General features: G+C 45.6%; 1 protein-coding gene across 5 annotated transcripts; it reads right to left on the bottom strand.

The window, feature by feature from the left end:
• Window positions 1-58,238: 58,238 nt before the first annotated feature.
• On the bottom strand, window positions 58,239-129,379 carry TBC1D24 (TBC1 domain family member 24). 5 transcript variants are annotated; one of them, XR_006274570.1, is made up of 9 exons: window positions 129,167-129,360; window positions 106,246-107,280; window positions 101,531-101,548; window positions 84,174-84,332; window positions 73,173-73,236; window positions 70,428-70,523; window positions 66,648-66,882; window positions 63,136-65,043; window positions 58,239-63,051 (listed from the first exon to the last, which is right to left on the bottom strand). XR_006274570.1 is itself a non-coding variant. In XM_038419710.2 (8 exons), the coding sequence occupies exons 2-8, from the start codon at window positions 107,202-107,204 to the stop codon at window positions 64,889-64,891; spliced, it is 1,686 nt and encodes a 561-aa protein (XP_038275638.1). In that variant the 5' UTR covers window positions 107,205-107,280; window positions 129,167-129,360; the 3' UTR covers window positions 58,239-64,888. The 5 variants fall into 5 exon arrangements, 3 of the variants coding, with proteins under 3 accessions (XP_038275638.1, XP_043349255.1, XP_038275639.1); XR_006274571.1 differs by lacking the exon at window positions 101,531-101,548 and having other exon boundaries at window positions 129,167-129,379; XM_038419710.2 differs by having other exon boundaries at window positions 58,239-65,043.
• Window positions 129,380-143,932: the final 14,553 nt, after the last annotated feature.

Genomic DNA, 143,932 nt, shown 5'->3' with positions numbered 1-143,932 from the left:
CAAGCAGGTTACAGTTCCTCAGTGCACAGACTGGACTTCCTTTGCAGCCTGGGGCCAATCTCCACAGATCCAAATCTTTGTACAGACGATCTTCCAGGTGTTGAGATGGCGGGGGATGGGGAGGGAGGAGAGAGGCCAAGTGATAATGTCATTTCCCCACTTTTATACTTTCTTCCAGCTTGCTGGAAAGATCCTCCTTGCTATGACATGGAGATCAGGCAGCCTCCATTGGACAGAGAGTTGGGAGTGTGGATTCCCTTTTAATGGGTCATCAGCACATGTCTGGTTGGCCCTTTGTTGCCACTAAAAGGCTGCTGTGGGCGTCTCCCAACCTCACAGCATATTTCAGTAACACCCACATAGCAATATCTCATAACTCCACACAGGGGGACAGACAGCAAATGTGAAAAATCGGGACGGGGGTGGGGGGTAATAGGAGCCTATATAAGAAAAAGACCCAAAAATCGGGACTATTCCTATAAAGTGGGGACATCTGGTCACATATGATGACAGCACATAAAATCCAACAGGATATTACTGTTCAACAGATCAAGACTTTTAAAATAATATCTCACAAGGCATGCATTGTACAACACATATAATAATAAATAATAATAATAATATAGTGGGAAATACAGGGTTTCCAGGGTGCTACTTTGAGGTACAGAGTGTCACAGTGCCACATTGCAGTCCTGGAGACTGAAGGCCTCTTTCTAGCTACAGAACAGGTACAGTATGGGCAGCAGCAGTGCAAGCTTCTCCCCTAGAGGGATCATGTTAAGGGGGTGAAAAGATAGCCCTGTCTCCACTCCATACTCTCCTTGGTCCTCGAATGAGCATGCTTGTAATAAGATTTTCTTTTCTGTGATGTGGACATGTATCCAATGGGAATAGGAGTGATGTAATTAAGTTCATTTCACAGAGGCCACTGAAAAGCACAAGATGGCAGTGACCAAAGGCTCTTGTCTCAGAAGAGGAGGCAAGGTGAAGAGGTGACTGTATGTGAATGTGATTAACGGGAATGGGCAGAGAAACCTTTGCACAATAACTTTCGCAATCCCCCAAAAGATTAATCTCTGATTCCTGTTTGCTTGTGTCTCAAGAGTATGGAGATGATTGCAGCAACTCACTGCAGCCAGCTGTTCCAACTGTCAGGGTGAAGCAGCACACGCAGTGCTTAATTTGTGCAGGGGATGAGCCCCGACTCCTCTAGGTTTAGTAGCTCAGAACCCCAGCACCTCTTGGCTTGCTGCATCAGTTATCAATGTAAAAAAAAAATTGCTTGAGCCCCAGCACCTAATTGCTTGATCCCTGACCTCTTTCGTTGCACTGAGCACATGAGACCATTAATATTCATGCTAATAAGGGATTTTCTAAAGTCTGGAGAAATAAGGAAACAGCTAAGGAATGTTTTCATTGTCCTCAACAAAAAGAGGTTAATTGTGAATAAGCTAACATATTAATCACTGAAAGCAAAACAAAGCCTAGCACTTCACTTTGCAAAGCTCATACTATCTCCAGGGAAGTCAGGAATATTATTTATAGCTGGATCCAGTTGTATAAATTGCTTGGAGCTAGACAGAAAAAATACAATCTTTAGCTGGAATCATAGTATAGGAGGGCTCTTAAGGTATCATGTCCCCCCTTTCAGTGATTAAAGAGAACCCAGGTTCACAGGGCCAAATTCTGTCCTATTTATACCCTGGCCATAGGTCTAACTCTAATCTCATTTAGAAAGATGTAAATCAGGAGTGACTCCACTGAAGTCAATAGAAATACACTGAGGTCAGAATCAGATCCATCAACTTTAGTTATAGGGCCAGTTTTTCAGTGGGTGTAAATCAGTTTAGCTCCACTGACTTACAAAGAACTGTGCTGATTTCTACCAGCTGAGGATGTGACCTTCCCAGGCTGGAATATACACTAGTTTCCTTTGTCTTCCCTCTCTCCAGGAAGATACAAACATTTCCCAACTTTGTTTGTCCCTTGGGCCAAATTCTGGGTCCAGCCATGGCCTGAGGAAATGGACTGCGTCCTACAGGACTCGGCAGGGCTCTGTGGATGGAATCTTCTCCACAGGCTACTAAGAGCCCTCTAGCTCCTGGGCTTTCACCTCAATGGAGGAGAATGGCTGGTGAAGTCCACTGCTGAGGAGCAGGGAGAGCCATGGAGCACATCACGCAGGGGCTATAGACCACTGGCCTCACTCCCTGTCCCTGGCAAAACAGAGCCACATTGATCCATGCTGGTCAGGGCCCTGCACTGCCAGAGCTAGAGGGCATGGTTAGGATTAGCCCCATTCCACTTCCAATATGGTTTACTTTAGTGCCTTTACCTGTGCCGAAACCCAAATGCTGAGCAACCAGAGGCCACACTGGCAGCTTGCCAGGAAGGACAGGCATGCATGCCATTTGCACGTAATTGAAATAGAGAAATTGAAAAAGAGCAGATTGAAACCATCTTCCTGTCTTAGCCTGAGCCCTTGGAGATAAAAGGTCCCATGAGCATGCAGCATTCCTGGCCTGGACACGCTGATCCAGACAGAGCATTGTATGCTGTGACCCTGTAGGGTTGGGTTTTCAAAAGCGTTCAGTGTTGGCTTAACTCTGCTCGCATTGGAGTCAGTGGTAAAACTCCCATTGACGTCAATGGAGCAGGGTTAGGTCAACACTACAGGAGCTAGGTTAGGCTGAGTGCCTTGGAAAATCCCACTCTAAGAGTATGTCTACACTGCAATAAAAGACTCATGGCACAGATGCAGTTGGCTTGGGTCAGCTGACTTGGGTTTGGGCTGCAGGGTTATAAAATTGCAGTGTAGAGGTTCAGGCTCAGGCTGGAGCCTGGGCTCTTACTCTGAGACCCTCCCACCACACAGGGTGTCAGAGCCTGGGCTCCAGCCCCAGCCTGAACATCTATACTGCACATTTTAGCACCCCAGCCTGAGCCCCGTGAGCACAAGTCAGCTGTCCCAGGCTCTGAGGCTTGGTGCCACAGATCTTTTATTGCAATGTAGATGTACCCTTGATCTCCATTGGCTGCAGCTCTACTTTAAGAAGGAATGTGGTGGTATTACGGAGCTCCATGAGCTGCATTTCAGCCACCCCAAAGTAAGCAAGGTTTCCGTGCCTATTCCTGCATCCACTGAAAGCAACGGGAACTTGGCCATTTACGTCAGCGAGTACACAATGAGGCCCTTTGTTTCAAAGTTGATATGTAGCAGCAGGCCAAGTCCTACAAGTCCTTATGTGTTGCTTCTTTGAAGAATCCACCACCCATGGCTGTCAGGGTTTGTAGGATAAAGGCCAGAAATTGGTTAATTCTGGGGCTTGCATTGTTCCCTGTATAAAGGAACTTTAGTGACCTGAGTACTAGCACAGCCCTCTGTTATGTGTGCACACTGGAAATGTGTGTGTATGATATAACTAGGGTGGAATGTAAGTCTCTGGGTTAGAACTGATAGAAAAAAAGAACAGGAGTACTTGTGGCACTTTAGAGACTAACAAATTTATTTGAGCATAAGCTTTCATAGGCTACATCCCACTTCATCAGATGCATAGAATAGAACATATAGTAAGAAGATATATATACATACAGAGAACATGAAAAGGTGGAAGTTGCCATACCAACTCTAAGAGGCTAATTCATTAAGATGAGCTATTATCAGCAGGAGACAAAAAAACTTTTGTAGTGATAATCAAGATGGCCCATTTCAGACAGTTGACAAGAAGGGGTGAGGATACTTAACCTGGGGAAATAGATTCAATTTGTGTAATGACCTAAAAAGAAAAGGAGTACTTGTGGCACCTTAGAGACTAACAAATTTATTTGAGCATAAGCTTTCGTGAGCTACAGCTCACTTCATCGGATGCATCAAATAAATTTGTTAGTCTCTAAGGTGCCACAAGTACTCCTTTTCTTTTTGCGAATACAAACTAACACAGCTGCTACTCTGAAACCTGTAATGACCCAGCCACTCCCAGTCTCTATTCAAACACAAGTTAATGATATCTAGTTTGCAAATTAATTATAGTTCAGCAGTTACACAATTACACTTGTTAGCAAGGGGGAAGGGACCCCGTGTAAAACTATTTTCTTCCTCTTAACAAAAAAAGACAATGGAATTCAAGATGATGGTGCAACATCAAGGGTGAGCATTTAAACAGCTGGAAGACAGAGAATTCAAAATTATAGTTCCCACAGCAACTGTAACTCAGCTAAATTGCAGATTGAGGCATATATTTAACAGCATCTGTGTTGAATATGCACAAGGTAAGGGGGGGGATGAACTACGATATCAGGAGGGCCAAATCGCACCTGGAGCTGCAGCTAGCAAGAGATGTCAAGAGTAACAAGAAGGGTTTCTTCAGGTATGTTGGCAACAAGAAGAAAGCCAAGGAAAGTGTGGGCCCCTTACTGAATGAGGGAGGCAAGCTAGTGACAGAGGATGTGGAAAAAGCTAATGTACTCAATGCTTTTTTTGCCTCTGTTTTCACTAACAAGGTCAGCTCCCAGACTGATGTGCTGGGCATCACAAAATGGGGAAGAGATGGCCAGCCCTCTGTAGAGATAGAGGTGGTTAGGGACTATTTAGAAAAGCTGGACGTGCACAAGTCCATGGGGCCGGACGAATTGCATCCGAGAGTGCTGAGGGAATTGGCGGCTGTGATTGCAGAGCCCTTGGCCATTATCTTTGAAAACTCGTGGCGAACGGGGGAAGTCCCGGATGACTGGAAAAAGGCTAATGTAGTGCCCATCTTTAAAAAAGGGAAGAAGGAGGATCCTGGGAACTACAGGCCGGTCAGCCTCACCTCAGTCCCTGGAAAAATCATGGAGCAGGTCCTCAAAGAATCAATCCTGAAGCACTTAGAGGAGAGGAAAGTGATCAGGAACAGTCAGCATGGATTCACCAAGGGAAGGTCATGCCTGACTAATCTAATCGCCTTTTATGATGAGATTACTGGTTCTGTGGATGAAGGGAAAGCAGTGGATGTATTGTTTCTTGACTTTAGCAAAGCTTTTGACACGGTCTCCCACAGCATTCTTGTCAGCAAGTTAAGGAAGTATGGGCTGGATGAATGCACTATAAGGTGGGTAGAAAGCTGGCTAGATTGTCGGGCTCAACGGGTAGTGATCAATGGCTCCATGTCTAGTTGGCAGCCGGTGTCAAGTGGAGTGCCCCAGGGGTCGGTCCTGGGGCCCGTTTTGTTCAATATCTTCATAAATGATCTGGAGGATGGTGTGGATTGCACTCTCAGCAAATTTGCGGATGATACTAAACTGGGAGGAGTGGTAGATACGCTGGAGGGGAGGGATAGGATACAGAAGGACCTAGACAAATTGGAAGATTGGGCCAAAAGAAATCTAATGAGGTTCAATAAGGATAAGTGCAGGGTCCTGCACTTACGATGGAAGAATCCAATGCACCGCTACAGACTAGGGACCGAATGGCTCGGCAGCAGTTCTGCGGAAAAGGACCTAGGGGTGACAGTGGACGAGAAGCTGGATATGAGTCAGCAGTGTGCCCTTGTTGCCAAGAAGGCCAATGGCATTTTGGGATGTATAAGTAGGGGCATAGCGAGCAGATCGAGGGACGTGATCGTTCCCCTCTATTCGACACTGGTGAGGCCTCATCTGGATTACTGTGTCCAGTTTTGGGCCCCACACTATAAGAAGGATGTGGATAAATTGGAAAGAGTACAGCGAAGGGCAACAAAAATGATTAGGGGTCTAGAGCACATGACTTATGAGGAGAGGCTGAGGGAGCTGGGATTGTTTAGTCTCCAGAAGAGAAGAATGAGGGGGGATTTGATAGCTGCTTTCAACTACCTGAAAGGGGGTTTCAAAGAGGATGGCTCTAGACTGTTCTCAATGGTAGCAGATGACAGAACGAGGAGTAATGGTCTCAAGTTGCAATGGGGGAGGTTTAGATTGGATATTAGGAAAAACTTTTTCACTAAGAGGGTGGTGAAACACTGGAATGCGTTACCTAGGGAGGTGGTAGAATCTCCTTCCTTAGAGGTTTTTAAGGTCAGGCTTGACAAAGCCCTGGCTAGGATGATTTAACTGGGACTTGGTCCTGCTTTGAGCAGGGGGTTGGACTAGATGACCTTCTGGGGTCCCTTCCAACCCTGATATTCTATGATTCTATGATTCTATGATACGTTTGCTCTGGGGACTATAACTTTCATTTTCTGGCTTTGTGCATTTAATTGCATTAACACAGATGTGTGTGTGTGTGTATTGCCATATTAAATATGGACTGGAGAGCAAATGCAGCCACAAACACACCCATCTCACTAGGAACAGCACAGTGATCCTCAGACGACAGCAGTTTAACAGCTCTGTCACTGAATATGAAAAGCCATCCATCTGATAGTGATGAGTTTACAGTGGTTGCTGGGGCAAAAACAGAAGCAGATATCTGTGCTCTCCATCAGCCAGACATGCAGAAGTAGGAAGAAAAGGGTCCATGAAGGAGGCTGGATGAAATGTGATGCTGCTGCACCTGGCAGAGTAAAATAAAATTCACATATTCCCGATTTTATGAATGGTGTGGCCAGTGAGCAAGCCAACCCCATTTAGGGACCAGCTCGCAATATCACAACGAGAAGAAAAGTGTAGAGCCCTGCCCAGTGACCACCAGCAATTAGTGCATGTGTTCAAAATAAATGATTGGGAAGAAGACAGGCACTTACTGCTAAGATCAGGAAGAAAAATATCCTTACTTGGCCCAACAGGGCTCTTGTTTTGATTCACAGAGGCAACTGTGTGTGTGATAGTCCAGGATTTTGTACACGATCCCTGGCACAGGCTGCTCCCCTGCAAGAGTGATCATTAAAGGGCATTTAAAGGTTTATCAGTTCCTTCACAAATGCAAGGAATCAACAGCAGAGAGAGGAGAGGGCAATGGGACAGGCTGGGTGGAGATGGGATTTCTGGCAGACACACGCTCCAGGTGCACCCAGGCCCTTTGTGGAGTTTTATTTTTAAATGACCCTGCAGCAGCCAAAGAAATGTGCATATTTCACATAATTGAGAGCTCATGTCTATTGGCTCTTTCCACGAAATGGGCAGGCGTGGCAAATAATATAACACTTACTTTTTTCTTCTAATAAATAGGATCATATAGTGAGGCAGACTGTGGGCTAGTGCATTCAGCCAGGGGCTGAGAGTTAGGAGTCTTAGGGTGTATTTCTGCCACTGTCTTGCTGTATGTCCTTAGGCAAGTCACTTTATCATAGTGGTTTATAAAACCAGTTTTATGAAGTAAGGGTGGCACTACCATACCATGCCATCCTTACTTCTGCACTGCTACTGGTGGTGGCTCTGCCTTCAGAGCTGGGCTCCCGGCCAGCAGTCACCATGCTCCAGACACCCAGCTCTGAAGGCAGCACCACTACCAGCAGCAGTGCAGAAATAAGGGTAGCAGTACCACAACTCCCACCTACAATAACCTTGTGTCCTCCACACCTCCCCACCCCCACAATTCCTTTTTGGGTCAGGACCCCCTACAATTACAACAGCATGAATTATCAGATTTAAATAGCTGAAATCATGACATTTATTATTTTAAAAATCCTATGACCGTGAAATTGACCAAAATGGACTGTGAATTTGGTAGGGCCCTACCTATGATCAAAGCCAAAAGAGCTATGATTTTTCTTAGATGGTGGGGTGTATTACCTGCCTGTCTGAGTATCTATATTTGTAGCAAACCCTTATTACACTGAAGAATTTTTGAAAGATTTTCCCCCTCCTCCATATCCCTCTGGTCTTATTGGATAGAATGATCTTAGGTCCCAGAGAGCTTTGAAGGACTGTGGAATGGTGGCTGGGGAAGAAGAGACAGTCTATGGTGGCGTTTCTGTAGTCAGTGCCAGAAGACCTGCCCAGGCACGTGGGGGTGTGTGATAAAAATAACGGGAAAGGTAACCACCTATGTGGTTACCACCTATGTCTATGTGATCGGGGACTCTTTATTGAGAAGAATAGACAGGCCTGTAACTAGAGCTGATCCTGAGAATAGAAGGGTGTGCTGTCTTCCGGGTGCTAAGATACGGGATGTAGACCTGAGGTTGAAAAGGATCCTCAAGGGAGCGGGAAAGAATCCCCTAATTATCCTTCATGTGGGAACAAATGATACAGCCAGATTCTCGCTGGAAAGTATCAAGGGAGACTATGCTAGGCTGGGGAAGACGCTTAAGGAAATTGAGGCTCAGGTGATCTTTAGCGGGATCCTTCCTGTTCCTAGAGAAGGGCAACAAAGGTGTGACAAGATTATGACTGTCAACAGATGGCTTAGGCAGTGGTGCTATAAGGAGGGCTTTGGGATGTATGGCCACTGGGAGGCATTCACGGACAGAGGTCAGTTCTCTCGGGATGGACTTCATCTGAGTAGGGAAGGAAATAGACTTCTAGGATCGAGGCTGGCACAACTGATAAAGAGAGCTTTAAACTAGGAACTGGGGGGAGATGGATGGGAGATGTCCAGAAAATCTCCACGCCAGATTTTAGCATTGAGAGGGAAGAAGACAAAGTAAGAAAGGATACAGCCATGGGTAGGAGAATGTATATAAGGAGCGAGGGCGGTGTGGATACTAGTCTAATAAGTTATACTGGCTGTAGAATGACTGTGCCTAATAGGGTACAAAATGTGAGCGAGGCCAAACAGCAAAAATTAAGATGTTTGTACACCAATGCGAGGAGTCTAGGTAACAAAATGGAGGAACTAGAGCTACTGGTGCAGGAAGTGAAACCAGATATTATAGGGATAACAGAAACATGGTGGAATAGTAGTCATGACTGGACTACAGGTATTGAAGGGTATGTGCTGTTTAGGAAAGACAGAAACAAAGGTAAAGGGGGTGGAGTAGCATTGTATATCAACGATGAGTTAGAATGTAAAGAAATAAGAAGCGATGCAATGGATAAGACAGAGTCTGTCTGGGCAAAAATTACATTGGGGAAGAAAACTAGTAAAGCCTCTCCTACGATAGTGCTTGGGGTGTGCTATAGACCTCCGGGATCTAATTTGGATATGGATAGACCCCTTTTTAATGTCTTTAATAAAGTAAATACTAATGGAAACTGCGTGATCATGGGAGACTTTAACTTCCCAGATATAGACTGGAGGACCAGTGCTAGTAATAATAATAGGGCTCAGATTTTCCTAGATGCGATAGCTGATGGATTCCTTCATCAAGTAGTTGCTGAACCGACTAGAGGGGATGCCATTTTAGATTTAATTTTGGTGAGTAGCGAGGACCTCATAGAAGAAATGGTTGTAGGGGACAATCTTGGCTCAAGTGATCATGAGCTAATTCAGTTCAAACTAAATGGAAGGATTAACAAAAATAAATCTGCAACTAGGGTTTTTGATTTCAAAAGGGCTGACTTTCAAAAATTAAGGCAATTAGTTAGGGAAGTGGATTGGACTGAAGAATTTATGGATCTAAAGTTAGTTGAGGCCTGGGATTACTTTAAATCAAAACTGCAGAAGCTATCGGAAGCCTGTATCCCAAGAAAGGGGAAAAAATTCATAGGAAGGAGTTGTAGACCAAGCTGGATGAGCAAGCATCTTAGAGAGGTGATTATGAAGAAGCAGAAAGCATACAGGGAGTGGAAGATGGGAGGGATCAGCAAGGAAAGCTACCTAATTGAGGTCAGAAGATGTAGGCATAAAGTCAGAGAGGCTAAAAGTCGAGTAGAGTTGGACCTTGCAAAGGGAATTAAAACCAATAGTAAAAGGTTCTATAGCCATATAAATAAGAAGAAAACTAAAAAGGAAGAAGTGGGGCCGCTTAACACTGAGGATGGAGTGGAGGTTAAAGATAATCTAGGCATGGCCCAATATCTAAACAAATACTTTGCCTCAGTCTTTAATAAGGCTAAAGAGGATCTTGGGGATAATGGTAGCATGACAAATGGGAAGGAGGATATAGAGGTAGATATTACCATATCAGAGGTAGAAGCGAAACTGAAACAGCTTAATGGGACTAAATCGGGGGTCCCAGATAATCTTCATCCAAGAATATTAAAGGAATTGGCACCTGAAATTGCAAGCCCATTAGCAAGAATTTTTAATGAATCTGTAAACTCAGGAATAGTACCGAATGATTGGAGAATTGCTAATATAGTTCCTATTTTTAAGAAAGGAAAAAAAAGTGATCCAGGTAACTACAGGCCAGTTAGTTTGACATCTGTAGTATGCAAGGTCCTGGAAAAAATTTTGAAGGAGAAATTAGTTAAGGACATTGAAGTCAATGGTAAATGGGACAAAATACAACATGGTTTTACAAAAGGTAGATCGTGCCAAACCAACCTAATCTCCTTTTTTGAAAAAGTAACAGATTTTTTAGATAAAGGAAATGCAGTGGATCTAATTTACCTAGATTTCAGTAAGGCATTTGATACCGTGCCACATGGGGAATTATTAGTTAAATTGGAGAAGATGGGGATCAATATGAACATCAGAAGGTGGATAAGGAATTGGTTAAAGGGGAGACTGCAACGGGTCCTACTGAAAGGCGAACTGTCAGGTTGGAGGGAGGTTACCAGTGGAGTTCCTCAGGGATTGGTTTTGGGACCAATCTTATTTAATCTTTTTGTTACTGACCTTGGCACAAAAAGTGGGAGTGTGCTAATAAAGTTTGCAGATGATACAAAGCTGGGAGGTATTGCCAATTCGGAGAAGGATCGGGATATTATACAGGAGGATCTGGATGACCTTGTAAACTGGAGTAATAGTAATAGGATGAAATTTAATAGTGAGAAGTGTAAGGTTATGCATTTAGGGATTAATAACAAGAACTTTAGTTATAAGTTGGGGACGCATCAATTAGAAGTAACGGAAGAGGAGAAGGACCTTGGAGTATTGGTTGATCATAGGATGACTATGAGCTGCCAATGTGATATGGCTGTGAAAAAAGCTAATGCGGTTTTGGGATGCATCAGGAGAGGCATTTCCAGTAGGGATAAGGAGGTTTTAGTACCGTTATACAAGGCACTGGTGAGACCTCACTTAGAATACTGTGTGCAGTTCTGGTCTCCCATGTTTAAAAAGGATGAATTCAAACTGGAGCAGGTACAGAGAAGGGCTACTAGGATGATCCGAGGAATGGAAAACTTGTCTTATGAAAGGAGTCTTAAGGAGCTTGGCTTGTTTAGCCTAACTAAAAGAAGGTTGAGGGGAGATATGATTGCTCTCTATAAATATATCAGAGGGATAAATATAGGAGAGGGAGAGGAATTATTTAAGCTCAGCACCAATGTGGACACAAGAACAAATGGGTATAAACTGGCCACCAGGAAGTTTAGACTTGAAATCAGACGAAGGTTTTTAACCATCAGAGGAGTGAAGTTTTGGAATAACCTTCCAAGGGAAGCAGTGGGGGCAAAAGATCTATCTGGTTTTAAGATTCTACTCGATAAGTTTATGGAGGAGATGGTGTGATGGGATAATGGGATTTTGGTAAGTAATTGATCTTTGAATATTCAGGGTAAATAGGCCAAATCCCCTGAGATGGGATATTAGATGGATGGGATCTGATTTACTATAGAAAACTCTTTCCTGGGTATCTGGCTGGTGAATCTTGCCCATGTGCTCAGGGTTTGGCTGATTGCCATGTTTGGGGTCGGGAGAGCGTTTTCCTCCAGGGCAGATTGGAGAGGCCCTGGAGGTTTTTCGCCTTCCTCTGTAGCATGGGGCATGGTTGACTGGAGGGAGGCTTCTCTGCTCCTTGAAGTTTTGAACCATGATTTGAGGACTTCAATAGCTCAGACATGGGTGAGGTTTTTCATAGGAGTGGTGGGTGACATTCTGTGGCCTGCGCTGTGCAGGAGGTCGGACTAGATGATCAGAGTGGTCCCTTCTGACCTTAGTATCTATGAATCTATGAATCACCTTTCTGTATACAGTGCTATAAAATCCTTCCTGGCCAGAGGCAAAACCCTTTCACCTGTAAAGGGTTAAGAAGCTAAAATAACCTCGCAGGCACCTGACAAAATGACCAATGAGGAGACAAGATACTTTAAAATTGGGAGGGGGGGAAACAAAGGGTTTGTCTGTCTTTGTGATGCTTTTGCTGGGAACAGATCAGGAATGCAGTCTCAGAACTTCTGTTAGTTAGTAAGTAATCTAGTTAAAAATGCGTTAGATTTCCTTTTGTTTAATGGCTGATAAAATAAGTTGTGCTGGATGGAATGTATATTCCTGGTTGTGTGTCTTTTTGTAACTTAAGGTTTTGCCTAGAGGGATTCTCTATGTTTTGAATCTGATTACCCTGTAAGGTATTTACCATCCTGATTTTACAGAGGTGATTCTTTTACCTTTTCTTTAATTAAAATTCTTCTTTTAAGAACCTAATTGCTTTTTCATTGTTCTTAAGATCCAAGGGGTTGGGTCTGTGTTCACCTGTACAAATTGGTGAGGATTTTTATCAAGCCTTCCCCAGGAAAGGGGGTGTAGAGCTTGGGGGATATTTTGGGGGATGACTTCTCTAAGCAGGCTCTTTCCCTGTTCTTTATTTAACACGCTTGGTGGGGCAGCATACGGTTCAAGGACAAGGCAAAGTTTGTACCTTGGGGAAGTTTTTAATTTAAGCTGATAAAAATAAGCATTTTTTTTTCATGCGAGTCCCCACATCTGTACCCTAGAGTTCAGAGTGGGGCAGGAACCTTGACAGGATGGCAGAGAGAGAAGCCCACAGCTACCCCATGGGTTTGCCCAATTATTCATCCTGTTCAATTTCCTCATTTAGAGGACAAATGATACTTATGCTGATTCTTGTCCTTGGCAAGGAAGAGGCTCTGGCTTAGAAAAGCCCATTGCTGAAATTAGATGAGGTAGACTGGGAGGGAATTCTTTGATACCATTACACAGTATATGTTATATAACAGCCAAGTTTGTGTCAGAGTTAGAAGAAGAGCCTGTCCCCTGGGACTCAGAGAAGGGTGCATGAGTTAACTAAAAATAGGGTTACCATATGTCCAGGTTTCCCCAGACACAGCCTCTTTTTTGATCCTCTGCCCTTGGTCCAGATGGGTTTTTTCAAATACCAGGCAACGTCCGGAATTTTTGCAGAGCAGTTGTTGCAGCTCAGAAAGAGCTTCAATTGGTCCATTTTCACATCCGCAGCTGATTGGTCCAGTCCCCTACAGCCACAGCTGTTTGGTGCTGCCCACCCAGGCCCCGGCTCCCAGCCCTGAGGTGGGGGGTCTCGCACGGAGGCACTGACTGACGGCTGTTATTGTGTACTGGGTTTGCACCAGTCACCCTGCCACTGTGACAGGGAATTACACTGCCCACCTCACCTTCAGTGAGTACCCCCGCTTCAGGTATCCCCTCCAGCATCCCTCATATAGTACTCCCTGTATGCATACTCTTCCAGCAGCCCCCAGGTACTCCCTGCAGCATCCCCAACTGTACCCCACTTCAGCTCCCCCCTCCAGCAGTGTCCTCTTTTTGGGAACCTAAAATATGGTAACCCTAACTAAAAACAACAGAGTCAGAGGAATACATAAACTGCAGAAGCTCCATTGACATCAATGGAGTGAAGCCAGTTTACACCAGTGGAGGATCTGGCCCATATTCTGACTGTGGTGAGAGGAAGGCACAGTTGGCAATCTTGGATTCAACTCCCCACCCTTCTCAGCAAGCACATCCTGTAAATACTGTACATCCAGCAAGACCATTTCCTCCTTCCTGTGCCCCATGCACAGCCCCTTGGAAAGCACATGATTCTAGAGTCATGGGTTGAGGTTAGGAAGGGAATTTTTCCTCTAGGGGAGCCACATATTCCTCTGAGGATGGAGACTTCAGAATCTCAGATCACTGGTGATTGTCACTCAGGGAACCACGCCTTAATTAGCCTAGGGCTTATATATCTCCTCTCAACCACTCTCCCACCTAGTTTTGGCCCTTTGACTCCCATGCCTCGGGGGAGTCTGTTCCTTTCCCTGCTGTCCCCCCTTTTCTTCCCCTGCCCTCCCATCATTGCCCTTGCCCCCCAGCTAGCTAGCCCCCTTCTTCAGGGAGCTGGGAGCTTGTATGAGGGAGGTGCTGTAAGCGGGGAGCGTGGGCCCAGCACCCCCTCGTTAGTGAGGGGGAAGGGACCCCGTGTAAAACTATGAAGGGGGTTGCTGGTGCTGGGCTTTCCATTGACTCCCCTGCTGATGTTCATAGTTTGGAGTTGACTGAGGTCACTGCAGCCACGGTGGCAGGTAGTACTGCCTCTCTCAGGGACTCCCTCCCTGAGGGGGTCTTGGGGAGTGTCCCTGCTGCCCCTTTGCCATCTGTGCCCCCTGTAGGAGCCAAAGTGGCTACGGCCCTGGCTGCTGTCGAGGGGGACCCTGTAGGGGTGGGTGGGGACTTTGCCTCTATTTTTGACCCTTACCACTGAGGAGGATGGATGCCCCCGTTAGAGGTCCTCTATCAGAGCAATCGCAATCTGTCAGCCCCACCTCCCACTTCTCCCCTGCCTCAGGTGGTTGCCCCTGTTTTGGCCTTTGTAATGCCCTGGGAACTGACCATCTGCCCAGCTGCGATTGGTAATCAGGCTGATACCACTGTGCCCAGTGTGGTGACCTGCGCGGCTGGGCTCTGAGCCCAAAGGTGCCCTTCCATAAAAGATGGCATGGCAGCCTGTGCCCCTCTCTCCTCCCACCAGTGCTGTAATCCTACGTGGTTCATTTAGAGAGGCACCTGAGCCTAGTGCTGTGGGGGCGCCCCAATTCCTTGCTGCCCTTTCAACCACCGTGCCATGTCGAGAGGCGTTGTGCCCAATTTTGTCCCTGTCCCCTGCCCTAACCCTGTTCCTGTCCTAGGTCTGTGAACTTCCCCTGTCCCTGACCCTATTCCAGCCCCTGCTACTGTCCTTAACCTTTTCTCCTTCCCTTTTCCTGTTGCTGCCGCCCCCGGGGTTGCCTCATTTTCCTTTAACGAGGGCCCCCAGGAGGCAGTTTTTGTTTTTTCCTCTCCTGGCCCATTGGGAGCTGCAGTTCTCCCTCCACCACTGTCCCTAGTGCCGAGTTGGGTGGCGCGGCACCAGTGGGATGGCGCTGCAGCGGGGATCTGATCCATGCTTGCCTGTCTTGATAGGCCACGGGGATGGTAGGGGGGCCCAGTTGGGAGACACTCTGGGGTCCGTGACCCCAGTCCCCGCCGTGCAGAGGAACAAGCTGTGCTGTTTCTTGGAGGACACTCATGGCTCCACGAACAGAGTACATCTCGCTCTTCAGCTCTGGGGCGATCTCCATCTTGTTCTCCAGACTGTGAGGGCCATTTTGGAGGAGGGCAAAGGGACCAGGAAGCGGAACGCTGAGGCTTACCAATGGACCTGCTGCTTCTATGATGCCTTGATGGCTTTTGGGGTTAGCACCCCTGCCCACGAGGATCATCCCCAGCCCTCCTTATGCTGCCATCCATCTTTGCCACTTTGAACACCCAGGGCTGTAGGGTGGGTCTTCAAGCACCTACAGCCCAAGGTGCTGGGGATCATCGAGGTCGTGCCGGGTCACCTGCTGCACCTCTGGGCTTGGGTGGAAGGGCCCAGAGTGTCTATGTCTATGCCCCAATATCTTGCCCGAAGCGAGTGCGTTTCTTCCAGCAGGCATCAGCCTTCCTTGGTTCTTTGGATCCTCGCGAGTGCCTGGTCTTGGGAGGAGATTTCAGCTGCACCCTGGAGGAGTGGGACCGCATGGGGATTAAGCTGAGCCTGGCCACCGCAGATGTCTTCAGGGAGATTGTAGCTCATTACTCTCTGGTGGACGTCTGGCGCGACCACCACCTGGATGATGTCTCTACGTTTACTTTTGTCTGGGTGGAGAAACAACGATCTAGCCACTCCCAGTTGGATCACATTTATTTTTCTCGCTGTCATCTTTCACAGGCCCCTCCTCCAGTGTTCGACCGGCCCCCTTCTCAGACCACCATTTGGTCTGCTGTGGGAGGAAAAGGGGCAAAAAAGTACGTCCTCTGCCTCTTGGTGGAGGACGGCGCCCCCCTCACAGATCTGGTGGAGATGCGTGAGAGGGCCCGGGCCTTCCACACTGGCCTTTTCTCCCCAGATCCAACTGACACAGATGCCTGCAGAGTGCTTTGGGACGAACTCCTGATGGTCAGCACAGGCGACCAGGACCAGCTGGAGCTGCCTCTTGCTCTGACGGAGTTCTTGGAAGCTCGCAGTCTCATGCCCACCAATAAATCTCCGAGCATGGATGGGCTGACTGTGGAGTTCTACCACGTGTTTTGGGACGTCCTCAGCCCGGACCTTGTCACCATCTGGGCCAAGTTTCTGGAGAGTGGGGTACTCCCTCTGTCATGCAGGCAAGCCTCTGCGATCTCTGGAATTGGCATCCCTTCTCACTCCTCAGCATGGACTATAAGGCCATGGCACAGGCCATCTTGCTGCAGCTGCAGTTTGTGCTGGTGGATGTGGTCCATCCTGACCAGACCTACACTGTCCCGGGCCTTACCATCTTTGATAATCTTTATCTGGTCTGGAATCTCTTGGAGTTTGGGTGCAGGGATGGTCTGTCGTTCGCCCTCCTGTCATTGGATCAGGAGAAGGCATTCAACCGGATGGACCACAGGTATCTCCTGGGCACTCTGCAGGCATTCGGCTTCGGGCCGCTTTTGGGGTTTCTCACAGGTGACGAGAGAAACCTTGTGGTGTTTCTCCGGGTACTGTACGCCTCTGTGGAGTGTTTGGTCAGGCTCAACTGGACCCTGACCGCACCTGTCAGCTTTGGGTGAGGAGTGCGTCAAGGATGTCAGATCAGCTGTATACTCTGGCCATTGAGCCCTTTCTCTGCCTCCTTTGTAAGAGGTTGACGGGGTTGGTGCTGTGTGAGCTCGAGCTGCGGCCGGTCCTGGCAGCATATGCTGACGATGTGCTCCTCATGGTCCAGGACCTGGATGACGAGGTGCGGGTGGAGGCTTGCCAAGCTGTTTATTCAGCGGCCTCCTCCGCCTGGGGTCAGCTGAGTCAAGAGCTCTGGCCTGGTGGTCGGGGACAGATGGTGTGCGAGCTCCCTCCCACCCGCGCTTCAGGCCATCTGGTGGAGCGCGGGTCCGCAGCTCTATCTTGGCATTTACCTTTCTGCCACGCATCCGTCTCAGCTGGAGAACTGGCATGGTTTAGAGGGCAGGGTGACTTGACGGTTACAGGGCTGCACAGGACTGCTCTGGTGCCTCTCCCTCCGGGGGAGAGCGCTGGTCCTGTCCATGCTCTGGCACCGGTTCAACACCCGGTGCCCGCCCCTGGTGTCCCTGGCCAATCTCCAGGTTGGTTCTGTAGGTTTTTTGGCCAGGACTGCACTGGGTCTCTGAGGGGGTTCTCCATCTTCCACTGGAGGAGGGAGGACAAGGCCTGACGTGCATGCGCACATAGGTCCATGTCTTCTGCCTCCAGGCCCTGCAGAGACTCCTTTATGGTGCAGGTGGCTCAGTATGGAGTGTATTGACGCATGCCTTCCATTGACCCCCTGACCTGTGGGACTTCCCGGCCCCGGCCTCCCCCTCCTTGTACCCCAAGCTTCTGCGTACTATGCAGCTGGTTCATTTCTGAATCGCGCCAAGAGACCATCTATACACGCTCATTTGCACACGCTTCATTATCCCATCCTCGTGTCCTGCCCAGATACCAAGTGACGGGACCTTTTACTAGCAGTGGAGGGTTGGGAACCCTGGTGGGCCAATTTATATTCCATCTTGGTCCCATGGCCCACTGGGGATATCAGCTGGCGGCTCCTTCATGGAGCCATGAACATGGGTGTGTACTTGGTGCAGTTCACTTCTGTCCCTGAAACTTGTCCCTTTTGTGGCATGAGGGAGACCCTGGCAATGCGTACCTTCAGTGCGCCAGGCTGCAACCCCTCTTCCAGCTCCTCCAGAACCTCTTATTGAGGTTCTAGCTGCACTTTTCCCCACACTTATTTATTTATGCACACCCAATCCAAGGCACCACGAAGTCGCGGGTCCACCTCGTCAACCTCCTCCTAGCCATGGCCAGGGAGAGGAGATTGGCAGAGAGGGGTCCCTGCAACTGTGGGGCTGTCTTTCATTCTTTTATCCATCTCTCTTTGTGAGTTTTCTCCAGGTGCTGTATGCTTCCGTGGAGTATTTGGTCAGGCTTAACTGAACCCTGACCGAACCTATCAGTTTCGGGTGAGGAGTGCGTCAAGGCTGCCCGCTGTCAGGCCAGCTGTATACTCTGGCCCTTGAGCCCTTCCTCCATCTCCTCCAAAAGAGGCCCCTCATCCCAGGCCCTCCGGATCTCTTCATTGGGCCCCTGCCCTGTGAGCTATCAAGACTCCCGCCCCTTTGTACCCTGTGTCAGCTGCGCTATTTGCAGCCAGTTCATTTCTGAATCATTCCCTGGGACCATCTCTACATGCTCATGCTCCACACTCTTCATTTCCCCACCCTTGTGTCCCACCTTGATACCAAGTGGCGGGACCTTTTACCAGCTGCAGAGGGTGAGGTACCCCAGTGGGCCAGCCTGTATTCCACCTTGGTTCCACTGCCCACCAGGTAATACGCCAGAAGGTAGGGATAGGATACAGAGGGACTTAGACAAATTAGAGGATTAGGCCAAAAGAAATCTGATGAGGTTCAACAAGGAAAAGTACAGAGTCTTGCACTTAGGACAGAAGAATCCCATGCACTACTACAGAATAGGGACTGAGCAGCTAGGCAGCAGTTCTGCAGAAAAGGACCTAGGGTTACAGTGGATGAGAAGCTGGATATGATTCAACAGTGTGCCCTTGTTGTCAAGAAGGCCAATGACATTTTGGGATGTATAAGTAGGGGCATTGCCAGCTGATCGAGAGGTGTGATCATTCCCCTCTATTTGGCACTGATGAGGCCGCACCTAGAGTACTGTGTCCAGTTTTGGGCCCCACACTACAAGAAGGATGTGGAAAAATTCGAAAGCATCCAGCAGAGGGCAACAAAAGTGATTAGGGGGCTGGAGCACATGATTTATGAGGAGCGGCTGAGGAAACTGGGATTATTTAGTCTGCAGAAGAGAAGAATGAGGGGGGATTTGATAGCTGCTTTCAACTACCTGACAGGGGGTTCCAAAGAGGATGGATCTAGACTGTTATCAGTGATAGCAGATGACAGAACAAGGAGTAATGGTCTCAAGTTGCAGTGGGGGACGTTTAGGTTGGATATTAGGAAAATATTTTTCACTGGGGGGGTGAAGCACTGGAATGCATTACCTAGGGAGATGGTAGAATCTCCTTCCTTAGAGATTTTTAAGGTCAGGCTTGACAAAGTCTTGGCTGGGATGATTTAGTTGGGGATTGGTCCTGTTTTGAGCAGGGGGTTGGACTAGATGACCTTCCAACCCTTATATTCTATGATTAGTTGACGGCTCCTCCATGGAGCCGTGAGCATGGGCGTGTACCTGGCTCGGTTCAACCCTCTTCCCGTTACCTGCCCTTTTTGCAGTGTGAGGGAGATCCTAGCGCAAGTCTGTTTGCAGTGTCCCAGGTTGCAGCCGCTCTTCCGGCTCCTCCAGAACCTCCTGTTGAGGTTCTGGCTGCACTTTTCCCCTCATCTTTTTATATATCATAGAATCATAGAATCATAGAATATCAGGGTTGGAAGGGACCCCAGAAGGTCATCTAGTCCAACCCCCTGCTCAAAGCAGGACCAAGTCCCAGTTAAATCATCCCAGCCAGGGCTTTGTCAAGCCTGACCTTAAAAACCTCTAAGGAAGGAGATTCTACCACCTCCCTAGGTAACGCATTCCAGTGTTTCACCACCCTCTTAGTGAAAAAGTTTTTCCTAATATCCAATCTAAACCTCCCCCATTGCAACTTGAGACCATTACTCCTCGTTCTGTCATCTGCTACCATTGAGAACAGTCTAGAGCCATCCTCTTTGAAACCCCCTTTCAGGTAGTTGAAAGCAGCTATCAAATCCCCCCTCATTCTTCTCTTCTGCAGACTAAACAATCCCAGCTCCCTCAGCCTCTCCTCATAAGTCATGTGCTCTAGACCCCTAATCATTTTTGTTGCCCTTCGCTGTACTCTTTCCAATTTATCCACATCCTTCCTGTAGTGTGGGGCCCAAAACTGGACACAGTACTCCAGATGAGGCCTCACCAGTGTCGAATAGAGGGGAACGATCACGTCCCTCGATCTGCTCGCTATGCCCCTACTTATACATCCCAAAATGCCATTGGCCTTCTTGGCAACAAGGGCACACTGCTGACTCATATCCAGCTTCTCGTCCACTGTCACCCCTAGGTCCTTTTCCGCAGAACTGCTGCCGAGCCATTCGGTCCCTAGTCTGTAGCGGTGCATTGGATTCTTCCATCCTAAGTGCAGGACCCTGCATTTATCCTTATTGAACCTCATTAGATTTCTTTTGGCCCAATCCTCCAATTTGTCTAGGTCCTTCTGTATCCTATCCCTCCCCTCCAGCGTATCTACCACTCCTCCCAGTTTAGTATCATCCGCAAATTTGCTGAGAGTGCAATCCACACCATCCTCCAGATCATTTATGAAGATATTGAACAAAACGGGCCCCAGGACCGACCCCTGGGGCACTCCACTTGACACCAGCTGCCAACTAGACATGGAGCCATTGATCACTACCCGTTGAGCCCGACAATCTAGCCAGCTTTCTACCCACCTTATAGTGCATTCATCCAGCCCATACTTCCTTAACTTGCTGACAAGAATGCTGTGGGAGACCGTGTCAAAAGCTTTGCTAAAGTCAAGGAACAATACATCCACTGCTTTCCCTTCATCCACAGAACCAGTAATCTCATCATAAAAGGCGATTAGATTAGTCAGACATGACCTTCCCTTGGTGAATCCATGCTGACTGTTCCTGATCACTTTCCTCTCCTCTAAGTGCTTCAGGATTGATTCTTTGAGGACCTGCTCCATGATTTTTCCAGGGACTGAGGTGAGGCTGACCGGCCTGTAGTTCCCAGGATCCTCCTTCTTCCCTTTTTTAAAGATGGGCACTACATTAGCCTTTTTCCAGTCATCCGGGACTTCCCCCGTTCGCCACGAGTTTTCAAAGATAATGGCCAAGGGCTCTGCAATCACAGCCGCCAATTCCTTCAGCACTCTCGGATGCAATTCGTCCGGCCCCATGGACTTGTGCACGTCCAGCTTTTCTAAATAGTCCCTAACCACCTCTATCTCTACAGAGGGCTGGCCATCTCTTCCCCGTTTTGTGTTGCCCAGCACAGCAGTCTGGGAGCTGACCTTGTTAGTGAAAACAGAGGCAAAAAAAGCATTGAGTACATTAGCTTTTTCCACATCCTCTGTCACTAGCTTGCCTCCCTCATTCAGTAAGGGGCCCACACTTTCCTTGGCTTTCTTCTTGTTGCCAACATACCTGAAGAAACCCTTCTTGTTACTCTTGACATCTCTTGCTAGCTGCAGCTCCAGGTGCGATTTGGCCCTCCTGATATCTTTCCTACATGCCCGAGCAATATTTTTATACTCTTCCCTGGTCATATGTCCAAGCTTCCACTTCTTGTAAGCTTCTTTTTTATGTTTAAGATCCGCTAGGATTTCACCATTAAGCCAAGCTGGTCGCCTGCCATATTTACTATTCTTTCGACTCATCGGGATGGTTTGTCCCTGTAACCTCAACAGGGATTCCTTGAAATACAGCCAGCTCTCCTGGACTCCCTTCCCTTTCATGTTAGTCCCCCAGGGGATCCTGGCCATCTGTTCCCTGAGGGAGTCAAAGTCTGCTTTCCTGAAGTCCAGGGTCCGTATCCTGCTGCTTACCTTTCTTCCCTGCGTCAGGATCCTGAACTCAACCAACTCATGGTCACTGCCTCCCAGATTCCCATCCACTTTTGCTTCCCCCACTAATTCTACCCGGTTTGTGAGCAGCAGGTCAAGAAAAGCGCTCCCCCTAGTTGGCTCCCCTAGCACTTGCACCAGGAAATTGCACACCCCATTCATGGCCCCACGAAGTTGTGGGACCAGCTTGTCAGCCTCCTCCTAGCCATGGCCAAAATGGCCATTTATAACACCAGGGAGAGGAGGTTGGCTGAGCAAGGGGCCTGTGACTGTGGGGCCTGTTTTCATTCTTTCGTCTATTCATGCATCCAGGCAGAATTCCTCTGGGCAGCATCCGCTGGCTCCTTGTATGCTTTTGTGGAGCAGTGGGCACTGTACGGGGTTCTCTGCTCGGTGTCCCCTTCCAGTTCCCTAGTTTTGGCCCTTTGACCCCCACATCTGTCCTGTTTTTTTTTCTTCATTGTCCCACGATTCTAGTTGAGTTCTGGGCTCAGTAGCTCCTCCCCAGGCTGGGGGAGGGGCCTTCAGCTGTGGGCGGGCTTATGTCCACCCACTTCCCAGCACCCAATAGGACCACTCTCCCAGACCCTGCTGTATTACAGTCCACACTGGTGCTTAACTTAAATAATCCTCTCACTCCCTTGTACTTATCCCTCTGATGTATTTATAGAGTGCAATCATATCTCTGATCAACTTTCTTTTGATTAGGCTAAACAAGCCAAGCTCTTTGAGTATCCTTTCATAAGATAGATTTTCCATTCCTCATATAATCCTCATAGCCCTTCTCTGCACCTGTTCTAGTTTGAATTCATCTTTCTTAAAGATGGGATACAAGAAATTGCATGCAGTATTCCAGATGAGGTTGCACCAGTGCATGGTATAATATTATTAACCCTTCCCTGTCTCTACTGGAAATACCTCTCCTGATACATCCTAGGAGTGCATTCGCCTTTTTCACAGCCGCATCACATTGATGGTGTCACAGGGTGCAGACTCACCAGTGGCACCTCCTGCTGGTTGTCCTGGGGAATTAGTGTTCCAGCCTCCGGAGCGCCCTCTTCAGGCCAGAGTCTCGCCTTGCTGCTGGCTCCCATGTCCCTCCCAGGACCCCAGTGCCCCTTTCACTGGGTGCTGCCTCCTGTCAGTACCCCACAGTTCTGGGTCTCCCCCTCTCAGGGGAACCCCCTACCCACTATCCCTACCTCGCCTCAGTCATAGGCTCCTGCCAGTCACCAGCTAGCCCCCACGCCCTGGGGCAGACTGCAGTATGAGCCACTCATCACCGGCAAGGTTGGGTTTGGACCTGCTGCCTCTGCCTACCCATGGCTGCCCCTACAACCCCCCGGTATCTAATAGACCTTACCAGGCCCGCAGCCTGGGGCTCTCCTAGGCCAGAGCTCCCCGGCTCCCTTGGCTTTTCCCCAGCCCTGCTCCAAACTCGATCCTGCTCAGCACCTTGCAGCCAGGCCCTTCTCCCTCTAGAGGCAGAGGGAGACTTTTCCTGGGCTTCTGGCTCATAGCCTTTATAGAGCCAGCTGGACCCTGATTCGGGCATGGCCCCCAGCTGAGGCTACTTCCCCAATCAGCCCCGCTGCCTTCCTTCTACAACAGCCCTCTCTCAAGGCTGTTTTAAATCCCTCTGGGCCCGAGTGGGTGTCCAGCCCGCTACAGATGGCTTATAGTCATCCTGTGATCAACCAATACTCTCAGGTCTTTCTCCTTCTCTGTCACTTCCAACTGATAAGTCCTAGCTTTTGCACTATTACATTTCATCCCATTTCTATTACTCCAGTTTACAAGGTCATCCAGATCTTCTCGCATGATATTCTGGTCCTCCTCCATATTGGCAATACCTCCCAACTTTGTGTCACCTGCAAATTTTATTAGCACACACTCACTTTTTGTGCCAACGTCAGTAATAAAAATGTTAAATAAGACTGGTCCCAAAACCTATCCCTGAGAAACTCCACTAGTAACCTCCCTCCAGCCTGACAGTTCAACTTTCAGTATGGCCCATTGTAGTTGTCCCTTTAACCAATTCTTTATCCACCTTTCAATTCCTATATTAATCCCCATCTTCGCCAATTTAACTAACAATTTCCCATGTAGAACTGTATCAAATGCCTTACTGAAGTCCAGGTAGATTAGAACTACTGCATTTCTTTTGTCTAAGAAATCAGTTATCTTCTTAAAGGAGATCAGATTGGTCTCGCACAATCTACCTTTTGTAAAACCCTGTTGTAGTTTATTCCAATTACCATTCATCTCTATATCCTTAACTACTTTCTTTTTCAAAATTTGTTCCAAGACCTGGCATACAACTGAGGTCAAACTAACAGGCTTGTAGTTTCCTGGATCACCTTTTCCCCCTTTCTTAAAAATAAGAACTATCTTAGCAATTCTCCAGTCATAAGGTGTACAACCCACCAGTTTACAGATACATTAAAAATCCTTGCTATTGGGCTTGCAATTTCATGTGCTAGTTCCTTTAATATTCTAGGATGGAGATTATCCAGGCCCCCTGATTTAGTCCCATTAAACTGTTTGAGTTTGACTTCAACTTCATATGTGGTAATTTCTACTCCCATATCCTTGTTGCCATTAGCTACTGTGCCACTACCCCTAAGATCTTCATTAGCTTCATTAAAAACTGAGGCAAAGTATTGGTTTAGGTGCTGGGCCATGCCTAATTATCTTTAATGTCCACCCCATCCTCAGTGCTTAGTGGTCCCACTTCTTCTTTCCTTGTTTTCTTCTTATTTATATGGCTGTAGAACCTTTTACTATTGGTTTGAATTCCCTTTGCAGGTCCAACTCTGCTTGGCTTTTGGCAGTTTTCACTTTATTCCTACACTTCCTGACCCCCCAAAGTTAGCTTTTCTTGCTGATCCTTCCCAACTTCCATTCCTTGTAGGCTTTCTGCTTTCTCTTAATCACCTCTTTGAGATGCTTGTTCATCCAGTTTGGTCTGCAACCCTTCCCTACGAATTTCCTCCCCTTGCTTGAGATGCAGGCTTCAGAGAACTTCTACAACTTTGACTTAAAGTTGATTCCACATTCAGATCCCAGAATGGCCTATTTCTCTATAGTCTACGCACTGAGGACCCTCCCTGATATGTTTAGAGTAGCAGCCGTGTTAGTCTGTATCCACAAAAAGAACAGGAGTACTTGTGGCAGCTTAGAGACTAACAAATTTATTAGAGCATAAGCTTTCGTGGGCTACAGCTCACTTCATCGGATGCATAGAATGGAACATATAGTAAGAAGATATATATATACGTACAGAGAAGGTGGAAGTTGCCATACAAACTGTAAGAGGCTAATTAATATGTTCATAAGGGAAAGGAATTATAAAAGCAGAGGTGGCCTCAAACGTATGTGAAAGCAGAAATGAGACCAGTGTGCAAGTGATGACTTAGCTTTGGTGTTAAGTCCCCGGGCCTCAGTGTCCTCAGACCATCACATTCCATTAGAGACCGGTTTGATCGTGGAATGTGCTGGTTGTGCTGACCTGTGGGAAGCAGCGTAAGGCTGCCTTAATTCAGGGATCTGGCCCCTGATGTTAAATTGGCAGTGTCCCCTTAATCAACATGTGGCCTCTCCAGTGGGACCTTCCTGACTCTGTTCAGCACAAAAGAGATAATTAGTTGTGGGGAAACTCCCACAGCTGGATTGGAGAGGGACCCAGTAACCTTCCCAGGACAGAAGTGAGTGGTGCGCTGGATTTTTGCTCCAGTGAAGAATAGCTATGCTGTCACGACCCAGAGAGAGACACTTTTGAAGAGGCTAATCTTAGAAACAAGGGAATCCAAAGTCTCACCTATCCTGTGTTGGAAGTAGGCGGATGTGGCTTCTTAATGAATTCTAACTAACATTTAGATCTGTAAAGCACAAGATATAATCAGGGCTACGTATTGTTAGTATTTTAATGTTTTTTTAATGTTTTTTTTTATAGATCTTGACCTCCACTCTCCTGGCTGGCAGAGGAGAGCTCATTGCAAATCCAGAGAGTGGGGATGCCATGCTGTTTTTAAGCTCTAACTATTAGACCACACTCCCTTAACAGAACACTGGGAAGTAGTTTTAGCTCAAAATGTAGGCTTTGTATGAGGTGGATTTTACAGCCATTGACAGGAACCGAAATATTTTCATGCTAAAAAATCAGGGAAAGCAGATGGTATTTTTTAATCATCCCCCGCAGCTTTTGCAATCCAACAATTGCAGCCGTGTGCTACTGCATCAAATCGGGAGAACTAAAATCTTGGTTTCCTCGTAGGACATGTCCTGTTTCTGAAGAGCTGTGTGCAGTCCTTGCTGTCCATTGCTCATGCCAAAGAAAACTGCTGACGTTCTGCTTCAATTCTGTAACACCTTTCTCCTGCCTGCTCTGTCTCAGCTCTCTAGATCAAATTGCCAGGATATCAATTTCTAAATTAAATCCAACAGAGCCAGCTCTTCCCCTCCCACCAACAGTCATGAGATGTAGATATTTATTTTCTGCCATTATGATTTTCAATCTCTCCAGCTTTTGGACCATTACTGGAGAATTTTGTTACTCTCCTACGGATTAGCAATTTGTTCTCTCAGTCTCTTCATGGGTGTTGAAGCTCAGCTCAGATTCTTCTACTTTGTTGCTCCAGGCTACGTGAACACTGATGATAACAGTATGAATTCCTAACTCTTATGAATCATAGGACTGGAAGGGACCTTGAGAGATCACCTAGTCCAGTCCCCTGCACTCATGGCAGGACTAAGTATTACCTAGACCATCCCTGACAGGTGTTTGTTTAACCAGCTCTTAAAAATTTCCAATGATGGGGACTCTACAACCTCCCTGAGCAATTAATTCCAGTGCTTAACCACTCTAACAGTTAGGAAGTTTCTGCGCAGTAAAGCAGTTTTCTGCGCTGTAACTCCCAAGGTGTACACACTGCCAAGCCACTTAGTGCGCAGAAACGGCACAGTTGCAGCGCTTTAAAAACCCACTCTGTGGAGAGGTGTAGAGCTTTCTGTTCCGGGGCTACAGCGCTGCGGTGCCAGTGTAGACACCGTGGTGATTACAGCTCTGTGCTTGGCCTCTGGGAGGTATCCCACAATGCCTGTTCTCACCTCTCTGGCCATCGGTTTGAACTCTACTGCCCTGTCCTCAGGTGACCAACCATCAGTCCCACCCCATACATTCCTTTGCAAATTTGAAAGTCCCCTTCCTGTTTGCTCGGTGATGCATGCAGTGGTCTCAGCGCATTTTTCCAGGTGGCCATGCCCGCTCCATGCACCAGGTGATCCCCCTTTTGGAGCAATGCTGAGCTGCTGGACCTCATCGGCATTTGGGGAGAGAGGAGGCTTTGCACTCCAGCTGTCAGAATTATGATACCTACAGACAGATTTCTAGATGCATGATAGAAAGGGGCCATGACCAGGACACATGGCAGTGCAGGGTCAAAGTGAAGGAGCTGTGGAACGCCTACCACAAGGCGTGGGAGGCAAACCACCGCTCTGGTGCTGTGCCCACAAGCTGCCAGTTCTACAAAGAGCTGGAGGTTATAGTCAGGTTATAGGTTATACCCTTAGCGGCAGAAGAGAAAGAGGTGCTCTGTGGGATAGCTTCCCACAGTGCACTGCTCCAAATACCGCTGCAAGTGCCACACATGTGAACATGCTATTGTGCAGGCAGCTGACAGTGTGAACACACAACAGCAGTTTTCCTTCAGCACTCTCTAAGCGGTGCTGTAACTGCCGGCACTGTAACTTTGCCAGCGTAGATGTGCCCTTCGGAAGTTTTTCCTAATGTCCAACCTAAACCTCCCTTGCTGCAGTTTAAGCCCATTGCTTCTTGTCCAATCCTCAGAGGTTAACGAGAACACTTTTTCTCCTTCCTCCTTGTAACAAACTTTTATGTACTTTAAAACTGTTCTCATGTTTCATGCCCATTCAGTCTTCTCTTCTCCAGACTAAACAAACCCAATTTTTTCAGTCTTCCCTCATAGGTCTTGATGAAGTATTTTTCACGCATAGATCTCACAGCACGTCAGTATCACTATTTCTGTTTTATAGATGGGGGGAAATGAGGAAATGAATGACCTCCCCAAGGTCAAACAGCCAATCTGTGGTAGAGCCAAGGCTCGCAATATCCTGCACCCCAGTCCACCACCTTAGCCACTAGGCCACACTGACTAGCTCTCCAAAACAAACAAACAAAAAACTTAATTCTGTGGCATTCTTTGTAGTACATGGAGCTTATGGACCATCTGCCCTTCCTATCCTGACTGCTCTGCACACATGTCTCACACTGCTAGGTTCTCAACAACACTTCATTCAGGACAGCAGGGAGGGTTCCGGGGGTCTGTGATGGTTGGTTCATGGACCATTGCTAGAGAACCTTGGATCAACATTGTCCATTTTCTCCTTCAACAAGGTCTACATTATCACAGCCTTTATGATCCCCCATGGTGTCTGTTGGCAAGAACCAGAGGTCCGGTGATGACATACAGGATGGCAATGAGTGGGATTTTGAGGATGGAAAAAACAATCACATTTTCCATGTAAATAACCAGGTTTGCCTGCACTTCAAGTGATTCCCCAAGCACAATGCCAGACAATAAGCGTCATACCAACATTTTAGGGCCCTATTCGTTAATCAAAGAGAATGGGCTCTTAGGAGAAACTCACATCTGCTTATCTAGGCTGTCTTTTGCTAAACAGCTTCCTCAGCCACATGCCAGCTTTTGCCTGGGTTATTCCCTCCTGCCCATGCAGATCTCTCAATGATGTCACTGGGAGTTCTGCACATGCAGGGAGAGCAGGAAATCAGTATTCATAGCTGCTGTGCGGATCTGAGAGGAGGATTTTTGCATACAGTGTTTCTCATTGAAAGGAATTTTCAGCTTGACATTGGCATGGGACCAGTCATCACATTATATGAATGACTGTGAATTAGAATGCTGGGGCTCTAAGGTTCATGGGAGCATTCCAAACACACTCATCATGTTAAACATAAAATCTCAAAGAAAACTCAGCAAGTGGCTGCTCCCCAGCCAGGGCTGGGACTTTCTGTTCCCCTTTCGCAGCAGAAAAAGAAATGATCATGAAAAGAAATATTGTGAAAAGTTTACTTCCTGGGATGGTGTTTCATGTTCTGACCTTTCACTGTCTCTCATTTATTCTTTCACATGCCCCGGGCTCATTAGATCGCATCTCTCTGCTTCCAAAGAGAAGCATTGATGCTTTCAGCCATGACTGGGCCCAGCCTCTGAAGATCCTATCATTAAACCTGCCTAGAAAAAAATAGAACACTGCTTTGTACGTCAGATCCACCCCCTGCTGCTTCTAGGTTCCTCCACACACCAGAGAAGGGCTCTGTACCTGAAGGTGTGATTCCCACACAGGGCCCTCACTGCAGTGGGATCTGTGTCCGTCCCTCCCCGAGAGCACCAATGGAGAAGAGCAACTGGGATCTCTGCTGTCAGAAGCTGCCTCTCCCTTCATTTGCAGAGAGAGGAACTGGTGTTCTGCGGAAAAGGACCTAGGGGTGACAGTGGACGAGAAGCTGGATATGAGTCAGCAGTGTGCCCTTGTTGCCAAGAAGGCCAATGGCATTTTGGGATGTATAAGTAGGGGCATAGCGAGCAGATCGAGGGACGTGATCGTTCCCCTCTATTCGACACTGGTGAGGCCTCATCTGGAGTACTGTGTCCAGTTTTGGGCCCCACACTACAAGAAGGATGTGGATAAATTGGAAAGAGTACAGCGAAGGGCAACAAAAATGATTAGGGGTCTAGAGCACATGACTTATGAGGAGAGGCTGAGGGAGCTGGGATTGTTTAGTCTGCAGAAGAGAAGAATGAGGGGGGATTTGATAGCTGCTTTCAACTACCTGAAAGGGGGTTTCAAAGAGGATGGCTCTAGACTGTTCTCAATGGTAGCAGATGACAGAACGAGGAGTAATGGTCTCAAGTTGCAATGGGGGAGGTTTAGATTGGATATTAGGAAAAACTTTTTCACTAAGAGGGTGGTGAAACACTGGAATGCGTTACCTAGGGAGGTGGTAGAATCTCCTTCCTTAGAGGTTTTTAAGGTCAGGCTTGACAAAGCCCTGGCTAGGATGATTTAACTGGGACTTGGTCCTGCTTTGAGCAGGGGGTTGGACTAGATGACCTTCTGGGGTCCCTTCCAACCCTGATATTCTATGATTCTATGATTCTATGGTGAAGAATGCCTTGTCTATTGCTAGGTCGCGGGTGAGGGGAAATAGAGATGAGTCAGATCCGGATTTGGTTTGCGGTCTTCTAAACTCTCGCAAACCGGCCTCGCAGCTAATAGAGCGAGACTGCTGCCATTGTGAGTGGTGGAGATCTTATGGGATTAGCTGGTTTTACAAAATCCTTGGGCCATATCTGATCTGGGTCTGGAAAGAGGCCCTGTCTGTCTTAAGATACAACAAGGACTCAGTCACAGGGGTGGAGTCAGCTCTTGGTGTTGGTATTGGACACTCCCTATCTCTGCAATCCAATTCGGGGCAGAAGGGTGGAAACATTTGCAAGATTGTTTTTTTTCTTCTTCACATGATCAAGGAAAAAATATAGACAAGAACTGCCTGTGCAAGAGTTTCCTCTTCCCCACCCCCATCCTTACCCCTGCTGAGCACAACTAATCGTATAACCAGTTTGGCTTTGTTGAAAGTGGCCATTAAGGCCATTCAAAGATTTTCCTTCTCAGATCTCACCATACTAGGGAATCTTACCTATTCACACAACAGAGATGAAAAGGATGTTTCTGTGAACATGCTGAGATGGCTGAAGCCAAGCTAAGCATGAAACACATGTCTGCAGGTCAGGGAGGTGAATGGCTGTTTGCTTGGTAATATTTTTGTTTCCATTTTCTTAAAAGTTTTTCTTCATTATTTGCATTCCAGCAGCCCCTCCTGGCCTTAGCCAAGGTAAAGGCCCCATTGTGCTAGGTGCTGTACGAACTAATAGGAGGAGACAGTGCCTGCCCTGAAGAGCTTACTATCTAAATAGCCAAGTGAGACAGCATAGGAGAAAGGAAAGATTATTATCGCCATTTTACAGATGGGGTCCCAAGGCATAGGGAGATCCCACCACCTTGTCTACAGTCACAGAAGGAATGTGTGCCAGAGCCAGGATTTGAACTCCCAACTCCCATTCCTGTGCCCTAACAAAAAGCCTGATGAATTTCATACTGGTGAAAGATGCAGCAATGGCAGACGATGCAGCAGTACACAAACCATTGAAAGAACCGTTGAAAGAGGCAGCAATGGCAGACTATATTTTAGACTCAGCAGGTGCAGGCTTTGGTAGGCTAGAAATGACTCCAGTGTTGCCCACAATCACATGTATCCACTATCTGCTGCTAATATAGGCTGGGTGTCTTTGGAAGGGAGCCCGTCTCTGATTTAGGGAGCAAGTTACAAGAGCAATACTGTCACAGCCTCCATCTGTTTTCCTCCCTGTTATCTGCATTCTGTTCCTTCTCTTTCCTGAACCTCTGTCTTCAGTTATAGGAGTTGGATCCACTTATTGCAAGCAGGGTCTTGTGCAAATGCAGTGCACCCAAAGTTTCCTACATTATTATCATAAATAAAGAGTACAGTTTCACTAAGGGTTTAGCACAGGTGCTGTATAGATGATAATATGCCAGGTCTTGCAGCCCATGATCCAGGCTTCAGCAAACTGCTGGATCTGGAGTCCTTTTGAACAGTAGTTCACAATAAAGAGGAAGGATGGTCCAGAGTTTAAGGCACTAACCCAGGACCTGGGTTCAAGTTCCTGTTCGGTCACAGACTTCTTGTGCATCCTCAGGCAAGTCACTTAGCCTCTCTGTGCCTCAGTTTTCCACTTGCACAGTAGGTATAACAGCCCTCCTCTGCCAGGTGTGAGGATAAATATACTAAAGATTGTGAGGCGTTTGGATACCATGGAGATTGGGTCAGATAAGACAACCTCATTGCGGGTTGCAACCCATCAAACATCCTCCTGGGACTATGCGCATCCCACAAACCTTGGCAGGATGGAAGAGGGACTTTTTTCTCTTGCCTCTGATTCCCCCTGCCAGCTGAGTCTGGCAGTGCCTCCCTGCTGCTGCACCCCTCAACAGCTGCTGGGCAGTGCGGGGGAGGGCTGCTGCACGTTGCACCCTGAGAAGGGAATCCTGTTCCCTCTCCTTCCTTTTCTGCATCCCCTCAACATTGGGTATCAGCCCAGACACGACTCCCGAAGGGTCCCTGATGACCCCAGGGGGTATGATCCAAAGTTTGGGAAGCCCTGCCCTACAAGGACAGGTACCCATCGCTGGTTTTGGCTGGCAGGCTCCTTCCTGATCTAAGGCCCCTTTAGATGCAGGAGAACTCCAGCCATCCCTGATATTGGCTGGCCAGGAATGTCTTGAGTTTATGGCTCCTTTACTCAGGAAAGAGATTGATCACCTTAAGAGAGAACCAGCAGAGAATGTCAAGGCTCAGAAAATAGGGCTGAAGACAGCCACAGGTTTGCTTATGATAAAGAATTATACAGGCTAGTATTTTTCAGCCTAGGAAGAAGAGTAGGAGGGGACTTGAAGGAGGTATATACATTTATAGAGTGTAAGTGGAAATTTATCTGTTCCTCTTTTAAACATGCACCATAATACAAGAACAAGGAAGACATTGGGGCAGTAACTGTGCTGCAGACAAAAGGAAATGTGCTTTCTGCAATGACAGAGTCAGCCTGTGAAATTCACTGGCTTGATTTCAAAAAGACCTGGATGAAGGCCATTTGTAACAGTCGCAGCTGTGGCAGCTCAGACAATGACATGGGGAAATGAAATGCTTTCAAGGTATAATACTGCTGTGCACGGCAGCCTCCATCTCAAGGTATCCAAGTGCTTCACACACATTAATAAATTTAGCCTCACAACCACCCAAGAGAGGAAGGGAAGGATCCTTATCCCTGCTTCACAGGTGGGAAAATAAAGGCACAGAGAGGGGGAAGGGGTTTGTCCAGAACCAGGAATATAATCCAGGTCTCCTGACTTCTAGTTCTTTACTCTCACCTCTAGGGCCTGGACCAAGCTTCCTGCCATAAACTCACCTTCCATGGATAGAAACTGAAGGGACTTACAGACTTGAGAGCAGTGAGTCTGTTTCAAGTTTATCAGCCACAATGGTACAAAGGCCAGAACCGGGCTGGCCTTACCATGAGGCGAACTGAGGCGGCCACTTCAGGTGCCAGATGGGGTGGGGGGGCACCACTAGGACCAGAATGTAGAAAATTGTGTCTGCTGCTGGTGCATATGTATTCTCTCTGCTCTAGATGCACAGAGATGGTGGAGTGCTGTGCTGGAGGAAGGAGGGCACAAGAGACATAACAGGCAGGCAGGAGAAAAGGGAAGTGGGAATAACAGAAAGCAGCAGGAGCTGCAGGGAGAGAGAGAAGGAGGAGCCTCTTATGTACCTCTCTACCACCCCCAGGAGCCAGAACTGATTAACACCAGCTTCTCAGGGAGCTTCCTGTTTCCTGCTGCTTCCCTGAACCCACTTGAGGAGAACAGGCAGTCATGTGCGATATTGATGCGAGTGATTTAGGTGAGAAACTGAAAGCCCTTTCAAGATACATTTCAGCAGGATCAACTCCAAAGGCTGTTCTGGAATATATGTGCACAGATAAGATGACCACCCTCTTTCCAAATGCTTTTGTTGCTCTGTGCATACTTCTAACATTTCCTGTAAAAGTTGCCCGTGGAGAACGCAGCTTCTCCAAGCTGAAGTTAATAAAAACACATCTACGCTCCACAGGACACAGGAGAGGCTGGTCGGCCTTGCAACCATCTCAATAGAGCATGAGCTGGCCCAGACTGTGGACCTTCAGGAAGCAGTTCAAATCTTTGCAACCAAGAAGGCACGGAAAGCACCACTTTGATTATTCAAACAGATAAAAATGCCAGTGTTTACTATGCAGACAAGAAAAGTTACATTTGCTGTTCAGGCGTTTGAAAGTTAAGTGTTACTTAATTTTTTTGAACAAGGCATTTTAAGATGTTCTCCTTTATTAGGAGAGATAGCAGAGCACTACCATGAGAGGAGTAGATCAGGAAGAAGGCAGAATTGAGATCTTTCAAAATTTTGGCCCAAGCAAGGGGGCATGGGGGCATCATTTGAGCTCCCCGCCTCAGGTGCCAAAATGTTGTGGTCCTGCCCTGGAGCAGAAGCCACTGGAAATGTCTCCACTAGAGCTCTCACTGGTGGAAATTTTTGTGTGAACATCACGAGTGTATGGCCTCTGAGAGGAGCTTCCAGAGACTGTAGTGTAGGACTGATATGGGATCGTTGACTGCTTAAAAAACAATTAGTAAAGATCAGTGCTATAGACCATCTACTAGCTCGGTTTTAGGCATCTCAGGTCAATTCAACTTTGGTTTTCCCCACTTCACATAGTTTGTGAGTCTAGGGGCTTGTCTACGTGGCAAGTGACTGCACTGCAAGCCAGGTGTGAATCTGTAAGTGCATCAGTTAGGCTGCACTCTGCACTGTACCCAGTATCTGCATGGGACACTATTGCTGAGCAAGCTGGTGTGGGGAAGATTCACACCCTGGCTTGCAGTACAGTAACTTGCTGTGTAGACCTAAATAGTTTGGTCCCCTTTGCTCAGAGATGCATTCCTAGAGTCTCTCCCCCTATAGCACAGCTTGCTATAAGCAGAATGAACAGAGAGCAGCTTGGGGGAAAAGATGCACATGTCCCATGGTCTATATTAAGAGTGTGTTACTTCTTCCTGAAGGACAGTTTTTTCCAATCAGCTGACCCAGTCAGGATCACATGGGGGTAGCCTGATTGTCAGCAAATATCTCATCATTATTTAATAATGCCTTGGCTCTATATATAAATAAAGGCAATGGGGTTCTACCCATTCCCATGTGACTGACTACAGACTCCCAGTTCACAGCCTTTCCTGAAGAGATCCTGATAACTCCCTGAAGTTGCAGAGGAATTTCCTGCTTGATGAGGGACAAGTTCTCCTCCCAGTTATGCTGGTGCTGTTCTACTGGAGCTGATGGTGTAACTGGGAAAGCACGCTGGCCCACTGTAGAAAGCAGACTCTGGTCATAATATTGTGGGCAACAGTGTAATGAGCCCAGGTTGAAATTATGGTACTATTATTAACAGCAATAGCACCCATTCCATGCTAGTGCTTTCCAGTCACTCAGGAAGGGTGGGTCTGCTCTGGGCAGTTTACAGTTTATCTCAATCTTGTATTTATCCCCAGCTGTCAGAGAGTTAATGCTACAGAGAGAGACTCATCCTGGCCTCCCCAGCAAGGAACTGGGGCAGGACCCTGTGCATTATTTAATAAATGGGGGGCAGGTGTCTCTGCGGGGAGAGTATGGCAGAAGTTCAATAGAGGGGATGGGGAGGAGGAGAGGGGATGGGGCATAGAGGGGATGGGGAGGAGGAGAGAAATAATTAAAGAGAATGGTAAAAGGGGCCAGGTGTATTAGGTAAGAATTTTTAATGAATCTGTAAACTCAGGAATAGTACCGAATGATTGGAGAATTGCTAATATAGTTCCTATTTTTAAGAAAGGAAAAAAAAGTGATCCGGGTAACTACAGGCCAGTTAGTTTGACATCTGTAGTATGCAAGGTCCTGGAAAAAATTTTGAAGGAGAAATTAGTTAAGGACATTGAAGTCAATGGTAAATGGGACAAAATACAACATGGTTTTACAAAAGGTAGATCGTGCCAAACCAACCTAATCTCCTTTTTTGAAAAAGTAACAGATTTTTTAGATAAAGGAAATGCAGTGGATCTAATTTACCTAGATTTCAGTAAGGCATTTGATACCGTGCCACATGGGGAATTATTAGTTAAATTGGAGAAGATGGGGATCAATATGAACATCAGAAGGTGGATAAGGAATTGGTTAAAGGGGAGACTGCAACGGGTCCTACTGAAAGGCGAACTGTCAGGTTGGAGGGAGGTTACCAGTGGAGTTCCTCAGGGATCGGTTTTGGGACCAATCTTATTTAATCTTTTTATTACTGACCTTGGCACAAAAAGTGGGAGTGTGCTAATAAAGTTTGCAGATGATACAAAGCTGGGAGGTATTGCCAATTCGGAGAAGGATTGGGATATTATACAGGAGGATCTGGATGACCTTGTAAACTGGAGTAATAGTAATAGGATGAAATTTAATAGTGAGAAGTGTAAGGTTATGCATTTAGGGATTAATAACAAGAATTTTAGCTATAAGTTGGGGACGCATCAATTAGAAGTAACGGAAGAGGAGAAGGACCTTGGAGTATTGGTTGATCATAGGATGACTATGAGCTGCCAATGTGATATGGCTGTGAAAAAAGCTAATGCGGTTTTGGGATGCATCAGGAGAGGCATTTCCAGTAGGGATAAGGAGGTTTTAGTACTGTTATACAAGGCACTGGTGAGACCTCACCTAGAATACTGTGTGCAGTTCTGGTCTCCCATGTTTAAAAAGGATGAATTCAAACTGGAGCAGGTACAGAGAAGGGCTACTGGGATGATCCGAGGAATGGAAAACTTGTCTTATGAAAGGAGTCTTAAGGAGCTTGGCTTGTTTAGCCTAACTAAAAGAAGGTTGAGGGGAGATATGATTGCTCTCTATAAATATATCAGAGGGATAAATATAGGAGAGGGAGAGGAATTATTTAAGCTCAGCACCAATGTGGACACAAGAACAAATGGGTATAAACTGGCCACCAGGAAGTTTAGACTTGAAATCAGACGAAGGTTTTTAACCATCAGAGGAGTGAAGTTTTGGAATAGCCTTCCAAGGGAAGCAGTGGGGGCAAAAGATCTATCTGGTTTTAAGATTCTACTCGATAAGTTTATGGAGGAGATGGTATGATGGGATAATGGGATTTTGGTAAGTAATTGATCTTTAAATATTCAGAGTAAATAGGCCAAATCCCCTGAGATGGGATATTAGATGGATGGGATCTGAGTTACTATAGAAAATTCTTTCCTGGGTATCTGGCTGGTGAATCTTGCCCATATGCTCAGGGTTTAGCTGATTGCCATATTTGGGGTCGGGAAGGAATTTTCCTCCAGGGCAGATTGGAGAGGCCCTGGAGGTTTTTCGCCTTCCTCTGTAGCATGGGGCATGGTTGACTTGAGGGAGGCTTCTCTGCTCCTTGAAGTCTTTGAACCATGATTTAAGGACTTCAATAGCTCAGACATGGGTGAGGTTTTTCATAGGAGTGGGTGGGTGAGATTCTGTGGCCTGCGCTGTGCAGGAGGTCGGACTAGATGATCAGAATGATCCCTTCTGACCTTAGTATCTATGAATCTATGAATCTATTTCAATCAGCAGGGCTGTTACTGTAGAAGTTCAGCATGGGGCACGGTGATGGATTTCAGCAGGGAATGGAGGAAGATGCCAGCTGGAAGAAAGGTGTGTAGTAAAACAACAGAAGGCAGAGGGCTTAGCATTTGTCTCTGGGACAATGACACACAGGGGCATTATACAGGCTGTGGAGAGCAATGGAGTTTGGAATCATGCATTGGATCACATTTGCTTCAGCCATCCTTGTTCGACAGCTGTTTGTTGAATACATGGAGACATGTGGGAGCTGATTGTAGCTCCCATCCTAACTGTGGATCCAAAGACACACACACATCATGACATTCAACCCTGGTGCAGAGAGCCAGCACAAAGCGCTCTACCTCTGTCCCACTGAAGCCCTTATGCTGTGATTGTGCAATGAGCTCAGCTCTGGGGCTTCACTGAGCTTCCCCAAATTTCCCCTCACATACTTGCAAAGAGAGGTGCCCTGTGTGATGGATGGGGAGCTCTGCAATAACAGCTGGACTCTGGAATTTGACCTGGTTATTGGAATGTTTAGCATATGACTGTATTGGGGTTCAGTGTGAAAAAACAAGCTGGAAGGGAAGAATAGCTCAAGATACGCCACTCCTCAGCAAACACTTGAGGCAAACAATGGCAGAGCCATAGGCCTGAGGAGCTGACTTGTCCTCCTGCTGAGCCATCCAAAATGGTTTTAACAAACAGGGCCAAAGTCCAGGAACAAAGGAACTCTGGTTGATTTAAAGGAGAGCTGGTCAGGACAACCAGACTGACACAGGAATCCTGGCATGTCTGAAGATGTTGGGCCAGCCTGCTGTCCCACCAGCAGCTAGCAGAGAGTTAGTTAAGAGAGACATAGGTGTGACTGTTTGTTGTTTTGAAGCCTTTTTTTTCCTCTTATGCCTTCTTTCTACTATGAGAACAACCACCACTCTATTTTAAGAAGGCTGTTTGGTCATTATATTCACTACTGGTCACAAACTCCCAAAGGGAGCAACTACAGGTGATGAACCAGTAAGCCCCGTGGATACGCAGGACACTGTAGCCCCAGGGCCTGGTCTTGAACAGTAGTGGCTGGGTGTGTAGTACAGACACTGCGTGCCCAGCTAGCATGGATATAAATAGCAGTGTAGATGGTGAGGCATGGCTTAGGTGAATAGAGCAGAGAGCCCTACATACCTGAACCCCCTACATGCCCAAGCAATGGCTCTCATGTCTACATTAGTATGTTTAGAAGTGTAAGGTCCCACTGCCTGCCCAATGCCAGAACCCTTCCTCACAGCAATGAAATGCTCTAGCAGCAGGGACAGGCTCTGGCAGGGTAAGGTGCAAGGAGCATTTAGATTCTTTCCCTGCTGCCTTTCCCCTGCCAGCACGTTTCACTGCTGCTTGTAGTTATATACTGGAGCAACAAATGTGGACACAGCCTGCTTTCACTGTGGCGTGTAGTTACACGTGCAGTGCCTGTACTCTACATGCTGCCATGAGTATAGACAAGGGCTAAGAGGGAAAACTGTGGAATTCCACCCCAGGAGAGGTAAAGGCATGAGAATTGAGGGTGCACTCAGAGAGACCAGAATGGGACAGAGACACACCCAGCCCTATAACCATGACAGTCTACATGACATTGGGATGCTTTGGGCTTCAACCCAGACAGATAAGGGGCTGTGTCACCGTCTGCCTTGTAACCATGGCTGCCTCTTTCCTATGCAGCTTTGGTTCAGAGCCTGGATATCAAGAGCCTGCTTACAGCACCCTGACCTCATCCTGGTTTCCACCAGCCAGCTTACTTCTTGCAGGGTCACAATAGACTTTCCAGCCCTGAATTTTCCCCAAACTGTCTTCCCTCGAGTGTTGAGTTCACTGCTCCAAAAGAGATATCCTAACAGGCTGCTGTGTGCTATCTGGGGTTAACACACCCTTCCCTTCAACCATCGCTTGCTTACACTAAAAGTAAAACAAGTTTAGTAACAAATGGACACAAGCATAAGCGATACCAAGTGGAAGGAATAAGGATAGAAATGGTTACAAACAAACACAAGTGAAAATATGCTACTAAGACTGAAACTTAATTTAACAAACCGGGATGGTTTTGTTCCTAGAAGGTGTCTCACCATAGTCATTCTTCCTGCACAACTGGCTAGTCCTTAGCCAGGATCCAAAACAGAGGTCAAAGTGCTTGGTTTTCCTGTCTCCCTTGGTGAAGGATAACTCAGGAGTTCTCTCCCACTTCTTTTTATAGTCCAGTAAACTGCTGAAATGTATTTGAAAAGTAAGCCCAAAGTTTCTCTTTTCTGCTGTAGTGCAGAGGCCATGCTATCTTCTCCCCATTGGTTAGCTTTGTTTACCTTACATGTAAATGTACCTTCATTGTCTCTGCCGGATGACCAAGCTGCTCAGACAAGCAAATTCATATTCCTTTGTCGAAAGCAGACTGGGCTTATGCATTGCTTGCCAAACAGTTTAAGACCATAATTCTAGCATATTTATAATTCTGGGCACACCCTGTACAGGCACAATGATTTTTGGGACCAGCATGTTACCTTTTTGTATGATACCTACAAGACGCTTTTTAGAGACAGATTATGACAACAGTGTGTTAGGTGTAGTGAGTATGTCAGGCCTCATAAGAGTTGCTGTCAGAGCAGTGAACCACCAATGGGCCTGTGCATCACAATCACATGTGGGAAGGGTTGCCTTTATAAGACAATCTTTCTGTTAAGATGTGGTCCATGCTATGAAGCAGTCTGAGAACCTCTGTCAAGCTTTGGTCCTTTCTTGGTTTCCTGTTGAAGGAAGGCTGTCAATGTGGCTTGGAGAGGGGACAGTTTACCCAAAGAGAGGTGCTTTACTGCAGATAAGCTAAGAAACTAAGATCTAGTTTTCTAGTTCTTCTGTTTCTTCCTCATGCCCCTTGCACAAATCAGTGCTTCTCATCCTTGCCCTGAATGTTATTGCTCTTTGGTGTGGTATGCATCTTTTGCTGGGCTCAGAGTGCATTTACTTTTACTGGTTTCAGAGTAGCAGCCGTGTCAGTCTGTATTCGCAAAAAGAAAAGGAGTACTTGTGGCACTTTAGAGACTAACAAATTTATTAGAGCATAAGCTTTCGTGAGCTACAGCTCACTTCATCGGATGAAGTGAGCTGTAGCTCACGAAAGCTTATGCTCTAATAAATTTGTTAGTCTCTAAGGTGCCACAAGTACTCCTTTTCTTTTTACTTTTACTGTATCAGAGGGGTAGCTGCGTTAGTCTGATCTGTAAAAGTGGCAAAGAGTCCTGTGGCACCTTATAGACTAACAGACGTATTGGAGCATAAGCGTTCGTGGGTGAATATCCACTTCATCAGATGCATCAGACGAAGTGGGTATTCACCCACGAACACTTATGCTCCAATACATCTGTTAGTCTATGAGGTGCCACAGGACTCTTTGCCACTTTTACTTTTACTGAGATTTCATGTCCCTTTGCTTTTTAAAAGCTCAGAGGCAATTGAGTGGGTCATCATTATTTCTGAATTGCATGAGCACTAACATCAAAAAGGGTTCTGGGAGTCACCATTGCTGTCAACCTCCCACTCCCACTTCAGAAGTGCAGGTTCATTAGTTAGCAGGAAACTAATTAAATATCAAGCTCCACATACATCCTCTGCCTCTAAAACCAGTTTAAAGACAGGAGGGGAACTGGCTGGCATTGGGTGTTCTGTGTTTTTTATTCCTTCTGCTTTGTGTACAAGGAAAGCAGAGATCCAGACCCTGCCAGTAGGTTCTAGCTAGATTGATGAGGACAGGTCATGGCTCCATCATTCAGGACAAAAAACTCCTTCTTGAAACTTGTGTAGTCTAATTGTTATCTGTCCAATATCTTGCCCCTCCCTCCTTGCAGAGTTGCTGAGAAGGAACTCACCCAAATAGCTCAACACCACAGCTCAGGAATAGTGGACATTGACTGGAGGCTGCCCTGACTAGTGGCCAGTGAAAGGCCTCAGATAAAATGTCCACTCTCATTGGCTAGCAGAGCAGTGCAACTCTCCTCACAGCTGCAAGAATGCTTCTAGTTGGAGGAAAGGAGTACTTGTGGCACCTTAGAGACTAACAAATTTATTAGAGCATAAGCTTTCGTGAGCTACAGCTCACTTCATCGGATGCATTTGGTGGAAAAAACAGAGGAGAGATTTATATACACACACACAGAGAACATGAAACAATGGGTTTATCATACACACTGTAAGGAGAGTGATCACTTAAGATAAGCCATCACCAACAGCAGGGGGGGGAAAGGAGGAAAACCTTTCATGGTGACAAGCAGGTAGGCTAATTCCAGCAGTTAACAAGAATATCAGAGGAACAGTGGGGGGTGGGGTGGGAGGGAGAAATACCATGGGGAAATAGTTTTACTTTGTGTAATGACTCATCCATTCCCAGTCTCTATTCAAGCCTAAGTTAATTGTATCCAGTTTGCAAATTAATTCCAATTCAGCAGTCTCTCGTTGGAGTCTGTTTTTGAAGCTTTTTTGTTGAAGGATAGCCACTCTTAGGTCTGTGATCGAGTGACCAGAGAGATTGAAGTGTTCTCCAACTGGTTTTTGAATGTTATAATTCTTGACGTCTGATTTGTGTCCATTCATTCTTTTACGTAGAGACTGTCCAGTTTGGCCAATGTACATGGCAGAGGGGCATTGCTGGCACATGATGGCATATATCACATTGGTAGATGCGCAGGTGAACGAGCCTCTGATAGTGTGGCTGATGTGATTAGGCCCTATGATGGTATCCCCTGAATAGATATGTGGACAGAGTTGGCAACGGGCTTTGTTGCAAGGATAGGTTCCTGGGTTAGTGGTTCTGTTGTGTGGTGTGTGGTTGCTGGTGAGTATTTGCTTCAGATTGGGGGGCTGTCTGTAAGCAAGGACTGGTCTGTCTCCCAAGATCTGAGAGAGCGATGGCTCGTCCTTCAGGATAGGTTGTAGATCCTTGATGATGCGTTGGAGAGGTTTTAGTTGGGGGCTGAAGGTGATGGCTAGTGGCGTTCTGTTGTTTTCTTTGTTGGGCCTGTCCTGTAGTAGGTGACTTCTGGGTACTCTTCTGGCTCTGTCAATCTGTTTCTTCACTTCAGCAGGTGGGTATTGTAGTTGTAGGAATGCATGATAGAGATCTTGTAGGTGTTTGTCTCTGTCTGAGGGGTTGGAGCAAATGCGGTTACAGCCAAGCGCTACGATATAACCGCATTTGCTCCAACCCCTCAGACAGAGACAAACACCTACAAGATCTCTATCATTTACACTATCACTTTACAGTGTGGAGGAAACAATCTAAGCCTCCACTTCTGTTTGTACAGTATGTTAGGGGGTGGGTTTGACTGAAAGTGAGGTTACGGTCTAGATGGAGGCCAGTACATTTCCTATTCAATACTGCACACCTTGCCCCCAGTGAATTTAAAATGTCATTGAGTTAAAGGGGCCATTAAATAAGGTGTAAGTGAAGTTTCACTAACTAGTAAAGCATGACAAAGACACTCAACAGATAGCTGCATTGGAATAATGTGAATCAGCTCTGTCAGCCACACAGACCAAGATAAAACAATTACACAAGCAAAAAGGTGCCCTTGTGAATGAATCCCTGGGAAAGGTCTATGGTTATTGGCAAGGGTATTTTTTCTTACTAACAACCAATTAGCTGCCCTAGCAGTCTAGGCACAATACAACATAGCAGTAGACTGTGAGTCCAAGGTCAGGTACCACCTCTTGCACCTGTGCACACAGGTAAAGGGGATGGAGGGGGAGGCATGTTGCAGAGGAGTAAAAAGGGCATCTTGGTGTTTGTGGGAGAGGGAGAATCTTCCCAACTCTATTACCCTGCTCTCTAAATCATGCCAGTTCTCTGGTGGAGAGGGATGCGTGGCAGAAAAGTAAACGCTGAGATAGAGCAGTGGACCCGCGCTCCACCGGATGGCCTGAAGCTCGGGTGGGAGGGAGCTCGTTTTCTTCTTAGCATCAGAGGCCATCGCCCAGGAGGCGGTGGAGAAGGACCTAGCAGTGGGGGGTGCATTCGTCCACCTGGAGCCGCTAGAGGACCTGGGCGTCCGTCTGGTCCTGACCTCCGTCCCTCCCTTTCTTCCCAATGCTGCCCTGTTACCCGCCCTCTCTACCCTGAGAAACCCATCTCCATTGCTAGCCCTCTCCCACTGGGCTGCAAAGACCCCACCCTCCGTCACGTCCTCTCGTTCCGCTGGCAGGTGCAGCTTCAACTGCCACCAGCGGCACATGATGGAAAGGCGCTCAAGGGGTCATTCCTGGTCCCCTACCAGGGGGCCCATTACCGGGTGCACTACTCCACGGGGGAGGCCTGGTGCTATCTCTGCTGGGCGATGGGGCATCTCCGGAAGGACTGCCCCTTGGCCTGGCAAGGAGGGGCATCCGGGACCCCCGAGCCCTGGCAGAGCACCAGCCCCGTCATCGCCGGTGTCCTTGGCTGCCCAGCACCCGAAGCCACCCCTCCTCCTTCCCAGTCCACCACTGCTCCCGCTCGGGCCCAAGGGGCACCTCCCCCACTCTGCCCAGACAAGCGGGAGAGCCCCGCCCCCGCTGCTTGCAATCTGGCAGGGCCTGTGGAGGAGGGTGCGACAGGGATACCACTGGGCATGGGAGAGGGCTCGCCCCAAGGGGAATCTTCCCTCCCTTGTGATGCTCTACTGTTACCCCCCAACTCCCTGAGCCCACACCTCTGCCCCCTGACATGACCCCTGCTAGCCAGCCCCCGGATGATGCCATGGAGGGCTGGGCCCTAGTACAGGGGAAGTGGGGCAAGCGAAAGGCTCGAGCTCCGCTCCTCCCATCCGATACAGAGGCCCCCCAGAAAACCAGGAAGGGGGGCATCGATGCCAAGCCTTCCAGTTTGCCCACGGGTGTGTTACACGGGTGCTGGCTGGGGAAGACGTGGCAGCACCGGAAGGTAATATCTCCCCTCCACTGGAGTCTTTCCCCTCTGAGGCCCCCGAGGGAGCCCTTCCTGCCCCGGTACCATCTGAAGCCCCTGTGAGCCCCGAGGTGACCGTCGCTTCGGGTGCTGGCGGGGAGAACCCTGGGGTGGTGGAAAGCGATCTCCCGTCCATATATGAGGAGATCAAGGCCCTGGGTCTGACCCCGGTCACCCAGGGGGAGGACGACCCTTTGCCAGCAGGCCTCGATCTGGGCGACCTAACTCCATCCCCCCTTTCCCCATGCTTCCTACCCCTGACCGTTGCTTCCGCTCCCACCTCCGAGGAGCCCCTGGACTCCTCTATCAACCCGACCACAGAAGGCACCCCACTGACAGCTGCTGAACCTGTTCAGGCAACGGCCAGTGCCATGCAGCCGGGACCTGCGCCTCCAGGGGCATCCCTCATTAGTGTGGAGCAATCAACCTCCTTCCCAGGCGGGGGCTCTACAGAAGACAGTCCACCTCCTGATGCTGTGGCTGCCAAACCCACCATAGAGCCTGCGCCCGGCATCACTGAGTGCTCCCTCCCCACCCCCCCAACCCTTGAGCTGACGGGGAGGTGCCACCACCCAGTTGCTTGGCTTCTGAAGCCTAGACTTTCACCTCTGTCCCTGCCCTTGATCCTGGCCCTTCCCTTGATGCTGACCCTCTCCCTATCCCCTCCACTTCCCGTGATATTATTGCCGCCCCTGGGTCTGTCTTCTTCCCTTTTCCAGCAAATGACCACCAGGGAGCGGCCTTTGTGTTTCCCTGTCCTGACCCACTAGGGGCTGCTATCTTGCCTCCGCCGCCCCCTATTGCCCCAGGGTTTGAGGCAGGCCACGTGGCACCAGCCCATCAGGTGCCCGGTCAGGGGTCTGCACCTTGCCTGCCCGTCTCAGTGGGTCACAGGGCTGTGCCAGGGGCCCTGTCATGGGATGACCAGGAGACAGTAACACCCCCCCCCCCCATGTGCTGCAAGAGGAGCTGTGGGAGTTTTTAGAAGACGTCCGTGGCTCCCGCAACAAGGTACAGCTTGCTCTCCAGCGATGGGAGGACTCTCATCAGATCCTCTGGGCCGCAAGGGCCCTTATGGGGGAGGGTAAAAGGACCGGGAAGCAGGCTGCTGCAGCCTACCAGTGGGTCTGTGGCTTCCATGACTCATTACTCACCTATGGGGTCGGTCACGGTTTGCTGCATGACCCAATGGGGGCCACAAGCGTCCCTGCCACTGAGAATCCCCCCCAGCCCTCCTCATGGCACCCATCATTCTCGCAACATTGAACACCTGGGGCTGTAGGATGGGTCGCCGCAGGTCCCAGGTGCTCTCCTTCCTTTGGGGGGGGGGTGGTACTCTGTGGTTTTCCTGCAGGAGACCCATACGGATCCAGCAGCTGAAGGCAGCTGGTGGCTGGACTTGGGGAACAGGGTCTACTTTAGCCATCTCACAGTTCGTACGTCTGGAGTGGCGATCCTGTTCTCCCCCGACCTACGGCCCGAGGTGCTAGGGGTCGCCAAGGCTGTGCCGGGCCGCCTGCTGCACCTCTCAGTCCGTATGGAGGGGCTCGTGGTCAACCTCGTTAACATCTATGCCCCGACATCGGGCCCGGAGTGGCTGCGATTCTATCAGTAGGCATCCGTCTTCCTCGGCACCTTGGATCCTCATGAGTGCCTGGTCCTGGGCGGGGACCTTAACACCATCCTTGAGAAGCGGACCGCTCAGGGACCGAGCAGTGCCCAGCCGCGGTGGACGTCCTCCGGGAGATAATCGAACATCACTCCCTGGTGGATGTCTGGCGCGACCACCACCAGGATGACATTTCAACGTTCACCTTTGTCTGGGTGGAGGCCAATTGGTCATGCCACTCCCGTTGGACCGCATTTATTTATCACACTTCCACCCTTCATGAGCCCACTCCTCCAGCATCTGGCCGGCCCCATTTTCTGACCATCATTTAGCCACCGTGACGGCCTCCCTCTGTGTGGAGAGGCCGGAGCCGGCCTATGGGCATTTCAACAACAGCTTGTTGGAGGATGTGGGTTTCGTGACGTCCTTCTGGGAGTTCTGGCTGGCCTGGCGAGGGCAGCAGAGTGCCTTTCCCTCGGTGCGGCGGTGGTGGGACCTGGGGAAGGTGCGCGCCCGGCTCTTCTGCCATGACTACACCTGGGGCACCAGCTGACAGAGGGATGCGGTGATAGAGCAGTTGGAACAGGAGGTCTTAGAGCTGGAGAGATGTCTGGCCACCAGCACCGAGGATCTGCGCCTCTGCGTAGCATGCAGGGAGAAGCAGGAGGAGCTCCGGGCCCTCGAGGACCATCGGGCCAGGGGAGCCTTTGTTCGATCCTGCATCTGCCTCCTTTGGGAGATGGATTGCAGCTCCTGCTTCTTCTATGCCCTGGAGAAAAAAAGGGGGGCCAAGAAACACATCACCTACCTTCTGGCAGAAGACGGCACCCCCCTCATGGATCCAGTGGAGATGTGTGGGAGGGTGAGAGTCCTTTCTCTGTCTCCTCCGCAGGAGGTTGATGGGGTTGGTGCTGCGGGAGCTGGAGCTGCGGTTGGTCCTGTCGGCATATGCTGTTGACGAGCTCCTCGTGGTCCAGGACCCAGGCGACTTGGCGCAGGTGGAAGCTTGCCAGGCCATCTATTCAGCAGCCTCCTCCGCCCGGGTCAACTGGGTCAAGAGCTCTGGCCTGGTGGTCGAGCTTCAGGCCATCTGGTGGAGTGTAGGTCCATTGCTGTATCTCAACGTTTACCTTTCTGCCACGCATCCCTCTCCACCGGAGAACTGGCATGATTTAGAGGGCAGGGTGATAGAGTGGCTCTGGAAATGGACAGAACTACTCCGGTGCCTCTCTCTTCGAGGGAGAGCGCTGGTGCTTAATCAACTAGTCCTATCCATGCTCTGGTACCGGCTCAACACCCTGGTTCTGGCCCTGGGTTTCCTGGCCAACCTCCAGATACCAATTCTGGAATTCTTTTGGTCAGGATTGCACTGGGTCCCTGCAGGGGTTCTCCATCTACCCCTGGAGGAGGGAGGGCAGGGCCTGAAGTTTCTGCACACTCAGATCCATGTTTTCCGCCTCCAGACCCTGCAGAGGCTCCTTTATGGTGCAGGTAGTCCAGCGTGGAGCATACTGGTGCACGCCTTCCTGTGCCGCTTCTGAGGGCTCCGATACGACCAGCAGCTCCTTTATCTCCATCCGAGAGGTCTTCCGCGAGACCTCTCCGGGCTGCCGGTCTTCTACCAGGACCTCCTCCGGACCTGGAAACTGCTTTCAATGACCAGGTCCGTGGCGGCCACCAAAGGGGCAGATCTCCTCGCAGAGCCCCTGCTACACAACCCCCAGGTTCATGTGCAGGTGATGGAGTCCCCCTTGATGCGCCAGTGGTTGGTTCTGGCAGAAATCACAAGAGTTGGAGGCCTCCTAGATTACGACCGGGGAGACTGGCTGGATCCCCTGATGCTTGCTCAGCGCATGGGGCTCTCCAGACCTCATACTCCCCGCCACGTACTTCAGGAGGTGAGGGCCGCTTTACTGCCCGCTGCTCGGATTTACCTCAACTGGGTCCTGCACGGGGGCACAACCTACCCACCCTCCACCCCAGGCCCGCCAGACCTTTTAATTGGGCCCCTGCTCCATGGACCCAACCGACCCCCCCACCTCTTCACCGTGAACCGGCTGCATGAGCTGCAGCCGGTCTGCTTCCAGACCGCGCCAAGGAAACATCTATACACGCTCGTGTACCACACCCTTCACGCCCTCACCCTGGTGTCCCACCCCGATACAAAATGGTGGGACCTTCTGCCACCTTTGGAAGGTGAGGAGCCCTGGTGGGCCAGCCTATATTCCACCTTGGTCCCAAGGCCCACCGGAGATATCAGTTGGCAGCTCCTTCACCCCTATCCCAGACACCTGCCTCTTTTGAGGTGTGAGGGGAAACCCTCGCACACATATATTTGGAGTGTGCCAGGCTACAGCCCCTATTCCAGCTCCTCATGAATATTTTATTATGTTTTTGGTTGCACTTTTCCCCTCACCTTCTTATTTATGCACTCCCTATCCGTGGCCCCACAAAGTCACAGCATCTCCTGGTCAACCTCTTCCTGGCCCTAGCTAAAATGGCCATCTATAAAACCAGAGTGAGGAGGTTGGCCGATGGAGTCTCCTGTGACTGTGGGGCCTATTTCTGATCCTCCGTCCATTCACGTATCCGGGCAGAGTTCCTCTGGGCGGCATCCACTGACTCCCTTGATGCCTTTGAGGAACAGTGGGCACTGTCTGGGGTTCTCTGCTCAGTGCCCCATCCGGTTCCCTTCGTTTGACCCTTTGACCACACTCCTGTCCCTGTTATTTCATTAGTTGTCTCCCGTACTCATTTGGTTTCCAGGTCCTGTGGATCCCCCTCTTAGGCTGGGGGGGATCCTTTAGCAGTGGATCCCACTAGGATCACTCTCCTGTAGCCCTCTGGCCCGACCCTGTCACACCTGATATTCTATGATTCTATGAAAACAATGAGCTCAGCGATCATTCCTATTGCAGAGAAGCACTGTAAGCATAACACAGTCAGTAGAACATCAGGGGTATTGAACGAGGGCCTGGTCTACACTACACAGCTTTGTTAGTAAAAGGCAGCTTTTTCAGCAAAACAGTGGAGGTGGACACACTGCAATGCCACTTTTGGTGACAATGCCACTTTTCAGTTTTGGCAACAAAATAAAACCATCTCGACTAGAGACATACAGCTTTTCGTACAAAAGTTTTGTCGACAAAGTGCCAGTGTAGCCACCCCACTTGATTTTATCGCTTTAATTGGCCTCCGGAAGGTGTCCCACAATGCCCATCCTGACCGCTCTGGTCAGAAGTTCTAACTCCGCTGCCCTGCAGCCAGGTAAACAATCTTCCACCTCTCCCCTTTTAAAGCCCCAGGAATTTTTGAAATTCCACTTCTTGTTTGTTCGGTGTGGAGAACTCACTTTGCATCTTCCCAGCTGACCAAGGTGGCTCCATGCAGCAGATGCTCTCCAGCTTTGACCACTGCAGAGCTGTTGGTTCTGCTCAGTATTTAGGGAGAGGAAGCTGTGCAGTCCCAGCTGCACTCCAGCCAGAGGAATTTCAATACCTACAGGCACGTTTCTCAAGGCTTGTGTGAAAAGGGCTATGATCAGGACACGGTGCAGTGCAGAGCAAAGGAGCTGCGGAAGATCTACCAGAAGGCAAGGAAGGCCAACCATCGCTCCAGTGCTGTGCTGAAGACCTGCTGTTTCTATAAAGAATTGGATGCTATCCTCGGCAGCGACCCCACCTCCACTACCAAAAGCCCTGTGGATACTTCAGCAGGGCTGGAACTGGTGGAAAGTGGACGTAATTCAGAGGCCGAAGTCCTTGACGAAGAGGTAGAGTTAGAGACGATGTGGAGGCCATGGCAGGGTCACCTGGTCGTGTGTCCAGTCAAGAGCTGTTGTCCACTCCAGAGGTGTCTACCCAGTCTTGGCAGTCGCACTCCGGCAAGCGAGAAGCAGGAGAGGATACCCCTGGTATATGGTTTTGCTTTGTGAAGTGCAGAGGTGGGTTGAAGGCATAGAAATGTACAAGGCTGGCTGTGTTTCTGTGTGTTGGACATTTCCCTGTGCGGGTAACCAGTACGAGATTTTACAGGAATCCTACAGAGAGATCTCTAGGAAACTTTCCTGGAGGTACTTGGCAATCCTCTACTGAAGGGTCTCTGACAGAGCTGCTTTGTTCCTTCCCCCATTGAAAGAAACTTTACCACACCATTCTGCAATCACTCGTGCAGGGACCAAAGCAGCACACAGTTGAGCAGCATAGGGACAGGGTTGGAAGTGAAAATACATCCTTGCTTACTCTCAGGAGTGAGATATTTGCTACAGTGACCCCCGCCTGTGGAAAAGGGTGGGAAAATTTAGAATATTGTCCCACTGCCCCACAATCCTTTCATATTGCTTTTCTCCCCATGTAGAACGCCTCCTGCCTTGGGGTAAACTCACCATGCTTGGGGTGTTCGCCAACATGTGTGCTTGTCAAGGGTCAGTGAGAAAGTGAATAGTATGTTATTAGAGGTGTTTTTTACTGTACTGTTTCAACACTGTGTATGCACTTAATCATACTTCTGTGTATTGTTCCTTGTGGTTCTGCAGATGTGGCCTTCAGAGACACCCCCTACACACTGTGGGAGCACCTCTTCCGGATAAGAAAATGCCTGAGACGGAGCAAGGAGGACATGTTCTGGGAGCTGCTGCAATACTCAGATGCAGAAAAGAGGGAACACATGGAATGAAGGGAAATTGAAAGGCAAGACAGAAAAGAAAATGAGGCCTTTGTTAAGGATGCTACTGAGAGGATGATTAAAGTTATGGAGGAGCAAACTCAAATGCTGAAGTCCCTCATAACATTCCAGACTGAGCAGATCTGTGTCCGCTCTCCCCTTCAGCACATTCAGAACTCTTTCCTATGCCCCCCCACCCGCCCCCAAACTCAATGCATTCCTTTCTGCTTTCTGGGACTTCTCGTTTTCCTGTTCACTCCACCTGCATGGACACCTTTTCAAATGATAGCTGGACTTATGCACAGTTCTGAAAGTGAGCCCTTTCCTGGTACCTCAAGCATATGCGTGTGTGTCGTGGTGCAATAAAAGCAGTTTTTGAATGATAAGTAATCTTTATTTGTTTCCTACAAATTGTGATAGCAGGTGGCAGAAAGACATACACAAGCAGTTTAATCATTTGCTTACTGGAATCCTAGATCACAAAAATCACAAGTGCTTCCTAGCAAAATTTGATTTCATTAAGCATTGCAGTCCCGAGCATAGTAATATAAAATACTGGTTTTCATTTTCAAAGTGTTGCCTCAAAACCTCCTTGATTTGAATTGCCCCCTGTTGTACCCCTCTACTAGCTCTGGTATCTGGCTGCTCAAAATCAGCAGCCAGGTGGTCTGTCTCAGCAATCCACCCCTGAGCAAAGTTTTCACCCTTACCTTCATAAATATTGTGCAATGTACAACATGCAGCTATGACCACAGAAATATTAGCCTAACTGAGGTCTAACTTGCCATAAAAGCATTGCCATCATGCCTTTAATCTGCCAAACACACATTCCAGGGTCATCCTGAACCTATTCAGCCTATTGTTGAGGTGCTCCCTACTGCTATCCAGGTTTCCTGTGCAAGCCATGGAATTCATGAGCCACGGAATTAAGGGGTATGTCAGGTCTCCCAGGATCACTATGGGCATTTCAACATTCCCGACTTTAATCTTCTGGTTTGGAAAGAAAATCTCTGCTTGCAGCTTTCTGTACAGGCCGGTATTCCTGAAGATGCGTGCATCATGCACGTTCCTGGATCACCCCGCACTGACATCAGTGAAACGCCTGCAGTGATCCACAAGTGCCTGCAACACCATGGAGAATTACCCCTTCCTATTGATGTACTCCATTGCAAGGTGGTCCGATGCCAAAATTGGAATGTGTGTGCCATCTACCACCCCTCCACACTTCGGGAAGCCCATTTCTGAAAAGCCATCCAATATTTCACGCACATTTCCCAGAGTCACGGTCCTTCATAGCAGGATGTGATTAATGGCCCTGAACATTTGCATTAACGTGGCCCCAATGGTTGCCTTCCCGACTCCAAACTGATTCATGACCGACCAGTAGCAATCTGGAGTTGCCAGCTTCCACACAGTGATCGCCAAGTGCTTCTCCACCAAGAGAGCAGCTCTCATTTTGGTGTCCTTGTGCCACAGCGCTTGGTCAAGCTCCACACAGTTTCAGGAAGATGGCTTTCCTCATTCGAAAGTTCTTTAGCCACTGCTCATCATCCTAGACCTGCATGATGATATGATCCCACCGCTCAGTGCTAGTTTCCCAAGCCCAAAAGTGACAGCCCGCCATGTGCAGCTGTTCTATGAATGCAAAAAGTAATCTAATGTTGCTGTTATTCATGTCAGACAGCATATCAGGCAACTGTGAATACTGTTGAGTTAGGAATGTCACGATTAACTGCACTGCCATCTGTGATGTGTTAATGACACTTAGAACACTGGAGAGCAGTGCGGGATCCATCCTTTCACATAGAGAAGACAGGACAAATAGAAAACAAGAACCGTTGAAAATACAGCAAATTGAAGATGGAAGAACATGGAATGCTGAGACAGAAATCAATGCATCATGCGACATTGAGCCCGGACCCATGATGTGCTGCAATCCACTCTGCCTTCCCACAAGACCTAGCCGCAGAAGGTGGTAAACTGAAGTGTGGGATAGCTTCTCACAGTGCACTGCTCTCATTGTCGATACTAGTGCCCCAAGTGCAGACACGCTCTGCTAACAGAAGAAGCATAGTATGAACATGCAATACCGATTTGCTTATAGTGCTTTTTGATCGTTGACAAAACTTTTACTGACAAAACTCTGTAGTGTAGACAAGGCCTAGGATGCAGGGATGAGATACAATGCTAATGTTGGGAATAGCATTGGAGCTTGGGTGTTAGTGGGAACTCACAGCTCCCCCCCGCCTCTCTCAGTGGGCCAGTATCCACTCCTGCCACTGTTAGCATCTATAATTGTCAGGGTAGCTGCAGCCTAGAAAGCTTTTGTGGTTCTGTGATATGGGGAAGAAGTGATTAATAGACACCCTGTTGTCTGAATCATCTCAGAGCCAGCTGACTGCCATGATTTAAATTGAAAGAGGCAAACTTTCTAGCGAAGGAATGAACCACACTCTCCTTTGCTATGTTTGGTGTGCTGTAGCATTGCTCCTGTCAAACATTCTGAAGTTACAGTGGCTCTGCTAAGGAACAGCATAGGAGCACAGGCTGCAAGGGAGCACACATCAGCTCCAGCTCTTATCCAGCAGGAGGCAGTGTGAAGGTTGGTAAGTAGCACTGATTGTGCTACAGTCCACAATTACTCCAGGCTCCCCGCTAGGAGTAATTCTTGGGAATGGGGTAGGACAGTTGGGTCTAGGGCAATTCTGATGCTCAGTTGACAAGAGCAAATGGGACAAATGCCCAGTTTTGAAAAAAAAACCCAACCAACCAAACAAAAAAAAAAAAGACAGGGCTTAAAAAGGGGACTGTCCCAGCCAACACGGGACGTATGGTCACCCTACTTTTTAAAGATCTCGTCAGTTGGGTCAGATATCATTATTACTTGAATTACAAGCACGAAGATCTCTTAAAAGAAGCAGGTGATCAAAGAGTCTGACTTTAAAGCGCACTATATTCTATCTTCAGGCAAAGTGTTTGCTACGTGGAGTTAACACCCTGAAATGCATGCAGGCAGCAGTGATACGGAAGTACGGAGTCCCCTGTTCCACTGTCTTTGAATGGCTCATCCTACTATACATTTTTAGTGTGGGGGAGAGGCTGTTTCTCTTTAAATCACATCTGAGGATGAAGCTGGTATAAGGAAGAGTTTTTGTGGGTTCCATGATATGGGGAATAAGTGATTAATATACTCCCTGTTGTCTGAATCACCTCAGAGTCAGCCGACTGCCATGACTCAAATTGACAGAGGCAATCTTTCAATGAAGGAACAAACCACACTATCCTTTACTATGTGTTGGGTGTGCTGTAACATTGCTCCTGCCTAACACTCTGAAGTTACGGTGTCTGAGGAGGACTCCTGCTGAGGAGTCACACTCCTCTGGAATACTGTGTCCAGTTTTGGGCCCCACACTACAAGAAGGATATGGAAAAATTGGGAAAAGTTCAGCAGAGGGCAACAAATATGATTAAGGGGCTGGAGCACATGATTTATGAGCAGAGGCGGATGGAACTGGGATTATTTAGTCTGCAGAAGAGAAGAATGAGGGGGGATTTGACAGCTACTTTCAACTACCTGAAAGGGGGTTCCAAAGAGGATGGATCTAGACTGTTCTCAGTGGTAGCAGATGACAGAACAAGGAGTAATGGTCTCAAGCTGCAGTGGGGGAGTGTGACGGTGCGAGACTCAGCCCTGTGGTGCCTCCTGCTGGTCTCTCAGGGAATTAGCTCTTCCAGCCTCCAGAGCGCCCTCTCCTGGCCAGTGTCTCGCTGCTGCTGGCCCCCATGTCCCTCCCGGACCCCAGTGCCCCTTTCCCTGGGGTGATGCCCCCTGGCAGTGCCCCCACAGTCTCTGGGTCTCCCCCGCCCAGGGGAACTCCCAACCCCCTATTCCCACCTTGCTTCAGTCTTTGGGCTATTGCCAGTCACCATCTAGACCCCGTTCACTGGGGCAGACTGCAGTATAGAAGACACTCATCACCAGCAAGGGGGTTTGGACCTGCTGCCTCTGCCTACCCGTGTACTGCGCCCTGCAACCCTAGTACCGCTTTTGGCCTTCCACTAGGTCTGCAGCCTGGGGGGTTTCCAGGCTAGAGCTCCCCAGCTCCTCTGGCCTTCCCCCAGCCCTGCTCTACCTTAGGTACCCAGGGACACTCCCCAGCAGCCAGGCCTTTCTCCCTCTAAAGGCAGAGAGAGAGAGAGAGAGAGACTCTGCTCCTGGCCCATTGCCCTCTGATAAGGGCCAGCTGAGCACTGATTGGGGCATGGCCACAGCTGAGGCTGCTTGCCCCCAGCCACAGCCCTCTCCTGGGCTGTTTTAAGCCCCTCAGGGCAGGAGCAGGGTGACCACCCTGCTACAGGGAGGTTTAGGTTGGATACTAGGAAAAACTTTTCCACGAGGACGGTGGTGAAACTCTTTCACTAGGAGTGGAATGGGTTACCTAGGGAGGTGGTGGAATCTCCTTCCTCAGAGGTTTTTAAGATCAGGCTTGACAAAACCCTGGCTCGGATGATTTAGTTGGGGATTGGTCCCATTTTGAGCAGGGGATTGGACTAGATGACCTCCTGAGGTCCCATCCAACCCTAATATTCTATATTGTATAACTTCCTGTGTAAATTTCAGTGACCATGACAAGATCACCCAGGCAGGTGCTGAGTAAATGGCTCCGCCTACTCCTACCAATGGATCTCAAAACCTGACCTGAGACATGCCAGCAATTTTTGTCCTGGGGTCTCCCTTGAGCAGAGTCTGACAAGCATGTCCATTTTGCAGTATGGGTGGGCCATGCTGAGGTCAAACTCATTCCACTTGTAATCTAAACAGGAGTCTAATGCAGATGGCCAGCAAGTTCAGTCCATTACCACACTGCATAGCCAGACCTCAAGTGAGTATAAGTAGAGATTTACAAGCCTGCATCTCACAGTGGTGGAATGAGACCCGTTTGATGCATTTTGTATGCTGTAGCAACTAGTTCCAGGGAGAAGGGGTTAACACGTGAGAGTACAAGGACAGGTCTTTGCTACAGAGGCCATTGTGCAGCAGCCGTGAGAGGCTGACCTACAGGAGAAATGCACCGTACCTGAGCAGCAACCAGCAGGGAGGCACTGCCATCAGCCAGCTCCTTCTGCCCAGTTGATCAAAATGACACTGGTACTGGCTGGACAAGAGCAGACCCAGCTCTGAGGGTTTGGAGTTTGATTTGTTTATGGTGTGGAGGGTCCAAGTACAGATAGGAAGAAAGAACATTGTGATCCCCAGCACGCTGTGCTGCTGTCTGGCTTCATGAAGTCAGCTTCACCACCCCACCCAACTCACATGGGAGAGCAAGTCAGGGCCAGTTGGAATTACCCTCTTGTTCTCTAGCAGGGAGGGGAGGGAGGAGAGGATGATTCAGACAGAGAAAATTAGGAGGAAAAGCCAAGAAGAACAGAGCAGCAGTGCCATGAACTGCACCTAGCACCACTAGTGTTTACACTTACAAGGACCAGGTACTGGAATAATAAGGAAACACCTGTGGCTAAGCCTTGTTTAGACTGTAATAGCACTACAATTCCACCAGTAGTAGCCAGGGTGGGAGCGCAAGCACAGATAAGGTGCTAGCCTGCATCACAGACCTGCTGTAGCCAAGTTCAGGTGACATGGCACACCTGGTGCCTTGTCTAGGCTAGGGCTCCCACACTGTGTTAGCCATGATGGGACTTATCCAGAAAAAGGACTAGTGTACAGACAGCATTAGAGCCTTGTCTACGTTAGCATAACTAACCCGAGCAATAGGCACTGAGCAGTTTGGTCCTGGGCTACATTTGCAATTAGTGTTCAGAGCTGGTTCAAATTTCTCCCACTGAGGACATCAGTTGTCAGCAACTAGTAATTCTGCACATGAAGCCAAGGTCCTAGAGTCCTGGTTGGCACCGCTGTGAGGAAGTGCAGACTAATGCACCCAGTTCAGTCCTCTGCATGGTTTGAAAACTTGCTAAGAGCCAGCTCAAAGCTGCAGGGGGAAGAAACAAGCAAAGAACTGTCAAGCAGCCACCCACATGCTAGCTCACCTAGAAGAGATACGTAGAGGGGGGTGAGCTCCAGAATGGGACTAAAATCCCTGCTGGAATGTGTACAAAGGCAAACAGCTTTTCTGCTGCCCTTTGGAGGAGTCTACCGTAACCCTTGATTTGCTGGTGGGAGGATTAGTTTTTGTTATCTGATATTATGAAATGGTGCCAGAATCAATGTCCTACTGCTGTGTGTGACAGAACTTGCAGCTTCCAAAGACAGTGGGTGTGGGGTGGACGAAGATAGGCACAACTAGCATGAAATCTGCATGCGACATTCTAAAAGCTGTCCTGTTACTGCACCTCCAACCTAACACAGAGGACCTCTTGTCTCTTCAGGAGAACTCGTTCATCTCCATTATACTCAGTTACATGTTAGCATTCCTTGGAGACATCACACTTGCCTTCCACAGCACAGGACTTCTTCCATTAACCCCTATAGGCACAGGCAAGTACAGATCCATCATAGGAGAGCGAACTTCCAATTTCTGACACTACCAGTCAAGCATGCAACCTCATCCCAGTTCCCAAACAGTACAGCGTTAGCTCTTACAACTACTTGCACATAAAGCTCTGTAGCACTCACAGTTGCTCCAAAGCCCAAGATTAGACTTTCTAGTTGACCCCAGGTCGCTGATCTGTAAAAGCCCCAGCCCTAAAGGACTTTAGGTTTGGGACATTTCCTGCTACCCAGCACTAGCTTCTTGTGATACCAGAATGACACTTTACCTCCTAAGCTAACCTCAGAGAAATCCCTATTCCTACTGAGACCTCATTAGCCACTGATGCATTTACAGTAGCATTACTGTTTACTAAATTGGGCTTTTTGGCTAGTAGAAGCAGTTTTTCTTTTAGCTGGCATCTGTCACAAGTAACTTGCTCATCTAATTTGAGATCAGCTGAAGAGTAGCCTCTAGTGGCCAGTCCCTACCTTTACACTAAACATTCTCCATAGCGTTCTTACTCATCACTGAACAGAGATAGGCAGGAGCAGAACGCTACAGAGACGCTTGTTTCAGTGATCCCTTACAGTCAGACAGTCCCGCTCCTGCTCTTCACAATACATTTAAAGTGCAGCTTTACTCTAAGAAATGACTGTGTAAAAATGGCTCTCTAAGGCTCCACGCTGTCTCTAATCGCTATATAAAATGCACTGTTAGCACTGTTTCTTCTAACTGCCAGCTCCAGAGACTCACCCTGAGTTCAGAGTTTTCAAGTGAGCTCTTTCTGTCTCATGCATCATCACCAGTGACTGAGGTTCTGCAAGCCAAATTGTCATAAGTGACACCGGTGCAACAACACTGTCCAGTGATGCCAGTTGCACCTGTGCAAACAGACTGAAGACTAACAAGGCTCTAGATGGCACTGATTGAGAACAATCTGGAGACAATGGGGCTGCCCAGGTGTTAACGAGGGCACGTGTTGTGTAGAACATCACTTAGTGTTGATGACACGAAATACTTAGAGTGCAGCTGGACTCAAACCTCATCCAGGAAATGTAACTGAACTGGCAACCGGTGCTGAACACTGTTTAACCGCAAATGCAGCCAAGGATAAACCACCTGGAAAGAGGGAGAGGAAGGATGGTCTTGTGATTAACATGCCTGACTGGGACTTGGGAGATCTGGGCTCAATTCTCTGCTCTGCCACAGACTCCCTATGTGACTTGGCCAAGTCACTTAATCTCTGTCCCTCAGTTTCCCATCTGTAAAATGGAGATACCAACTCTTCCTTGTATCTTTTGAAGGTGGTTATGTCTCATGATGCAGAGCAAGTGCCTACTAGAAAATCTGGCTTTAGAACAAGAAATCTGTACCAGACTGCTTTGCTGAAAGGATAAAGCCAACAGCTTGTATGTTTAAATTTTATTTTAATACTTGAACCCAAATTCTGTGCAGTCACAAACACTCAACACTGTCATGAATGGAGGGCATAGTTACAATACCTGGAAAGTCACAATTAGACAGCACTGCAATCACCTGGAGAAAAATGTCAGGATATAATTTGCATTCATATCACCTACAAACAGACTGGTACAAAATTCATCTCAAAACAAGAGTTGGCTCAGAAGACAGAGCTGTTATCACACAGTGATGAGACTGTATCTGAGCCCTCTATGCATTTTGTGCCTGAGATGGGATTCCAGATGTGGATTGCAGCAGCTAACTTTTCCCTCTGCCCCTGCTTCAGGTGAGGTCTTGGTCCCTGCCCATTTGTGATATCAGAGCGTAGCTGAGGACACAAAGGCAGTGTAACCTCCGATTCCCCAGGATTTAAAACCAAAACCAGAAAGAGGTGAATCAGTAGGTACTGTTTTCAAACATACCAATGCTAGGATTAGCAGCTGATTTGATATGCAAGAAAATTATTTTTGGGGGGCTAAAAGATACTTCTGCTGATATAAGTTTAACCCTTTCAGTAACATTCAGTCTATTTTCTCCACAGAAGAGAATGTAACCCTCAAGGAGGCTCCTTGTCTGCCACCTCTCTGGTGAGGGACAGAAGATGGAAGGTGACTATCACAAAAAGTGCATGATTATCAGAGAGCAATTAGCTTTCCAGAGACACAGCCATCCTGGGTAGCGTAACTGTTGACTTCTGTGCTGTAAGTAGGTCAGAGGCTATTTACAGTGAGTTCAGCCCATTTTCAGATGCCTAGGGGAGGTGGGTGGTGGTTCTAGTCTTCTCTGGCCTTCCCCATCCCCAGAAAGCATCCGTCTAATAGAAAGTTACAACTCAGAAATGGGTTCCCAGGAAGCCAGAGATGCTCTTAAAGAGCAGAGTCTGCATCTCAACAGCCAGAACCGTAGCTCCACGCTAACAGCATAAATTGAAGGGCACTGATAACACACAATATCACCACCAAAGGGACATGTTGTCAAAGGCTGTTCAGAGTTACAGTAAAGTAACTCATCATACTACACACTTCCCAGCTGGAGCCCTGATCTCCGAGAAGCCACCCACTCTAGCAGTCTTCTCAAAACTGGTCTATGTACCCAGCCCCAAGAGTTCTGCATGTAACATACAAAACACCGCTCACTGATTTATATGAACCTGGATGTATTTCTCTTTAACATCAATTTTTAATCACAGACAGAAGACGCCTCTTTGCCACTGGAGAGGAAGGGACAGGTCCTCAGCTCATAGCACCACAGCTCTGAGCTGCCTTAGGTTCACAAAGAAATATTATACACAAACATTTACATATAAAAGGAGCATTAGTTTTTATGGAATAACTACAAAAGGAGAATACGAAAGACAGCTTTGTATAATACAATTCCGCTTGCATCTTTGTTGTGGCTTCTTGGTCAGGTTGGGTTATCAAGGTGCTGGACCTGCATACACTAAATTGGTCTTCTGGGATTTTATTTCTCAAGTACTCACCCTAATGAGATCTTTTAGCACCACATCCTGGTAAAACAATCTGCTTCTGCAATACATTCCTCTTAAGAGTGATATGAACACAGATGGCAGTCAGCAGAGGGGTCACTAGTTTCCCCACTCATCTGGGCAAGGGGAGAAGTTACTTCTAGCACAGCTTCACTGACTCATCACCCACTGCTTCCAGAACTGGGGTTCAGATAGTGGAACCCTTTTGCACACGGATCATCCTGTAACATCAATTCCCCTTCCCTGCCACTTCCCCTCCCCCAATTACCCTGGTGAGGTAGTATTTGTTCCAAGTCATAAGAGTATCTTCCCCTTCCCTCAAATTGCAAGGCTTATGCCTAGACATGGACTGCCTCATGAGAAGCTACTCACCAGACTCCAATTACCCAATGTGATGAGCTCCTTTAAGAAGGAAGTGAAGACTCTGCTATGGTCACCTGCAGAAATAGGATAACAGGCCATCTGCATAGATTGTGTGAAGTGTGATCCCCAGCCTAGGCAGACATTTCCGCTTGCTCAGCTCCAGTGCAGGTGCTAAAAATAGCAGTGTGAACACTGTGGGAGAGGTGACGGCTCAGGGTAGCCACTCAAGTCCAAGCCTACCCAAGCCCGCAGGTCTGAACATGGGTACATAGCCTGACCTGTTGCATGTGCAACAACATCCACACTGTTGTTATCAGTGCACTAGATTGAGCTGAGCTACCCCAAGTCTGTCTACATGTGCTGGAAATCAACTCCCAGCTGCAGTATAGAAATACCCTTGGGACTTCTTTGTGGGCCCTCCATGGTGGAAGGATTAGGGGCATCTGCTACTTCTACACAATGCAATCCTGGCAAAGGTCAAAACTGGGCTTTTCATTGCTGCTAAGAGGCAAATGCCCAAATGCCAGTGACTTTCAGTAGGATTTGGGTGCCTACCTCTCCGAGGGTTCTTTGAAAAACCAGCCTAGTATTCTAAAGCTGAGTTTGCTGTTATCTTCTATTCAAGCAGTTTTCTGGGGTTACATTTCCACCCTAGCAGTCTGGGGGGAGAATTCTGTAGATGCTATTTGAGGAGTGGGGCAGGAGTGGGAGAGGTTGGGGAAGGCAAGAAAACCAGAATGTCTCTGGATGTGTTTTGCAGACAGACTTAAGAATTGCTTGAATGTGAAAGTCTCTCACTCTTGCCAACCATGAGTTCAAGGGACAGGTGATATCTTAATTACATGAAAATTACTGCTAAGAACAAACTGTACACAAGCTGGAAGAATGAGGCAGAGGAGAGAACATATTTGAGAACCCCCCCCCCCCAAGGTACTCAGTGCATTTTCTGAATTAATCCTTTGCCCAAGGAAGTTGATAAGATGCCATTAAGCACCAAAAGTGATATGATATTTGCTTTTCAATATCCTACAGATAGATGGACATCTGCCAGTGCTTACAGAAAGCAAGGTACAATCATGCAAGGTTCTTTTCAGCCAACAGTCATTGGTGCAGGTGGGTGATATAATCTGTTACCAGCTCAATTGACATATGGATACGAATTACCACTAGTTTCTTTCAGTCTGGAAAGAACTTGCTTTGAGAAACAGGCATGAGAGCTCTGTATGGAAAGTTAAAGGCACTGTAGAGATTTTACAGTGCCAGCTACTGGGAGATGATCCACCCACACCAAAGCAGTTAATGAAGTAACTGTCTACAGATCATGGACCTCCATGTTTTCCATGGCCTATGCTCAGCAGCATTGCCATGGGTTCATCAGCAGACTTAACTATCATTCTCAGCAATATGCAAATAGGGACAGCCAGGCCACAGTGGAACCAGAGCTGCCACACCTAATCCTTTCAGCTTGCTTAGTCTCCCTTTGCAGCCTCATTACTTTGGTAAAAATGTTAATATTCCATCCTGGCATAGGAAACCTTCCAAACAATTGAGGGCAGAGGTGGGCAAACTAAGGCCCGCAGGCCACATCTGGCCATCCTGCCCGGCCCTTGAGCTCCTGGCCAGGGTGGCTAGCCCTTGGTCCCTCTCCCGCAGCCTCAGCCTCACCATGCAGCCAGTGCTCTGGGTGGCGGGGCTGCAAGCTCCTGCTGGGCAGCGCAGCTGGGAGAGCCGCCAGTGTAGTGTATTAAATTGCTCCCCGTAGGAATGTGCTACTTACGGCTGCCAGTCCTGGTGCTCTGAGCAGCATTGTAAGGGGGCGGAGGGTCCCGGGGGCTGTCAGGGGACAGCGACCGGTTGGATAGGCGTGGGAGTCCCGGGGGGCATGTCAGGGGACGTGGGTGTGGATAGGGGTCGGGGCAGTCAGGGGACAGGGAGTGGGGGGTTTGATAGAGGGTGGGGTCCCATGGGGGCGGTTAGGGGCCGGGGGTCCCGGGAAGGGGTGGTCAGGGGACAAGGAGCAGGGGAGGTTGGATGGGTCAGGGGCTCTGAGGGGGGCAGTTAGGGGACGGGACGTGGTAGGGGGCACAGTCCAGGCTCTTTGGGGAGGCACAGCCTTTCCTACCCGGCTCTCCACACAGTTTTGGAACCCTGATGTGGACCTCAGGCCAAAAATGTTGCCCATCCCTGATCTAGAGCCAGAACCCTGCCTGGAATGGGGAATTGGCTCCTCAGACCAGTTATGTTATAAGCCATCTGGGATGGAAAATCCTGCTGACTGATCTTAAGGGGGCACTGAAATGAACTATTTTTTACTAGCTGAACTAGTTGCTAATACTTACATTTAAGAACCCCAATGGTGCAAATATGGGTGTGAACATGTGCCCTAAGGCTAGTACACGCTATCACTTGGAAGATAAAAGGATCTTAGTTCAGTCAATTCTAATCTGGAAACTGATCTTTTAAGCAGGGGCAAACTTCACTCACCTCCCACGTGCTTCCGCCATGTGCAGAACACAATATTGCAAAGTCCACAGCATGTCAGAGGGAATGGGCTGTGTCAATGGCATCTATACTCACAGGCACAAGGAGGCCTTTTCAAGGTGAGCAGCAAAACAAGCTGGAACCAAAGCTGCTTAAGATTCTAACAGAATACTTGTTCAGATTTAACACTGACAAATGTATATTTTTCAGACAGAATATAAGAGTTTGCTCCTGCAGCCATTACTCAGCAAGGTCAGAACCCAGGATTCCGGGTTAGCCACATGACAGCTGTCCTCTCCAAACACATTTGACGCACTGCAAGGATGCACAGGGCAAGGACAATGCTTCCTTGTTCCATCATGAGTGCTTGTGGTGTTACTAGCTCTTGCAGGAGTAAGTAATGCTGCTCTGCACCAACAAGTGAAAGATTCTGATTACAGACTGATGTTCATCTATCATTTTAAAAGGGTGCATCCACAATCCGTTACTGACCTGGGTTCTTATGGAAGGGCTTCCAACAATGGCATCACAAAGTAGCTGTTCATTTTCCAGGCTAACCTTTGCCAGTGGGTTCTTGACAGGCAGTGCCATGCCAAAGTCACACAACTGTCTGCTAGTTCCTTTAGATGTGGCCCAGGCAAGTAAGTCTTAGCCAGCCTCATCTGAGCCAGTGGATTCTGAGGAGATCTTGCCCAGCCTAGTTAAGAGTTGGGCCACTGATTTTCACTGCATATTTTGATCTCCCTTTATAAAAGAAATGCACCTTAAAAAAAGGTAATATTCAAGATTCTCTATTTTAATGCAATTGCTGTCACTATATACCTGGTGAGGGAACAGTGCTCTCTCTTCCCTCCATCTAGCTGCAGAACTCCCCCTCACTAGTGATCACTCTGCTGAAGTACTCAGAGGAATCTCTCTAACACATGCTCACACTGATCCTCCATTGAGATGCACAGACTAAGCCAGGAAAGGACAAGTCTCAAAGCTGGACTGCTAACTTCGTCAGACAATGGGAAATCATTTCCAGTCACCAAGCGTGTCTGTGGAGAAGTGCTGCCAGAACTGTCAGGCAAGAAGAAAGGACGGTTTCACCTGTCCAACTTACACCATGAGGCGTTACTGGCAAAGCATAGCTGCATTTTACACTGAGAGAGCACTAGTCTCTCCAGTCAATAGGCAGATTCAGGTGCTATAGAAACAGCAACCCCTAGAGACTGTCTGGGGAAATAGTACATTCCCAGACACAAGACTGAATTGATAGATGTGATCATTTTCTGTCTCTGTAGGTACTCCCCCTCTGCCCATCCTTATCTGCTTCTCTTTGGAGAAGGCATTGTGTTTCTGCATCCAATTGCTAATTTTCTGCCTGGCCTGTTATCACTCCTGGTGCAAAGTCTCATGTCAGCTGCCAGGAACCATGAAGAAGGAGAAGAGTTTGTGCCCTGCATATAGCCTGCTGGCTTTTAGCTGCCTGAGCCATGAGTCATAATAGTACAATTGGAAGTCACGATTCTGATATGTAATAGGAATGTAAACAGAAAGTCAGCCTTTGAGGAAGTGCTTTCCAAACTGGATGCTTCCTACAGAGGGGCAGACTTTGCAAGCAGATTAAGAACACAAGCTTTCAGATGTGGGGAAAGACAACTATTAGTCTTTGTTCCTTTCAGAAGCTTTGATAACTTGCTCAGGAAAGGGTGCTGAAAATGGATACATGGATCTGCCTAATGGGTGGACACATATGCAAAGTCTACTTATAGAAAGCCATTGCTTTCATAAACCAATATTCTGTGTCAAATATTTTATAAACCAATATTCTTCCCCTGCAAGTGGCAAACTGATGTCATTGGCACAAGCCAGGCACTGTACAAGCCACACACAGCTCTGCCAATATACCTGCATCCTGATGAGCAACGCTGCTGTTCCAGTCCTGGCCTCAGAGACTGATTGCATATGGATACACATCCACTCAGGAATGAGATACCCACATTTCCACTTGTTACCTAAGTCAGGATTTGAACCCAGTTTGCCAGAGGTAAAAGGAATTAACCAGATGCACCACCTAGCCCTTTACATGTTACATATAAGGAGCAACAGTAAACAACTAAGCACTGCATTTAGCATGCTCCTTAATAGCCAAGCTAGGAGCCTAGTGGAATTTTTGTGCTAGCTTGGCTTTTGCATTATTATTTGTCTTGAGAATTTTGAGATGTCTGACAGGCTCATTGTTTTGATGATGGTTATAGCCTCAAGCATTGATGGTGTCCTTGAAACCCCACACCTCCATGGCAGAGATCTGGAAGCTTTCAGAACACAGTGGCTGATTATTGAAAGTATTGCAGTGGCTGGTTCTCCCATGGTTCAGGTCTGCATCAAGGTAGAGGGCCTGGCCATCACCACCTCCTACAGAGAAAGGAAGAACAAAAATGTTACATTGCTTTTGCATTTCTCAGGATGTGAAACTTACAGCTACACAGAGAGGGGGTCTGATGGCCTTTACTTCCAGGGACAGCTGGAATAAGAAGACCCACCACGATGTTCAGCTGCTGTCTTTTAGAACAAAGGACACTTGTTTCTATGCATGGATTCTAATGAAGCTAGCAGAACTGCAAGTGACCATTTTGGCAAATTCATGGAAGACAACCCAGGCAGAAAGAAAAGGAGTACTTGTGGTACCTACTCCTTTTCTTTTTGCGGATACAGACTAATACGGCTGCTACTCTGAACTCAGGCAGATTGGCTCCACACCTGCTTGACTTCATTGATTTTTTTATTTTCATGTTTTTAAAAAAGAAGGATCCAGTAAGTTACTAACTGGTTATCTGAACTTGAATTAAACAGAACAAGTGACAAATCAAGATAGAATCCCTCAGACAACTTAATGAGCAATATCAAACTGGGGAGCGGGACAAAGCAGGATACTAAAAGGGACTGGTACAATCTTCTAGATCATTGTAAAAGATATTCCAAAGTTTACTGCATGTTGATCAGATCTGCGAGAGACCAGACTGACAGAATATTCAACAGATCTTAGAAGGACAAGAAATTCAGTTAAATTAATGTAGATCAATGAAAAACATACTTGTTGGGATGGAGATGACAAAGACTCCCCGTCAAAACAAAATGAAGGGTGTTGTCTGAAGAGCAGTTACACAAGAAAGGCAGTTAGATAAGGCATAACATACTTGAGGGGTCAGTGCAGTGGAAATCCTGTTCTGTGTCAGAGACTGGAATAGGCAGTAATTCTCACATACAAATCTGATGCACTAAGATGGATGTAACTAGTACAGCCTCCCTTAACAGAGCTTTGAGATGAGCCACGATACACCATCACTGGTCTCCAATTGTCATGTGCTCTCTAGCTTTCAACTGAGCTCGTGTTGTATTGTGAGCTGGTTGAGTTTGGAGCAGCCCACCCCACATAGGAATCAGTAGGCACTAGATATTACAGCTGAAGTCTGAATCTGGTAACCATCGGACTAGATGCTCTCTTCCAACCCTGTTATCAGACTTTAGTAGATGCACTTTAAAACTGTGGTGGTCAGAAAAACCGTTCTGGGGAAAACTTCTCAGTACATAACTGTTGCCTGCATTTCCAATCATAACTGACTACTTTATTAGCCAATAGGCTTTTGCCACAGTTAGCAGCACTGTAGACCCACTCCAGTTGCAGCAGAGCAAGCTGCTGTATTCTAGTTCACCTCGTGCTTCAACACCAGTTCATTGCCAGCTAAGTCCATATTCCAGAATTATTCGCAATCATGTATGCAGCAAACCATAGGTGGAGCTGTGCCTGCAGCATCTAGTCCTTACAATGTTTTCTCTTTAGAAGTGTGATATCCAAGTTTTGATACAAAATTTGGCAGAACAGGATGTTTTCATAGTCACTTTTCTCACTCTAGCTACAGTAGGAATGACATAAATGCTAAAAACAGCTTGACTGATTTTTTGCTGTGATAGGCAAGAAGATCTGGCAGGATAATTGCATGGATCCTGCACAGACTTACCTATGATGATGCACTCATTGCTGCCAGCCATGAACATGGAAGCGGTTTTGGAAGGCAAATTGAAGTGACGAGTAGCGAGGAAGGGGGAAAGACGATCCGAAGAGTCCGAGGGGATGCTGCTGGAGGACAGGACAGTGGAAACCTGCGTGGACTTAGCTCCTGGCTCAGAAGCAGTCACGGCCAGTTTGGGGTGCTTGATTATCACCCACTCATAGCGTTCCACTTCTGGCTGCAACTAGGTGAGAGGAGAAGAGAAGACAGCCAGGAATCAGTTGGTGAGCATCCATTCCACTGAGGGTTCTGAATACGAAGCAGCCCTGGAGCTGCTCAGATACTGCCAGTACCACTGGTGAGTGTTTCAGACTAACCCTTTGGCATAATGCACAGGAATGGTGCCAGAAAGACGTCTGCCTTGTAGAGGTTTGAGAATAAGACTTGGTAATATGTGGTGGTTTCTGAATTACCTTACTACATATGGCACCTTAGAGACTAACAAATTTATTAGAGCACAAGCTTTTGTGAGCTACAGCTCACTTCATCGGATGCGTTTGGTGGAAAAAACAGAGGAGAGATTGATATACACACACAGAGAACATGAAACAATGGGTTTATCATACACACTGTAAGGAGAGTGATCACTTAAGATAAGCCATCACCAGCAGCGGGGGGGAGGGGGGGAAGGAGGAAAACCTTTCATGGTGACAAGCAAGGTAGGCTATTTCCAGCAGTTAACAAGAATATCTGAGGAACAGTGGGGGGTGGGGTGGAGTGAGGGGGAGAAATAACATAGGGAAATAGTTTTACTTTGTGTAATGACTCATCCATTCCCAGTCTCTATTCAAGCCTAAGTTAATTGTATCCAGTTTGCAAATTAATTCCAATTCAGCAGTCTCTCGTTGGAGTCTGTTTTTGAAGCTTTTTTGTTGAAGGATAGCCACTCTTAGGTCTGTGATCGAGTGACCAGAGAGATTGAAGTGTTCTCCAACTGGTTTCTGAATGTTATAATTCTTGACGTCTGATTTGTGTCCATTCATTCTTTTACGTAGAGACTGTCCAGTTTGACCAATGTACATGGCAGAGGGGCATTGCTGGCACATGACGGCGTATATCACATTGGTAGATGCGCAGGTGAACGAGCCTCTGATAGTTTGGCTGATGTGATTAGGCCCTATGATGGTGTCCCCTGAATAGATATGTGGACAGAGTTGGCAACGGGCTTTGTTGCAGGGATAGGTTCCTGGGTTAGTGGTTCTGTTGTGTGGTGTGTGGTTGCTGGTGAGTATTTGCTTCAGATTGGGGGGCTGCCTGTAAGCAAGGACTGGCCTGTCTCCCAAGATCTGTGAGAGCGATGGGTCGTCCTTCAGGATCGGTTGTAGATCCTTGATGATGCGTTGGAGAGGTTTTAGTTGGGGGCTGAAGGTGATGGCTAGTGGCGTTCTGTTATTTTCTTTGTTGGGCCTGTCCTGTAGTAGGTGACTTCTGGGTACTCTTCTGGCTCTGTCAATCTGTTTCTTCACTTCAGCAGGTGGGTATTGTAGTTGTAGGAATGCATGATAGAGATCTTGTAGGTGTTTGTCTCCGTCTGAGGGGTTGGAGCAAATGCAGTTATATCGTAGAGCTTGGCTGTAGACAATGGATTGTGTGGTATGATCTGGATGAAAGCTAGAGGCATGTAGGTAGGAATAGCAGTCAGTAGGTTTCCGATATAGGGTGGTGTTTATGTGACCATCGCTTATTAGCACCGTAGTGTCCAGGAAGTGGATCTCTTGTGTGGACTGGACCAGGCTGAGGTTGATGGTGGGATGGAAATTTTTGAAATCATGGTGGAATTCCTCAAGGGCTTCTTTTCCATGGGTCCAGATGATGAAGATGTCATCAATGTAGCGCAAGTAGAGTAGGGGCATTAGGAGACGAGAGCTGAGGAAGCATTGTTCTAAGTCAGCCATAAAAATGTTGGCATACTGTGGGGCCATGCGGGTACCCGTCGCGGTGCCGCTGACTTGAAGGTATACATTGTCCCCAAATGTGAAATAGTTATGGGTGAAGACAAAGTCCAGCCACCAGGTTAGCCGTGACATTATCGGGGATACTGTTCCTGACGGCTTGTAGCCCATCTTTGTATGGAATGTTGGTGTAGAGGGCTTCTACATCCATAGTGGCTAGGATGGTGTTTTTAGGGAGATCACCAATGGACTGTAGTTTCCTCAGGAAGTCAGTGGTGTCTTGAAGATAGCTGGGAGTGCTGGTAACGTAGGACCTGAGGAGGGAGTCTACATAGCCAGACAACCCTGCTGTCAGGGTGCCAATGCCTGAGATGATGGGGCGTCCAGGATTTCCAGGTTTATGGTTCTTGGGTAGCAAATAGAATACCCCAGGTCGGGGTTCTAGCTGACAGCTTGTGCCACACACTCTCAAAGAAACTGCGGAACCACCTGATCAACAGAAGAGTACCCAGAAATCACCTACTACAGGACAGGCCCAACAAAGAAAATAACAGAACGCCACTAGCCATCACCTTCAGCCCCCAACTAAAACCTCTCCAATGCATCATCAAGGATCTACAACTTATCCTGAATGACGACCCATCACTCTCACAGATCTTGGGAGACAGACCAGTCCTTGCTTACAGACAGCCCCCCAACCTGAAGCAAATACTCACCAGCAACCACAAACCACACAACCGAACCACCAACCCAGGAACCTATCCTTGCAACAAAGCCCGTTGCCAACTCTGTCCACATATCTATTCAGGGGACACCATCATAGGGCCTAATCACATCAGCCAAACTATCAGAGGCTCGTTCACCTGCGCATCTACCAATGTGATATACGCCATCATGTGCCAGCAATGCCCCTCTGCCATGTACATTGGTCAAACTGGACAGTCTCTACGTAAAAGAATAAATGGACACAAATCAGACGTCAAGAATTATAACATTCAAAAACCAGTTGGAGAACACTTCAATCTCTCTGGTCACTCGATTACAGACCTAAGAGTGGCTATACTTCAACAAAAAAGCTTCAAAAACAGACTCCAACGAGAGACTGCTGAATTGGAATTAATTTGCAAACTGGATACAATTAACTTAGGCTTGAATAGAGACTGGGAATGGATGAGTCATTACACAAAGTAAAACTATTTCCCCATGTTATTTCTCCCCCTCACCCCACCCCACCCCCTACTGTTCCTCAGATATTCTTGTTAACTGCTGGAAATAGCCTACCTTGCTTGTCACCATGAAAGGTTTTCCTCCTTCCCCCGCCGCTGCTGGTGATGGCTTATCTTAAGTGATCACTCTCCTTACAGTGTGTATGATAAACCCATTGTTTCATGTTCTCTGTGTGTGTATATCAATCTCCCCTCTGTTGTTTCCACCAAATGCATCCGATGAAGTGAGCTGTAGCTCACGAAAGCTTATGCTCTAATAAATTTGTTAGTCTCTAAGGTGCCACAAGTACTCCTTTTCTTTTTGCGAATACAGACTAACACGGCTGCTACTGTGAAACCTTACTACATATGGCATGCATCCACGCCCAGGTCTTGTGAGAATCATTCTGTACTCAGGAGAAAGGCCCTCCCCATAAAATTGAATAGGTAATCTCCTACCACATTCTTTCATAAGGGATTCCATAGACTTTAAGGCCAGAAGGGCATGGGCTGGATCACAAGCTTGTCAGCCCATATATTCCACTCTAAATGGAAAAGGGGTGTTTCTGATTAGCTATTAAAATCCAGTCATCTCCATTCAGTATTGAGGCAGTATTGCGATTACTACTTACCCTAAATACAAAGCACTCTCCTGTCCCAAAGAAACTCAGTTTATTCCCTCCTCGCCTGCGCTCGCTCCAGTCAGTTGACAAATAAGCGCCACAGACCTAGAACAAAGGGCAAGGTCAGGAGGCTTTTCACCAGTTACTTCTAATAAGAAACAGGGTATTTTAAATTCACCGATACCAAAAGGTTTTGGAGCCCACAACTCAAGGTCTAATGTAGTTTAATGTTGAAAGTCTCAAGATCAGTGGATTGAGAGGGCACAAGTAATTTAGACCTAAAACTAGATCTAGATTCTGATCAGCTAGGGAATGGCCTGCAGATTCTAAATTTTAAAAATTATTTTACATCCACCAGTTCTGAGAGGAAGGATGGTCCAGTGGATAGGGTGCTAGTCTTGAACTCTGGAGAACAAAAGGTCAATTCTCTGCTTTGCCACAGACTTCATATGTGACCTTGGGTGAGTCACTTAGCCTCTCTGTGGCCCAGTTCCCAATCTGTACAATGGAGATAATAGCCCAGCCTAGCCCCACAGGGATGTTGTGAGGTGCTCAGATACTATGGCGATGGCGGGTGGGCATGTAAGTACCACAGGAAGAAGCATCATGGACAGATCTAGTCGCAAGAAAATAAAATTGTGGTAGCCAAATAGCCACTTCCTTGTTTTGGTACCCAAAGCATCAACACTCATATCAGAGCACATGAGACTGTTGACTGTGCAGCAGCTGCGAACAGGCAATAATCCCAGAGAACTACAAGCATGTCTGCTGCCTTCAACGATCTCGTCCACACTAGCAAGATTTCCCACTGCCAACAATGGGCATCAGGGACAGGTGCAGATGAATTGGTGCTGAGCCCAGTTTAACTGCTAAGATAGCCTAGGACATATACCACTCTAGACTCTGTCAGAAAGACTGGTTTCACACATTCAGCACAATTCGTGCTAGGTTAGGCATGCAGTTAAATCTCCTACAGTACCTAGTGGCGCTGGAACCCTTTTAATAGTGGGGGTGCTGAAAGCCAGCCCCCTTACTCCTGTCCACACATCCCTAGCTGGGGCTGCAAGCAGTACCGTGTTTCTGGGAGGGGGGGACCCAGACAGGGGTAAAGACTGGGGGCAGGCATGGGGCCTGCAGCCAGGACCCTGCATGTGGGGCCAGCAGAAGAGCCCCAGCTGTGGGGCCAGCGGTCAGGACCATGAGAGCAGGACGGGGAGGGGAGTGAGGGGCCCCAGGCACGTGGCCAGCACCCCAAGAGCAGAGGCCCAGATGCAGAGCCCTGGGAGCACAGCCAGCAGCCAGGACCCGAGCCCCAGGCGCAGGGCTAGGGAGCGGAATCCAAGGCATGGGGCCCCAGGCACAGGGCCAGCGACTGGGACCCTGCAGCACTCCCCACACGCCTACTTCCCCTGCCTATGTCAGCACCAGCAGAACTTCTCTCACTGCTGACATCCATTAGCAATGAGTAGCTTTGCTAGCATAGAAAAGGCTAGGAGGTAACAAAAAGATGGCCCGATACTGGAATCTGCTCCACTAGAAACAAGAAAAAAAACAACACAATATCTGAAGGGAAGTGCAGAAATTAGTATATTATTTTTTCGCTTCTAAGATGCAATTATAAACATGGAAAGTAAAAAACAGAAAATAGACAGTGTCCTTTTAGACTATTAACATTTCTCCCCTTCCTTCCTCTTCTTCCTTATTTTCTAAGGGATCATACAACAGATCACTATTTGCTCTCTCCATGAAGAGGCCAGCAGCAGCTGCACAGCTAGATTTAATAGCACTCTATAGGCCAAGAGGCAAATAAAGTTTATGATGGCAGATGCACTCTTTCCCCTTCTTCTGGATATCATGGACACAACATCAGCCACTTACCTAGCCACTGTGGCCTGAGGATTAGAAACAATCGGCCAAATTCTGCTTTAATTTACTTGCATACAAACCCAATGAAACTGACCACTGCAGGCTGCAATGGCACCATACGTGAGCAACAAAGCACAATGAGGCCTCCACTCCTGCAGGAGTTTGGTGTAGCCACCCAGCAAGGACATAACCAGAGAGAGAAATGCACAAGCTGCATGCAGCAGGAGCTGAATATTGCAATGGAATTTTAAAAGCCACACAGTATTTAGCAGCAAGCCCTCACTCTCTGTCACCAAAGGACCTCTATTCCTGTGCAGTGGCTCGTCTCAGAGCTCTAAGAAATTTCACTGCTATTGTGCATTTGGTTTTATCACAACCATAAGATCAGCACTCTTTTTTTTTTGGTGTAATAGGAAATCCAATACCACTTTCCCTTTTGAGCACTGCTACTGTACCAGGTTATCCTTGACCAAAAGGAAAACGCCTTCTCTGGATCACGAATGTCCAGTTCAGCACAATCCCACAGGCTCTCACTTCAGTCCTCATCTTAGCAGGGCATGTACATAATAAAATGGATGTCAGGGGTCTCAGTGGCAGTTACTGCAATCTGGTACCATTGCCACCATCACATATGGACTACAACAAAGGGGATGCCAGACCTGGACCCCGCTTGAAGTATTTAATCTGGTATAAAGTTTACTGGAGGTCCCTCATGGCTAGTGAACACCACACCGAGTACCTAAGTCAAAAGCATGTGGCCATAAGAAATGAATTTCTACACCATCTCCTTTATCATTGTTTCATAAATTGTGAAGGACAGGATGGGTTTTAGGCAACCAGGTGGTATGTGGCATCACCATTTCCTCAGTTACCTTTTACCCTACTTACCTCTTTGGCTGTTGTCTTGATCACGAGGAGAGTTGGTTCATGTCCTTCGCTGTGAGAATAGAACCTGGTATGTGAAGAGATGGTTCCTTAAGCAAACATCGCACTGCTTACATTAACTGTTGTATGTGATCTGCAGTGCCCGCACTACCTCTCTAGCCGAAGATTTGTTTGCTGGCATGAGGTACAATGATTGCTCAGGGCTGATTGCACCACTGCCAGTGTCTCCAACAATACAAGGCAGAGGATAGCAGCAACCTGAAAAAGACTACGGGCCTGATTCTCCATTGCCTTGCTCCTTGCAGAGACACCTGAGCAGAGTGGGGGGAAGACACTACCGAATCGGAAGAGCATCATTTTACAACCACTTTGCACAGGGGTAAATGGCTATGCAAGGTACTAGACAGCAGAGAATCAGGTCCTGTGTGTTGGTGTCATGGTGCATGAAGAGTTTTCTGCCTCCACAGGCAAATGCTGAGGCTCATTCCTCTCACTGATGTGTGTTACTCTCACAGGCACTCTGTGCTGGGGCAGAAGATGAAGGAACCCACTTATTTGTCTCTCTTGGTAATTCACTCTTGGTAGCTTCACCTCACATCCCATTTATTTGTCATTTCTGTGAACACCACAGGATCAGATCAAAGATAATGCCTTTATTGCTATAACAAATTCACTTGTCTTGGGAACAGAGCAAGACTGACATATTTTGACTTAATTTTTAGGCTGTACCATTTTAACACATTTCAGGGATAAAAGCAACTTCACAGAAGACAGCTGGGGAAAGTGGTTTTTGCTAGGCTACGTATCATCCTGCATATTTTTAAGTGTCTCTTTCCTTTTGCAGCTTCTTCTTTGCCTTTTTCTTCCCAAGAGTAGAGATGGGCAACCTCTGCTTATTGTTATCAAGTGAAATGAGAAGCTTTCAGAGACCCAGTGTGCATTGGTCTGAAGGGACTGGCAGGTTCGGGCTCATCTTCCGGGTTAAGACAAGTCTTAGGTCTGATCTACAGCGTTAGGTCAACGTAAGGCTGCTTATCCCAACCTAATTATGTTAGTGTACACGTACAGCCTTGCTCCTGCCGATGTGCCTTACTACACTGACATAACACTTCCACCTCCATGAGAGGCATAGGGCTTATGCTGGTGTAGTTACGGTGACACATGTTACTTACATCTTTGGCTATCATTCTTGTCATGAAATTGACAAGAAAGCTGGCTCCCGGCTTCCCAGGTGGGCTGCTTAGAATCATAGAATCATATAAGATTAGGGTTGGAAGAGACCTCAGGAGATCATCTAGTCCAATCCCCTGCTCAAAGCAGGACCAGCACCAACTAAATCCTGGTCTCAACTCCAAGCTGAGCTGCCACCCAGGCTCCTAGCTCCTCACTCTCAGCTGGGTTGCCATCTGGGCTCTTGGCTTCCTACCAGACTCCAGATGTGGATCTTCCCGCTCCAGCTCCCCCTTGAGGCTCTCTGCTCCCTGGCCAACCGGGCTCTCAGCTCCCTGCTCCCCACTGGGAGCACAGCTGTGCCCGGTGGGGAGCTTCAGCACTGTAAGAGCTTTGGAGTACTTGTGGCACCTTAGAGACTAACACATTTATTTGAGCATAAGCTTTCGTGAGCTACAGTTCACTTCATCGGATGCATTCCGATGAAGTGAGCTGTAGCTCACGAAAGCTTATGCTCAAATACATTTGTTAGTTTCTAAGGTGCCACAAGTACTCCTTTTCTTTTTGTGAATACAGACTAACACGGCTGCTACTCTGAAACCTGTAAGAGCTTTGAGAGTGACTGGTCATCATCAAACCAGCCAGTCACAGCAGTTAAAATTTCACAATAACAGGCTTAGCATGATTTAAATATTTTCATTAGGGACATGGATAATGAGTGGAGCTTATACAATTTGCAGATGATACCAAGCTGAGAAGGGTGAGAAACTCACAGATTAACTCATGATGCCCATGGAGCCTGTGTCCAGGGCCCACAGCCAATTTGGGGGCACCGCAGGAGCACCGTAACCTGTGTAGAAGTGCCGGGAGGCCACGGACACCAGAACTATGGCCCTGCCCCTTGCTCCTCCTCTTCCCCCTTGAGGTGGCGTTCCCTGGCCAGGCTAGAAGCCGAAGCTAGGCCATGGTAACAGCTGCCCAGGGAGCCCCAGCTGTTGTGGGGAGCCCCGGACCCTCCGCCTGCCTTGGGTGGGGTGTCTGGGTGCCCGAGAGCAACCCCTGGCCGGTGTCCTTGCCCCCCAGGGCCCCAATAAATCTTAATCCACCTCTGGGTGGGAATCATGTTGGAGGATAGGACTGGAATTCAAAACAACCTTGAGAAATTGGATATTTGTTCTGAAATCACAGAACTGGAAGGGACCTTGAGAGATCATCTAGTCCAATCCCCTGCACTCACGGCAGGACTAAGTATTTTCAACAACATGAAATTCAATAATGAAAAGTACAAAGTACTACACTTAGGAAGGAAAAAAAAAGCAAATGTAAAACTACAAAATGGGGAATGATTGGCTAGGAGATAGTATTGCTGAAAAGGATCTGGGGGTTATACTGGATCACAACTGAATACGAGTCAACAATGTGATACAGTTGGGAAAACAGCTAATATTATTCTGAGTTGTATTAACATGAGTGTTGTATATAAGATATGGGAGGTAATTGTCCCACTCTACTTGGAAGGGATGAGGCCTCAGCTGGAGTGCTGTCTCCAGTTCTGGGCACTACACTTTGGAAAGATGGGCACAAATTAGAGAGAGTGGACAGAAGAGGAACAAAACTAATAAAAGGTTTAGAATACCTGACCCAGGAGGAAAGGTTAAAAACCTGGGCATGTTTAGTCTTAAGAAGAGAAGACTGAGGGGGACTGATAAGAGTCTTCACATATGTTAAGGGCTATTCTAAATAGACAGATTCATAGATACTAAGGTCAGAAGGGACCATTCTGATCATCTAGTCTGACCTCCTGCACAGCACAGGCCACCCACCCACTCCTGCGAAAAACCTCACCTATGTCTGAGCTATTGAAGTCCTCAAATTGTGGTTTAAAGACTTCAAGGAGCAGAGAATCCTCCCTCAAGTGACCCATGCCCCATGCTACAGAGGAAGGCGAAAAACCACCAGGGCCTCTCCAATCTGCCCTGGAGGAAAATTCCTTCCCAACCCCAAATATGGCGATCAGCTAAACCCTGAGCATATGGGCAAGATTCACCAGCCACATACTACAGAAAATTCTTTCCTGGGTAACTCAGATCCCATCCATCTAATATCCCATCTCAGGGGATTAGGCCTATTTATCCTGAATATTTAAAGATCAATTACTTACCAAAATCACATTATCCCATCATACCATCTCCTCCATAAACTTATCAAGTAGAATCTTAAAACCAGATAGATCTTTTGCTCCCACTGCTTCCCTTGGAAGGCTATTCCAAAACTTCACTCCTCTGGTTAGAAACCTTCGTCTAATTTCAAGTCTAAACTTCCTAGTGGCCAGTTTATACCCATTTGTTCTTGTGTCCACAGTGGTGCTGAGCTTAAATAATTCCTCTCCCTCTCCTGTATTTATCCCTCTGATATATTTATAGAGCAATCATATCTCCCCTCAACCTTCTTTTAGTTAGGATAAACAAGCCAAGCTCCTTAAGTCTCCTTTCATAAGACAAGTTTTCCATTCCTTGGATCATCCTAGTAGCCCTTCTCTGTACCTGCTCCAGTTTGAATTCATCCTTTTTAAACATGGGAGACCAGAACTGCACACAGTATTCTAGGTGAGGTCTCAGCAGTGCCTTGTATAATGGTACTAAAACCTCCTTATCCCTACTGGAAATGCCTCTCCTGATGCATGCCAAAACCGCATTAGCTTTTTTCACAGCCATATCACATTGGCAGCTCATAGTCATCCTATGATCAACCAAAACTCCAAGGTCTTTCTCCTCTTCTGTTACTTCTAATTGATGCGTCCCCAACTTATAACTAAAATTCTTGTTATTAATCCCTAAATGCATAACCTTACACTTCTCACTATTAAATTTCATCCTATTACTATTACTCCAGTTTACAAGGTCATCCAGATCCTCCTATATAATATCCCAATCCTTCTCTGAATTGGCAGTACTTCCCAGCTTTGTATCATCTGCAGCCTTTATTAGCACACTCCCACTTTTTGTGCTGAGGTCAGTAATAAAAAGATTAAATAAGATTGGTCCCAAAACCAATCCCTGAGGAACTCCACTGGTAACCTCCCTCCAACCTGACAGTTCGCCTTTCAGTAGGACCCGTTGCAGTCTCCCCTTTAACCAATTCCTTACCCACCTTTTGATGTTCATATTGATCCCCGTCTTCTCCAATTTAACTAATAATTCCCCATGTGGCATGGTATCAAATGCATTACTGAAATCTAGGTAAATTAGATCCACTGCATTTCCTTTATCTAAAAAATCTGTTACTTTTTCAAAAAAGATTAGGTTGGTTTGGCACGATCTACCTATTGTAAGACCATGTTGTATTTTGTCCCATCTACCATTGACTTCAATGTCCTTAACTAATTTCTCCTTCATAATTTTTTCCAGGACCTTGCATACTACAGATGTCAAACTAACTGGCCTGTAGTTACTTGGATCACTTTTTTTTCCTTTCTTAAAAATACGAACTATATTAACAATTCTCCAATCATTCGGTACAACTCCTGAGTTTACAGATTCATTAAAAATTCTTGCTAATGGGCTTGCAATTTCAGGTGCCAATTCCTTTAATATTCTTGGATGAAGATTATCTGGGCCCCCCCGATTTAGTCCCATTAAGCTGTTTCAGTTTCGCTTCTCCCTCAGATATGGTAATATCTACCTCCATATCCTCATTCCCATTTGTCATGCTACCATTATCCCTAAGATCCTCTTTAGCCTTATTAAAGACTGAGGCAAAGTATTTGTTTAGATATTGGGCCATGCCTAGATTATCTTTAACCACCACTCCATCCTCAGTGTTTAGTGGCCCCATTTCTTCTTTCTTAGTTTTCTTCTTATTTATATGGCTATAGAACTTTTTACTATTGGTTTTAATTGCCTTTGCAAGGTCCAACTCTACTCGACTTTTAGCCTGTCTCACTTTATCCCTACATGTTCTGACCTCAATTAGGTAGCTTTCCTTGCTGATCCCTCCCATCTTCCACTCTCTGTATGCTTTCTGCTTCTTCTTAATCACCTCTCTAAGATGCTTGCTCATCCAGCTTGGTCTACAACTCCTTCCTATGAATTTTCCCCCCTTTCTTGGGATAGACGCTTCCGATAGCTTCTGCAGCTTTGATTTAAAGTAATCCCAGGCCTCCTCTACCTTTAGATCCATAAGTTCTTCACTCCAATCCACTTCCCTATCTAATCTCCTTAATTTTTGAAAGTCAGCCCTTTTGAAATCAAAAACTCTAGTTGCAGATTTATTTTTGTTAATCCTTCCGTTCTGTTTGAACTGAATTAGCTCATGATCACTTGAACCAAGATTATCCCCTACAACCATTTCTTCTATGGGGTCCTCGCTGCTCACCAAAATCAAATCTAAAATGGCATCCTCTCTAATCGGTTCAGCAACTACTTGATGAAAGAATCCATCAGCTATCACATCTAGGAAAATCTGAGCCCTGTTATTATTACTAGCACTTGTCCTCCAGTCTATATCTGGGAAGTTAGTCTCCCATGATCACGCAGTTTCCATTAGTATTTACTTTATTAAAAACATTAAAAAGGGCTCTATCCATATCCAAATTAGATACCGGAGGTCTATAGCACACCCCAAGCACTATCGTAGGAGAGGCTTTACTAGTTATCTTCCCCAATGTAATTTTTGTCCAGACGGACTCTGTCTTATCCATTCCATCGCTTCTTATTTCTTTACATTGTACCTCATCATTGATATACAATGCTACTCCACCACCTTTACCTTTGTTTCTGTCTTTCCTAAACAGCACATACCCTTCAATACCTGTAGTCCAGTCATGACTACTATTCTGCCATGTTTCTATTATGCCTATAATATCTGGTTTCACTTCCTGCACCAGTAGCTCTAGTGCCTCCATTTTGTTACCGAGGCTCTTTGCATTGGTGTACAAACATCTTAATTTTTGCTGTTTGGCCTCGCTCACATTTTGTACCCTATTAAGCACAGTCATTCTACAGCCAGTATAACCTATTAGACTAGAGGACAGTGATCAATTGTTCACCACATCCACTGAAGCTAGAACAGGAAGTAAACTGGCTTAATCTGAAGCAAGGGAGATTTAAATTAAATATTAGGAAAAATATCTAACTACAAGGATAGTTAAGCTCTGGAACAGGCCTCCTAGGCACTGTGTGGAATCCCCATCATTGGAGATTTTTAAAAACGGGTTGGACAAACACCTATCAGCGTTGGTCTATGAAGGGAGACTATGCTAGGCTGGGGAAGACGCTTAAGGAAATCGAGGCTCAGGTGATCTTTAGTGGGATTCTGCCTGTTCCTAAAGAAGGGCAACAAAGGTGTGACAAGATTATGACTATCAACAGATGGCTTAGGCAGTGGTGCTGTAAGGAGGGCTTTAGGATGTATGGCCACTGGAAGGCATTCATGGACAGATGACAGTTCTCTCGGGATGGATTTCATCTGAGTAGGGAAGGAAATAGACTTCTAGGATGGAGGCTGGCACAACTGATTAAGAGAGCTTTAAACTAGGAATTTGGGGGAGATGGTTGGGAGATTTCCAGGTAATCTCCACGCCGGATTTTAGCATTGAGAGGGAAGAAAATTAAAGTAAGGAAGGATACAGCCGTGGGTAGGAGAATGGACATAAGGAGGAAGGGCAGTGTGGTGGATACCAGTCTAATAGGTCATACTGGCTGTAAAATGACCATGCCTAATTGGGTACAGAATGTGAGCAAGGCCAAACAGCAAAAATTAAGATGTTTGTACACCAACGCGAGGAGCCTAGGTAACAAAATGGAGGAACTAGAGCTACTGGTGCAGGAAGTGAAACCAGATATTATAGGCATAACAGAAACATGGCAGAATAGTAGTCATGATTGGACTACAGGTATTGAAGGGTATGTGCTGTTTAGGAAAGACAGAAACAAAGATAAAGGTGGTGGAGTAGCATTGTATATCAATAATGAGGTAGAATGTAAAGAAATAAGAAGCAATGGAATGGATAAGACAGAGTCCGTCTGGGCAAAAATCACATTGGGGAAGAAAACTACTAGTGCTTCCCCTGCGATAGTGCTTGGGGTGTGCTATAGACCACAGGGATCTATACTGGATATGGAAAGAGCCCTCTTTCATGTTTTTAATGAAGTAAATACTAATGGAAACTGCGTGATCATGGGAGACTAACTTCCCAGATATAGACTGGAGGACAAGTGCTAGTAATAATAACAGGGCTCAGATTTTCCTAGATGTGATAGCTGATGGATTCTTTCATCAAGTAGTTGCTGAACCGATTAGAGAGGATGCCATTTTAGATTTGGTTTTGGTGAGCACTGAGGACCTCATAGAAGAAATGGTTGTAGGGGACAATCTTGGTTCAAGTGATCATGAACTAATTCAGTTCAAACTGAATGGAAGGATAAACAAAACTAAATCTGTGACTAGGGTTTTTGATTTCAAAAGGGCTGACTTTCAAAAATTAAGGAGATTAGTTAGGAAAGTGGATTGGACTGAAGAATTTATGGATCTAAAGGCAGAGGAGGCCTGGGATTACTTTAAGTCAAAGATACAGAAACTATCGGAAGCCTGTATCCCAAGAAAGGGGAAAAAATTCATAGGCGGAAGTTGTAGACCAAGCTGGATGAGCAACCATCTTAGAGAGGTGATTAAGAAGAAGCAGAAAGCATACAGGGAGTGGAAGATGGGAGTGATCAGCAAGGAAAGCTACCTAATTGAGGTCAGAACATGTAGGGATAAAGTGAGACAGGCTAAAAGTCGAGTAGAATTGGACCTTGCAAAGGCAATTAAAACCAATAGTAAAAGGTTCTATAGCCATATAAATACGAAGAAAACAAAAAAAGAAGAAGTGGGACCGCTAAACACTGAGGATGGAGTGGAGGTTAAGGATAATCTAGGCATGGCCCAATATCTAAACCAATACTTTGCCTCAGTCTTTAATAAGGCTAATGGTAGCATGACAAATGAGAATGAGGATATGGAGGTAGATATTACCATATCTGAGGGAGAAGCGAAACTGAAACAGCTTAATGGGACTAAATCGGGGGGCCCAGATAATCTTCATCCAAGAACATTAAAGGAACTGGCACATGAAGTTGCAAGCCCATTAGCAAGAATTTTTAATGAATCTGTAAACTCAGAGGTTGTACCGAATGATTGGAGAATTGCTAACATAGTTCGTATTTTTAAGAAAGGAGAAAAAAAGTGATCCGGGTAACTACAGGCCTGTTAGTTTGACATCTGTAGTATGCAAGGTCTTGGAAAAAATTTTGAACGAGAAAGTAGTTAAGGACATTGAGGTCAATGGTAGATGGGACAAAATACAACATGGTTTTACAAAAGGTAGATCGTGCCAAACCAATCTGATCTCCTTCTTTGAAAAAGTAACAGATTTTTTAGCCAAAGGAAATGCAGTGGATCTAGTTTACCTAGATTTCAGTAAGGCGTTTGATTCCATGCCACATGGGGATTTATTAGTTAAATTGGAAAAGATGGGGATCAATATGAAAATTGAAAGGTGGATAAGGAACTGGTTAACAGGTAGACTACAGTGGGTCCTACTGAAAGGTGAACTGTCAGGTTGGAGGGAGGTTACCAGTGGAGTTCCTCAGGGATAAATTTTGGGACCAATCTTATTTAATCTTTTTATTACTGACCTCAGCACAAAAAGTGGGAGTGTGCTAATAAAGGTTGCAGATGATACAAAGCTGGGAGGTATTACCAATTCAGAGAGAGACCGGGATATCATACAGGAAGATTTGGATGACCTTGTAAACTGGAGTAATAGTAATAGGATGAAATTTAATAGTGAGAAGTGTAAGGTTATGCATTTAGGGATTAATAACAAGAAATTTAGTTATAAGCTGCAGACGCATTAATTAGTAGTAATGGAGGAGGACAAGGACCTTGGAATATTGGTTGATCATAGGATGACTATGAGCTGCCAATGTGATATGGCTGCGAGAAAAGCTAATGCAGTTTTGGGGTGCATCCGGTGAGGTATTTCCAGTCGAGATAAGGAGGTTTTAGTACCATTATACAAGGCACTGGTGAGACCTCTCTTGGAATACTGTGTGCAGTTCTGGTCTCCCATATTTAAGAAGGATGAATTCAAACTGGAACAGGTACAGAGAAGGGCTACTAGGATGATCCGAGGAATCGAAAATCTGTCTTATGAAAGGAGACGCAAGGAGCTTGGCTTGTTTAACCTAACCAAAAGAAGGTTGAGGGGAGATATGATTGCTCTCTATAAATATATCAGAAGGATAAATACCGGAGCGAGAGAGGAATTATTTAAGCTCAGTACCAATGTGGACACAAAAACAAATGGATATAAACTGGTCATCGGGAAGTTTAGACTTGAAATTAGACAAATAACCATCAGAGGAGTGAAGTTTTGGAATAACCTTCCAAGGGAAGCCGTGGGGGCAAGAGACCTATCTGGCTTTAAGATTAAACTCCATGAATTTATGGAGGAGATGATATGATGGGATAACATGATTTTGGCAATTAATTGATTTTTAACTATTCATGGTAAATTGGCCCAATGGCCTGTGATGGGATGGTTAGATGAGGTATCAGAGTAGCAGCCGTGTTAGTCTGTATTCGCAAAAAGAAAAGGAGTACTGGTGGCACCTTAGAGACTAACAAATTTATTAGAGCATAAGCTTTCGTGAGCTACAGCTCACTTCATCGGATGCTGAGCTGTAGCTCACGAAAGCTTATGCTCTAATAAATTTGTTAGTCTCTAAGGTGCCACCAGTACTCCTTTTCTTTTAGATGAGGTAGGATCTGAGTTACTACAGAGAATTCTTTCCTGGATATCTGGCTGGTGAATCTTGCCCATATGCTCAGGATTTAGCTGATCGCCATATTTGGGGTTGGAAAGGAATTTTCCTCCAGGGCAGATTGGAAGAGGCCCTGGAGGTTTTTTGCCTTCCTCTGTAGCATGGGGCACGGGTCACTTGCTGGAGCATTCTCTGCTCCTTGAAGTCTTTAAACCATGATTTGAGGACTTCAATAGCTCAGACATAGGTGAGAGGTTTATCGCAGGAGTGAGTGGGTGAGATTCTGTGGCCTGCATTGTGCAGGAGGTCAGACTAGATGATCATAATGGTCCCTTCTGACCTTAATATCTATGAATCTAGGTTTACTTGGTCCTGCCTCTGTGCAGGGGGCTGGACTCTATGAGATCTCGATGTCCCTTCCAGACCGACATTTCTATGATTCTATGAATTAACTACAATTCCTATGGTTAGCACTCAAACAGGGGTAATTCAGGACTAGCACTCACACTGAGGGCTTGTCTTTACTATGAGGGTAAGCCAATCTAAGTTATGCTTCTCCAGCTACGAGAATAACGTAGTTGGAGTCTACGTAGCTTAGGCTGACTTACCACAGTGTCTTCATGGCGCTGAGGCGACAGGAGATGCTCTCCGGTCAACTTCCCTTACTCTCCTCAGACAGCTGGAGTACCGGGGTCGACCGAAGAGCGGTCTTAGTGGGTCTTCATTAGACCTGTTAAATTGATCCCTGCTGCATCGATTGCAGCAGCATTGATCTCCCCGGTAGTGGAGTCCAGCCCTAATTGGATGCAGGACCATAGCCTCTAATTTTGGAAGCTATCCTTGTGGTAACTGTAACTGAGATGCGGGAGGAGAGATTCAGACTTCCCTGGCACTTGCAATCGGTCACTCCCATAATAGTCTTTGGATGCATATTTTGGTGAGCCATGCTTTGGATGAGGATTTCTGTACCCAGTTAGCATTGGTTGGCTGTTCTTTTCTACTTGTACAATAGGAAAGACCAGGTTACCTGTTTAGGCTGCAGCCATGCTCCAAGGTGGTGAAAAGCAATAGGGGCTGGCAAAGTGCAAAGCGCTCTGGGATCCAGGACCAGATGTCTCTCATCTCTTTCACGCTGACGATTTCAGACTTGAAGTTCTCAGCATGCACTGCCAAGTGCACGTTCTGTCTGTGAAACATGGGAAATACTGTTGAGAGAGAGAAGATAATCTGACAAGCAACACACAAAGGGGACAGCTGAATGTGAGAACATGCCTAGGTGGAAATGCCTCAGTGAGTACCCTGCTCTCTGAAGATCCAGGCCACGAGGTGAGGACAGCGTGGTTTGATGGAGGAAAGAAACAATGTTGCCGTTTGGTGGAATCCATAATGATTAGTGGCTTTACTGGAGAGAACTTTGCAGCTCTTACTCAGCCATGCTATCAATGGCAGGTGCAGAGGAGCTCAATGTTTGAATGAACAGGGGAATATCAGGACCTTAAAAAACAAATTCAGTTAGATTTGCCGCTCAAGGATAGCCCCATTAGTACCAGCACTAGAGAGATGCACCCCACAGGGGAGAAAATACTGCAAGTCCACCCAAATATTCTGGCACTTCCTGGTCTCTCGAGTCCTGTTTGTATTTGTGGAATTTGAGAATTCTTGCAAATATCTCAGTCACACTAGAGTTACATAGATATCAGAGTTGCCATCTCCCACAATTTTATCATGAGTCTCATGATATTTGGTGTTTTCGGAAAGCCCTGGCTTCTGCAGTCATTGGATTATTGAGAATCTCTGCTTTTGTTAAAAAAGAGTTTTGCATCCTCATGGTTGCAGAGATAAGCTTGAAAACATGATCCGAGTGCACCCTATACGCTCAGAAACCAAGACAAAGTAAAAGATCCCAAATGTATTATTTTTTAAAATCTCGTGATTTTAAAATCCAATCTCTTGAGTTGTGGGGGCCTGATTCATGATTTGAGAACCCTTGGGATTGGCAATACAAGGATCAATATATCTACCCACCCTTTATTACTCTGGGTTAAAGAAGGAATCAATCCACTCAAACCCATGATAACAGAAGGTTTAAAAACTGTTATTGCATCTGCATCTGATGGTGAAGCCAGTTATCAGTACAAGTGCCACAGCCAAGTACATCTGGTGGAAGAGACACAAGGGCTCAAACAAGGTGCTAAAGGATCAGATAGCAATCAGCTGAACCAAGCTCTGGAGAATCAATTCTGCATTCCACGAGGGTGTACTGAGTGTGGGAAAGGGTCCCAAGTGTTTGATAGGTTTTACAGTATTTTTATCTCGGCCATTGTTGGTTTAGTTCTTTTCTTTCCCCCACAACTTCACAGAATGCAGAGAGGACCTCATAAATAATGTGCTGAGTATGTTAGTGTAGCTAGGAGCTCCTTATAGTGTGAGAAATGCTACATCACTTTATGAAGATTCCTACTTGGGAGTCCTGAGTAGTCACTCATGCACTTGCAGCACTCCTTACTAACTGCTTGCTAAAGAGAGAGATTGGGAGCTGCCCAAAGTTACCAATCCTGTGTCATTTACTATAGCAAGTAGGGCATCTCTAAGCTGCCCCGCTGTCAGCATTCCTAATGGGGAGACTGAACGTGTGTTGGTTTAGGCACAAGTCATTTTATGAAGCTCACTAACCTTCCGATAGAAATGTTAAAGGAGGCTCACCTCTTGCACGGCAGCCCTGAATTCTCATCTAACCATCAGTGTACTTAGGGCATGGCTACACTTGCAGATTTAGACCGTTGAGAGTTAAACCAGCCCTCGGAGACTGCAGCAGGGAAAGCGCTGCAGTGTGTTCAACTGTCAGCTGCAAGTGCACTGGTGTGGCCACATTTGCAGCACTTGCAGTGGCATTGGGAGCGGTGGATTATTGGCAGCTATCCCACAGAGCACCTCTTCCCATTATGGTGCTGTGGCTTGTGGGAAGTGGGGAGGGAGTGCGGGGCATTCTGGGTCCTGTCCCAATGCCCCATGATGCATCACTTTGCATCCCAGCAATCCCTGTGCTTCAGTCCACATTTGGAGCAAGCTTTCAACTTTTTTGTACTGCGTGCTCTGTCTTCCCTTTCAGTCTACAGGAATGAATCCCAAAGTGCTGAGGAATATGCTGATGGGTCTCGCCAGCATGTCCCAAATGGCAGTTGAGTTACTCCTCAAGCTACAAACTGACAGTGAGGAGTCCGATGATGATGTCGACTTGCATAACGCATATGACACAAGACTGCTTGTGGCATTCATGGACATGCTCACCGCAGTGCAACACTGCTTTTGGGCTTGGGAAACAAGCACTGAGTGGTGGGATCACAGTCATTCAACTCTGGGATGACGAACAGTGACTGCAGAACTTTCAGATAAGAAAAGCCACTTTCATTGGACTGTGTGCTGAGCTCGCCCCCACCCTGCAGCACAAGGACATGAGATTGAGAGCTGCCCTGCCAGTGGAAAAGAGGGTGGCTATTGTAATCTGGAAGCTGGCAACTCCAGACAGCTACCAATTAGCTGCTAACCAGTTTGGAGTGGAAAAATCGACCACTGAAATCATGTTGATGCAAGTTTGTAGGGCCATTAATTGCATCCTGCTCAGAAGAACTGTGACTCTGGGTAATGTGCATGACACTGTGGCTGGTTTTGCACAAATGGGTTTCCCTAACTATGGAGGGGCGATAGATGGGACGCATATTCCAATTCTGGCACCAGCTCACCTAGCCTCCGAGTACGTTAATTGGAAGGGGTATTTCTCTATGGTTCTCCAGGCACTTGTGGATTACAGTGCGTGTTTCACTGACATTAATGCAGGCTGGTTCGGAAAGGTGCATGTCACACGCATCTTTCAGAACACAGGCCTGTTCAGGAAGCTGCAAGTCGGGACTTTCTTCCCAGATCAGAAGATCACTATAGGGGAAGTTGAAATGCCCCTGTGATCGTTGGAGACTCCGCTTACCCTTTAATGCCATGGCTCATGAAACCCTACACAGGGAGCCTTGAGAGCACCAAGGAGTGGTTCAACAACAGGCTGAGTTGGTGCAGAATGACTGTGGAGTGTGCTTTTGGACATTTAAAGGGCTGCCGGTGCTGTCTGTATGGGAAGCCGGACCTGGCCGATGACAACATCCCCACGGTTACATCCGCATGCTGTATCCTCCATAACATTTGTGAAGGGAAGGGTGAAAGATTCACTCAGGCATGGACCTTGGAGGTTTAACACCTGGAGGCTGAATTTGAACAGCCAGAGAGCAGGGCTATTAGAGGGGCTCAGTGCAGGGCTGCAAGGATTAGGAATGCCTTGAGGGATAAATTTGAGGCTGAAAGCCACCAGTAATGTTTGGTGCCCTGCATGGGAGTGAAGTGCAGTGGTTCCAATGTTAGTAGGAATCTGTGTTTGCTACACTGACTTGCAGTGCCTGTTTCTTTCCTGGGCTAAGGTATCTTTTACTTAATGCAATAATAAAGAATGTTTTCAAAGACAAAAAATACATTTATTGAAAAGAAACACAATTGCTTAGGAAACAGAAAGGGCAAAGGGGTAGGGTGGGGAACGGTACAATCACAGATTTGCATATGTCCTGTTATCATACTCGGCCTTCCTGTCTGGAGTGCTGCGCAATGAGTGCTGCAATTTAGGATGGCTATACTGCATGGTGATGGGGGGTTGAATAAGGGTCGTAGTTTGCAGGACTGGGTGGTGAAGCTATAGGTGTTGGAGGCAGCTGGTGGCGATAAGAACCCAGATGTTGGGGAAAGTGGGTTGGAGGTGACATGGGGGAATAAGGGAAAGAGTTTTGGGAAAAAGGGTGCAGGGCGGGCGGGCACAGAAGTGCTCCCCCTGCATTGCTATGAGCGCCTGAATTGAGTCCGCTTGGTGCTCCATAATGCTTAGCAGCCGCTCCATGCTTTGGTGCCGGTGATTCACATTCTGCTGGCAGACCCTCCTTTCACTCTCCCGCCACTCCTGCGCTTTTTGATTTTCATTAAGGGACTGCTGCATTACTTCATGCAGCATGTCCTCTTTGCTTCTACGTGGCCGCTTCCTAATTCTTTGGAATCTTTTGGCTGTTGATAACAAGGTTGGCTGAGATCTCAAGGTTGCAGCTGTAAAGCCAAAATGCAACACTTAACAGAGGCAGCATTGTTCACACCAGAGAGAGCAATGATTCGGCCGTACTTAAAGTAGACAAGCACAGTACATAATAGTAGAAACTGTCCGCCCCAAAGCGAGTGCACATAACCCACAGGAACCCCAAAATAGTGAGTAAGCACAGGAGCAAGGGGGACTGATTGTTTCACGGCCGTACTGTCCTCTAGGGTTCTGTGCCTTGGGGAGAGCCAACAGCTGCAGGGGGCCCCATATGGAACACTGTTCCCACATTTTCCACAGGATGAGTTTGTCTTGGAAGATATCTCACTGCTGAGGGTGACCTGGGAAGCCAGGGAGGGTCTTCTACTACAATGCGGCTTCCGCTCTGGCCCATATACACCTTGCCTGTGTGTAGCAATGGTCCCCCCCCCGCTTCATGGCACAGTGGTGCGGACATGTTAGCCTTACTGGGACAAGGAGCACAGTAGCTCTGCTAAGGAACCCGCGCAAGCGGATTGCCCAGCTTCTGCATGAGACCTTTGAAGACATCACTGAGGCCGATTTCTATGATGTGAGAGAGCACATCAACCCCCTATTACATCTTCTAGGCATGCATGCAGCCCTAACTCTTCTTGCCCCAAGAGCCGGCAACGAACTTCCTTCCCAAAATAAAAGCCGCTTACCAGGCATCTCCTCTGGCATTTGTTCTTCCCCAAGCACCCGACGCTGCGACTGGCTACCTTCCTCCTGACTTGAGAGCAGCTCCTGGCTGCACGCATCTAGGGATGTCGGGCTGTCCCGCTCCTCCTCAGCACCTTTGCTCCCGCTTTCCTTCTCCTCCTGCCTCGTTGCACTGGGCTCTGAAGTGTTCAGGGTGGTCGTCGGAGTGGAGGCAGGGTCTCCCCCAAGTATTGCGTCCAGCCCTTTGTAGAAATAGCAGGTCGCGGGCACAGCACCAGAGTGGCAGTTTGCCTCGTGGGCTTTGTGGTAGGCATTCCGCAGCTCCTTCACGTTAACCGTGCACTGCAGTGCGTCCCGGTATGGCCCCTTTCCATCATGTCCCTTGACATTTGCCCAAAGGTATTGTAATTCCTATGGCTGGAGCGCAGATGGGACTAGACAGCTTCCTCCCCCCAAACACTGATGAGGTCCAGCACATCACCACTGCTCCATGCTGGAGATTGCCTGGCGTGTGGGGCACGGACACCTGGATAGACTCACTGAGAGCACTCCACGCCTTGCTGAGCAAACAGGAAGGATATTTTCAAAATTCCCAGAGAATTTAAAGAGCAGGTCTGACAGTTGGTCACCTGAGGGCAGGGCAGTAGAGTTCAAAGTGATGACCAGAGTGGCTAGAAAAGGAATTGTGGGATACCTCTGGAGGCCGATCAGAGCGCATTAATAGACCAGAGTGTCCACACTGGCGCTGCGGCACTCCAGCCGGGGCACATCAAGTATTATGCTTCTCATCGAGGTGGATTACAAGGAGCGCTCCAGCCATGGAGTCCGGGCGCTCTATGTGCCTTGCCAGTGTGGAAGCGTCATGAGTTAGAGTGCCCGGGGCTGCATTAATGCACGCTAACTCGCCAGTGTAGCCATGCCCTTAGATAGGCCCCATTAGGGTGGATTTGATTTAAATCAAATTGATTTAAATCATTAGTCAGGAAAACTTGATTTAATCATGGATTTCTACATAAAAGTGCATTCTTGGTGGTGGTTATAACCTCAATACATATTCTTCACAACTCAGAAATAGATGTAGGTTTCATTTTTAGAAGGTACACACTGTATATTTTGTAAGTGATTTATTTTGAAAAAACTTTTCAGACTAGCTTTACAGCTATATCAGAAAATGAATGAATGATTGGTTATTTCATTTATCAAAGATAATTGAAGCAGATATTTATGAAGTCATTGGGAGGTGAACTATCTCCAATTCAACAGGTTAATCATTAATATTTGGAGGATTTTCTTGCCATGCTGTATTAGGAGAACATCACCAGACAGACATTTAAATTGTTTTATTTAACTAAAACAACGTTATGTATTCTGGATTTTTTTCCCCAACAGCAAACATATAATTTAACAAAACAAGCATATGAATTTCAGAATTTAGTTAAACATTCACGATTTTAAAAATCAGGGTTGTTTTTGTTAAAATTATTTTTAACTAAAATAGTTAAATGAAATATTTAAAAAAAAATCAACAAAAATTGAATTGACTAGGTCAGCCAGGTCAACATGAGAAACTTAAAATATTGGCATCTGCAGCTAACTCAGTCGTCTTCACCTTCATTTTACTGTTTGTTCATAATCTGGAAAAGAAAAACAAGCTTTCCTGCTTTTTCAGGTCCCAAACGATTTCTCGATTTGGAATGAATTAGTCCAAAGGAAGAAAATATTCTTTCTACACCAGCTGAAGAAGCTACTGCTGTTAAAAGTGAGATTATCACTTCAAGAGTCTCTGAATCCAAGTGCCTTAGTGACTTCCACCAGTTCACTGGTATGACTTTCCTTAAAACATCAGCAAACATATATTTCTTGAATGGTTCACCCTTAGCTCTGAAGTTTATTATAGTTGGCATTATGGAGGGATGATTGCTGGATGATTGCCAGCAAGTTAAAAAAGTATGAATTGGATGAATGGACTATAAGGTGGATAGAAAACTGGCTAGATTGTTGGGCTCAACGGTAGTGATCAACTGCTCGATGTCAAGCAAAGTGCCCCAAGGGTCAATCCTGGGGCTGGTTTTGTTCAACATCTTCATTAATGATCTGGATGATGGGATTAATGGCACCCTCAGCAAGTTCACAGATGACACTAAACTGTGGGGAGAGGTAGACACGATGGAGGGTCCAGAGTGACCTAGACAAATTGGAGGATTGGGCCAAAAGAAATCTGATGAGGTTCAACAAGGACGAGTGCAGAGTTCTGCACTTAGGAAGAAAGAATCCCATGCACTGCTACAGGCTGGGGACCGACTGGCTAAGCAGCAGTTCTGCAGAAAAGGACCTGGGGATTACAGTGGACAAGAAGCTGGATACAAGTCCGCAGCGTGCCCTTGTTGCCAAGGCCAATGGCATATTGGTCTGTATTAGTAGGAGCATTGCCAGCAAATCAAGGGAAGTGATTATTCCCCTCTGTTTGGCACTGGTGAGGCCACATCTGGAGTATTGCATCCAGTTTTGGTCCCCCCACTACAGAAGGGATGTGGACAAATTGGAGAGAGTCCAGCAAAAGTCAATGAAAATGATTGGGGCTGGGGCACATGACTTATGAGGAGAGGCTGGGGGAGCTGGGGTTATTTAGTCTGCAGAAGAAAAGAATGGGGGGGATTTGATAGCAGCCTTCAATTACCTAAAGGGCGGTTCAAAAGAGGATGGAGCTTGGCTGTTCTCAGTGGTGGCAGATGACAGAACAAGAAGCAATGGTCTCAAGTTGCAGTGGCGGAGGGCTAGGTTGGATATTAGGTAACACTATTTCAGTAGGAGGGTGGTGAAGCACTGGAATGGGTTACCTAGGGAGGTGCTTGAATCTCCATCCTTTTAAGGCCCGGCTTGACAAAGCCCTGGCTGGGATGATTTAGTTGGTGTTGGTCCTGCTTTGAGCAGGATATTGGACTAGATGATCTCCTGAGGTCTCTTCCAACCCCAATAATCTAGGATTATGTGTCCATGTCATAGCCAACTCCTCTTCTTCAGCAGTTAAGGTTTGACCCTGGTACTGAGTATTGAGAATATTTGCGAGAAAATGAGCTGGAGATGGTGCGTGTCCCATTCGTTTTTTTAATGCTTGTAATTTAACTCTGTCATTGCATATTTTTCTTTTTAAGATCTCACTCAGTTCCTTCCAAATTTCAACAGCATCAGCAATAAAACAGCTGTTTCTCTGCATTTTGTTCAAGGCTACAGAAATAGGCTTCCGGATACTCAGCATGTGTTCAACCTTTCTCTTGAGCCACTCTTGAGAACTTTGGCTGCGACAGTGCCATCTATTTTTTTTTCCACGATTTTGTTCACAAACTGTCATCAGATTAGGCCAGTTCTTGATATAATGCTCAAAACAGTCCACTACTGAGTTCCATCGCACATCCTGTGGAAGAGTTAGCTTGGTTCCTCCCACTTTTTTCAGAACAGCTGCTGCAAAGTGGTTGTTACGGAAGTATTTTGCCATTTTAACAACATTAGCCTTTATTTCTGGAACACTGAAGTCTTTGGCTAGGAGGTGCATCAAATGAGTACTGCAACCACGTTATTAGCTTGGGACTCTAAATTTCTTCTCATCTTGGATACATTTGCAGCATTGTCTGTGACCAAGCTGCGTACTAGACATTTGAATTTTTTTTTCACAGTTTGTTAAAGCTTTTACTGCTACTTCTTGGAAGTATTCTGCTGCGTGTGCATTTCCTGATGTATCAATTGTTTCTGTAAGGAAAACATTCCCTTCTTCTGTTGTCACACAAGCACATACAACGGGATCATTGTGGGCATTGCTCCACCCATCAAAACTCAGGTTAACAATTTTACCCTGTAGACCTTTTGCATACTGCTCAATCTCTCTTTCATACACTTTATCCAGCTATTTGCCTGCAAAATCTGCTCTTTTGGGTGGATTGTATCCTGGTCTTAATGACTGAACCATGTTAATGAAGTGTGGGTTCTCAATCATACGGAAAGGAGCATAAACAAACCGGGCAATATTTTCATCAATTACCTCTTTTTGTAATCTGCTGGTTCTTATCACAAAGATATCTATAGTTGTTTCTGGATGATGGAGATTTTTTTTTTCTTTTGCTACAGGTGATATACTATGGCTACGTGACGTATGACGTACATGATGTGACTGAAACACTATCATTGGCAGATAACTATGAAACTATAGAAAATGATGGTGATCTTAAAGGTGGATAGTCTTCAGAATCCTGTATATTGAGGATAGATTCTCCTAAACAAAATAAGTCAATGCAGTTATTTAATTATTATTACCATACTGCTCATTTAGTATTACTCATTGCATTCACTGACACTCAGTACTACTTTAAAGGTGAAATTGTAAAAGGAAGATCTGCCTATTTCAGCTATTTTTTTTTATTACAACTGCATCTGAAATGTTAGTACCATAGAGTAACAACTATATTTTTTGGTCAAACATGAGAATTCAAGAATAGTTCAGAAGGAAGACAGGCAGTCCTTAAGAAAGAAGTATGAAATAAAAAAACTTTTACCAACCTGAAGATCCTGCATGTTCAGACATGTTCCTTTCATCATCTTCAACGCAGCTTCCTCCTGAGAACGAACACTTCTCATGATGATGTTTCTTTTGGGCAACCAGGCTTTGCATTTCTTTGCTGCACTGTTTGCATTTTGCACACATGCCTGTCTTACCCACAAGTAGAGGAATATTTCATTATTTAATTAAAATATTCCCAAACTGGGTCTCTTTTACAGCCTGCTGCCATCATAGGTTTTCCTTTCTAGTGAGACAATGGTATGGTAGATCTCAAATCAATGAAGGCTACACTCAGAAAGACATCAAGGCTTCTGGAATATGCTGCTCAAAGAGTTTCACTTTTATTTCTGCTGCCTGTCCCTCCCTTCTCACATTTATCTCCAGACTTCTTCTCCTTGTCCAGATCTATTCCGCCCCCAACTATCTTCTATTCATTGAACTTTTTGAAACTTTGCACTTTTAGAGCGACATAAGGGATTGACTCTGTGTACACAAATCTGCAGAGGGACAATAGGGTTGAGGTCTGTTATTTCTCACCTCTATTTATTAATTTATTTATTTTAGAACATTTTTTGCTGTTAACAAGCATGTTATCTCTGGAGAGACAAATCCACAGTTTGAGAACTGCAAAACTAAGCATCTCTGATGGTATTTTCTAGATTGAGCACTGAGTCCCATTGGGTAGATAGAAAGATTAACCTAAATAATCTATACAGAAGCCCCTGGAACCCCATAAGATTGGGTCCCTAATCCATGAACTCTTGGAACTCATTTACAAAACTTTTCTTAAACATTACACGAATATATTGTCTCATACTATAGAATTAGAATTTATAATCCCTATTCCATGATGAGATAGTTTTAATTAAGATACGTTATAGCTCAAATATATCTTTAGATAAAATGCTTTTTGAGGAAAAAAAACTTATCCAAAAATCTGATTTAAATAAAAAAATTAGTTTTTTTTATTTTTAAAAAATATAATTGATTTTTATCCACCCTGGACCCCATCACCACAGTACTTGCGTGGCTCACAATCATTAATGGATTTTCTCCTTGCAATACCCCTGTAAGGTAGGCAAAAAACCCACTTCTTCAGAAGTGCACCTGAAGAAGTGGGTTTTTTACCCACGAAAACCTATGCCCAAATAAATCTGTTAGTCTTTAAGGTGCCACCGGACTCCTCGTTGTTTTTGTGGATACAGACTAACACGGCTACCCCTCTGATACCTGTAAGGTATGGAAGTATTATGTCCATTCTATAGATAGGAGACTGAGGCACAAGAAAGACTGACTTGTCAAAGGTCAAAAAGGAAATCTGGTTTGCACCAGGAACTGAATCTAGATCTCTGAAACATCTGTCCACTGACACATCCTTCTGACTTTACCTTCCCTGCAATTAAAAAAATGATGGCATCGTGGGAGAGAATTGGATAAGTCCTCCATATCCTTCCACAGGTAGCAGAATTTCCTGCTTGCAATACATAAGCATTAGACAACTTTCGCCACACTCAGGGAAAACTCAAAAATCACTGAAGACTATTGATTGGTTTGTGACAGTACTCCTGGGGAAAAATCGTGGTAAATAGGCTAAGAGTTAGTATGAAGCCCCACACTAAACACTGCTACTTTCACAATTACAGTTATCCATGTAGACCCAGGATTCCTTACCTACCAGCAAAGGATTGTGAATGTTAAGAGGGTGCATTGGTGTCTTTTCTATTCCCTTTCCTGGGTATCCTCTACTGTTCTGGGAGAAACCACCCATCTCCCCAGACTCCAGTCTGATCCCGTGTCCCGCTAGCATTCTTGTTTAACCCTCAATCTTAGCAGCCACTTTGCTTTCCTACAGCTTTTCTCTTAAAGCTTGCAGTGTTTGTATGTACTCCATATTCACCCATGCACCTTATCTCTTGCAAAAGTCCCTAAATGGCCATCATCAGATTTGAAAAAGAAGATTATGCAAAGCATGGAATCTTTGACTCTTGACAATCACCCTTCATCATTTTCCATTTATTGACAGGACACAAACACTAGACTGCAGCATTACTGAAGGATTCGGACAAAAGGAGGTGGATCAGAAACTTTAGACAACAATGATTAACCAGCACTGATGGAATGGAAGGCCAGAAGAGTTAAATTTGTATTTTAGCAAAAGTGATACTTTAAAATGCCTTCATGAGTGGAGCAGGTACCTTTAAAAGTAAAGGCAAATTAAAATGAACAGTTCAGATAGGCTGGGTAGGAGTGGGGGACTCTGGCACATGTTTGTTGCTGAAAATAGAATCTATAAGTTAGTACACCACACTGTGATGAGTTCCCTCCAGGGTGCTACCTGGAACTGGGGTACCACTGAGCCCTCTGACATACCCAGTTGCAGTTACATGTAGGCTCTCTAACTACCAGCTTCCCAACCTGGGACCCCAGAACAGTACTGTCCTGCCCTGGTCAAATCTGGCCAGTATATGGGTTTAACACCTGGTCCACCTCTCCCTCAATGTGAAGAGAACAATGAACACTTGTGGTAACCAAGCAGAGATTTTCCCCACCCACTCCAGTCAAAGCTCACTGGTTTAGAATAAAACAAAAACAAGTTTATTAATTACAAAAGATAGATTTTAAGTGATTATAATTAGGGCTCTGTATTTGTCATGCAGCTCGTGGAAGTCATGGGTTACGTGACTTTCCGAGACCTCCATGACTTCTGCAGGGGCCTGGGTGGCTGATCCCAAAGTTGTCTAAAGCAGCTGCCCAGGGCATGGCCCTGGGCAGTCATCCCCGGATGGCCTGAGCAGCCATGGGGCGAGACCCCAGGCAGCAGTCCCTGGCCAGCTGGAGTAGCCGCCTGGGGCATGGCCCCAGGCAGACGCCCCGGCTGACCGGAGCAGCTGCAGGACACAGCCCTGGGCAGCGGTCCCTGGCCGGTCTCTCCCCAGCAGCACCCCCCCCCCACACCCTTCTTCAGCAGCAGCCCCCCCATGGCCCTCCAGCGCCACCCCACCCACAAGATTTAATCACAGGTAATTTTAGTGTAAGTCATGGACATGTCACAGGCAGTGAATTTTTGTTTATTGCCCATGACCTGTCCTTGACTTTTACTAAAAATACCCATGACTAAATCATAGCCTTAATTATAAGGGATAACAAATGGATCAAAGCAGATTAGTAGGATTCCCATCCTGTCAAAGAGACAGTTTCCATAAATATATCAGGAACAGCATTTTGCAAAAGTGGGACCTAGAGTGGGGTACCTTCTGTCACCCATCTATCTCTATTCCCAAAGGTTAGTTGTGTGACTGCTCCCCTCCAAGAGATCAGTTACACGGGTCCCTCTTAAAGCCTGAGCCACAGATTGCGTGCCTGGGTGCACAGAAGCTGGAACAGCTGTTCTATTCTGAGCAAATCCCACCACGTAATTAGTGAGGAGACATACCCGTACTCCTATCAATTCTCTCTCAGCTTCCTTCTCTGGGCCCCCTCTAAGACACACACCTCTGTGCTATCTAGAGTGGGATCTATCCCCTATCCAACTGTGATGAGCTCACAGCAAACAGCTTGAACAGTTCTTTCACTGGCAGGTGCCGCACAAACTTCTCTCTGAGCTGAGTTTGCCCCCAGCTACACAGTCAATGGAACCATCTCCCACCTCAGTGGTCTCTAGGATTCTATCACCCTTCTCTGGGCTTTCCTCTAGGACACATCTTCCTATGCACCATAGAGTGAGGTTTGTCTCTCACTTAGCTACAACCTGCTGGTAGCCAGCAACCTGGACAGTTTTCTCACTTACAGGCAACACATTTCCCTCCCCACCTGGAGGAGATGCTGCCTTTAGCTACCAGGCAGCAGGAGCTGGTCTCAACTACACCCATCCCTGGAAGCACACAGTTTTCTACTGGTGTAGAGGAATTAAAGAGACACTCTTCCATTCCTCCAGCAGTTCCTTTCCCTCTGGGGTTCCAGCATAAAATTTCTCCTTGACAGCTACATGGAAGAAATCATTCCCCAGCAACAAAAGCAATTGGGTTATCATTTACCACAGCCACAGACAATACAGCTTCCAAATCCTCAGTTTCTATATGTACCTTAACCAAAGGCACAAGGATTTTGTAATCTCCCACTAATAAAAGCTCTGCCATCTGTCCTGACAGTAAGTCACTTTCCTTCACAATACTTCTAACCACAGAAATTTCTGCCCATGTCTTCCCACCCCAGGTGTTCTCTGCCATTAATCCTGACAGCCTTTATGTGCTTCATACCTGGCTGGGCAGTGACTACTTTTACAAACCTTGTATGATAATTGCCTGAGGTGCCTCTATCCTCAGGGTAGCAGCATTTTCATGAGTTGCTTGCTGCCTGTTCCCACCCAGCACAGGGCATTTATTCCTCAAGTGCTCAGTGGAATTACAGTGATAGCACCTTTTGGGCTCCTCTGTTTTTACAGGCGATTTGGGACAAGAACTAGAGGAATAGATTTGGAGAGGTGAGCGCCCAGCCTCCCATCCACCCTCCTCCTTCTCAGGGGTAAAACGGGAACCTTGCTTCTCACAAGGTTTAAACCCCTCTGTCTGTAGTTTTTTTTGCAACAGATGCTTGAATTTGCTCAAATTGATCAGCTAGAGTAGCCATCTCCTCCACAATTTTTACCTTTTTGTCCCATAAACACTGTTTCACAACATCTCTCCCTATACTCAGGAAATGTCCCTGAGCAACAAGATCACATATTCCTCCAAAGCTTATAACACCTTTTCCCTTTACCCACTTATCCATCAGATCTTTCATCTAGTTTACATATGTCACACTGCTCATCCCAACAACCCTCTTAAGGCTTCTAAATTTTACTCTATATGTTTCAGTGTAATCTGAAACTGTTTTAAAACCATTTCCTTGAATTTATCATAATCTGAAGCATCTAGAGATGGTGGCATCTTATTTAATAAATCCAGAGCTCTCCCAGACAACTTTGCAACCAAAGTGGGCATCTTTTGGTCCTCAGGAATCTCATGTAGTACCCACAGCCTCTTGAAGGTGATGAAATATTCAACTGTGTTCCCTGTCTTGCAGTATGCAGGACACAACTGTTCCCATTTGTGGATTTTTGGAGAGGTGGGACTCCCTGGTGTTCAGGGGTTCTGGTTCTGCTTCTCTAGCAAGTCCAGTTGATGCATTCCTTCTCCTCCATGGCTAATTTCTGGCTTCAATTTCTTTGTCAGTCTCTATATTTTTCAGTTCTAAGGCTCTCTAGCGTGCAGCTTCTTGCCTGGCATTCTCTGCTTCTATGGCTCTTCGCACATCAATTTCCATCTGTTTTAATTCCATAAGTCTTTTGTGTTCTTTTCCCCTCTTCTGCCTGCAATCTACACAGCTCCAGCTTCTTACTAGTTTCACTTTCACTCATTTTCCTGCTTTCCTGACTCTACTTCCCTTTCCCGAAAAAAACAAACAGAAAATAAACTGGTAACCTCTTTAACCGATCTCTAGTCACCACACTTAAAATCACCACCAGTGTATGAAGGGCAAATCTCACTCAGGACAACAAGCTATGCATTTAATTCTGTACAATTACACCACTGTGACAGGCTCCCCCTGGGGTGCCACCTGGAACTGGGGTACCACTGAGCCCTCTGATCCACCAGCTTGGGCTCCCTCTTATACTGTGCTGCTATGACAAGTTGCAAAGCTCTCCAGCCTGCACTTTCACCAGCATTCATACAGCCAGGGAAAAACCCAGGTGAAGTTACACGTAGTCTCTCTAACCATCAGCTTCCCAGCCTAGGACCCCAGAGCAGTACTGTCCTGCCCTGGTCAAATCTGGTCAATATATGGGTTTAATACCCGGTCCACCTCTCCCTCAACATGAAGAGAACAAGCACTCTAGTCATAATGCACTGGTGTAGATTAAAACAAAACAAGTGTTCTTACTACAAAAGATAGACTTAAAGTGATTAAAAGGAATAGCAAACAGATCAAAGCAGATTACTTAGTAAATAAACAAAAAATGCAAACTAAACTTAATATACTAAATAGATTGGATATGAATTAGCAGATTCTCACCCTGAGAAATGATACAAGCAGGTTGGAGATTCTTAAAGGGCACTTGCTTTACAGTTTGGAATCCCCAGGTGTTTTATACACAGGCTAGAAATCCCGTGAGCCTGGGTCCAGCACTTTCCCCAGGTCAGTCTTTGTTTCTCAGGTGTTTCCAGAAGAACCCCTGATGATGTCACTCCCTGCCTTATATAGCTTTTGCATATGGCAGGAACTCTTTGTTCCAAAGCTTGGTTCCCGGACCAGTCTGTGGAAAAATACTGACATCCCAAAATGGAGTCCAGCATCATGTGGCCTGGTCACATGTACTTCTAGAGTCATAGCAGCCATCACTCAAAGGCTGTCTGTAGCGTTCTCAGGAAGGCTCACCAGCAGGGAGATAAGCTTCTCCTAAGGCCGATTGTTCTCCCTAATGGCTCATTGCCCTGAATAGTTCCTTCCCAACCAGCTATCTAGACTGAAAGCATCTTGTCTAATGGGCATTACCCAGGTGTAACTATATCTGAAATACAGATACATAGTCAATATTCATAAATTCAGACACAAAAATGATACATGCATAAACATAGGATAATCATACTCAGCAAATCATAACTTTTCCAATGACATCTCACATGACCTGTCTTGCATAAAATGCTTAATAATTATGTCATAATCATATAATAATATCACTATGAAGAACATGGGATGCAGTGTCACACACACACACACACACACACACACCACTCAAAGAAGTATGCATTCTGAGTTAGTACTGCACTATTAGAAGAAGTTTCTCATTGTTATTTAGGAAGAACCAGTAGTTTATTGAGAAAACCTATTGAAGATGAATTAGCCATGCAATTGTAATAGCCATTAGTTGGAGCTCATACTGCAAACCTGCAGCCATTTACCAATTAAAGATTTCTATCCTTCATTAGTGTTCTTTTTATCCTTCACATTAGTTTGTTTACTGGAATCTGCATTGCAATTTTCTATTTAATGCGTTTAAATACATTCCATGCATGGAAAGAAGGACTCTTACTTCTTAATTACCATATCAAAAGTGTAGCACACTCTAATATTTACAAATTTGTTTGCTTATTTACTGTTTTGGTGGGAATGTGGGTTCTCATACAGATTCATCACTAAAACTGAAGTGCTTCAAGGCCGCCAAAGCCCAGCAAGATCAAGCTAGCTTTCATTTCATGTATCAGCAACAGCCAGTGCAGATACTTTGAATCGTTATGTTCATTACTTGTTTGTAATATATACAAAGTGTAAGTAGCCACTGAATCACCTTTTCTATTTCTCAAGATCTTGTATTGGGTCTGAAATCTCCCAGAACCTACAAGTTTTTAAATCCATGACTTTTTCAAAATCTTCCAGAACTTGGACGTGGATGAAAGTGCACTAAGTGACTCAGTACCTAGTGTAGGCATGGACAAGTCATGTTTTAAAATGTTTACCCTGCTAGGATTAACCATGACCACAGAGTGTTTTTAAACATGAATGTCTATAACCTTTCTAAGAGGAAAACCAGGTTTATTATGTAAATTATGAGAGATTAGTTTAGTTTTATCACTTGTATTGCAGTAGCCCCGATCAGGGCTAGGCACTGTACAAACACATTCAGTTAACACGTTTTCTAACATGGTGCATTTTTTCCAGTGCAGACAAGGTCTAAGGAGTCCAATCACCAACACTAGAATTTCCATCTCAAGAAGATGACCCACATATATGAATGAAATCTAGGCCTCCTCTGTGGCTGTGCAGAACAATAATGCTAGATCAGTGGGATGGTCTCATGAACTCTCATTTGAACACTTTTATAGGTTACTTTGAACTAGTTTCGCAAGGGCATATTCAGGAGCTATTTACCTTGTTGTTTGTTGCTGCAATCAGCACTCTGCTACTGCCCCAGCACGGTAGGTATGACACACAGCCTTTAAAAATACAGCCAAGCAAAGACAGAAGAAATGAACAAAGCACAAACATTCAAAGTTTTTTAACCTACCTTTTAGGAGATGAAACACTGCAAACAGGAGGAGTGCAGAGGATATGGAATTGACAGAAGGAGAACGCACAAAGAGAAAGACACAAAAAAAAGACAGGAAAAGAGATCAGTGATTACATCCCCAACAAAATGCATGGAAGGCGCCTAAGGAGAAACACAGAATAAGGTTTGAATCAAACAATGCCCAAAAAAGAAAAGGAGGAGGACAGGTTAACAATATTCCTCATTTAACATCAGTTCTCCTGTTCTCCCGTCAACCTTCAGTCCGTTTCCTTCCTGCTGTGTGGTCAAATCTATCAGGATGTTAGGGGAACAATTCATATCTGCTGCGTGGCTCACTCAATATCAAACAAGTTTGGATAAGTGAATTTGAGTTCTCTCAAAGACTGGAGAGAAAGCTTACGTTGCACCTACTTTTGCCTACCTAATGTCCTCCGTCAAACCTACTCTATGGTCTCTCTTTGAGAGATCGTCAGAGATTATGGTATGTTCCAGCAAATGGCACAGAAAGGGTGATAACTTTTCATTAGCCAGTGTCTCTGCTTGTTGCTCTCACCTGGTGATGACAGTACTGAACCTTGCTTGGAAGAAATCTAAGACTGCACCTTTGTTGCTCTGGGCTGGCTATCGATAAGTCATTTTTTAGCCGAGTAGCAGCTCCTGGCTTCTTCACTCCCTAACACACACACACACACTCTCTCTCTCTCTCTCTCTCTCTGAAGAACATACACATTGTCTGTCTTAACTCTTTTGCCCTTCCCCAACAGGGAGGAAACCAGTGATATACCAGACTGTCACATGCACCGCACTGGAAGCACTGAGTATCAAAAACAGTGGTCTGGAGGCCCTGGTAACTACTAAAGCTTCCCTGTTCAAAGTTTCTAACCAACACTCCAGTAGACAGAAGCCTTGAAAGGTATGCTTGGATTGCCTGACAAGGGAAGGTGCTGACTCTTTAGAGGTCTGACCAACATGAAGAAGCCACACATCAAGGTCTGCAGGAGAAATACAGAAAGGATAGAATAGAATAGAATAGAATTAATTAATAGAATGTAGGATACAGAGAACAAGCAACTGGAGAGGAACATCTGCCTTAGGAAGAGAAGAATAGCTGCATATAAGAGCACCATCAAGGCTTGTGTTATTTCATAGGCCAACATATGACATAAGAACATAACAACGGCCATACTGGGTGAGACCAAAGGTCCATCTAGCCCAATATCCTGTCTTCCGACAGCGGCCAATGTCAAGTGCCGCAGAGGGAATGAACAGAACAGGCAATCATCAAGTGATCCATCCCGTCGCCCATTCCCAGCTTCTGGCTAACAGAGGGTAGGGACACCATCCCTGGCTAATAGCCATTGATGGACCTATCCTCCATGAACTTATCTAGATCTTTTTTGAACTCTCTTATAGTCTTGGCCTTCACAACATCCTCTGGCAAAGAGTTCCACAGGTTCACTGTGCGTTGTGTGAAAAAATACTTCCTTATGTTTGCTTTAAACCTACTGCCTATTAACTTTGCTGGGTGACCCCTAGTTCTTGTGTTATGAGAAGGAGTACATAGCACCTCCTTATTTACTCTTTCTGTACCAGTCACGATTTTATAGACCTCAATCATATCCTCCCACCCTCAGTTGTCTCTTTTCCAAACTGAAAGGTCCCAGTCTTATTAATCTCTCCTCATAGGAAGTCGCTCCATACCTGTAATCATTTTTGTTGCCCTTTTCTGAACCCTTTCCAATTCCAATATATCTTTTTTGAGATGGGGTGACCACATCTGCACGCAGTATTCAAGATGTGGGCATACCATGGATGTATAGAGAGGCAATATGATATTTTCTGTCTTATTATCTATCCCTTTCTTAAGGATTCCCAACATTCTGTTTGGTTTTTTGACTGATGCTGCACATTGAGTGGATGTTTTCAGAGAACTATCCACAATGACTCCAAGATCTCTTTCTTGAGTGGTAACAACTAATTTAGACCCCATTGTTTTATATGTATAGCTGGGATTATGTTTTCCAATGTGCATTACTTTGCATTTATTAACATTAAATTTCATCTGCCATTTGCTGCCCAGTCACCCAGTTTTGAGAGATCTTTTTGTAGCTCTTCGCAGTCTGCCTGGGATGTAACTATCTTGAGTAGTTTTGTATTATCTGCAAATTTTGACACCTCACTGTTTACCCCTTTTTCCAGATCATTTATGAATATGTTTAATAGAAGAGGTCCCAGTACAGACCTCTGGCAGACACCACTATTTACCTCTCTCCAGTCTGAAAACTGACCATTTATACCTACCTTTTGTTTCCTATCTTTTAATCAGTTACCAATCCAAGGGAGGACCTTCCCTCTTATCCCACGACAGCTTACTTTGCTTTAGAGCCTTTGGTGAGGGACCTTGTCAAAGACTTTCTGAAAATCTAAGTACATTATATCCACTGGATCCCCCACATCCACATGCTTGTTGTCCCCGCAAAGAATTTTAGTAGATTAGTGAGGCATGATCTCCCTTTACAAAAAACATGTTGACTTTTCCCCCAACAAATTATGTTCATCTATATGTCTGACAATATTGTTCTTTCCTATAGTTTCAACCAGTTTGCCCAGTACTGAAGTCAGGCTTGCTGGGATCACCTTTGGAGCCCTTTTTAAAAATTGGCATCACATTAGCTGGATTGCAGGATTCCAAGCATTTGGTAAAGAAGCTGATTTAAATGATAGGTTACAGACGACAGTTAGTAGTTCTGCAATTTCACATTTGAGTTCCTTTAGAACTCTTGGGTGAATACCATCTGGTCCTGGTGACTTATTACTGTTTATCAATTTGTTCCAAAACTTCCTCTCATGACACCTCAATCTGAGACAGTTCCTCAGATTTGTAACCTAAAAGAATGGCTCAGATTTGGGAATGTACCTCACATCCTCTGCCGTGAAGACCGATGCAGAGAATTCATTTAGTTTCTCCGCAATGGCCTTGTCATCCTTGAGTTCTCCTTTAGCATATTGATTGTCCAGTGGCCCCACTGGTTGTTTAGCAGGCTTCCTGATTATGATGTACTTAATTTTTCTGCTATTACTTTGAGTCTTTGGTGAGCTGTTCTTCAAATTCTTGTTTGTCCTTCCCTAATTATATTTTTGCACTTCATTTGCCAGAATTTATGCTCCTTTCTATTTTCCAATAATATGTTTCAGTAATCACAAATACAGGTCCTTCAAAGGTACTGATTCAAGCTCACTGTTCTACATAAGTGGCTGTGAGAAGATACATTAGTTATGTGTACTTCCTGATCCCACAATTTAGAAGAGGAGCGTGGAAGAGCATCTCTCTGGATTACACCATTCCAGATACTATGCTCACAGGTTTCCATGGAGAGTTTTCCTTGTGAAAGACAGAAGGGCTAGTTAAGCTATTGCTGAACTCTCCAAACTTTAGATTTGGAAAAAACAGCATTTAGGAGAGATTTCCTCCAAACAGTTGGCCTTGGGAGAAAAATGTTACTGTGACTGTAGAATTTCAGGATCTGTTCAAAGTTTATCTAAATATGCTTTTATTTCATACACCACTTACCCAAGTCTTATCTTGTTGGGTTTAATATAAATATATAAAACATTGAGATAGCTGCCTAGAAAAGTGAGACATGAAGCTGTACTCCCAGGAATTCTTTATTGTACCTGTTGTATAGGCACGAGGCACTCTCTCAGATAAGTAAGCTGGTACTGTTCTGTATTTCTTCACCATTCTGAAGCAGCATATCAAAGTCTAGCCTGGTTAGATAGATATCTGATCAGTTTGCAAGTTTCCTGGTTGCCTCTTTCCTGAATCTGATGAGAAAGCATGTTCTATGGGTTCATCTTTTGTTCCAGCCTATAGCCATTCTGTCTGACTGATTTATTTCAAATCACTCATTTGTAATCATATGTGCACCTGTCTATCACTAAACAGACTAAGACTCTACCTGTGAACCTTACAAAGTGTCCTTGGATTTGTATAAGAGGCTTTTTGACTGTAAAGCTCTTTTTCAAATATCACTTGTAAATAAAGGTCCATTAAAGTTTAATTACTCTCAACTCTACTGAAAGAAAGAAAAACTAAATATGGCCCAACTGCACTATTAAGCAGAACATTCCCACTTTCAGATACTGTTTGCTTCTGTTATAATACATTGGTGTTCAATGCTGCAATTTCAAACATACATTGAAATCACAATTTATATAAAAATCACAGTAAAAAACCTAATTTTCACATTTGTTTAGGTGCTGTCCTTCCCAATATAGTTTTGTTCTCGGACTGCTTTTTTTGGTTCACTGTGTTTTAACTTAAAAAAGCCAGAAAAACTTGCACGTCTTAATATTTGTAGTGAACATCTGACTATGTCAATAGTTAGAAGTTTGCTCCTGTAACAGCAAACTGTCAAAATTGCTTCATTTCAGTAATGGCATAACAGATAGATTATATGTCTTGTTATAATTTCAGCAACATTCAGACAATTTAGTACAAAGATGGAAGCCAGGTTTACATGACTACATTTGGGGATGCAGCTATGTCCCCAGGAGAATGACTCCTCTGGGATAAAGATAACATAATGTGCTAGCAGAGCATTCAGCCTCCTAACTGACCTTGCAGAGTTGGCTGTCCCCTTCACTAAAGAGAAAGAGCCTGTTGGTCTTGTTGGGCAGGGCTAAGTAAATAGAGCATCTGGGGGCCTTACCTCTTCTGTTTGACTGTGATGCCTTTCTGCTGTAGGGCCTTCTCATTGGCCATATGCAGAAGCTGGATCTCCTTTCTGGAAAAAAGCCGTATGGCAAAGGCTTTCTCCAGCAGCTTCTCAGGAGACACTGACTTGGCAATGTCCCTAACAAAAGCTCGAATGTCTTGCTGCACATTGTCCGACTCCATGGGCTGCCCTGCTCTCACTTTGTGGAAGACTTTGAGAAGAGCTAGTGCAATCCGATAGAGCACCTTGTAGCCCTCCACCAGGAACACATCGAAGACTCGAGCAACATACACCAAGGGCAGCTCTCCAAAGAGCCACCGCTGCCAGTCAGAGTACACCTCAAGCACGTCCTCAGACACTGCCACCATCAGCTTGTGTGCTGCCTGACAGTACTTGTTAACCAGGTCACCAAAGGTCATACACGAGGACTCGAATGCCAGGAATGTCTGATCAACGAGCCGCTTGGATGGGTCATTGCAAGCAAGGATGCGACAAACCATCTCAAAGCACTCTGCCTCATCCCTGCTGTAGTGGAGGAGCAGAGCCACCACAGAAGGCAGCGCTGGGCAGAATGATATGTCAGGGAACTGATTTGCGATGCAAAAGATTATCTTCCTGACTGCCCCAATGCCCTCGGCATTCAAACAGTAATTGGGAACCAGACTGTTATCCACAAACTCTGGCAATGGGAGGGTGCCAGTGTTACGCTTGCCAACGATCTTCACAACAATATCCCGGTACACATTTGCATCTGGTGTCACTGTGCGGCATGGGATGTTGCCAATTAGCTTCAAGTATACTTTGGCTCTCAAAGAGTGGTTCTTGGCCCAAAAGCCCTGTCGGGCAAGCTGTTTGAACTCCTGGAAATCTGTGCAGATTAGCTCCTTTGAGTCCTGGGTCTGGATGGTGGCATCCATCTTGTCCCAATCCACAAAGCAACTATATTCATCCATGGGTGCGGAGAATGTTTTTGCAGAAAGACAGAAGAGTAAAGACCTTATCTGGGCATTAGGGGACTTGTACTTTTTCCTGGAAGAGAAAGAAAAGAATATTTAGCGGTTTCTCGTAACAGACCATTTCCCATCCTCTTCAGGGCAAAGAAATTCAGGTTGCTCTGTGTTGCTAGTGATTTAAATCAAATCCACCCTGTTAATTAATGTTCATAAATCTTTCTGGGATCCTTGGTTGGAAGGTGATAAAGAAGTACAAAGTATTATTACTTTGTTCTGCAACTCCTAGTAACTGATGAACTTCACACTGCAATGGACCAGTATCCTATAGTCATCCCCCAGGAATAAGCTGGTGGAAACCCCAAATTAGAAATTCATAGGAGAACTCAAACCTCCTTTGTTCCCACTGCAAGCAAGTTCCCAGATGCAGATTTTTGTTTAGAATATTTTAATTCCATTTTCACACCACAGCATGTTGTTAATTCACATTTAACTAGTACATTCAAATTCAGCCAAAGTGTAGATTCTAAACACATTCCAACGTGCAGTTTCCCTAGTACAGCTGTTCTGGCTAGAGACTTCTCTGCACATTTGCACAAGCTCAAGTTATGGTAGCATTAACTGTGTAATGAAGAAGATGCTACCATCCTAATGTTTCAAAGGCAGCCATTGTGATGTCTTGTCTAGTTCCAGCCTCTCCCCCTTGATCTTAGTGCAAGGTGAAGATTACCTGGACTGTAAGCACTTAGTGTGATGCACTGGCCTGTGGGTTCGTGAGCTTTCATACATAGACTTGTATAATCAAGTCACCCTCTAGTGGCTGCCCCACAAAGAGACTACCTATTATCAGCACCAAAAGATCTCCTTTAAAAACACAGATCTTTGCCACATGAGCCAGAGCTAAGAGATCATGGTTCTAGGTCCCAACTCCTCAGGTAGGGCACACATGCATGAGTTATCTAGTAATTACAATTGTGGCCTAAGGCAACTGGATTTGTTACATTTGCCAGGGACAGTCATTGTACCTCTCCATAGTAAAGCATAATGTACAGCTATGATGCTGCACAGCAATGTTAATAAATAAGAATAAAGATTATCAGTGTTCCAGAAAACAAAAAACTCCCTGCTCCATAAATCAGAGTGTTTTAGGAAATTAACATTTACAGGCAAGTTCAATCTCAACAATAAGTTGCATTAAAAATATTTTGAAATGCCTAAGATAGATATCTTGCTCATGAAAGCTATTCTTTCCCCCATTAAAGGGAAGCAAAAACTTTTCCCTACTCAAGGCAAACATATTTACAAATATTCAACCAGTGCTAGCTAGAACAATAATAACTCTGATCCAAATAGCTCTAGATCCTACTTGAATATTCATCTGGATATCTTGGAACCATGTCAACTTTTAAAAGAAAGGAGTTACTTTTGAAAGTAAAGCATGATAAAACAAGTAAAAGCTTCTCTAAAAGATTCTTAGTAAAGGTTTAGTTTAAAAAATATATTTTCTCATTTTGAAATCTGCTTCTGCTTTTTGTATTAAAAATATCAATTTGAGGAGGAAAAAAGACACTGCTTAAGAGTGTGGATTATGCCATCCTCTGTTCTCAGTCTCATCCTTCTGTTCTGATTCTGAGACCAATTTTCAGTGTATGGTCAAATTGGGTGGGGCCATGTTCCCACTCCTATCCAAACAGGCAGAGTTTCTTTCAACATTTGGGAAGGATGAATAATAGAGGTTTGAGTTCTCCTATGAATTTCTAATTTGTGGTTTCCACCATCTTATTCCTGGGGGATGACTATATCAGAAAATGAATGATTGGTTATTTCATTTACCAAAGGTAATTGAAGCAGATATTTATGAAGTCATTGAGAGGTGAACTATCTCCAATTTAACAGGTTAATCATTAATATTTGGAGGATTTTCTTGCCATGCTGTATTAGAAAGAGAACATCACGAGACAGATATTTAAATTGTTTTAGTTTACTAAAACAACATTATTAAGTATTCTGGATTTTTTTCTTCAACAGCAAACAAGCTATGTCCCTTGCATCTCACATTTATCTTCTCCTTGTCCAGATCTATTCTGCCCCCAACAATCTTCTATTCATTGAACTTTTTGAAACTTTGCACTTTTAGAGAGAGGTAAGGGATTGACGCTGCGAACACAAATTTGCAGAGGGACAACAGGGTTGAGGTGTGTTATTTCTCACCTCTATATATTAATTTATTTTAAAACATTTTTGCTATTAAAAGCATGTTATCTCTGGAGAGACATATCCATAGTTTGAGAACTGCAAAACTAAGCATCTCTGATGGTACACCTTTACCCCGATATAACGCGGGTTCGCATACAACACAGTAAAGCTTCGACACGCTGCTCTGAGCAGCGCGTTAAGGGTGCCAGGCCGGGCTGGGGCTGAGCGGATGGATAAGGGGCAGAGAGTGTCGGGGGCGGTCAGGGGCTCCCCACCCCCAAGGTCTGGGAGGCAGGAGCTGTGGGGGGGGGCATTTTTGGGGGCTCCACAGTCCCAGAGTGGCCCGGGAGATTAGCAGGGGGTTGGGAGCAGCCCGCTCCACTTCCCTCGCCCTGGCCCCAGCCATGTCGCTCGGGGGAGGGGGATTGGGGGAAGGGATCCCCCCCGCACTCACCAGCAGCGGCGGAACTGGAGCAGCCTGGCCCCAGCCCGCTCCACTCCGCCAGCTCCCAGCCATGGCCTCCGCTTCCCGCCGCAGGTGAGTACGGGGGCATCCTTTCCCCAACCTCCCCACACTCACCAGCGGCGGGAAATGGAGCGCTGCGGCTGGGAGGTGGCGGAGTGGAGCGGGCTGAGGCCACGTTGCTCCGCTTCCCGCCGCTGCCGGTGAGTGCCTGTCAGGGGGCGGGGGGTGTGGATAGGGGTCGGAGCAGTCAGGGGACAGGGGGGTTGAGTAGGGGGTGGGGTCCTTGGGGTCAGTAGGGATGGGGGGGTCTCTGGAGGGCATGGTCAGGGAACAAGGAACGGGGGGGCCAAAGCAAGTTTGATATAATGCGGTCTCACCTATAACGCTGTGAGATTTTTTTGTCTCCCGAGGATCACGTTATATCGGGGTAGAGGTAGAGTGTGCTCTTCTAGACTGAGCACTGAGTCCCATTGGGTAGATAGAAAGATTAACCTAAATAATCCATACAGAAACCCCTGGAACCCCATAAGATTGGGTCCCTAATCCATGAACTCTTGGAACTCACTTATAAAACTTTTCTTAAACATTACATGAATACATTGTCTCATACTATAGAATTAGAATTTATAAACCCTATTCCATGATGAGATATCATTGAACTATAATGTATCTTAATTAAAACTATCTTTAGATCGATTTTCCCCCCAAAAAAGTATTTTATCAAAAAAAATCTGATTTAAATTAAAAAAAATCTGGATTCCCCATTCCCAGCCAATGGGAGCTGCAGAGGGTGGTGCCTACAGGCAAGGGCAGCACACGGAGCCCTCTGCCCTCCCCCAGGGGCCACAGGGACGCAGTGCCGGCCACTTCCGGGAGCAGCATGGGGCCTGCGGCACCACTGGTGTGGCAATCCCAGGGGCCGGATCCAAAGTCTTGATGGGCCAGATCCGGCCTGCGGGCCGTAGTTTGCCCACCCCGATCTAGAGTCATAGACCTTTACCTGCTCCACCAGTTCTTCTCCCATCCTACAAACCCAGTGTGGTGACAATCCTAGCTTGGGAAACTCTGGGGCAGAGCCCTGATGGCAAAAGAGCCCCATTCAGATCATTGCTAAGGAGGCTTTTCCAGGAAGGATAATACGTCTGAACAAAACCATCAGTCTGTAGGTGATTAACATTAGCAAATGGGCACTGTCAAGGCTGTCCAAAGCATGACCAGCTCACTGAAACAAAATTCTTCAATGCAGTGGTGCCCAGCCAAGTACCTGTGCTGGAACCGGTACCTGAAGCCTTTGTAAGTGACATTCTAGGTTTTCCCCCTGCTCCTTAACGAGCCATGGTGCATTGCCACTGCATGTCCTACATTCAACAGGGCAAATTTTATTCTGCCATGGAACTTGGGCTGTTCCAAATTCCAGTCTCATGAGGTCACAAGCAGGGTATTGATTCGCCCAGAACTATGGCAGAACAGCTTTCATATAACCACACAGGAAGCACCTCCATGTCAGAAACTCCGACTCTCAACAACTGCAGCTTTTCTGTACTACCCATCTCCTCCTACTGCTTCCATGTGAAAGGAAGGGGATGGGATCCAGCAGTTGGGGGCAATTCAAAGTAGACTTGGTGGAGAAGAAGGGTGGGGTTGATGTTCCACCAAGATATAGTGGGGACTGGCTTTAGAGTTCCAGACACACCTCCTGGCAGCCACAAATCTTCCCTCCTGTCAGAGCAACCCTGGAGAACCTGATACTCCAACCTAGGAAACTAGCTGGAACTGTAGTATAAGACAATGTCCTGAACACCAAAGAACTGAAATGCTTGATACCAGTGAGGACAGGAAAATACGAAGGGTCACAATTTTTTTCTCCTGTCCATACCATAATGAGATTCAACACAGAAAAGAGTGACACAGCCCAATGTGTAGACAGAAACAAGCCACCAGAGTACTGAATGGACGAGGAGTACCTGGAAAGCAGTAATGCCAAGAGACACCTATGGATGGTAGCAGACAGCAAACTAGCATTATTGCATGTGACACCAAAAAAAGCTGTGATTCTGGGCTGAATATGCAGAAATGTGTCATGGAGCCAATAATCCTGATTCATAAAGATTTGACAAGATTGCACCTAGAATACTGTATTAAGTTCAGGGTATCTCAGCAACAGAAAGACACGGGGTTTAGAAAATAATAAAACTGATAAAGGAGGTAAAGGGAGAAAAGATGAGAAAAGATTAAAAAACTATTCACAGTTTATCTAAGGGGAGACAATTGTCTCAATTGTGTTTAGAGACTGTATGTCAAGAAGGGATAGAATTATTTAGCATGCATCAAGGGCGTATAAGTAGGAGAACAGAATGAAATTAAGAAAAGGATATTTTTTTGCTGACTCTCAGAAGAGGTTCCTGAGTGAGATCTATTACACAATAAAATAGTCAAAGGGAAGTGATGGAAGCTCTGTCAACTACTCTGTCAGGATTATCTGCACTTGCAATGGCATGGACTAGAGGCTTTTCTAGGGTTAGCTTCTACTATTAAACTGTATAAGTAAGACCGAATGAAGAAATCTTATATCCTAAAACCATGCACTGAATGTGGATAGCTTCCAAATTGCCATGTTTTCTGACAATTGACTAGGGGAGAACTGGACAGATCTTTGTAATTATTAGTTCAGCCACATTTCCTATTCCATGAACAGAATTATCTTTATCTGCTTCCTCGTTTGCTTGTCATTTGGGCTACTTTCCTTCCACTATCTTTCTTAAAAACTGCATTGAAAGAAACTGCTCTCTCTATACCAGCAGAAGAGGTTACTGCAGACAAAAATAAGATTTTTCCACTGAAACTGTGCATCAAAAATTAAAACAGTTGGGCCAGCAACTGAAGAGGCTCAGCTTTCTATGCTCTTTTGGCAGTAAGATGTCAACTGAAATGCACAAGGATATTGATGAATGATTAGCAGATACCCATGGCACAGTAGCACTACCCTTTTCAGCAGAACTTATTAAAAGAGAAGAGGAGATTTTAACCCAGGTATGCTGGCCAATTCTAATGTGGGTGATCATATTCTGCCTTCTTAGACCTCCCGTCAGATGTTCAACTATAGAAGTTATTCTTCTCTTTTCCTTTAAAAGGTGTTGTATAATATTTTTATAGCTTAATGGTTGTCACATTCTACCCTGCAAATGGCTGCATTTCAATACGATTCCTGTAGCTTACAGTCTCTGTAAAACACTTTGGGTCTTGGCCCCAATTCAGCAAATTGCCATCTATATGAATAGAACATTAACCTATTTCATCAAATTGTAATATATGAAGAATCCGAATAAAATGTATAGTAATTAATCAAACTCTCTCACCATTTGAATAGGACTCAAGAATTCTTTGATTGCTACCTGCGATAATTATTTTCTTCCCCTCCTAAAGAAAAGTTAAGTGGCAAAATATTGATTTGAGTAATCTTGAGTTAAATCAATCTATCACTTTAAGGAGAATCTGCCAGGTTAAAAATATTTGTTGGTAATAAATAAAAGGTAAGAACATTTTTTAATATTTTAAGATTATAAAATCTACAAATTTTAAGCACTAATTTTTTGTATCATCATCAGTCCAGATATGAACATAGTCTAGTCAGGTGTAATTTTTGCTTATAGCTTATTTCAAGTCAGTTTTACTTTCTGGCACTTTGGAACCGGCAACAATTGAAATATCTGAGTTACATCACTGTAGCAGAACGTTTAAAAATCAAGAAAACACACCTGCATTCAGTGAATATTTTAAAAATCATTTTAAAAATTTATCTCCAGTGTTTTTATTGTTTAAAAACTAAATCATCCTATGTTGACCTGATACTGCCTCTTTTAATAAGCCTGACATGCTAAGAGTCACTTGGATAACTTTGTTCCTTATGTTTAAAGATCTTGTCAATTCTCTATTAACTGGCTGGTGTTAAAGTAGGGAAGTTTGCCAAAGCTGACACTTCACCTACATTTTGCATACTTGTGACATAATGAACCATGATTCTGAAATCAACATTATTCATCTAAAGTAGCAGAAGTTTCACTGGCTTAACTTGGGAGGGATAGCTCAGTGGTTTGAGCATTGGCCTACTTAACCCAGGGTTGCGAGTTCAATCCTTGAGGGGGCCATTTAGGGATCGGGGCAAAAAGTGGGGATTGTCCCTGCTTTGAGCAGGGGGTTGGACGAGATGACCTCCTGAGGTCCCTTCCAACCCTGATATTCTATGATTCTATGACAATTACCTCCTTTCCCCAAACATCTTCAAGGATCTACAACCTATCCTGAAGGACGATCCCTCACCCTCACAGACCTTGGGAGACAGGCCAATCCTCACTTACAGACAACCCCCGAACCTGAAGCAAATACTCACCAGCAACTACTCATCACACATCAAAAACACTAATCCAGGAACCTATCCCTGCAACAAACCCTGTTGCCAACTCTGTTTGCGTATCTATTCAAGGGACACCATCATAGGACCTAGCCACAACATCAGGAGCTCGTTCACCTGCACATCTACCAATGTGATATATGCCATCATAGAATATCAGGGTTGGAAGGGACCTCAGGAGCTCATCTAGTCCAATCCCCTGCTCAAAGCAGGACCTAATCCCCAACTAAATCATCCCAGCCAGGGCTTTGTCAAGCCTGACCTCAAAAACCTCTAAGGAAGGAGATGTGCCAGCAATGCCCCTCTGCCATGTACATTGGCCAAACCGGACAATCTCTACGCAAAAGAATAAATGGACACAAATCAGATGTCAAGAATTATAACATTCAAAAACCAGTAGGAGAACATTTCAATCTCCATGGACACTCAATAACAGACTTAAAAGTGGCAATTCTTCAACAAAAAACCTTCAAAAACAGACTCCAACAAGAAACTGCAGAACTGGAATTAATTTGCAAGCTGGACACCATCAAATTAGGCCTGAATAAAGACTGGGAGTGGATGGGTCACTACAAAAACTAATTTCCTCCTACTGTTACTCACACTTTCTTGTCAATTGTTTGAAATGGGACACCTTATTTACATTGGCCCGATTACCACTACAAAAGTGATTTTTTCTCCCTTGGTATTCTACTGTTGAGAATACCCCACTTCCACTTTAACTGAATTGTCTCTTTAGCACTGACCCCCATTTGGTAGGGCAACTCCCATCTTTCCTTCATATACTGTGTATATATATACCTGCCTATTGTTTTTTTCTACTCCATGCATCTGATAAAGTGGGGTTAGACCACGAAATAAACTTGTCAGTCTCTAAGGCGCCACAAGTACTCCTTGTTGATCTTGCATATAGCTACCCTGATTTGTACTCTAGAGGTATTGCTAGACAACTGTCATCAAACTAAATGGCAGCATATATTTTTATAACATGTTATACAACATGCTAACAGAAAACAGATGGTCTATTTTCCACTCCACATAAAGACCACTAGCTAACCTCCTGATGCTGCAATGCAGAGCCATTCCCACACTCTTGCTGATTTCACATTTAGTTGTTTCCTTATCACTTGCTGCAGCATTACTAACCTCTGTCTCCTTTGCGTCCCTGGTACACTCATATTTGAGAAGAGTTTAAATGTACAGATTATCACATCTATTGCTTCAAAAGTGATTGGCCATTAATTCTCCCCACCCTCAATTAAAAAAACAAAAAACCTCCCTACAACTTTGAGTAGACATAACTTCACATTCTCCAAGAGCACTGAGCCATAACTGAGATGTTGATGTTGTATACACCAAGGGGTCTGTGACTTAAAAGGGAATACAGTAATTTCCTATTGGTACAAAAATACTGTAAAAGAAATGAAGGTCAGCTAATACATACTTGTACTCTTACTCCCTGTGTTCAATCTCTCCTCCAGCTTCCTCTCTACCCCCATGTGGCAGGGCGCTGCTAGGAAAGCCCCATATCAGCTCCTGCCACCTCGGCCTCCAAAAAGGGGGAATGGATTGGGGCTGGGTAAATAGTCAGTGCTTGCCTGGGAACTGCCTGCATCTGCCAGCCTCATTAGCAGGAGCTAAAAGGCTGGTAGGAAGTGGAAGGGAGGTGGAGACCAAGAGGGAAAGAGCAGGCTCAGAGGGAGGAAAGAGCCTACTAGTCTGTTGCTGGTCAGGCCTGTGTGAGGCCAAGCCATGTAAACGGCCTGTAAATAGTGGGAAAATGGTGGTGGGAACGGACACAAAATAGAGAGTATGGGTGTTGCCCCAGCTTGGAGCGTCCTTGAGTCTTTAAGGAGTGGGGCCAAGGGGCTGAATCCAATGGGGCGAGGCTTTCACCCCATTATACCCCTACATTTGTAGCAGCTGACTTAATAAATAATACTCCTACTATATTAATTTGGAAACAAGACAGGGACAATAGAAATCAACATATCCAAATAGAAGAGGATTTTCTTTAGCAAACGAGAGATACCTACACTTTTAGCTAGCTTCCCTAAGTATGCAGATATTTGCACCATAGGGAAAACTGAACATACCATGCTAAACACTGGAATCAATTTCTATACACTAGGATGCAATTAGTCCAGTTAATCTAAGAGATTTATCAGAAATGCTTTCTTTCAAGAGCAGCGCACAGAGTTCAATGGATTGCCTTAATGAGGTTAAATGCAATTCGATCTCCCTACCAATTGCCCCAGGCTTTGTGTACAGCAGCACCAGCTCTCTCATGGCTTAAATTGGGCTTTTGAGCCAGCTTCATGAGCGTAGATCTGAGTAATACCCTAGTACTAATTTATCCAGTGCCACAGAGAATTGGGTGATTGCTTTCTCCTCTAGCTTCCCTTATACCTTGGGGACAAAGTTCTATAAGATCTGGAGGTCCACCATGAACTAAAATTGCTATATTCCATGTCTTACTTTTACATCTGGAAAAGAGTGCTCAGTTGGATGAGCTGGTTCATGAGTCTTAACCAGGTCCCTTGGGACAGCATGCATGGCTGCACATGAAGGATAGTGACAGAAAACAGGCATTAGGACCCTATGCTTCAATTATTAAGGCTGCATTAATGGCATCTTAATGTGATCCAATCTATAATGCATTTAATTACCATCAAATGCACACGAACAGCAGGAGTTAAGTCTCCAGTGGTCCAGAGAGATAACTGGCGCTAGAGATTTCTTAAAGGAAACTAGATTTCTCTTTTAGAAAGTGTAGGGTCATTTCCAGAATCTCTCAAATTGATGAAGCACAGATGAGCTAAATATACTGTCAAACTGTATATAGAACATGTTCCAAACACAAAGGATTCCAAATGTTCTTGATTCTTAAAACCAGAATCTGCACATAATTTCTGATGCAAGCAATTACATTTACAACAAATGTAAAGTAATGCACACAGGCAGGGAAAATTAAAGCCATTCATATACCTTATGGGGTTCTAAATTAACTATATCAACTCAAGAAATGGACTTGGGAGTCACTGCAGCTAGCTGAATAGCCACCTCCACTCAATGTGCAGTGGAAATCAAAAAAGCAAACAATGTTAGGTTGCATAAAGAATGGGACAGTAAACAATACTGAGAATATTATAATGCCGTTATGTAAATCAGTGGTGCGGTCTCATCCGAATACTGTGTTCAGTACCGGTCACCCCATCTCAAACAGGATATTGTAGAACTAGAGGGAGTCCACAGAAGGGCAATAAGAATGACCAAGAGCCTGGAAAAACTCCTTTTCAGTCTTTCTTCACAAGGATTGGGATTGTTGTTACTTTAGAAAGAAGACAAAGAAGGGACGTGAGAGAAGTATGTCAAATAATGAATTGTGTAGAAAAGGTGGATTGGGACCTTACTATTCTGTTTGCTCTGTGTCTTAACACAAGAACAAGGGACAGTAAATGCAACTGAAAAAGGAAATTTTTTTTCCATGAATGCATCCAATGAAGTGAGCTGTAGCTCACGAAAGCTTACGCTCAAATAAATTTGTTAGTCTCTAAGGTGCCACAAGTCCTCCTTTTCTTTTTTTGAAAAAGGAGTGAAATTCAAAACTAATGACAGTGTGTAATTAAATGGTGGAACTCTGCCACATGAAATGGTTGAGGCCAAGAATTTTAAAAGATTCAAAAAGGGACCGGGTGTTTATACAAGTAACAAGAATAATCAGAGTTATAATTAATAATGATAAAAATTTTGTGTGGAAGGACTTCAGAGCTTAAGTCAACCTACAACTATTAGAGACCTTGTGTGTGTGTGTAGAAGGCAGGAGGGAATTACCCCATATGTGCCTACTGCAGGAGTCCTACACATTTCTCTGAAGAATCTGGTGCTAGCCACTCCTAGAGATGGGACACTGAGATAGTGTCCTGGACCATGGGTCTAATCCAGTCTGGCAGATATATTCCTACCCAGAGTTTTATTTTTGCATCTGAAAAACACCCCTACATTCACAGGCACAATAACTCAGTGAAAGTGCTCTGGACTGCTATACAGGTGACTGCTACTGCGGTCCCAGATTTGCCCTCATTTCCTGGGAATGATAGCACAACAAAGGTAGCCTCAAATAAATGTTCTCTGTTGCTAACTACTGGAAAGGTTGCCAAACAAGTAGCACCACTGAGGAGCTTCTTGGTCAGGATAGTGACCATAATACAAGGACTTGAGGTTCAAGAGAAGAGGGGTTTTAAGTGTCAAAAATATTTGCAAAATTGTTCTAAGTAGGTTACACTAAAAAAAATAATATGAATTTGATTGACACTGTTATAATTTAATACAGAGAACACAAAACAGCAGACAATTGTTTTATTCTTTTAGGTTACAGCGGCTGTGAGATATGGAGCTGTAACACATTGGCAGCAGTTGGACATCTCTTTCTAATGAGTATGCCTCACTGGATGACAGCCTACTATTGCTATCTGCCAATAGAGTTACTCCTTTAGCTCAGGTGGGGTCTGTACTGTGATATTCCAACTCTACTGAAAACCTGCATGTGTATAGGATTGTTTGAGCAGCTCAGTTATTTTACACCCTGGGTAGCAAGTTTAGTCTTTGTCTAACAGCTTTTAGAGCAAAAAATAACTTCTGAGGTCAGAGAGAAGAGGAATCAAGCTGTAATTCTATTCTTGCCGGGTATCCCATTACTAATGAGATAGATTGATGCTGCTATAATATCAGCATCTACTAATCGCTGAGGATGGTTAGCACAGTTAATGAACTTCACAGCTGTAGCTAAACCATTCCAAATGTGCACGTTTGATGCCAAAGTTGAACCACTGAACTCGTGGAAGTTGCTGGGTAGTCACCTAGAGGCAACTTTGCTGAGGTGGCATTTCCAATTTTTGTCTGCAGATGTACAGAATACTTCCTTCTATGTGACTAGTTCCAATTTCAGAAAGCCATTAGGAGTAGGAAAGCTAAACTTCCTGCTCCAAGAAATGAATACAAAAGCAGCAGATGAAAATATTCCATTCATAGAATCACTGTCTAACAAACCAAGAGGAATCAGTGAATTATAAAAATCTTTTCAGTTCTCCCATTAAGTGAAAGCACTGAGATTTAGAGAATATCAGCATTCCCTACAGTCAATGCTTTAAAACTTCTTTAGTAATATTTAATACTATTTAAGCATAGAATCAAAGGTGGAAAATACTCAAATCATCTAGTCCATCCCCCCTTTGACAAAGGAGAATCTCCAGGTTACTTTGTAATGTCCAGAGAAATGAGGCTTTCACAATTTTCATTGAGAGGCTGCCAAAAGTAGAGGTCAGTAAATTTTTTCTAATCTGTAGCCCAAATTTTCCCTTCCTTAATTTTACACATTTACTCCCTTATGTCATGCTCAACTGCGCTTTGCCTCCTTGGTGTTAATATTCAAGTTCCCAGACAGGTATGTCTTCATCAGCTAAGCAATACCTATTCAGGCTTTAATGTTTCCCACCACAGAGTCAGTGTCTTCAATCTTTAAAATAATTTTAGTTCTTTCCCAAACACCTCCAGTTTGTCTTCATCTTTCTGACATTCAAATGCACAGAAAGGAATATTGTATTCTAGATACAGTAGAACTTAACTGTCTGCTCAAAGCTATATGATGCAATGGCATATTCATCCTGAAATAAAAATGAATCATTTTACAGCTGTATCATATAGCAAGTTCATCTTCAATTTCCTCTCCACTATCATCCTTAGATCTCCTTTTCCATTACTAATTTTAAAAACATTTCCTATGAAGTGAGCTGTAGCTCACGAAAGCTTATGCTCTAATAAATTTGTTAGTCTCTAAGGTGCCACAAGTACTCCTTTTCACTTTGGATTAGTCTCCCATAAGATATATTGCTTGCATTTGTCTCTCTCTTTCTATTATTTTCTGTTCTCACTGATGTTCATGCCACCATGTTTTACTATTATCTGCAAATTTAGATTATGACCAGCATAGAGACAACAGCAGCTTCATTATAACCAGCATAGTAGCTGATAGCATCAGTCGAAGCTTGTAGAGAATTTTTACAAAGTGGGGAAGATTAATAGATAATGGGAATACACTACTAAAACCCAGAAGAGAGCATAACACTAAACAATTAAGGTAAATCAGTGGCATCTGAAAAGAAATGATAAAGTGACTCAGTTCTGAGTGCCTGTAGACAATGTCTAGAGACATCACTGTGTGCATTAGCATTGTGCCCACATTAATAATAATGTTGTATTAGTGCATACCTATCAGCTCTGTTCTTCCCACTAATTAATATATAGATGGAAGTGCAGTAATAGTACCAGCACACACAAGCCCTTTAGTGATAAATCTGTAGAAGAGGCAGCATTGGTACAACCACTCACATACACCTGACCTCTACGCAGTCCAAATCCCAATGCATACAGCCCCACTACAAACATACTCAGTATGACACCAATATGATAAGTGAGTTCCACAAGTAACTTGAATCCCCTACCTCTACACTCCACATTGACACCAACAGCTTCTGGAATCCATTGTACAGGTTGGCAAAGGAGAAAATTAGAGCTGCTTAAAGGGATTTGTGCCAGACCACACCTTTTAAGAAGGTCTCACACACTTTTTCTACAAGCCTGGTGCTAAGCCACAATACACTGCCCTTACATCTTCCAGTATCATAAGGTAGGATCTTTTTGATGCAATTTACACTTCAAGAGTATTATTTAAATGTGCACCAGACTGAGATATCAGGCCCAAGAGCTCTGGGCTTCTGAGCCGCCCCAGTCACTCACTATTCAGACACAATGCACGTCAAAAAAAAAAAAAAAGTTTATTAACCAAACAAACTTTTCATTTTCCTGCCTTGCCTCACTACACACATTGAAAAATACATGCCTGCATGATAAACTAAAAGGCAAACTCAGCACTGTGTAAAGTGGCAAGTTAAGACTCTTACACACAAATTCCTTGAGAACTATTTATACCCCCTCACTAACAGGCAAAGGTGTCTAACTTGGTGCAATTTACAAGCCAGAGAGATGGAAGAGGGCATAAACTAGTGCGTCTCTTGCTGCACTCCTCTTGCAGCCCCTTCAAAATATGAGCTTCATCAGCTTAAACTACCTTACAGCCAGTGGGCCAAATTCAGAGAGTTACAAGCTGATCAAGTGGATGCAAGCCACAAATTAGGCCTTGTCTACATTAAAAGTTACACATATTTAACTAAAAGCATGTTTTTAAATGGATTTAATTAAACCAGTACAAAACATACCTGTGTGGATGCTTAAATCAATTAAAACAGTTAATAAACTAGATCAATGTAAGCCAGGTTTAAAAATCAATTTAAGAGTGAATCAATTGAGCCAAATCGATTTTAAAACAATGTGTGTATAGATAAGGCATTAATCTGACAGTCTAAAAAGGCAGATGGTATTTAAATTGGTGCAACATCCAGTCCCATCCACCTGTAAAAATATTCAAATTATGTCAGCTTAGACTACCTAATTGTTCTCTTTATTTGGCCCTAAAGGTCCACAAGATTTCTTGGTGAAAAGCAAAGCTGATTTACACTATAGGAACGCACACACTTAAAAAATTGAAGTTGTCATTATATAAACACTTTATAAACCCAAGTCTATTTCCTCCTCTCTCACCCTCTGTGACGTTATTGACATGAACTGTAACCGTACAGATCATTAAAAAGAAAAGGAGTACTTGTGGCACCTTAGAGACTAACAAATTTATTAGAGCATAAGCTTTCGTGAGCTACAGCTCACTTCATCGGATGCATTTGGTGGAAAAAACAGAGGAGAGATTTATATACACACACACAGAGAACAGTGTGTGTATATAAATCTCTCCTCTGTTTTTTCCACCAAATGCATCCGATGAAGTGAGCTGTAGCTCACGAAAGCTTATGCTCTAATAAATTTGTTAGTCTCTAAGGTGCCACAAGTACTCCTTTTCTTTTTGCGAATACAGACTAACACGGCTGCTACTCTGAAACCTGTGATTACGTACAGATCATTGTTGCAACCAAGATCCTGTAGTGGCACCTAATCTTGTACAAAGGGGGTCAAGTAAGGTGTCTATGAAAAGGTTTTGATTTGCTGGTTATGATTATGCTTTTGGATGAACGTATCATCTTTGTATTTAAAGTTATAAGTATTGGCTCTATACCCTCTGTATTTCAATTTGTGCTATGCTTCTGGGTGACACCCCAGACAATTTGGCATCAGCACTGCCTAGGCTGCTTGATGGCCCATTAAGGACCATCAGCTATACAACTGACCCATTGAGAGAAGGCAGATACACCTTATGACTCAGCAAGGCATGCAGGGACATGCCTATGGAGGGAACTCTAAGGCTTTCTTTTGAAACAAAGGAAGCACAGGCCTCATGGGAAGAGACTATAAAAGGCAGCTGCATCTTCTCCATTTTGTCTTCAATACTGTTTCTTACCTCTGGAGGAACTTTGCTACAAACTGAAGCTCTGAACAATGGACTGAATGACCCATCCAAGCTGCGGATGTACTCCAGAGACTTTATTTAAGCCAGCAGTTTATTCCATCACTGCTACATGCCTGAACCAAGAACTTTGCCATTACTGTATGTAATTAATTCCATTTAACCAATTTTGGCTAACTCATCTATATTTTTTCTTTTTATGAATAAACCTTTAGATTTTAGATTTGAAAAGATTGGCAACAGCGTGATCTGTGGGTAAGATCTGACTTGAATATTGACCTGGGTCTGGGGCTTAGTCCTTTGGGATCAGGAGAATCTTTTTTCTTTTACTGGGGTATTGGTTTTCATAACCATTCATCCCCATAAAGAGTGGTGCTGGTGGTAATACAAGGGAACTGGAATATCTGAGGGAATTGCTTGTACAACTTCTGGTTAGCCAGTGGGGTAAAACCAAAGTCCTCTCTGTTTGGCTCGGTTTGGTATGCCTTAATAGTAAGGACCTCCAGCCTTGGGCTGTGACTGCCCTTCTCTAAGCAATTAGTCCTGAATTGATACTCTCAGTAGTGTCCCGCCAAAGGCCACTTTGTTACACCCTCCCATGCCCCAAAGTAACAAAACCTAACATGAGATTCTTTGCTAGGGCATCCTTATCGAGGACATCTATACCATATAATTAATGGATAATCCCTTTCCTGAAAAAGCTAATTCCCAATAGCAAGTTGTCACCAAAAAAACAACAAAGGATGATCTCTTCACTTTGGAGGACAGCCAGGCACTGGCAAAGAGCCAATATGGCAAATATAGTTCCTCCTTTCATTGCAATTTCAAGCAGCTTGCCAACAATTGCACACAAACACCTTTCAGGCAACAAACCGCTACACTTCAGTGTTTTCTTCTCTAGTCTTTCCAAAGTTCTGCCCCATTGGTGAAGCTGAAGAGTAGGAACATTCAACAACAGTGTGAGCAAAAAGGTTGCAAAATCCCTTCAGAAAAACAAATACAAAATGTTCAACTCAGAAATCGTTCTCCACAAATGGCACCCTTTTTGTCAGCCCCCTCAGAAAGGGGTACATCTCAATGCAAAAAAGTGCACTTTTTACATCAAGATTGCTACCTTGATGTAAAATCCTAGTGGAGACAAGGAACAATAGTTTTTGACCTTGCCTGCTTATGTCAAGGTTAACTCCAGGCAGGTTGGGGTTGACTTCAACTATTTACCTAGAAGTAAACTGTCTGTGCCTTGTCGCCAGTGTGATCTTATATTCAGATAGCTATCGTGATTGAAAACACAGTGTTTGCAGCACAAATTATTAGACTATGGGTTGAACCAAAATTGGACTGAATTACCTTCTTACCCCTAAAATTTGTCCCTGCACATGAGGGTTGAGGCACATTGGCTGAGTAGCATGGAGAAGTCTGCACTGATGTTGCCTCTAGTTTGAAGTACCAAGTGAGTGGATGGGGGACCTGGTTCAAAGACTGCGTAACTGGCACTGTTAAACACTAAATGTACAGTTTTAAAAGGTGTGGTTTATTCGAAATACCTGCACCTCCTGGCTTCAATCACCTATAAAGAATAACTGCTATCCAGAATAATTGCACTAGAAGTATATGAAAGCATGAATGAGAAATGTGAAATTCCCATAAATACAGTATTGTAGTTAATTATTTGCTGTTTCTATTGTTTAGATTGAAATAAGTAGCTCATCTTGTTATTCATATGAGCACGTTCATCATACCTATCAAGGTGCAATACATACATGGTGCAATTTGTGGTATCTAAATAATGCAGCTTTAGCTGATGTCCTCTTATTATGGACCGTCCCCAGACTCTTCTCTCCTATTCAGAATTTTGGCCTTAATATTAACATAGCAACTTTGTAGAATCCATAACATTACATATAAAGCTTACAGGCAATGTGAGGACATCTTTCTTCCTTACTTAGGATTGCATAGAGATGCATTTTTTTCATAGGTGACAGATACTCTAGAAAACTGGCTCTGACATTTGTAATATTTCTCTTTTTAGATTTTGTGCTACCAATTCCTGGAACCAGAAGAAATACGTACAAGACTCTGCTACGTGGCTTCAGATCAGCAACAACCCTGCTGTACCCATATTTAGCTATGTCCAATCTAAAGTCTGATGGGTTGAGAAATAAAGAAACTCTTCTTCAGAAACACCACAAAGACCTGCTTTAAAATTCCCACATGGTTCACGTGGGCTTGCCAGGAGTCACTAAAAATAGACAAGTTGTAAATCCCACAGCACTTCATTGACAAGCCTCTGAAAGGTAGCCCCTTCATTTTTAATCCAAAAGGCATAACCTTGACTCATATAGGCCAAATTCCATTATAAAGGTTTGTTTTTTCCTGGATCACAGTATCAAAGGGAATTTGCCAGTACCCACAAGTCAACTCCAGAATGTTTATGAATTTTGCACCCCCCAATAGATCCAATAGGACCTCTATTCAGGGTGTGGGATAAAGGTCAGGTTGGGTGATGGCATTTACCCTTCTAAAATCCACAAAAAATCTCATGGTTTTCTCTCTTTTAGGCAACATCACAACAGGAGACACACAGGGGTTTTTTGATTTACTAAGTACTCCCATATCCAGTAGTTTGAGCATTGGCTTGCTAAACCCAGGGTTGTGAGTTCAATCCTTGAGGGGGCCATTTAGGGATTTGGGGCAAAAATTGGGGATTGGTCCTGCTTTGAGCAGGGGGTTGGACTAGATGATCTCCTGAGGTCCCTTCCAACCCTGATATTCTATGATTCTATGATTCTATTCTTTAGTGGGAACTGATGAGGCAAGAGACTATCAGAGCAGATATTTACAGCCTACGAGTCGGAGAACACTTCAGTCTCTTTGGTCACTTGATTGCAGACCTAAAAGTTGCAATTCTTCAACAAAAAAAACTTCAAAAACAGACTCCAATGAGAGACTGCTGAATTGGAATTAATTTTCAAACTGGATACAATTAACTTAGGCTTGAATGAAGACTGGGAGTGGATGGGTCATTACACAAAGTAAAATACAACTATTTCCCCATGTTTATTCCCCCCCCCCAGCCCCGTTCCTCAGAAGTTCTTGTCAACTGCTGGAAATGACCCACCTTGATTATCACTACAAAAGGTTTTTCCCCCTCCCCCCCCCCCGCTCTCCTGCTGGTCACAGCTCACCTTAAGTGATCACTCTCATTACATTGTGCATGGTAACACCCATTGTTCCATGTTCTCTATGTATATAAATCTCCCCACTGTATCACTGTATTTTCCAATGAATGTATCCGATGAAGTGAGCTGTAGCTCACGAAAGCTGATGCTCAAATAAATTTGTTAGTCTCTACGGTGCCACAAGTACTCCTTTTCTTTTTGAGTTAAATCAGTGGTTCTCAAAGCGGCGCGGGCCAAGGGACGTGCTGGCCGTCCTTCCTGCAGCCCCCATTGGCCTGGAGCAGCGAACCGTGGCTAGTGGGAGCCGCGATTGGCTGAACCTGCAGACGCGGCAGGTAAACAACCGGTCTGGCCCGCCAGGGGCTTTCCCTGAACAAGCGGTGGACTGGCTTTGAGAACCACTGAGTTAAATCATTCTTCAGTTTGTGTGTTTTCTAGGAAACCCACTAACAGGATGATCCACCACACTATTGTTTTAGTCTATGAAATCTCTTCTTCCTAGGACAGTGGTTTTGAACGGTGATGAGCATTTTCCAGCATGTTTCTAGAGCTCAGCTATTTTTCTAACTTCTCTGGGAAAACTCAGCAATTATGCCTATTGGTTTAAGCAGCAGAGAGCCAGGAGAACAACAAGCATAGAATTGCAAAGTCCAAGAGCATGAAACCTGCAGCTAGCCCTCATGTGTCTGAGCAAGTAATTCAAAACATTAGTTGTCTCCATGGCTGGACATCACCAGCACGTGCTTTGATCAATACATGTGATCCAAGCAAGTCAATCATTAATATAACACAATCAGCCACATCTATTTTTATATTAATGTGGTCACACGATCAGTTCAGGCAAGTCCAAAAAAACTGCATGACTGTAGACTAGCAATTCCTTATTCAAACGGTAAATGTACCACCACCAAGAAGGTGGGAAACTGTTGGGCAAATGGATCAGGACATTATAAAGGAACTTACCAGTAAAGTAAGATCTTAGTGAATGAAAACCCCGCTAGGCCTGACTTTGGAAATTTAGGATTTGACCTGCCTAAACGAATGAAAGGATCCCTACCTTACAGTCATTAAGTCTGCATATGGAGGGCTGCGAATGGAGGGTGCAGACAGGGCTGCATATGAAGAGTAAATTGCTCTTCATCTTCCTTCAGGGCACTAATTTCTGCAAGTTATTTACTTCAAATGTTCGGTATTTGGGGAACTTCAACATTTCCTAAAGCTTGTGATTTTTTTTTTTAGTTTGTTGGTTTTCTGCCTTTGGTTATGAACCAGGGTGACACTCTGTACCTCGAATAGCACCCTGCAACCCCATGTTCACCACAGTGATATGATTAGGATATGCTTTGTGCAGGTACCATTTGAGAGGGCATGATCTGTTGAACATTACTATCCTACTGAATTATATGTGTGACCATTGTATTTGAAGTTATCAAGTTTTGCTCTGTGTGTGTTATTGAATTATGCTGTGCATCTGGGAGATGCCCACAGGGGGCCTTTTGGTGGCAAAAAAGGAGCAACTAACATCCCCTTACACACAACTAGATATTATGCAAAATGTTTACCAGTGAAACAGTCCTGAAATATCACTGCCAGTACTTAATTGGTAACTCATCATTTGAATCAGCCTCTATTAAATATAAACTCACATGGTGTTTTGAAGACACTCTGTTATAACAGAGGACCTAGGAATCAAACCCATAAACTTCAAACCTACCATCTGAAGTTAGAGGCTTTCAAGTTAATTTTTGGAGCCTGGGATTATTTTTAGTCCCACTTTGTATGCACAGTTGCAGAATCAATATGGAGTTTTTACTGGATTTAAAACAAATATGTTAAAAAATTAACAAGCACACGTGAGCTGTAGCTCACGAAAGCTTATGCTCAAATAAATTTGTTAGTCTCTAAGGTGCCACAAGTACTCCTTTTCTTTTTGCGAATACAGACTAACACGGCTGCTACTGTGAAACACATCAATGTTATTTACACAAGCAGTTCCCATAATCTACAGGAGAATGGAAATTTTAATCCAACAGCAAACAGTCTGCTGCATTAAACCCCACTCACGTGAATAAAAAATAAACAGAGATAGGTATTTCAAATTTAAATCCATGCTTGTCACTTGTGTTTCCAAAACAACCACTCAGTAATCACTAACAATTCAGAATGCTTATGGTGTCAACATCCATGCCAACTGATAGGCTTAGTGCTGGCTGCTACCTCTATGTCTTCCAGATACCACAGAAAGAAAAGGAGTACTTGTGGCACCTTAGAGACTAACAAATTTATTAAAGCATAAGCTTTCGTGAGCTACAGCTCACGAAATAAATAAATATAATAAATAAAATATAATAAATAAATAATAAATACAAATAAATAAATAAATAAATTTTAGTCTCTAAGGTGCCACAAGTACTCCTTTTCTTTTTGCGAATACAGACTAACACGGCTGCTACTCTGAAACCTAACGATACCACAGAGGCTCCCCAACCTTCCCTATCTTTCCCCAGCTACTCAAAGTTTCCACATCCTTTGCCCAACTAAAACCTCCAGCCCCTGTCCCACTATCTGAGACTAAAGGCCTTTCCTCAGTCCCCTTCCACTCTCCCCAATAGCTGACTGCATTCCACTTTTCAGCATACCATTCCCCATCTTCCTGTGCCCCTGTATACCATGTCACTAGCCACACTGCCATCCCAAGCAGCATCTCTAAACCCACTGAACCCCACTGCTACACTCCAACCCCTGTGCACTTAGATGCACCCCCCCAGTCTACTCACACACACCAAGCTGTACCCCAACTCCCAAATGCATTTCACTGCTCTCACAAGGTACACCCCTGCCCCATACAGCACCCCCAACCTCATCACACCCATGTCACATCCCTCCTACTTCTTAATACTACACCCCATCCCATCAACCCCAAGATGCACCCCACTGCTCCAACTCCACCACATCACAACCCCCTATGCTGCACCCCAGAAGCGATGCTGCACCCCACTACTCCCCCACCCCATCACATAGTACCCTACAGCTCCCAATGCTGCACCTCACCGCCATCACAGCCCACCATGGTACCCCATAGCCCCATATGCTGGCCCCACCGCTCTCCCACCCCATCACAGCCCTCCATGGTACCCCATAGTTCCCAATGCTGCACCCACGCAGCCTGGGCCGGGAGTAGCTGGCGGCCCCTCGGGCCCGCTCCTTAACCCTTCCTGGAGGCTGAGCCGCGCCACGCTTCCTTACCCGGCCCGGCCCGGCCCGGCCCGGCACAGCCCTGCGCCGCCTCCGCCGCCCGCTCCGATGTCAGCCGCTCCCCACCGCCTAACAGGCCGGCGCAGGCGCACACGCGAGCTCCCACTCAGAGCCAAGGCGCAAGAGTCAGACACAATCGCCTTCCACCCTCGAGACGATAGAGTAGGCGCATGCGCAAGGGGATGAGCTGCTTTGACTCCGCCTTGGGCAGGCCGCCGCTGGGAATATTTTGCCTATGCGCAATAGCGGCGGGAGGGAGCAGCCAGTGTGAGCCTAGTGAAAAGAACAGGAGGACTTGTGGCACCTTAGAGACTAACAAATTTATTAGAGCATAAGCTTTCGTGAGCTACAGCTCACTTCATCAGATGCTCACGAAAGCTTATGCTCAAATAAATTTGTTAGTCTCTAAGGTGCCACAAGTCCTCCTTTTCTTTTTGCGAATACAGACTAACACGGCTGTTACTCTAAAACCTGTGAGCCTAGTGCTATACACAGACAGGGCCCTGTGACCCCACCCAAACTGACCCCCATGTTCACCTAAGGCTCTGAGTCCCAGGAGTCAGGCTGGTGCTCCCCTCCCAGCTCCAAGGGCCCTGGGGAGTGAGAAATGTCTCCAGTGGAGCTGGACAAAACGTGCTCCACTGCGGAGCGAGAGGTTGGCCTCAGGGCCAGGGAGCAGCACGGCAGCACAGACCCAGTGTGTTGTGGGGGTGCTCGGCTTCCTCTGAGGCATTAGGTTTTGCATGCTGCAAGAGGTGGAGTTCTGGGCTTGGTGGGCCACTTGTCTCAGCTGCTGGCTTGTTCCATGCCCCGAACCTTTAAGACACAGAAGTGGCTGCATCTTGGAATGCGGCTGTAAGGAGCTTACTGGGTACTATGGAAAGTGGCCAGGGCAGCAGGCTGGAAATCAGAAACTCCTGGTTCTGTTCAGGGCTCTAAATACTAATGGAAACTACATGATCATGGGAAACTTTAACTTCCCAGATATAGACTGGAGGATGCGTGCTAGTAACAATAATAGGGCTCAGATTTTCCTAGATGCAATAGCTGATGGATTCCTTCATCAAGTGGTTGCTGAACCAACTAGAGCGGATGCCATTTTAGATTTGGTTTTGGTGAATATTGAGGATCTCATAGAAGAAATGGTTGTAGGGACAATCTTGGTTCAAGTGATCATGAGCTAATTCAGTTCAAACTGAACAGAAGGATGAACAAAAATAAATCTGTAACTAGGGTTTTTGATTTCAAAAGGGCTGACTTTCAAAAATTAAGGAAATTAGTCAGGGAAGTGGATTGGACTGAAGAACGTATGGATCTAAAGGCAGAGGAGACCTGGGATTACTTTAAATCAAAGCTGCAGTAGCTATCGGACCATCCCAAGAAAGGGGAAAAAATTCATAGGCAGAAGTTGTAGACCGAGCTGGATGAGCAAGCATCTCAGAGAGGTGATTAAGAAAAAGCAGAAAGCATACAGGGAGTGGAAGATGGGAGGGATCAGCAAGGAAAGCTACCTAATTGAGGTCAGAACATGTAGGGGTAAAGTGAGACAGGCTAAAAGTCAAGTAGAGTTGAACCTTGCAAAGGGAATTAAAACCAATAGTAAAAGGTTCTATAGCCATATAAATAAGAAGAAAACAAAGAAAGAAGAAGTGGGACAGCTAAACACTGAGAATGGAGTGGAGGTTAAGGATAATTTAGGCATGGTTCAATATCTAAACAAATACTTTGCCTCAGTCTTTAATAAAGCTAAAGAGGATCTTTGGGATAATGGTAGCATGACAAATGGGAATGAGGATATGGAGGTAGATATTACCATATCTGAGGCAGAAGCGAAACTCAAACAGCTTAATGGGACTAAATTGGGGGGCCCAGATAATCTTCATCCAAGAATAATAAAGGAATTGGCACATGAAATTGCAAGCCCATTAGCAAGAATTTTTAATCACTCTGTAAACTCAGGGGTTGTACTGTATGATTGGAGAATTGCTAACATAGTTCCTATTTTTAAGAAAGGAAAAAAAAGTGATATGGGTAACTACAGGCCTGTTAGTTTGACATCTGTAGTATGCAAGGTCGTGGAAGTATTGCCAATTTAGAGAAGGACCGGGAAATCATACAGGAAGATTTGGATGACCTTGTAAACTGGAGTAATAGTAATAGGATGAAATTTAAGAGTGAGAAGTGTAAGGTTATGCATTTAGGGATTAATAACAAGAATTTTAGTTATAAGCTGCGGACGCATCAATTAGAAGTAACGGAGGAGGAGAAGGACCTTAGAGTATTGGTTGATCATTGGATGACTATGAGCCGCCAATGTGATATGGCCATGAAAAAAACTAATGCGGTCTTGGGGTGCATCAGGCGAGGTATTTCCAGTGAAGATAAGGAGGTTTTAGTACCGTTATACAAGGCACTGGTAAGACCTCACCTGGAATACTGTGTACAGTTCTGGTCTCCCATGTTTAAGAAGGATGAATTCAAACTGGAACAGGTACAGAGAAGGGCTGCTAGGATGATCCGAGGAATGGAAAACCTGTCTTATGAAAGGTTTCAGAGTAACAGCCATGTTAGTCTGTATTCGCAAAAAGAAAAGGAGTACTTGTGGCACCTTAGAGACTAATAAATTTATTTGAACATAAGCTTTTGTGAGCTACAGCTCACAAAATGCATCCGATGAAGTGAGCTGTAGCTCACGAAAGCTTATGCTCAAATACATTTGTTAGTCTCTAAGGTGCCACAAGTACTCCTTTTCTTTTTGTCTTATGAAAGAAGACTCAAGGAGCTTGGCTTGTTTAGCCTATCCAAAAGGAGGTTGAGGGGAGATATGATTGCTCTCTATAAATATATCAGAGGGATAAATACCGTAGAGGGAGAGGAATTATTTAAGCTCAGTACCAATGTGGACACAAGAACAAATGGATATAAACTGGTCATCGGGAAGTTTAGACTTGAAATTAGACCAAGGTTTCTAACCATCAGAGAACAGAAGTTTTGGAATAGCCTTCCAAGGGAAGCAGTGGGGGCAAAAGACCTATCTGGCTTTAAGATTAAACTCGATAAGTTTATGGAGGAGATGATGGTATGATGGGATAACATGATTTTGGTAATTAATTGATCTTTAAATATTCATGCTAAATAGGCCCAATGGCCTGTGATGAGATGTTAGATGGGGTGGGATCTGAGTTACTACAGAAAATTCTTGGCTGGTGAATCTTGCCCATATGCTCAGGATTTAGCTGATCGCCATATTTGGGGTCAGGAAGGAATTTTCCTCCAGGGCAGATTGGAAGAGGCCCTGGAGGTTTTTTGCCTTCCTCTGTAGCATGGGGCATGGGTGACTTGAGGGAGGCTTCTCTGCTCCTTGAAGTCTTTAAACCATGATGTGAGGACTTCAATAGCTCAGACATAGGTGAGAGGTTTATCACAGGAGTGGGTGGGTGAGATTCTGTGGCCTGTGTTGTGCAGGAGGTCAGACTAGATGATCATAATGGTCCCTTCTGACCTTAGTATATGTGAATCTATGATTCGATGTGTGAGTTTTGGTAAATCATCTGATAGCTCTGTGCCCCAGTTTCCCCATCTGTAAAATTGAGATCATGCTATTTACCAAGGTCCAGTGGTTAGGGCATGTGCCTACCTCTTGCTCTGCCACAGACTTTTTACATGACCATGGGTAAGTCAATTAGCCTTTCTGGGCCTCATTTCCTGATTGTATAATGGGCATAATAGCAGTTCCTTATTTCACAGGGGTGTCGTAAGCATAAATACATTAAAGGTTGTGAAGTGCTTTGAGAGCTGATGAAAAGAGCTATATGAGAGCTAGGCATTATGATTAAGACTATGTTTTAGTCATGGGTATTTTTAGTAAAAGTCATGGACGGGTCATGGGCAGTAAACAAAAATTCACTTATACTATATACCCCTAATTAAAACTTGAGCTGGGGGGCCACGGATGCTCTGGGGGAGTGATCTGGGGGTGCAGTGGGTGCTGGGGGGGGTAGAGGCGGGCGGCAGCACCCGGGACCCCCGCTAGTGCTGGGTGGGGCGTGCAGTGGCACGTGACCCAGGACCCCCGCTGGTGATGAGACAGGGGACCGGGTGGCAGCGTGTGGCCTGGGATCTTCTCTGTTGCTGGGTGTGGGGGAAGGTTGTCAGGGCTGACAGGCTCCCTACCTGGCTTCACATGTTCCTGCAGCTCCAAGAGGGAGGGAAGGCCAGGGGGGCTCTGTGTGCTACCCCCTGCCAGAAGCTTTATCACTGCAGCTCCCATTGGCCAGGAACTGCAGCCAATGGGAGCTGCAGGGATGGCGCGCAGAGCCCCCGGCCCCTCCACCTAGGAGCTGCAGGGACATGCTGGCTGCTTCGGGGGAGCCCCCCTGAAGTAAGCACCACCCTGCACCCCAACCTCTTGCTCCAGCCCTGAGCCCCCTCCCACAACCAAATTGCCCCAGCAGTGGCCGGTGTGGCTGGCCCAGGGGCTGCCTGATCTGCTCGGGCAGCCCCAGAACCAGCCACACCGGCCACTGCAGAGGTCACAGAAAGTCATGGAATCCGTGACCTCCGTGACAGACACTCAGCCTTAATTATGATATCCTCAGATGAAAAGTACTATATAAGTACAGAATATAATTATCACTGTAGATCTGGATAGCTTGCTACTCAGTAACAAAGTCAATGTCTTTTAGCAAAGCTTGAAGTGGCCAGGACTGAAACCAAGGAAGAAAGGAAGAACTTCCGTAATGTTTATTTTGTTTTATTTTATTTGGCAACAAAGCTCTCTGTTCAAAACTGGATAAGTAACCAGCACACTAAAGATTAGTAACCACAAATGAATCAGAGTAGCAGCCGTGTTAGTCTGTATCCGCAAAAAGAAAAGGAGTACTTGTGGCACCTTAGAGACTAACAAATTTATTTGAGCATAAGCTTTCGTGAGCTACAGCTCACTTCAAATAAATTTGTTAGTCTTTAAGGTGCCACAAGTACTCTTTTTCTTTTCACAGATGAATCAGTGACTAATAAAGCACTATTATTAATCTTTTATACAGCACCCTATATCTGTACAATTTTGTGATGTGTTGGTAAGTCCCTGTGTAATGAGGTGGTGTGATGCCCCACCACCCCGCCGAGGGAAGAACCTCCCCAGACACCAGAGTGGGCGGAGCCAGTAGGTCCTGCGCCTGCCTCCCAGAGGTCAAGGCACAGGACAGAAAGTAGAAAAGCCCAACCCCAGAACTCAGTTGGGTGACAGTAGCCAGAGAGGCCAGATACCTGTGGCCTGGCTCTAGCTTGGGAGACCCCGGCACGCTGTGGCTGACCCGAGGACTGGCCGGACCGGCCAATGCCTGACACTGACTGACGCCCAGAGGTGTTGCCGAGCCTACTTCTCGCCAGCTACCTAGAGGAGCCCATGGTGCTGGAACCCTCCAAGGACACCACCCTGACCCAGCTACCCTACGAGGGGGAGTCCGGAAGTAGCCCAGGGGCAGCCGACCCCAGTCTGGCTGAAGCACTGCCAGAGCCAATGTCAGTGTGTTGCGGTCAGGATCCCCACTGACACAGCAGCAGGTCTTTGGCTGCTGCTAGGGCCCCAGGCTGGGACGCAGTGGAGTGGGAGGGCCTGCGTCCCCCCTGCCACTCACCTTGCGGGTGGCAGTCTCCCCCTCCCTGTGGTTGCTAAAGCTAGGAGCCTGGGCTTATATTGAACTATTTGGCTCAGCCCCTGCCTGAGGGCCTGAGGCCCTGACTTTTTGTCTGCTGCCCCGCTCTGACCCAGGGCCTGGGCTTATATTGAACTGCTTGAGGGACATAGCCTGAAGGTCTGGGCCATAGACTGGATATTCCCCAACCCAGCAGAGAGTGTAGTGAGGCGGGGTGGTGCCCCACCACCCCACCGAGGGATGAGCCCCGGCTGAGTTCCATTACATGCTGCCTAACAGAGCCCTGCCCTAAAAGGTTTGCAATCTAACTGCACAGACAAGAAACACAGTGGAAGAGAACATCAGAAAAAAATACACAGAGCAGGGGGTTGCTGTTGCAGTTGAATGCTACATGGAATGGGTGGGATTTTAGGAGTTCCCAGTATTTGTGATATCCACCCAAATGCAACTGGACAATAAAGTGAAACAAGATAGAAGTTACAGGATCCTCAACACCCAGAAATGAATGGATTTAGCCGTGCATGGAGGTTCACAAACGCTGCCACAATAGTCCATCTTGGCTATCCTGTCTCTGACAGTTGGAAGAGGATGTCATAATCCCATGCCATTTCTTTTTGGAAAGAGTGCCAGAAATCCTCTCTGTGACCGAAATTAAAAAATAAACTTGTTAATATATGGATGCTTCTGGGGTTGCTTGAGACTCACTGAGTACTGCTGTGGGAAGTTGCAAATATCTGTCATTTAAGCGTGTGATAAGGCCATTTTCAGAAGCTTTGGGGAAAATCATTAATTGATCAAAGCATTTGCTGATCCTTTTCCAATACTGGTGGTAAAAAAATATAATTTACTATAATTATATATTCATTTCTTGAGTGTCACACAGAGCACTTACACACATGGAAGGAGATGCATTCCCTGCCCCAGAGTGAGGAAAAATGAAGGGAGTAGCAAGGAAAGAGGATTAAGAAAAGTGTAGCAGGAAAGGGAGAGGAAACAGGGAGATACAAGGTCAAAGATGGAGGTCGGAGTGAAGTTATGTACAGTGCTTGACAGTGAATGGCCATGTTTCAGTCTCCTAGGTCAGGATTCTGCCTGCTGAAGCATTCTATATATATCCTCAACTTTCTCTCTCTACTTATCAGGTGTTGGGTCTACGAAAGATATGCTTGATTAGGCACCCAATAATGGATGATGCTTTTGCGGTACAGGCTTCAAGTTTTTTCTCAATCTCACAACAGAGCTGATGTTGGTGAAATCACTGACAATCTCAACTGGGTAGTTCCCTGCAAAGTTGCTAGAGTCTTCAGCATGTTTTAAATCACCAACTAAAAGAATTTTGGCGAGGAGAGGCAGTGCTATTATCTCCATTGTACACATGGGGAGCTGAGGCACAGGGACACTAAGTGTTGAACCTGCTGTGGCTCTTTTCTCAGGGGACCGACAGCATTAGGAGTGGCAAGGAAAGAGGGAACAGATTTTGAGATAGGGCATGAACCGTGGTGCAATTTCTAGTGGAGTCAGAGCCCTAATTAACATTTTGCCAGGGAGTCGTCATTTTCTCATTATGCTTTTTTTGCCACGTAGGAATGGAGGTGAGCTGGCTCTTAAAAGGTGCATGCAACTGGTACCCTGACAGTTCACCTGCTTGCTTGGAAACCCTCAGGACATGGAGCTCCCATTGACTTCAGTGGGAGTTCTGTATTCAGACAGCTTGTAGAATGTTGCACTGGAAGTACTACAAAAATGTTCTCCCTCTACCTGAAAGAAAGGATGGTTCAGTAGTCAGTGCCTAGCCTGGGACCTGGGTTCAATTCCCTGCTCTGCCACAGAATTCCTGTGTGACCTTGGACAAGTTGCTTAGCTTCTTTGTTCACCAGCCATAAAGTGTTGATAATAGCACTGCCCTTCCTCACAGGGATGTTTTGTGGATAAATACATTAAAGACTGTGAGGTGCCTGGATACTATGGCGATGGGGGGCCAGAGAAGAACCTTAGATATCTCCCTGAAGTCTTGACATGGAGGTACCTGAATACCTCTCAGAAACGGGAATAACACCACTATCTCTCTTGAGTCCCTCCCTACTGGATGATGGTTTCATTGTTGCAGTGGATCATAGCTGCTGTGGTCATGGAGAGAAGGATAGGGACACAGTCCTTCAGGGAGCTAAGGCCAATCTCAAGGAATTCTCTGCAAATCAGGACTTGGATTATTACCAGTGGGGAACCAGTGCAGACATTGGAGCAGTGGGGTGAGATGGTAGGTCAGAACAGTATTCTAGGGCTAGGAGAGGTTGGCAAATGCTGTTGCAGGGAAATAGCTGACAGGTTGCTGAGTGAAGGCAGCATAGAAGAGGTGGGTTTTGACTGTGCTTTTAAAAGCTGAGAGAACTAGATGCTCCAGGACCTATGGGACTTTTCACCACTAGCTAACCAGGCAGAGCTCAGGTCTAGGTCAGAACATAGTTTGGCAGTAATGGCTAAAAGCAGATAACATCCGATAGAGGTTTGGTGACCAATGGAAAATCAGGTTGGGGACCTAAGACTAGATCCTAGTGGATAAGTGTCTGAATTACAAAAAAATTGCCACCATAATTGGGTCCCTTGTTAGCAGCTTTGTGGAAGCCAAGGGATGAGTGGACCATGGAGACTCAACTGTCCTCTAAGCCCAGGTCAGGAGTAATGTATGTTGGCCCCAGGGGACAATGGGGGATGTTTGCAGTGCCACTGCCTTTTCTATGGATAAATGAAGATTTAAGTCTGGCAGCTCTCATGAGCACTAGAAAGATCACATGGCACATGTAAAAATTTGGTCCAGATGGTAGCTGCAATGAAATCAGTCCTTGGCAGAGGTGAATAGGGAGTTGTTGTGGGTGGGGAGAGTGAGTGGAAATGGCGGAGTAGATGGAGTGAGTTGGGATATAGAGAGAATTGGCAACACAGTGGTATATGGATTTTGAAGCCAAGCATGGGATGTTTAGAATGGATACAGGAGTGGGTGAAGCACCAGCAGAGATCTTCCAGGCTGGGTGGACTGGACATATCTGTGTATGAGGGGCAGACAGCATGCTGCAGTGCTCTGTACAGATTGGAGTGTGCCCCAGTTTGTGACTGAGCGCCTGGGGGAGCAACAATTTGTACAAAGCTAAAGACAATTAGCCAGTCTCTGTAGCGTTACAGAAAGCATTGCCTATATGGACTGCAGGCTCTGAAACAAGCAGTGCTGCATGCACAGAACTCTCCTTTAACTGGAAGGCAGAAAAATCTGGGGAAGTGTGACCCCCTGTGGGTAAAAACGGGAACTACCATGTGGATAATTGGACACATTATTTTTCATAGCGTGCGCCACATCTTAATAGAGAACTTGTCTTCTGGGCTGCCTTCACTCTACTCTGTGATAGCACAGCACCTATCCTGTCCTCGGTTATTGGATAACATCCATGTGGCAATTTCAGCAAGAATTTCCATGCAAAAATTAGGAAAGCAGGTGTGTATTTTTCACTTCTTTTAATACAGTTTAGTAGCTAGACACAAGGAGGGGCCATTGCCATGTGGCCAGCCAGCCAGCTAGCTCTTCGTGGATAACCAGCAAGTGCTCCATGGACCACAGTTTGGGAGCTGCTATTCTAGGTCAGTCGGCCATATTGCTGTATACTGAGGCTAGGATTGCATTGCTTGTGTTTTCCATCCCATTCACTTTATTTACTTCTTGCTTTCTTCTTCCTCCCTAGGTGTGATGCTATCTGCCTTTCCTCCTGGGGATTTGGTGCTAGTTCGGTACACACTCCAAGACCCTTTGTGACACCTGCTCCTCCTGGCATACACATGGGTACTCACTGTTAGTATCATTGTTTAGTTACTGCTAGCTTGGATGACCACAGTGCACCTGTGATGCTACTTGGGGCCACTCCCTCTCCTCAGGGCTAAACCAACCCAATCTTTGCCTTGCAGGTTGACAACAGATGCACACCAGCCCCTGAATCCCTTCAAAGTGTCCCCATGTTGTATCCATCCCCTGATCACTGGATAGCCACAGAAATCCCAGTGAGATGGGTTCCCCCTGGGGTGCTACCTGGAACTGGGGTATCACTGAGCCCTCTGACCCATCAGCCTGGGCTCCCTCTAACACTGTGCTGCTGTGAGAAGCTGCAGACCCGCTTCGGGTCCTACACTTCCACCAGCATTCACACAGGTAGGGACACACCCAGCTGCAGTTACACACAGGCTTTGACCAGCCATTGCATGAACCAACAATAGTGAGGCTACAGCCAAAATAACCTCCAGCTTCCCAGCCTAGGACCGAGAGCAATACTGTCCTGCCCTAGTCCAAACCTCAACCAGTAGGAATTTATTATCCAGTTCGCCTCCCCCTCAATGTGGAGAGGAAATGCAACAGCCCCTACCGCTTGAGCTAAGATTGCCATGCACTTCACTCCAAACTTACTGGTTTAGATTAAAACATAAAATAAATGTATTAATTACAAAAAGATAGATTTTAAGTGTTTATAAGTGATAGCAAACAGATCAAAGCAGATTATCTAGTAAATAAACAAAAATGCAAACTAAGCCTAAAATACTAGAAAGATAGACTATGAATTAGCAAATTCTCCTTGTGGCTGATAATAAAAGCATGTTTGCAGAGTCTTAAGGGATAAGCTGCATTTGCTTTGCAGCTTAGAATCTGCACCGCCATTCCAAGTCTTTTTCTTTTGGAGCTTCTTTTAGATGTTCCATTGTGGAGAAGTGAAGAATAACCAATGATTTCACTCCCTGCCTTATATAGCTCTAGCATATGGCGGGAAACCTTCGTTCCAACCTCAGTTCCCAGACCAGCTTGTGGAAAAACACCAGCACCCCAAAGTGGATTCCTGTGACCTCGTCACATGCCCTTGCAAAGTCATAGCAGCCATTACTTACAGGCTGGCTGAAACCTCCACAGGAAGGTTAAGCTATTCCACAGCACATTGTCTTTGTTGATAAGCCATTAGCACCATCTGGCTTCTTCATGTTGTACCTGAAAGACTGGCTGTGGGTGTTTTCCAGAGTAAGCCCATTTGAAATACAGATCCATAGTCAATATTTATAACTTCAGGTACAAAAATGATACATGCATACAAATAGGATAATCATATTCAGCAAATCATAACTTTTTCAATGACATGTCACATGACCTGTCTTGTACAAAATGCATCATAATTATCATAATATCACTATGAAGAATATGGGATGCAATGTCATACCTCCCCCCACCTTAGATTACTGCCAGAGAGTTAGTAATTGACTAACGGGGAGGCATGAGTTAGGTTTTGGCTATATAACTCCCAAGTGCTACCAAACATTGTAGTGTCAGCCACAGGTGTTCCTGCAAAGTTCTGTGTTTCTTTTTCCAGGTTGCCTGAAAACATTCTTTTGTGTACTATTGTTAACATAATGCAGATATCAATATCTTTTAGAGTGTAGATGTCTTGGCATTTAGCCACCAATGGCATGAGGTGGTGTGCCTTAGTTTTCCCTTCCAATAGGTTTGTTAGGGTTTCCCTGCTGTGCCAAGCTCTAAGCCTGTTTACAGGTATTAGCTGAGAAGCAGTATCCGTATAGGACTTCCTTGATACCACTCCTAGCATGTTCATAACCTTTTCCCAAAAATCATACAGGTTCCATCTTTTCGAAATATTTACCACCAGTACAAAATTCTTTGTCATAATCGACAAACTGCATATTCTAAAACTTAACAGTACCAGCAAATCCATGACAGGGTGGTGTTTCCAAGTATTTTTATCATACCATGCCTTTGGTTTAGACAGTTTGGTTTGTTTAATACTTATTGTGTTTTTCAGCTCCTCCCTGAACCATAGCTTGTGTTGAGATACTGGTGTTTCTTCCCCTTTAGTGTTTTCCCCAGTGTCCCCTTCAGTAAAGGTTATTAGTTTATGTATGTCTTTGGGGTTTTGATGAGGTAAGGGTGTGTGGGGACCTTACATGTTGGCTTGTCCTCCATGGAGCTACATTTGATCTCCAGGGCCACGCCCATTGAGAAAATTCACCCCCGCCCTGGGTTTCATTGTAATTTTCCTCCTAGCACTAGGACTTTTCCCACCCCCTTTTCCTCGAGGGCTGTGATCTTTCAGCAGGGTTTCCTTAGCTGCTTGCTGTATCTTACTTGCCCGGGAAATTGCTTCCTCCTCCCCTTTCTCAGGTGGGTCATTAGCATTTTCACTGACACACAAGTCTTTAGTAGGATTCCCATACTGTCTTGAAGAGACAGAGTTAGTTTCCACAAGTACTTCAGGAATAGCATTTTACAAAAGTGAGACCTGGGTTGGGGTATCCTCTATCACACTTCTCTGCTCCCAAGAGACCAGTTGTGTGACTGCTGCTCTCCTGGAGGTTAGTTACACAGTTTCCTCTTGAAACCTGAGCCACAAGGTGTGTGTGATGTTACACCCCATATTCTTCATAAAAATATGGTTATGATATGCATGTGGCATAACTAAGATATATTTTATGCAAGATGGCTCATGTAAGGTATCATTGGAAAGGTTATGATTTACTGAATGTGATTATCCAATTTGTATGAATGTTTCATTTCTGTATCTAAAGTTAGGACTATTGACTATGTAACAATTACAACTGGGTTGTGTTTTTGGGAGACACCCACCAGAAAACAGGCCATCAGCCTTAATGGGCCATTAGGAAGAAACAACAAGACTGAAGATACTAATCTCTCTCCTTTCACAGGTTTCAGAGTAGCAGCCGTGTTAGTCTGTATTCGCAAAAAGAAAAGGAGTACTTGTGGCACCTTAGAGACTAACAAATTTATTAGAGCATAAGCTTTCGTGAGCTACAGCTCACTTGTAAGCTGTAGCTCACGAAAGCTTATGCTCTAATAAATTTGTTAGTCTCTAAGGTGCCACAAGTACTCCTTTTCTCTCCTTTCAGAGAGTTGTCCTGGGACATAGCTGTGACAGTACCATGTCAGATGGTCCTGTCACCTGGTACTAAACACTATCTTCAACTTCTAGTAATATTCTGCTAACAAGAGGGGGAGGTAAAGTTTGGGAAACCAGGCTTTCCACCTTATGTAAATTCTGTTTAATGCTGGGAAGGCAGGCATTCCTGGCTCTCCATTTTGCCTGCTTGCCCAAGAAGAGGGATGGCTAAAAACACCTGAAAGGAAGGGAAGGCAAGGGGGGTGGGGAATCCAGACTGAGATGGGGTTCTGTCTGTAAAGAGAAGAGAGAAATGGAACTATAGAAACTGCATCCTGCCTAATTCAACATCTAGGGTGAGAAGTTACATTTTGTGACCTGTTTCTTTAGTGAATCAAGCTTAGTTTGCATGTTTTGTTTTATTTGCTTAGTAATCTGCTTTGTTATGTTTGCTATCCTTATAATCACTTAAAATCTGCTTTTTATAGTTAATAAAATTGTTTTGTTTTATTATTAAACCCAGTTTGTGCAATTTCTAACTTGGGGGGGCAAGAAGCTGTGAATATCTCTTTTCACATTGAGGAAGAGAGCGAATTTTTATGAGCTTGTGCTGTGCAGATCTTTCTACACAGTGAGAGACAATATACCTTAGGGTCTGCACTCCAAGGGAGGTGGGCACCTGAGAGCTGGGGCAGGTCCCTTAAGGTGAGTCTTCCCAGAGCTGATCTGAGTGTCTGTCTTTCTGCAGCTGGGTACGGCCCTGCCTGTGTGTGTGGGTGTGCTAGAGGAGGCTTAAGAGCCTGGCTCAGCAAGACCAGGTAAAGGGGGCCCAGGCTGGTGGAACAGGTGGGCTCAGTGGTATCCACCTTAAAGAAGGGCAACCTGTCACAAGGTGCCTAGCTGCACAGAAGCTGACCCAGCAGTTCTGTCCTAGGCAACCCCCACCCATGTAACCAGTGAGGAGACATTCCTGTACTCCCACTAATTCTCAGCTTCCTCTTCTGGGACCCCCTCAAAGAGACACACCTCTGTGCTCTCTGGAGTAGGGTCTATCCCCTGTCCAGCTGTGCTGAGCGAACAGTCTGAACAGTTTTTTCACTGGCAGGCACTACACCCTCCTCCCTCTCTGAGTTGGGTTTGTTTACAGCTACAGAGTAAATAGAACCCTCACCCACCTCAGTAGTCTCTACGATTCCATCACTCTCCTCTGACTTCCCTCTAGGACATCTCCCTATGCACCCTAGAGTAAGGTCTGTCCCTGGCTTAGCGGCAACCTTCTAGCAGTCAGCAACTTGGACAGTTTTCTCACTGGCAGGTCTTACATTCTCCTCCCTTCTGGGGAAATGCTGCCTTTAGCTACTGGGTGGGAACTGGTCTCAACCACATCCACACCTGGAAGCATAAAGTTTCCTACTGCTGCAGAGGAATTAAAGAGACAATCTCCCATTCCTTAAACAGTTTCTGAGACTTTAACCTTTTCCTCGGGTTTCAGCATGAGATTCCTTCTTGTTACAGGCAGACCCCTTGACAGCTCAAGCTACATGGGTAAAAAAATCATTCCGCAGCAATAAATCTATCAGGTAATTATCCACTACTCCTGAAAATAATACAGTTTCCAAATTCTCAGTTTCTATATACACTTTAGCCAAAGGCACAAGGATTTTCTATCCTCCTACTAATAAGAGCTCTGCCACCTGTCCTGGCAGTATGTCACTTTCCTGTATAATGCTTCTCCTAACCACAGAAACTTCTGCCCCTGTGTCTTCCCACCCCAGGTGTTCTCTGCCATTAATCCTGGCAGCCTTTATGTGCTTCATGCCTGGCTGGGCAGAGGCTACTTTTACAAACCTTGTATGATAAGTTGTAATTGTTGTGCCTTTGTGCTCAGGGTAGCAGCATTTCCATGAGTTATTTGCTGCCAGCCTGTTCACTCCCAGCACAGGGCATTTATTCCTTAGGTGCTCTATGGAATTACAGTGATAGCATCTTCTGGGCTCCTCTGTTTTTACAGGAGATTTGGGATGAGGACTAGAAGAATGGTTTTGGGGAGGTGAACGCCCAGCCTCCCATCCACCCTCCTTCCCAGGGGTAAAACGGGAACCCTGCTTCCCACCAGATTTAAACCTCTCTGTCTGTGGTTTGTTTGCACTAGATGCTTGAGTTTGCTCAAATTG

Source organism: Dermochelys coriacea, chromosome 10 (genome assembly GCF_009764565.3).
Source record: "Dermochelys coriacea isolate rDerCor1 chromosome 10, rDerCor1.pri.v4, whole genome shotgun sequence".
Taxonomy (NCBI): Eukaryota; Metazoa; Chordata; order Testudines; family Dermochelyidae; genus Dermochelys; species Dermochelys coriacea.
The sequence above is the reverse complement of the archived record's forward strand: the minus strand, read 5'-3'. Positions and strand labels throughout refer to the sequence as shown.

Bases quoted from the DNA above. Each gene is read 5' to 3' on its own strand.
- TBC1D24 (XM_038419710.2), bottom strand. From the start codon at position 107,204: ATGGATGAATATAGTTGCTTTGTGGATTGGGACAAGATGGATGCCACC. The intron at 73,237-84,173 runs GTAACCTGGTCT...TTCACATACCAG, and splicing joins CATGGCTGCAGCCTAAACAG to GTTCTATTCTCACAGCGAAG. The intron at 70,524-73,172 runs GTAAGTAGGGTA...CCTTTGTTCTAG, and splicing joins TCAAGACAACAGCCAAAGAG to GTCTGTGGCGCTTATTTGTC.